The following is a 144,179-nucleotide window of genomic DNA, read 5'->3' as shown; positions in this document are numbered from 1 at the left end:
AGACCAAGAAAGGTAAAATTTACAAACGAAACTGATTTTTGGCCTCAAACAACGTAAGAATGGAATCGAACAAAGAAAAGATACCATATGCTTATAACAAGTCATCTACAGTACACTAGAATTACTAAAATACAGTACACAAGAAAGACTAAGGATGAATACCATTGGGAATATAATAGATGAGTGTTGTATCTTTAAGTTTCTTTGTATCTCTTTAAAGAGTAAACTTAGAATACCATAAACTGGCTGTTATTACTTTCACAGTATTTTATGATATTATTGTTCATAATTGGAAACAATATCTGTTGGTAATCATTTATATCTGCACTAGTGTCCCTGTTGCTCGAATTCGAGCAATTCGTTATTTTAAAACAAATTTCAACCAAGTCAGCAAATATCTTTAGCAAACTTGTTGTGTCAGGGTACTTACAATAAAATGCTTACATTTCTCAAATTTGTATATAAAGTTAAATTTTAACTACTACTTTCGTGACAACTCATATAATCTGAATTCATATGAAATATGATACTATGCTTATATTTGCTTTTAAAACGACTAAAGATATAATGTCTAGAGATCTGTCTTCTTTTCTAAGATAAATGGGTTTCTGTTTAAACCCATTTATCTTATGTTTGTGATAAAGGATTAAGACGTTCTAAAGTTAGGATGGATTGAAAACATTTTTGTTTCACTATTACAAATGTACATTGTTACTCTACAACTAGTTACAACTCGTTATTCGAATTAATGGAAGCTAAATTTAATTTAATAATTATTAGTTGGACAAAAATAGCAATATGAGTATCAACATAATAGCATACGCTGTCAACCATTTGGTAAACATAGACGATCTGTACAAACGGCTAGTTATGTTAAGTTGTGTTCCTTTTACAAACCGTTAAGGATAGAAAAAAAAGAATTAATTACATCCAAACAAAAGAAACATAATACTAACACGAGAAACATAATACTAATTCTGCTAAGAATTAAAGCAGTCTTAAAATTGTACTAATTATGTTATTAGATTAATTTGTATTCCATACAACTTAGGTCTGAAATACATTATAGTATATCACATGACACGTTTGTGTTGGTTTCCTCGCGAGTTTTTATTTATCAGGTAGCCTTGTTCACTGTTTATTTTTGTTTGTAATATTCATAACGAATTTAAGGGAAGTTGTTGTATACAGTTAGTACTTAAATTATTTTTACATTATTCTTCAATATTGTTGTACATTTATATTTTGCTATCGTATGGTTGAGCTTTCACAGGCCTTAAAAGACGTTCTTCTAAATAAAATTCGGGTTAAATTATGCTTAAGGGAAATATGCTTCGTAGTGTTAAGAGGGATGATGTATGCTGAAAAAGACAATTGAAACATATTTATTCCAACCAAGCTTTTACTTTACGGTTCTGACTAATGAAAAGTTAATTATTAATTATTAAGTGAAAGATTTATAAACTAACTTGACTTAAAGTAGGCTAAAAAGTAAAATCATATTTTAATCTGAATACAAACAAATGAGTGTGAGATTGATGAAATAATCGATAAACAGCTTTTACTGATAAGGTTAAAGGCCAAGATTATCTACCAGTCTTATTATAAATGGCAAATAGGTATGTTTTGAGTCTTTATATAAATCTTTATAAAAACAGATCTAAGAATTGAAACTAATCTTGAGCTTATTTGGGTGGATAATCACTATGCTCTGAATAGGGAGAATATGGCAAAATGAAGCCACTTTGGGCACTTTTTCCCATAAGAATGACACGGTGGGATTTTTAGCCACCTTTTGTTTCAAGTCCTACCCACTGCCTATACAATATACATTCCTATACAAATGTAGTATACTACTGTCAAACCCCAGACATATTTCCAATCCCCATCCATTCCCATATTATATATTTTCAAAATCAGACTAAAACCCCAACTCTTTTATTCACTGCCTTGGATATTGTGATGCGCTGCTGTATATGAAAATAAAATTTCCAAATCGGTATTATCAAATAGAAAAAAATACTTGCCTACTTAGTAAGAGTTTAGACTTTCGCACAAAAAAAACTCCCTTATTTAAATCTGGGAAACTATTTTCAAATTAATTTGGAAATTTTAGAACTTAAAAACTTGAAAACTTAAAACTGCTCATATCCCGAAAATGGTCAGATATATCGCAAATCAATAGCATTAAAGACTCAGAACACATTGAGTAAAATATTTCATATACAAATAGATGAATACAACACATTTGACGATTCAGGGATCTAAAAAATAAATTGTAGGTAACGATTGTAATAGCTTTTACATAGAACAAACTGTTAACTTTGTTAAACGTTAGTAGAGTCAATAGGGCAATATGACATCACTTTAGGCACGTTTTCCCCATAAGAATAACATGGTGAGCTTTTTTGACCACTTTTTTAAAAATCCAGCTCTCGGCCTATACAAGCCTATATAAATGTTCAATACCATTGTACAACTCCATTACTATTTCAAATCCACATGCATTCACATGTATATTCTCAAAATCATCAACTTGACAGTGCGAGGTTTGTACGCGAACTCGTGCGCGCTCCCGACTCATGGCGCGCTCCCTTGGACATCCTTAGTGGAAATCCATGAATTCTGGCTACTTGGGAACCCAAGCCATTTGACATATAATAAATCACCTTTTCTCCTAATAACCTTTTCTATCAAATACATGTCTTTATACTTGGTCTTTAACAACTCCTCTGTATAGAAGCCTCCCCGGATTATATTACCATTTTCATCTTTCAAGATATAAGTCACAGGCTTTGTATTCTTTACTTCTGCTATTGTAAATAGTTCCCCTGTCCAATTCGGAGTATAACCTTTACTAAAAACATGTTTATACTTGGAAATCCTCACACTATCACCTACCTTATATCTTGGCTTTTTAACTTGCACTACTTTAGAAGTCAACCTCTCATGCACATATTTACTGTTCTTAATACTCACTTGGTTAGGCTTCATTCCTATAGATCTATGCACTTTATTATTATATTTTCGAATTAACTTTGGAAGTATATCTAACCATTTATAACTCCCCTGAGCACTAAATTCCCTATATAACCAATTCTTTAAAGTTCTTTGAAACCTCTCCACAATTGCAGCCTTAGTTGTAGAAAACGTGTGATAGTGATTAATATTTAATTTTTTCATTAGTTTGCTAAAATATTGATTAAAAAATTCTTTTCCATTGTCAGATTGAATGTTTTTAACCCCCTTTGGTAGAATGGTTTTAATGGCTTCTGTAACCACCAAACCTGTCTTATTCTTTAGTGGAGCAGCATAAGCTTTTTTAGAAAATGTATCTATTAAAGTTAAAATATACTTATTGCCAGAATTCTCTCTAGCATAGTTTTGCTTATCAATTAAATCTATTTGTACAGTTTCGTTTATACCTAGTACTTTAAAAGACCTTCTTATGAAATTCTTTCTTGCAGGCTTATGAAGTTCGTATGCAATTTCATTCATTTTTTATAACATCACTCTTTCCTTGTACTGTAAATATATTACCATTAGCCCCAATCAATAGATTATCTTCCATTCTTTTAAATACATAGTTTTCTGGTATATATGGTCTATTATCTATATACTTAAATCCGCTCAAAGATGTAGGGTCGGCAACTAATAAATCAGGATTGTATTCCATCAAATTAAATTTTCTTCCTGCATATACAAATTTTGATCCATCATAATACATAGCTTGTGACATTAAACAAATATCATCTAAATATTCCCCCATTGGTAGATTTCTTATATATTGTTTTTTGGCATCCCAACATTTTTCTTTTTTATCAAAAGTTATAGTCTGTTCTTTTGTAACACAGTCAGTGTCATCAATGGCAGGTTTAACACATACTAACCTTGTATTATTAAAATCCCAATAGCCTGCTTCCATTTTTGGAACTTGTGAAACATTCACAGCATCTTTACTATCTGTACCTTCCATCAAATCGCTAAGTTTCTGTTTCTTAGCATTCCAAACACCATTCTCAGATTCTAAAAATTCATAATTATTATCGTCTTGTACAAATTTACCATCTTCTTTTCGTACTAAAGTCTGTTGTAAAGTGGGCACATCATTTAAACTTTCACCCTTTTCCACATTAGTAATTTTCCGTTTCTTAGCATTCCAAACACCATTCTCTGATTCTAAAAATTCATAATTATTATTGTCTTGTACAAATATACCACCGTCTTTACGTATTAAAGTCTGTTGTAAAGTGGGCACATCATCTAAACTTTCACCCTTTTCCACATTAGTAATTTTTTGTTTTTTAGCATTCCAATTTTTATTCTTAGATTCTAAAAACTCATATTTAGTTTTACCTTGTAAAAAAACATCACCTTTTCTAGTTAATGTCTGTCCCAAAGTCGATACATCATATACAAACTCCCCATCTTTAACATTACCAATTTTACGGTTTAAACAATTCCAACTATCGTCTTTTAAATTTAAAGTAGGTTCACTACTAGCCCTGGGTTCTGTAGGCTTATTATACGGATTATATAAACGATAAAATTTATCTATAAATATATTTTTATTTAATAAATAATACCACTTTCTCTCAATTCCTCAATAATGGAATCTATTTAATTATCCACTCCTGAGTTACCGGCTTGGCGACTTAGCCAAAGAAGTCTTAACCTATCTACAAGCTCATTAGGATCATCCCAATAAATATAGTCTATTTTATTACCAGTCACTTGTCTCAAACCTTCACCAACAGATTTAAATAGAGGTTTAATTATATTAAGATATTTAGTATGTCTATTACTTGAAATTGGTGCACCATCTTTGTAACTCTTTAAATGTCCATTTGTAGCTTCCAAAATGTCTTTATAATTTTGCAAATCAGCCGGAGTATAATCCTCAGGTTCTTTTAAAGTTAACAACTGCCACAAGCCTTTTGTCCCCTTGTAGGTTTTATTTGCAACTGTAACATCATCATTGGCAATATCAACTTCCTTATTTCCAATAAAAAATTTATTTGCTTCTCGTCTAATACCATATGTAGTGTCTGTCATACTACTTTTACTGAGGTAATTTCCTAAATAGTCTGATGCTAAAAGACCAAAATCTAATTTCTGTGGAGTGGATTGCTGTAATGGTTGTAATGGTTGTAATCTTGGTCTCATTGATATTCTAGATGGAGTCATTGGGAGTATCTCCATTTGAGGCCTCTCTGTTTTACCAATAGATGTGATTTTCTTTAATTCTTGTAATGGCTCTATTAAAGGTTGAAATGTTTGGAACCTCTCTTCAGCCTCTAGAAACTTGCCACGTTTTAAAGCTCTATATTTCTCTCGTATTTGATTTGCAGAGTCAACCAATTCTTGTTGAATGTTTTTCATCTTTTATTTACATTTTATTTATCTCATTTGACAGAGGATTGTACTCAAACACTTTATCGTGTATTATCAAACAATATGCAGATGTATTTGCTGGCACATTTTCTGCAGTTTCAATCTCTAATTTAATATCAACAATTCCTTCCTTCACTGTTTCATTCTGTCTAGGACAGTCTATTACAATTAGTGGATATTTCTTCATAAACTCAGCCCTACTAATCATAGGATCTGGGATAGTATTATAGTAAGTCTCTCTAAACCTCATAAACATCTCATAAGCTTTAGAGACATCTCCATTTTCAAAGTCGAGATTTAAATCACTATAAGGATAATATTCAGAGTTTAGAAATACTTTGAGAGTTTTTAATTTACAGTGATCAAATTCGTCAGTTCTTTTTCGTGCACTATTATCCCTAGCTGTTTGGAAACCAAATATAATATACCTAGGCTTCTCCAAACTTGAAGATGTCTTTACTGACCATGTATGTCTTGTGGTATTGGGATATGATGGAAGTTCATGCAGCTCTAAACTTCTAAATGCAATTTGCAAATTTTTATTTTGCAATAACATCTTTTGTAATTGTAACTTCTCCCCATCTGATGGTATCACATGTGGCATCACCCATTGAATTGAGTTAAGTGTAATTTTGGGAATCACATCAACAGTGCCACTGGCTGGAGCACTAGTGGTTGTTAATATACAATTCAAATCATTTTTGGATCTTTTCAACACCAATTCTTGTTTGACATTTACTAATACCTTATTAAAATCTTCAAATACACCCATTAACAGCTCTAATGGCAAACATGTACTAAACTTGCCACCTTTATGGAACTCTTTTAAATTCGTGTCAGAATCAAATGCTACATTTGACAATTTAGTTGTTTTATTGTACGAGCTCAATATTTTCATAAGACTAGAAATTCCTGGGTTTCTTACAATGTCTATTTCTTTACCTGCAACTTCGTATCTAATTTCATCAAATAAGAAAGCAAATGCATTATTTATAAAATGACCTTTATCATGATTTTCAATTTCTCCCTTAATATACAGATAACTCCTACATGGGAGAGTTAGCAAATCTTGATTATTAATACATATTCGAATTTCATCAGAATTATTTATTGCCAAAGTGTTGTGAGGAACATAGGAGTGATTTGTAATTTTAACCACACTATCGTCGAATTGGGATTTCCCTGTAACGTCTAGAAAATCTTCCATTTTTATTAATAGAAAATTTTAACTTTAGTCCTATTGATTTTAGGAACCTAGCATTTTGTACACTTATGGATAAATTCTTATAAATTCTCATATCTTTTTTATATGACAAGTAATTGTAGTTTCTTCTCCGTTAAAGTCAATTGCCTTGTCGTGCTGATCGGCAAATGTAATACTGACAACATCTAAACTTCTCTTATTTACAGGAAAATATATAATATTTCTTGGAACTTCAATAATTTTGTAGCTAGGAGGAGCTTCTGGATAAAAGCTATGTATGGTGTGTGATTTGTTGCCATTTAAATAGGACCCATTTGCAATATTACATTTTACACTAATAACATTTACATTATTAATGTTTATTTTATTTGTAGATTCAAACTGAACACCAGGAGTAGAAACACCTTTAAATCCCAATAAAACAGACCCTAAACATGGTTTTGTAAAATCAAACACATGGCTAGAAAGTAATGTCGCTTTCATAGTTTTATTATTAGCTGTAAGAAAAAAGGCTGGGATTTGCTTTTGAATTTCCTTTGCAAGCTCAACCACCTCATATGTTCCTTCAGAAATTTCTATTGTAACTGGAGCATTGTGATCATAATAGAAAAAATCATCACCTTCTCCAATGGTTAATTTGTTGCCTTTAAGTTGATTTAATTTTGGAATAAGCCCTTTGAATAAAAGTTTGGATTTAGTATTAATTAATGCGTCTCCATTTTTATCTATTATAACTTTAAGTTTACCATTTAATAACTGGTTTAAATCATCAACTGAGATATCTCCTTTTGGTAATGTTTTTTTCTCTACTTTGTAATATGTTAAAGTTTTTAGAGGTTTTTTAACATTAAATATAGAATTATAACTTTGAAAATCTACTAATCCAATTACATAATCATCATGTAATTCTATGGGAGGAAAGAACACTGACTTAAGCTCTGGCTCTGTACCCGAAAATGTTATAGTAAATGAATCCATTTTTATAAACAAAAATTTTTTATGAATGATAAACATAAAATTCTACAAATAGAACTATTTAAATCTTGTATTTGATCAGTTGTATAGAATATTTTATATCCCTCAAAATATTTAATTACTTGTTTTGGAGGTTGGATTCCAAATGGGTCAAAATAAATTACTATATCTTTATTTTTACGATATGCTGTCCAATGTGTGCCAGATGAGCTATCTAAATTAACTATTCCGCTCTCTTTTACTCTTGGTTTTAGATTTTTTAGCTCGTTTTTTAGGTACACCCCCCTGAAGTGAGGCACGTCTTTTGCGGCCTCTAACAGCTGGTAGTTGTCCATCTTTTTTATTAAATTTTAATCCCATTCCCATTTTTGCTTTTGCCTTCATCAAATTTGTCACAGCATAAGCAGCAGCTCTTTCAGCAAGATTTGCGTCATTGGCTGTAACTCTAGTCCAAGCTAAGTCTGCTAATCTCATGTCTGCTTTGTTCCGAGCAGCAGTATCAGGATTATTCATGTAGAATATGTCATGCTCTTTACAATAAGAGTCTAGTTTATTTTTTGGAGGTACATTTTTAGCTAGATTCTCACGTATATTCGTTCCAGGTCCACAGTACCGATATGAGGGTATGTGAAGTGAGAATGGAAGGTTATTTATAAGAGTATTCAATAACCCTCGACCCCTGTAAGGCTTTAGGAATAAACCTTTGCCCTTTTTACATGTTTTCTTATAGACATTTTTTACCATTTTTATTATATAAAAAATGTCTTTTATTCAACAAAAACATAAATTTAAAATAGTACATACTAAGGAAAATATACCAAAAAAGTTGGGTCTATTTCCTACCAATATTCGATGTGTTATTTGTGGTCCAAGTGGAAGTGGGAAGACGATTGTAATTTACAATTTAATTGTAAGAAAGGAAGGATTAAAATTTACAAACTTATATTTAATATCTAAATCTTTAGAACAAGAAAAATATAAAAAAATAATTGAAATATTTAGTTTGTGTGATGAAGTGAAATTACACACGTTTACTGACTGTGAAATCACACCAAATGATGTAAAATCACAGTCAGTTGTTGTATTTGATGACATAAATAGTCCAAATATTACACAATTTTTCTCAATGGGTCGACATAAAAATATTAACTGTTTTTACTTGTGTCAATCTTACAGCAAAGTACACAAACATTTACGTGATAATGTAAATTTCCTAATATTATTCAAACAAGATGATTTAAATTTAAAACATGTATATCACAATCATGTTGGTAATGACTTTTCATTTGACCAATTTAAAAATCTCTGTCACCAATGTTGGGATAAAACTAAATATGGCTTTATCATTATAGACAAAGAGAGGTCAAAGAATAATGGCAAATATAGATTTATGTTTGACCAATTCTATCAAGAGGATGGTAAGGGTAAATAAATGAAAGACTGAAGTTTTTTAACATTTGCATTTTATTTTGCAACATTAAATATATCTACACATACAATTCATGTTTGATCAATTTTATAATGACCAAGCGCAAGAGTATTGATGCCATCTTCAAGAATAAACCTCTTGTCATCGTCAAAGGATAGTACTTTCTTGTTCATGGTCAAGGTTTGAAGATGATCATTTGTAGATTTAATTCTTGTCACATTCTCATAGTAATCTTGCCCAGTTGCAAGACAGTTCAAATAATGTTGATGTCTAAGGAGATGTTTAACTGTAGCACCATCAGCTCCTTTAGCTTTCTTCACCTCTAAAGCTTGCTTGTCTTCTTCATATAACCATTTTAGAGGAATATAAGAATATAACTTTGGTCTTAAACCACAATATTCATACATAATATGACCATCTAATTCGTCTTTAAACTTGCCTGTGACTTTTTTATTTTTATCAGAGTATAAGAAATGTTCTTTACTATATCCAGAGGTATCAAAATAGTGCAAGTCACATTCTATTTCCTTGTAAAAGTCCTCTGTAACTATAGAATACATTAAAGAATCCGTATCTGTCATAAGAAATCTTTTGTTCTTAAATTTTGACATATAATTATAGTGGAAATCATACATTATTACTTTACTGATATCCAAAATTGTCATTCCTAAATATATAGGTTTATTAAACTTTACAACTAATTTATTTAAATGTATAGCATGTAAATTGTTATCAAACTTTTTGCTACAATCAAACCTTGGATTAGTGACATATTTTGTTAATAGTGACTCATCCTTGAGATATATGTCACGAAACTTTCGTTGATTCATAATTGTTCGACCAAAGAGACTATTATTTAACAATTTGTAAAAGTCTTTTTCGAAATCAGTTTTAGCACATTTGCGTTTTTCAATATTAAAATTAATATAGGGCGCAAGCCATTTAGACTGTCTAAATTTTAAAATTCTATGGTATTTTGTAACAATCAAACCCAATTCCTCATATTTTTGTAATGCTTTATAATGTAAAATATATTTAGTTTTGTCCTTTAAATTTGGTATTAATTTGCCATTCATTTTCTCAGGTGCTAATGGATAGTCATTATGTAAATCATGTAAGCTTTTATCATATTTTAAATCAACTTCTAAAATGTATCCAAACTCATCATTTTGATTGTATTTGTAGTCTATCTCATTAGTCCAACGGAATCCATCCACAGGCAGTGGCTCGCACATTGTTGTAGAGTATAGTGAGTTACAGTCTAAATATATTAAATAGACACTCTCTTGATTGGGATCATAGTGTTCACCCATATATCTATTATTTGCTTTAGCATAACGTGTAGAAATCATACTGACTCCTCCTCTAATCGCACTTTCTATGAACAAATGCATGTCAATATCTTGAAATAATTGTAATTTTATACCAGTCATTCTAAGACAGGCCTCCCATGTAAGTCCAGGAAGTGAATACATATGTACGGGGTCAAGTTTGTAATCTTTTAAGCACAGGTCTCTAAAAGTCTCAAAGACATCAACCAGTAGCAATACATCTGTTTTAAGATATAAATCATGATATTCTTGTAAATTATTTATATTAAAATGGGACCATACATTTTTAGCATGTTCATATTCATTGGGAGAGATCTGTTCTTTAGTTAGAGTACTATAAAATGTCTCAATTGGGGGTAGAGACTCTGCAAACTTATCTGGTCCCGTCATATATTCATAGGGAAATACACCTTTACGTTGTAGTAGTGGATTTTGTATGAATCTAAATGTGTTTAAATTGGAAGCCAATTTATATAATGGAAGGGACAGAAAGTTGTATGAATCTAAAAATACTAAATCATCTACAGAGAACGATATATATTTTTCCATATCTTTAGCTATGCAATTTAATTTAGATTAAACTTTCCCAAGTGTTGCATTATTAAATGCCCATCGTAATTTTTCAAGTTATGGAAGAATACTGGTATTTTCTTTGTTACTTTATAGTTTAAATTACAATCATTGTGGGCAGCTCCACGGTATTGCCCAGAGGAATGGCAATGATCTCTCACCCTATCAAAATATAGGGGCTTTTCACAAATATGACAATGTGTTGAGTTTTGGAAAGACGCCTCTTGCTCTGGAGTCATTACCAGGGGAATATATATCGCCATTTGACTTTTAATATAATCATAAGTCTCAAATAATCTTTTGAAAAACACATCCATAACATTTTCACCACTGTACAACTCTTCAGAAATAATCTTAGACTCTTTCACTACAACAAATGCAAATCCAGATGGAGTATGGTTATTTGAGTTTATAAAGCACTCAAAATCTGCATAAATCACAAATGGGGCTTTAAGTTGATATTTATAATTTTTAAATTGTAATGTATCTTGTTTAGACATTTCCACTCGTTGGGCATCAAAGTTTTTACAATATGCTATATGACGCTCCAATTTATCATTAGTGTAAAAATGTTGTAAACACAGCTTACAAAAATGCTTCTTATGGTCGTGTTTTGTAGACCGCAGCATTAACCTATTAAAATCACGAATTAAACAATAATGTGATTTACGACCTTCTTGTAATAATAATAAATCTACGTGAGTATTACTATTCAGTTTGGTTGTTCTTAATGGATATATACATTTCTGGTCTTCAACTCCAAATACATTAACACTAATATTATTTTGTCTTTCAAATTTATCTATATCAGATATTTTTACGGGATATTTTATATTTGTCATATTTAACTGACATTCATAGGGTACATAATTGGATACTCTATTGGCATTTTCATTAGAGTTCCTTGGATGTAATGCTGCTAAAATTGACCAAAGGAAACATTTATTATCAGCATTTTTTATATTTAAAACTGCTTTTGTCAATTTAATACTTTCTGGTGTAGGGATATATGACTTTGGAGTTAGGGGCTTATACTTGTAAACATGCAGCTGCCAATATTTAGTATGGTCATAAATCCATCCACTGCCTTGGGCTTGATATTTGTGCATGGATGCATCAATCTTTAAAATTGCATTTTCAATTTGAGGCTTTAAATCTCTTTTCTCAATAGTTAAGGTGGTAAGGCTTCTAAAATCTGCAATACATTCTTTTTCATTAACTAATTTTCCACTTTGATCCATTGAATATTTTATAAATTTAATTCTCCTTACTAAAGTCCATTTTATCGGCAGAGGACAAGACTGAAGAGTATTTTTAAGTTCAGTTCTAATCGATTCACCAACAAATTCAATCATTGTATATGGACAATTATTGCAAGAATTGGCATGTCTTTTAAAATGACCAACCACATTTTTCTTACAAAAATTACAATTCTTATGACTTTGTAATATATGCGATTTTAGAGCCACATTATCATCACAGATTAAATCACATACCTTGCACAGTTTCACCTTCATTTGATGTACTAACTTGTAGTGGCGGACCAAATTGCTCTTCTTGGACAGCGAGGCAGCGCAGTGTTGACAGGTCGGCATCACGCACGAGAATGAAATATCACCCGGATGCCACTTCTATATATAGGCTCGTCCCCGGTGACGTCACCACCTGGGGATTCCCCAGTCGCATGACCGCTTCACTTGGCCCTTGTGACAGTGCCTGTAAAACTGTCTAAAAACGCTTATATCTCGAAAACGGCTTGAGATACGGCAAAACGGTTGAAATTCTGGCACACATAGTGGGTGTCAACTTTTGATTATAAACAATATTACAACATAAAAAAATCAAAAAGTAATAAAAAAATTTAACATTATTTTATATGGGTACAAATAAAATTTACCATGAAAAATCGTCTAAGTCCGTAAAACTGTCTAAAAACGCTTATATCTCGAAAACGGCTTGAGATACGGCAAAACGGTTGAAATTCTGGCACACATAGTGGGTGTCAACTTTTGATTATAAACAATATTACAACATAAAAAATCAAAAAGTAATAAAAAAATTTAACATTATTTTATATGGGTAGCGCGTATTGGGGAGAGCGCCATGAGCCGGGAGCGCGCCCAAGTTCACATACAAACCTCGCACTGTCAAGTTGATGATTTTTAAAAAAGTGGTCAAAAAAAGCTCACCATGTTATTCTTATGGGGAAAACGTGCCTAAAGTGATGTCATATTGCCCTATTGCCTCTACTAACGTTTCAAATACCATGTCTCTGCATGGAGAAACAACAAACAGGAAAGATCAAATGCCACACAACACTTGTTTCAAAATGGCAACTCATTTGGGAAAATGGAAGACAATGTATGTTGGCCTATTTTAAAGAATTGTAAGAAAGGAAATGTGATGAATACTTGGGAAGAATTGCAATATGCACATGTACATGTATTGTTGCATATGTACAGAGAAAATTAAAAGACATGAAGAATGTTTATTAGCAAACAAATTAATTTTGACTCGAGTCGGAGTTATAGATACTTATTCGCCGGTACTTCAGGAAGCCAATAGTAAACAAGGGACGCCATTTGATTGCCCCCAGTACACTCTCGCCGAGACAAGGCGAGCGTTGGCGAGTTCGAGAGTGTACTCGGTGCGCTCGTCTTGTCTTGCCTTGACTCGGGTCGCCTCGCCTCGCCTCGCCTCGTGCTCGCCGACGCTCCATCTGGAGTCGGTTTTTTGACACGAGTCAAAGGACCCGAGACTGAGCGAGTGGCGAGCGCGAGGCACCCCAGTTCACTCTCGCCTTGTCTCGTGGTTAGTTCACTGCCCTCGTAAGCTAAAAGGCAGTAACTACAAAAATATCACATTTTGAGTTAAGTGCAAATCTTTATGTTTTGAAGGTCGAGGAATCCAAAAATGTAGGCGAAAACACCGTATCTCAAGCCGTTTTTGAGATATCAAACTAGTTATTTACCGTATCTACCAACAAATGTGCAAATACTAAGTCAAAACACCGTAACTTTGGTTTACTTGGCCAGAAAACAGTAAGCAAAAAACAGTTACGGCTTTCTGGAATAGTATTTCTGCCTTACTGTTTTTTGGCTAAGTATAGTCTCGCCCAAATCCACTTACGGTTCAAAATTTTACCATTAAAATGCATAGGAAAGCAAAACATTAAATTTTGAAGACCTTCCTATAATTTCTGGTTTACATACTCTATGCATCACATGAATATCTTGTTGTTAGGTGGTAAATGAATTTTACAAAAAAACAACTTGGAGGGAAAGTATCACAATAGGCTGTTTTCAGTGGGACTCCCTATTTTGTTGACCCGGGTAAACAAATTAAATATATTTAGAAAAAAACCACTTTGAATGTAGAAATTTACATGAAACTTGGAACGAAAGGTATATCCACATGTATTCTACTCGTATGTAAAATTTGGTAACGATAAAAAAATATTTATCTATTTTATTAACTAAAAACCAGCCAAAATAGCTCATTTTATTTTGTTGACCCGGGTCAATCGCCTAAAAAAAGTACTTAGAATTAAACTATATACATGAAACTTGGAACGAAGGTATATCCACATGTATTCTACACGTATGTTAAATTTGGTAACAATTAAAATATATTTACCTATTTTATTAACAAAAAACTGCCATAAAAAGCTAATTTCATTTTGTTGACCCGGGTCAATCAGCAATAAAAGGTACTTAGAATTAAACTATATACATGAAACTTGGAAAGAAGGGATATCTACATGTATTCTACACGTATGCAACATTTGGTAACGATTAAAAAATAGTTACCTATTTAATTAACAGAAAACTGCCGTAAAAAGCTTATTTCATTTTGTTGACCCAGGTCAATCACCAATAAAAGGTACTTAGAATTAAACTATATACATGAAACTTGGAACGAAGGTATATCCACATGTATTCTACACGTATGTTAAATTTGGTAACGATTAAAAAATATGTATCTATTTTATTAACTAAAAACCAGCCAAAATAGCTCATTTTATTTTGTTGACCCGGGTGTCAATCGCCTAAAAAAGGTACTTAGAATTAAACTATTTACATGAAACTTGGAACGAAGGTATAACTGATAATTATTTTTTAATCGTTACCAAATTTAACATACGTGTAAAATACATGTGGACATACCTTCTTTCCAAGTTTCATATATATAGTTTAATTCTAAGTACCTTTTTTTGGTGATTGACCCGGGTCAACAAAATGAAATTAGCTTTTTACGGCAGTTTTTTGTTGATAAAATAGGTAAATATTTTTTAATCGTTACCAAATTTAACATACGTGTAGAATACATGTGGACATACCTTCTTTCCAAGTTTCATATATATAGTTTAATTCAAGTACCTTTTATCGGTGATTGACCCGGGTCAACAAAATGAAATAAGCTTTTTACGGCAGTTTTCTGTTTATAAAGTAGGTAAATATTTTTTAATCGTTACCAAATATTACATACGTGTAGAATAAATGTAGATATACCTTCTTTCCAAGTTTAATATATATAGTTTAATTCTAAGTACCTTTTATTGGTGATTGTCTCATTTTTACTGTTAATGTTTACTAGGCTAAAAAGGCGTATCACAACCTACCTCCTTTTGGCATGGGAAAATTTTGTTTCTTAAAAGACATTTTCCTAAGCCAAAAAAAGGTAAGTTGAGATACGGCTTTTTGGCCTGAAAAACGTTAACAGTAAAAAGGGTAACTGGATTAAAAAATATGAATGTATCATTATACATTAATAAAAATATATTCATAGTCTCCTACATTGAAAAAGAAGTAGTTTGAAAAAAAATTTTATTGAATTCGGTCAACCGGTTAAATTAGAAATCGAAAAAACATGACTCTGACTGGCTTTGACAAAACATCCATTTTCTCAGATTCGTCATTTATGTTGATACGGCCTTTTTGCTTACCACGGCAGTTCAGCTGTGCGTTGTTAGTTTGTGGGTGCATCTTGTGTTAAAGTAAACATGGATTGGTCAAATAACACAGTTCTTGACTTTTTAGAAGCCTACCATGGTGAGTCGTTATTGTGGGACCCACCACACCTACACCACAAGGACAAACGTAAACTAACAGATGCTTGGTGCCGTTAGAGCGTAAAACTCAACCGTCCAGTAACCGAATTGAAGAAAAAGTACGCCTAAACATAATTAAAATAAGCATATGCACAAAACAAGGTTAATGTTGCTACTTCCACATAGAAGTTTGCCTCCATTTCGACTGCGAGACAAAGCGAGAGTGTGCACGGTTACCTCGCATAAGCTCTCGCCCGAATTACTCGGCGAGTGCCTCGGCGAGGCGCCTCGGCGAGAGTGTACTGGGGGCGAGATTCTTGTCATTCGCCTATTGGGTCTGATAATGAATGGAGTGTCAAATCGAATTGTGAGTAAACAGTATGAGTGTAAATAAATTAGTGTTATTTGACTATTTTTTAAATGTTATTTAGTGTACTTTTAGTGGTGATCCAATGTTCACTTCGTTGTGGTAATTTGATGCACATTCCTTTGTGGTGATCTAGTGTACCTTCCGTTATAGTGGTTTTGTGTAACTGCCGATGTAGTTACTTGGGGTACCTTCCATTGTGGTAATTTAGTGTAAATTTCGTTGTGGTGATTTGTATACCTTCTCTTTGTGTAGGCCTACCTTTTCTTGTGGTGATCTAGTGTACCTTCTATTAAAGTGATTTGGTGTACCTTCCTTTGTTTTGAGATCTAGTGTAACCTTTGTTGTAGTGATTTTGTGTACCTTTCTTTGTAGTGATCTACTGTACCTTCTTTAGTGGGGATTCGTGTACTTTCCCTTAGTGATGAGCTAGTATATAAGCCGTTGTGGTGATTTTGTTTACCTTAGTAATGTAAAAATCGAATGTACCTTCCGTCGTCGTTATTTGTTGTTCCTAAGTTTGTAGTGATATAGTGTATCTTCCGTTTTGGCGATGTAAAATGCTCCTTGTAGTAGCAAACCTAGATACTTGTTAAACTAAAGTTTCCCATTTAAATAGGGAATAATACGACATTGTTAAGAAAATATTTTAGTGAAAACCAAATAATGCAAAAGGAAATACCCTTTGCTGCAGGTTTGCTGTGGCAGCGGGGGTATTTTATTTTCTATTTATTTTCTTACGATGTACTCAAAAAGTAAATGTTTACATTGATCAATCTTATATTAACCTTTAATAACTAGTTTGAGAGTTTACATCTAATAACAATTAAAGTCTCCTGAAGATTTATTTGTCCATTTTTAGAATCCCAAAAACTTAAAAATTTATTTTGAAATATACGTTTGACCTACAAGCTGTATAATTTCCACACAGTTGAAATCTGGAATCTTCCGATACACATGCTAGGTAAAATTGCTTTATATAACTTGATACTTACTTGATACTTGTCTTCTTTATCTTTGACCGTGGTTACGGATTGATAGCGTCAAATTTTTAATACTATATAATTAATTACTCTATTATTAACGTATATCCATTATTTAAATTAATGATAATATTTTACAGGGATATTTCTTTAATCGTTTATAGTAATAAATACAAACAAGGGCAATATACTTTTAAAATGATCCACTATAGAGGTCATGGATGGGAACTAAAATACATGATTCACCATGTCTACAAATGTTTACTGATTTTTCTTGGTTAACTGGTGAGTGCTTAGTTATATGTCAGTGACGTATTAAAATATCCCTCTTAAACGACTTTACGTCTTTAATCGTATAGCTTGTGTACAATGTATATAAACTGACTTTATATATCAGTCCAGTATAATTAATTAGGTAGATTTTGAAGAACAATTTGGTAGATTTCCTTTGAATGGCTAGACCTTTAGTGATAGTCGGAGGTATTATCATCTACCAAGTACTAAGCCCTGTTGAAGGACTGCTATTGTGGAATGTAAAGCTCTATTGTATGCCTAGACCTCCAGTAGTACTTGATGGTGATGGAAGCTCAAGAGGCTTAGCTTTTGATATTTATCTTTGAGGTAACACCATTCACCGAAAGCACTTCTTTATTAGTAAGTAAAGCCCAGCATGACAGTCTGAGTAGTTTTTTTTTAAGTCAAAATTTAGGTCAGTTTTCACATCACGTTTTGTAACAAAAAGATATTGCGAGGTTTTGTGTAATTATGTCTGCGGTTTTAGGGTTTTTATAGGGACAGGAGTCCTTAAGTTCATGTGTTAAAAGATCGTCAATAGATAAATAGGATTCTGAATGATAATTATAGATCATTAATGGTCAATATTTATTATAACACTACTTAATTTTTTGTATTATTCGTCCATCTAGTAAAACTTTTTAAGAGGGTTTCACCCGCCGGCTGTTCCCACGTCAACGTCCTACAAAAAAGAACCTTGTGGCATTTTTTCAGTGTTTATAGAGTTTAAATGAACTGTTAAACATCAAAAAAGATCCAAACTATGCCCTGGAGCTGAAACTTCGTAATTGTGTCTTTAAGTATTTACAAAATAATTTTTAAAAGTCTGTAAATTAGTCTTTGTTCAGGTTATTTTAGCTTCTAATTAATAGTTAAACATTAATTTGTCTCCATACATTGCAATCTGTGGTATATTAAGAGCACAAAAAGCACACAATAATTGGAAACAAATTAGTTTTAGGGTGTTGAGAGCTTGTACCGTAGAGGCATGTTTAGAAACATTAACATGTTTAACCACCATCTTGAAGTGACCGGGTCCCTCTTAACATCTTTATATTCTATCAAATGGAAAATTCAACAGGCTACTCTTAGTCCTAAAGCATACTTTTTACCTCAAGGTTTTGAAAGAAAGTAACTGCATCAGATAAGTTTTTCTGTGAATATAACACTGTTAATAAACAACTCGATTTTGATAAGCTGTCACTGGAGAGAAAATATTAGTCGTTGTTGTTGGAGTTTGTTGCGCAAGACTTCGTGGTAAGAAGGTATGCTAAGAATGTAATATTGATAAACATACCCTAGAGTTGGCTGTAATCGTAACAGTCAGTGCATTTTCAAACAAACAATGAATATTTTTGGAACTAAAACTAATCCCAAGGTATGTAAAACATATTGATGAAATCGTAATCTGTTTATATTTAAAGAACTATAAATATATACCATAAGTATGTAAGTTTTAATCCATTAAATATGTGCAATTTTGTTACTTGTATGGTAATAATTATAATACAAGCACAGAGAATTCAGAATAGTATTTAAAGCGTTTTGAAAAACATGTTGTATAAATAAAAGAATAAAAATATGCAATGCTTCGTATTTGCCCCAGCAAAGTCTTTTATCGTCCTTAAAAGTAGTTATAACTTAAAACTTTTAGTTGTTCTTTGCACTCAAGAACTTTTCCACCTTTCTATTGAAAATGTTTTTACGCTTAGATGGATAACTTAAGACGTTTTATTCTACATAAACGATGTTTTCTGACTGTATATGCTCCTTCTGGAAACTATAATTAAATATCTACATACCTGCGTGTTTTTTAACATTACATCCTCCTTAATTCAAACATACACATTTAAACCAACCCTCATACGTAATAGTTAAGTAAATTAAATACTAAACACTTTTGATAGGTATCGCCATTACACAACTAATGTGGTATTAGGTTTATGGCATAACTTATATTTTCAATTTCGTGATTTTAGCGATTTGCACTTAAGTCACGATTGATCATGGTTTTTATGTAAAATTATACCTATTCTCTCTTAAATTGTATTTTAAATTACATACATCTAAGTAATTAAATACCTAAGTAAACTGTTAAAGTCTCAGCAAACCACAAACAAAATGTGGTAAGGGTAACAATAACTACCATTTGTTTCAAATATAACCGATGAACAAAAATAAATAAAAGTCAGTCACACAATGGGTTGGTTTAGTGTTTTTGGTTCACAGGTTAAGTGTAAGAAAGGGCCTCATGACCCTAACTTTGCGACTGTTAATACTGTTAATTATATTATTTGCTTTCGAAGAAATAAAACTATCCTACAATGACCTGATTTGGCTTGAGTTACCTTTAGTTCTACAGAGGCTACATGTACTGTTGCCCGTACACGAAATTGTTTAATAATGTTTTGTTTTGGTTAAAAAGACTGTAATTACACACATTTTCATTAAAAATTAAAAAACCTCAAACACTTTGTTAATAGTAACCTGGAGGGCTGTACACAAGCTAAGAATACCAGATTTTTGTATATCGTATGGTTGATTGGTTACCGTAGAATTGTTTGAATGACTTAAATTAATAATTAAGGCATTAATTTATACCATTAACATTTTGTAGCTAATGTTTCAAAACGTCATTGGCATGATGCACTTAACTAAGAAATCCTTACAATTTTGAATTTGAGTAGTCATTTTTCTTGTGCATTATTAAACATATCTATCCTCATTGAATATTAAGAATTATAAAGTGACATTAGGTTTTGATAGCGACATAAGAATGCATAATAAACTTACCGCAAAAACCTTATCAAGCAATAAATCAAAATCAACTGATCGGAATATCAAAGATTTCTGCATCACTGGCCTTGGGCTATATCGGCGAAAAGTTTGCAAACTTTACTTACTCAACTGTTGAATGCTTATTTAATCGACTGTAACAGTTGCAAACTTTCCTCATATATAAATAAAGTGTTTCTAAAATTTTGCTATAACTAAAATATAGCATAGCGTGTCAAGTAATATAACTATTTGGTTTTAGTCAATTCTTGTTTTACTGTCACATTATGATAAATTACAGTTACAATAGGAAAAATATTATAGTTATTTTGATTGTCAGTACCTCTAAGTAAAATTGTATATTTCACATACAATACTGCAATAGACAAGAATGTATTTGCTACCTTTCAATGATCCCTATAGTGTCCCTAAATAAGGGATCTTATTATTTCTTTAGTACACTATATTGAGTAGTAGCAATTTAAAAATGTACAATTATTTTCTATTATTATAGAAAGTAATTTTGTTGAATATGTATTGACAAAACCCACAACTAAACAAAGTAGTTGAGGTCAGCTTCAAGAGGGGAAGTAGTTGTTACGTTATGTAGGTTTTTGTTTCATTTATTTCGTACCTACGTGATTCAATCTAAAGTTTGTTAGAGCTAACCCAAGGCCTTGTACATCTAACTTGCTTTGCGATTTATTTTATACAAAACACGAATATCTCTTCTTTTTCTGACCTAAGCTAGAGCTATTCTGACTTAACAAAAAGTTAAATAACGTGTAAAAAATAGTCTATTGAAATCAATGTATTTGTAAAAAATGTCTGTAGCATAACATATTCATGGACTGTCCCTGCCTGTTGTGATCTAAGAGAGAACTGTTTCTACACAATAATTCAATGTGATTGGACAAGAATATAAAACATTTTTTCTTTGATAAAAAATGTAATGGAAAGTTTGTAAACTTTAACCATTCAAACTGCCAAATACTACATAAACCCCATTTATGGGAATGGGCACACGGAAGGGACTAAGGCTAAAGGTGTAGTGACGTCATATATCTAGTGGCTAATGTCTTCTCTTGAGGCGACACGATTACCGTAACGAAACGATGTGATTTCAGCGGCGTTCGTGGCATAGTTGGTAGCGATTCGGATTGGTGTACAGGAAGTCCCGGGTTCGAATCCCGCTGGCAGCTTTAACTTCTTGTCAACAAATTTTTCATATCAGCAAGTTTGGTTGGTTAGGTTAGGTTATGACAGTTTAATTTTATAATACTAAATTTTTAAATTAATTTTATAATTAATTAAAAATTATAAGTAATTATTAATTAGATTTTTATCTTATATAGTTTTTATATTATCAGCAAGTCTGGTTGGTTAGGTTATGTTATGACAGTTTAATTTTAAAAATTAAAAATTTATTTTATAATTTGAAACAATATTTTATAATTAAAAAGTTAATTTTATAACTAAAAATTAAAAAAAATTTAAATTATTTCAACTTAGCAGTTCTAGCGGCGAACGCTGACACTACAAGATATGTTAGCCTTAGTCCCTCCCGTGTGCCCCACCGCCATTTATGGACCTAAAACACCTTACCCATATGCAAATTAGCTATCTGATTGAAAAGTTTCAGTTTCTACAAATATTTAAAGCTTATAATAACACGAAAAATAAAGATTGTCAACTATTATACACAAGTTTTTTCACGGTCAAAATTTGACTTTATAAATTAGCTTTAACTGTTTTACTTGTAACATGTTACAAACACTTGAATGTTTAAGCACAGACAAGGAAAAAAAATCTCCTTAGTCAATGGTTTAAGAATCGAGTACATCGTTTTGTCAATTAAAGGTTTCACACTCGACGCGCCTTTTTTAGCCACACCGCACTAAATATTAACTATACAAACTAAATACTTCGGATACCACCTGTACAGATAATAACTGTTATTAGTTACCAGCAAACTTGACTCTGGAGGCAAGATGAACCGATAAACACGAGTCCATTGTAATTTCAAGGGTGCTTGGTGGTCTGAGGGCCCTCAGGCCTCGGATAGGTTAACTTTATAAGAGGCACTACGCCACTGTATACTGTGTTCAACGTGAAACTATTATAAGTGTACAACCAGGTTAGCAACATTTAAATGAAAAACATAGATACGTAATAATATTTCGGGTTAGAAATGTATTGAACCTTTTTTATTTTCTACAACTCTGTATATTTTTTTTGCAATCGATTTTACTAAATTTAAATACAGATAGGATTGAAAATTGTACTTAAATCCCCTTTTATTTACATCATTTAGACTAGTAGGTAAAAATGTTGACCTACTGGTCTAAATGTTGTGCATGTCATAATCTAATGTTACTTATAACTTATCCTGGACCAGTCAATGCAATGACTAAATAATATTCAAAACTAAACGTTTAATTGTATTCACAATCATTTTCTATGAATTGTTAACTCTCGCATTAAATATATATATTTTTATACAACGCAACAAATATAGAGAGTCAGAAGTCTTAGATAAGTCACACCGCGTGGTTCTCCTAGTTTTTAGTTTTATTTCAGTACTTAAAAGTGGTGACGCTTTTGACTCCGCCAGGGGGAACGATATGCTGCAGGCGATTGAGCATCAAACCGTGTTGGCTATATTTACTTTTAACTCCACTGAATGTTAACGTCGGATCTCTATAACTTCTTTCTTAAGGGTCGGTCCTTGAAACGTTAGGAACGTGTATTACGACAGTCTGCTAATACTCGAAAAGCCCGACAAGACCCGCTTCGTCGCTGCTCTTGTTGAAGGTGGAAACGTCGAAGAGGCAGAGCTCGGAGTAATTATTCTCCGACCCAACACGTAGATGCAGGACCACGGCTAGTCGCTGGCGGTCGAAAAGACCGAGATCGTAGTCCTAGCCAAGAAGAGAATTTCCACCATCCTTCCTGTGCAGGAGGGCTGTATCCAACTGAAGACCAAGCCTAATACCAAATACCTTGGTGCTGTGATTGACAGCAACATGTCTTTCGGTGAGCAGATCAAGCGAACCGTTGACAAAGCCCCTAAGAGAATCAATACTCTTATCAGGCTTGACCAGTTTTCTACTATCTAGCGCACCGTCTCCAAGCCTGCAGTAATGATGATTGCCGGTGTCATCCCCATCTTCCATCTCACGACGAAGTGACAGCCAATCTTCCGCAGGAGATCTTAAGTTTGCAGAGAGACTGATGAAAGAGAAGATCGCAACCGCTGTTGTAACCTCTGGTAGCGTGAATGGGCCCACCAGGTTCTTAACCCAGTCTGAAATACTTTGAACACATGTGAGCAAGGTAGCTGGGAATTTCAGTGATAACTCAATAACTCATTTATTTAGCAAGATTAACATTACAAATGCATTAGCCAAGTCAAATTTACTAAAAATAACTATTAACTAACTTTTAAAATAATTAAAATTAAAATTCATTAGGACTGTCCGTCAGCGAGAAAGGCGCGGACACTGTAGTAGCCTTTACCCACGAGAAATGACCTCAAGTGCCTTTTGAAGCATCCCGGATCTGATGTGGACTTGATTTGAAGTGGGAGAGCATTGAACAGTTTGATGGCATTATAGTTTAGATGTCTTTCAAAGAATGTGGTTGAATGGGCTGGAATTCTCAGATTGAAAGTATTGCGAAGCAGATACGAGTGGGTGGATGTGGTGTGGAAATGAGAATAATTTGACTTCAGAAAAGTGAGGACTTCTAGAATGTAAATACAGGGAAAAGTTAGAATTGCGGATGATTTAAATACAGCTCTACAAGTTTGTTTGTAGGGAAGGCCGTGAATTATTCTGATAGCTCTCCTTTGAAGGCGAAAAAGGAAATGGGTTCTTGTGCTTTCACCTCCCCATAGTGCAACTGCATATATCATGTGTGGATAAAGTACACCGTAGTAAGCAGTAAGAAGTACATCTTTGTTTGAAAATTTTGCTAGTTGGCGCAGAAGAAAAATTCCTGAACTGATCTTTCTACAGACAGAATCAATGTGGGGTTTGAAACACAAGTTCTCGTCCAACAACAAACCCAGGAATTTTACTTGAGCAGTGGTTTCAGTTTCAGTGTCGTCCAAAATAAAATTTTGTTTGTTTTTGGTTTTCCTAATTTAGAATTCAACGAGCTGAGTTTTTGTTGAATTGATTTTGAGGAGATTTTCGTCGAACCACTGCAACAAGCAACTGGCTTGTATAAAGGCACACATGTCTAGTTCGAGTCGGTTTGGGCTGGAGACAGCGAGAGAGGTGTCGTCAGCAAAAAGACATATTTCACCCTTTTGAACAACTGATGGGAGGTCGTTAATAAAGAGGAGGAACAGTACCGGACCAAGAACCGACCCCTGAGGCACTCCACTGACGATCGTGCCAGTAGAGGATCTGTGAGGGCGCAGACACCCAGTGCTATCCACTGCTTTCACCTCCACATATTGACTTCGGTTGGCAAGGTAAGACGAGATCCATTGTAGTGACAGCCCTCTAATTCCATAAGAGTGTAACTTCTGCTTGAGAAGGTCATGATCCACTGTGTCGAATGCTTTGGTCAGGTCGAAGAAAAATCCCAAAGCTTTCTCACCTCTATCCAGTGCACTGACCACAGTCGATACAAGGTGATAAATTGCGTCTGTTGTCGACCTGTTTTTTACGAACCCAAACTGTTTACTGGTGAGTATGTTATTTTTATGTAGAAATTCCAGCAATCTTTTTAGGAATAATCTTTCAAAAAGTTTGGAAAACGTTGACACAATTGATATTGGCCTGTAGTTATCGCACAGACGATCATCCCCCTTTTTATATATAGGCTTAACAACAGAGAGCTTTAGAGTATCAGGAAACTGACCAGAAATAAAAGACGAATTAATTAAATGAGTTAGAGGTGTCAAGATTACATCACCTATTTCTTTTAATAGCCTTGGGGATATTTCATCTGTGCCGGCTGAACTCTTATTTTTCATCAACCTTATCTCAGTTGCAACTTCTTTTTCAGTTGTTGGGCAAAGGAAGAGGGAATTTGACACATGCCTTGTACAGCTGTTAGTACCCTTTTTATTTGACTGGCTGCCAATCTCAACAAAGAAATTATTAAATCGATCAGCTACTAATTGTGGATCTGTGATTAAATAACCTTTCTCATCGAGGAGGTGGGTTTCCTTAAATTGTTTGTTTGTTCCATTTTTATTTTCATTAATTGTATCCCATATAGCCTTGCTTTTATTTTCTGCCTGGTTTATTTTACATAAATACAGTTCAGATTTCTTTTGCCTCACAAGTTTTCTAAAATTGGATTTTATTCTTAAATAATATTGTCTCATGTAATGTTCGGAGGGAAGATCTTTTGTTCTGTTGTATAGGTCAATCATTTCTGTCCTTTTTTGGCACATTTCTTTGTCTAAAACTACACGACCTGTGTTTTTCCTTTCTTTTACTTTCTTTCTTTTCAATGGAAATGCTATTTCAAATATGTGGCGTAACTGGCTTTCAAAATTGGAAAATTTGTCATTCATTGTTGTTGCGTTGTACACTGATATCCAGTTCTGTTGCTTAAGTAATAGCTTAAAGTATTGCTTTGTATTATTATTAAATTCTCTGGAAAATTTATATTTTATTAGATTATCTCTGTCATTCAGTGAACAGTTTATGGAAGCTAACTGGGCTTGGTGGTCTGAGAGGGCTGTCACAAGAACTTCACTTTTAATTCTTTTATTATCTATGTCAGTAAATATATGATCTATCAAGGATCTAGAACATTTGAACTCCCTTGTATATGAACTTATCGTGTTTCTGAGTCCAAAAGATCTCATAATGGTTGTCAGCTTATCTGCTACGAAGGAAGTTTTAGACAGATCAATATTTAAATCACCAACAACAAAGATTTTTTGGTTGAAATTTACAAGCTTATCAAGGCATCCAGTCATGTTCTCAAAAAATAAATCGTGTTTATTAGTCGGGGGTCTATATACAGCAATGACGAGTATGATTTCATTTTCTAAATACAGTTTTGAAGCAGCTAATTCGCACTCACCTTCCACACAAAACTCAGACACATCTACTTTTGTGCTCCTTAAAAAATTACTTACAAAAATACCGACACCACCTCTCTGCATTGATGATCGGCAGAAAGCAGCCACATTTGTATAACCATTGAGCATAATCGTCTCAAACTCCGTGTCTCTCAGATTGTGTTCAGACAGACATATCACGTCAGGCAATTCATCTTGCAGGAACACATCAAACAGTTCTATTTTGTCTGAGAGATGTAGTTTATATTAATTGAACAAAACCAAAGAAAATTTTTAAAATGTTTAGACTAAAATTTCTTGATAAAATTCCCAACTAAGCATTTTCAATTTCTTTGAAAGATTAAAGGATACATTTCAGAAGAGGGTCCCATAAGTAGGCTATACGACATGTACGACAAGTTAAATATTGTTTAGCGTTGATTAAACCTTTAACTCAGCGAATCTCAATTTAAAATTATAATAATTCAATAATAATAATAGCAATACAACATGTAAATATTTCTAGGTATTGTGCACCAAATAACTAACTATTGATACATTTTGAAAATGTTTCGCTATGTGGCTAAAATGTATTGCCCTTTTGGTAGAAGAAAAAATGTGTACCTATAGTTCTTAGAAGATAAATCTATTTTGCCTTTAATGTTATTATATAAAATACTAGCTGACCCGGCGAACTTCGTATCGCCTAAGTTATAGGTTTCCCCTAAGACAGACCGATGGAAAGAAAGTACCGTTACGTTTAATTTTCAAGATGATCTCGTTCGCATCGCTCAATCACGTCCTGGTTGAAGTTCGTTCGCTACGCTCACTCACCTTTGGGTTGGAGCTCGTTCGCTACGCTCACTCACCTTTAGGTTGGAGCTCGTTCGCTGCGCTCACTTGCTTTCAGGTTAGCTCGTTCGCTACGCTCACTCGCCTCCAGGTTGAAGTTCGTTCGCTACGCTCACTCACCTTTTGGTTGCAAATTAGCTGTTGTCATAAATGTAAAAGAAATAATAGTGCTGCACCCTGTTGGTTATCCTTGTAACTTTAATGCTATTGAACATCATAGAACAGAACCAACTTGTTTAATTGAAACAGCTGTTAAGATTCATTAATTTCATTTCTCATAAGGTTAACATGGGAAACTCCAGAGCCACTGGGGCGGAGCCCTTTTAAGAATTTCGAAACGGGAAATAGTTTACGTCCGATTCGCATACCTACAGAATTTACACACCAAATTTCATAACGATCGGTGAAGTCGTTCCGGAGGAGTTTGCAGACAAACACTGTGACACGAGAATTTTATATATTAGATTTAATTTTGCACCATGTCTCATTAAGGTTTTAATACCGTTGAATTATGATTTAGACATCATTTTAATAAGTCTTTACCACTGTAAATATAGAAAACAAAGATAGCTTTACAATACAAGACAATTATACTTTATCAACTATGGTGGTTTATGTTACGTTGTTACTGCCGATCCAAAACGATCCTTTATAGCTTGCTATGACTACAGCTGTTTCAAGCTTCGGATGGAGCAAATCATTAGGTTCGAAGAATGTCAAGTCATCAATAAAAATTTCTCTTGGTTATGTGTTTTAAGACGTTTCTTTTATTTATTTAATATAAATCCTAATATTAAGCTTGTATCCAAAATTTTCATATTAATACGTTAGTGGTACAATAAGGCTGTAACAGCTGTAGATTCAGCAACATTCAGCGGCTAAGCCGCGGATTTGCTCAATTTCACGAAACATCTTTTCATATAAACATTACTTTTCCAAACTTTTTCTACATGGAGCCTAAAAAAAAACTTAAAATCCATACCGGAAATAGTTTTTCCAACATGTGTGACTAGCTGTCACAATATGGCGTACTTTCAATGCATATCTGTGATTACTAATGATCCCTTTAGCAATATTGCATATTTATTATGTATGACTTGGCTGTGACAAGTTTAAATACGTTAGCTTCAGAGCTTATTAAGAATGAGCTTATAAGTAATGTATGCTAATGCATAAAGAATGTCCAGCAGAAGAAGGATTTTACTCGTAATGTTTTCACAGTAGCTTAATATATACGATTCAGTGGTGGGCCAGGGGGGGAGGGATATATCCCCCCCCCGAAATATTTTATTTTTTATTAGCTAACATAAATAATATTAGCTTGAGCATATTTTAGAGCTCAATTACGTATCAAAATACGTTTTTAGGCTTAAAATTCCACTTTTTTCTCCGGACCCTCCTTTTTTCTGGAGGATATTCCGGACTTTCCGGTGGTCAATCCCCCTAAAAGTAATCCTGGGATCGCAACTGATACGATGAGAATAAATTTTCAAACAATAATAAAATTGATACATGGAAAAAACAAATAAGCTTTCTAGACGATTTATAAACTAGTAAAGAAAGATATAAACACTATGTATAAACACTACCACTACGAAACAGCATTAACTTTGATCCTTCTCAGTTAATATATGCAAAGACTTGCTACATTACATCTGGAACGATTATATGACTACCTGTTGTTTTGGTAGAGAAGAGTATTGGAGATTTTCACTGTTGTGAGAAAACAAACTGGAGATGCAATCAAAGTATGACAAATACTTTTGTTCCCGCGATCTTATGAGAGTGTAATGGGTCTGCGAACTGGGTCTGTGTAGGGTGTTTTATACTTTAACATTTAAAATATAAGGGGCACTCGTTACAGGTGGTGACATAATGGGTGAAGTGAATAAAAGGTAGTATTTGGTAGTACGTACTTCTTTTTGAAGTATTTACTCGGTTTTCGGTGAATAAAATGCTAGTACGTACTACCCTTAGTACATACTTCGTCATTTAGGGAACGTAGCATCCACTAGGATTTTTCGGTGAATAAAAACCGGCCCGCATAGTAGTTACTTCATTTTTATGTAGTACGCTCATGGGCATGCTTCAGTTTGGTCGTTTACGAAGATGGCGATGTTTATACAAGTCAATACCAGTAAAACGTACCTTTAAATAAGAAATTTTGTAACTGTAAGAAATTACTGTGATTTGAGAATAATATTGTTGATTTGTTTACCAACTAGTTTTTTTCTTATCATTTACTCCTATCAGATCTCTATTCCTTCTCTAAGCTTAGTCGGTTTATTTTCTATAACATTCCTCTCCGTTTTATTCTTCATAGAGTTTTCATGTTATATGTTAAAATCCTTACCAAGAGTTTTGTTGTATCATCTAAAATTTTCAACCTCACACTCTTTTCCCCTTTACCACGCCCGGAATTTTAGGTTTCTCAAAGTAATAGAAATGTTTTTTTTCGCAGCTCACTAATCACTATTAAAGCCCTATCACTCCCTAGCAGTACCTGGTCAACGCCATCAAAATCGTCGCCAAGCGCAGTTAACCAAATACTACTATTTGATCAACACGACTGAGAAAACCGCAGGTGCAGACAGAAATGGCAAACAGATTATCGCCACGCGCCAGTTGTGTCTTGATTATGAGTACGTACTAGGGAGTAGTACGTACTAAGAGGGTAGTACATACTACATCATTTAGGGAACTCCTAGTAATTACTACCTAGTTCTAGCTAATTCTTATTCACATCGATTTGAGCAAATGCTAGAACTACGTAGTACGAACTACGTAGTATGTACTACTTTTTATTCACCTCACTCAAATTATCTTGTCTCATGCGGGCTGTCACCGTTGCCAGCTGTAAATGTTGCAATATCAACGAAAATACAAGCTTGGCAGAAGTGATATAAAATGCGGGTATCGTTATGTATTCACAGTATACTGATAATCTGAAAAGAGTTAAAATGGATATTTATTAAAAGAGTTCAAAACTAAAAACTCATAAATTCTTAAGCAATAAATATGGCACTGTTTGGTAAATTTAAAATCAAACATTGCGAAACCATGGTGAAGGTAATAATACAATATCAACCCTCTTTTGCATGTTATGTTTTTAATACCATTTTGTTTTGCTCCATTATTTTCAATCTGTGTTGTAGACTGAGGGACACTACAGTGACATTACACTTTCCATTACCACAATTTACATTAGTCATTTAAGGTTTTTAGTGCTTGTCGGTAACGCGTTCAAATTTAATAATATGTAAGGATGGCTTGAAGTATACATAAAAACCAACTCAATTCACATTGAAATAGGTTTTTACTCATAGTCTCAGATTTGTGGTAACACAATTGATTATAATTACTATTTACAGTAGCTTTTTTATCTCAGATGAAAATAATCTATCTATTGTTATACATTTTTTGGAAAGTTGAACAATACAATTATCACAAAACAAGTTTATTTTTGCTAGTTAAGATATTATTATGTTATTATTATTATTATTATGTTATTTTTGTAAAGTTAAGTTAAGTTTGCTAGTTAAGCACAAGGTAATGTTTATTTTTAGAGTATTTTCGTTCATGATCAATACGTTAGTTTTACGCCACACAAGAAATACATCGTCATAATCAATTTACAACAAAACAAGTATCAACATTTTAATTTGCCACCACAACTTTCTTCGATTTGAGAAAGATAAGAGATCTACTGAACAAAGGGTCATTATTCAATATTTGGCGTGCTTTTAACGAGTGTTTTACAATTCATTATTACAAAGTAATAATTTGGTATGAGTGTGGGAAAACGTCTTTCCTTTTCCGACTCCAGAAGAGGGCAGTTAGGGCAGCTTTGGTTTGAAAAGAAGAACATCTTGCAGGCAATACTTTATTTCATCACAAATTTTAACATTTCCCTCAATATACATTTTGGAAACTTTGATTCTCATTAAAAAAAACTTACACCAATACCAATCTTCACTTACACATTCCTATTCACTACGTAACAATTCCCATCTTAAATTACCATCTCATTCAACTACATTTTTCAAGAGACACTTTCATTACAATGGCATTAAACTTTTTAATCTCCTCCCTCCCTCCCTTCAGCTGGAGTCGGACATGAACAGCTTTAAAAAGCAAATCAAAAAAATACTCTTGGCCAAGGGTTACTACAGTGTTCGAGATTGTGTCGCTGATGGGTTTAGTTAGTTAGTTTTTTTGTTGTTGTAAGAAGTATTGATATTGTTTTATTGAAGCAACATTGTCTATTGTTTATTTTAATTTTAGTTCTATTATTTGACATGACCAATGCAAATTTTGTATCTGTTATTTTGGTTCAATAAATGAGTTATGAGTTATGAGTTACAAGCGTAATAACATTTAAACATGGTATATGCTAAATCTTTATTAGTTTCTCCCTTGGTTATGAAATGTGGTGAAACTTCCAAGGCCAAATATCTGGTGCGAACACCTGTATCACAGTTGCTACACCGTTCACTGCTGTTGATCAGTGTCCTATATTTATTACTGTTTCGAGTTAAATCGTTGTACATGAGAATATTTTTTAAGTTTAGTGCGAGAACTGTAGGCACAGTTTGATAGTTACTGAGATTGTTCCGTAAGTATCTGCTTACTTTTGTAGAATCGCTAGTTTTGCATTTGTAAGTTAACACAAACGCACAATAATTTACAATTTCCAAAATCCTTCCAAATAAATAACAGCAGAATTATATTTTAAGCTTCTGCTTAAAATATTCCTTTTAAGCAGAAGCATTTATAACGCAGGCAAATTAGACATATGCTCCCCAAAAAATCGTCTAAAGCTGGAAAGTGTTTTAATACCTTTTGGGGGTCCCAAATAAGAGTCCTGTGAGTTTGCGACGAAATCTGACGTCTGCTTAAGTTTTGGGAGTCGAAAAACTATGAAGATTTTGCACTTTTTTCAGTTTTTCGCTTATAACTCATAAAACCAAATCCTACGGAACATGTTGTTCAAAGGTATCTTTTAGTACATTAAATTCTGCGTCGACTGGTGTTAAATACGTCAAAATCGGCGGAGCCGTTTAGCCGCTGTAGCTTTTTAAAGTTGGATCATTTTAATCAACATGGCCAAAAAGTTGATTATTTGACCAGTTTTCGGCTTACAACTCCTGATCTACACTTGCTATACAAAAATGCACCTGTAGTATGTTTGGAAAACACAAAATTCTGCGTAATATGTTTTTTTACCAATCAATAATGGTAATTGATTGCTACCTACTTTGTATGGTCGCCATTTCATTGAAAAAACATATTAAAGTTAAAGTTGGAAAATATTTAATATTAATTTTTTTTTTTCAATGAAATGGTGACCATACAAAGTAGGTAGCAATCAATTGCCATTATTGATTAGTAAAAAAAAAACATATTACTTAGAATGTTGTCTTTTCCAAACTAACAAAAGGTGCATTTTTGTATAGCAAGCGTCGATTAGGAGTTGTAAGCCGAAAACTGGTCAAATAATCAACTTTTTGGCCATGTTGATGAAAATGACCTAACTTTAAAAAGCTACAGAGGCTAAACGGCTCGGCCGATTTTTACGTATTTAACATCAAACGACGCAAAATGTAATGCACTAAAAGAGACCTTTGGACAACATTTTCTGTAGGATTCGTTATTTAGGAGTTATAAGCGAAGAACTGAAAAAAGTGCAAAATCTTTATGGTTTTTCGACTCCCAAAACTTAAACAGACGTCAGAATCCGTCGCAAACTCACAGGACTCTTATTTGGGACCCCCAAAAGGTATTAAAACACTTTCTAGCTTTAGGCGATTTTTTGGGGAGCACTCCCTATATTTGATCTAATTTGATCAAAAAAATGTTTATCTAATTGTTGTTTGGTCTGCATTAGTATATATCGAACTTAATACATATTGAATTTGAGTCCTAGTCCATTTTATGTCTACTAAAAGCTTGGTTCAATATTTGCCAATCAATTTCATTTAGCGATTTATCATAAAGAATTGAGCACTGTTTTGTAGTGAATTTGGAGGCCACAATAATTGTTATTATTTATTAAACGTGATTTTTCAGTCGCGGTATCGTAAAAAATACTAATATAAACATTAGTAATTCGTTGGTTTGGGATAGTCATGGAGTAACCATAAAAGAGTTATGTTACAATATTGATGACAATCAACAGTAAAGTAACAATTACTCTGTTTTATGAGTGTATTCAAAACAGTATATAATATAACACAAGTAGATATATTCATGTCACTTCTGGGCCAAAAAAGGAGCCACTCAAAAATTAAATGAATTTTCCTATTTTTTTATACAATATGCTATATTTTTTACCCTTTTAGGTCAATTTCTAACATATTCATATTTTTCTAGAAAAAGTATATAATTTTGATGAAATTTTCATGAATATGTCTATATTTTACATAAAATTGACTACAAACTGAAATGTTTTTAAAAACAAGTAAAATTTTAAAATTTAATGAGTAGTTTTTATACAAATTTAACTAAAACAGTTTCTTTATCTTTGAATGTTTTAATTTCAGTAATAATTAAGTTTAAATCTTTTTTATTTAATTCTTTAATTGTTTTTTCATCAAATATATTAATAAATCTATGAGGTAAATGAACTTTACATTTTTCTAATTCAACAATAATTGTTGGTCCATATTTATCTTTAACTTTTTCAAATTTTTCTATTTTATATTTTGTATTCAATTCTAAACTTTTTATTGGTTTATATTCTTTGAATTTACATTCTCCAATATTATTAATCTCTTCTAATAGATCCATTTATTACAAAAAATAATTATAGAAATTTTAAACAGTTAATAATTGAAATATATGAAAAGAATTTTAAATATCACACAACAGTTTGTTAGAACTGTTGTGTGATATTTAAAATTCTATTTTTTTAAATAATATCTGATGTATCACTTATGTTATCAGAAAAACCATTATGTTAATTTATTATGCATGGATCATTTAAAGTTGATAGATGTTTTAAGAATTTTAAAAAAATATCATCAAATTCTGGTTTTATATAAAAATTCAATTCTAAAAGTTTAAAAATCATTGGTAATAGTTTTTTAAATGATATATTTCTTTTTGTAAAACTGAAATATGCATTAAAAATTACTGTAATATTTCTTTTATCTTCAAAATTTAATTCAAAATCAATATTGAATATTTTGTTTAAGAATTGATAGTAAAATATCCAGTTTGTATAATTTCTTTGTTTTAAGAATAATTTTATATTTTTAGGTGTTATTTCAAAACTATTGTCTAAAATACATAATGTATAGATTTCATTGATTAATTGTTGTGTGCGATATGGTTGAAAATGATTAAATTCTCTTAAAATATTTATAAGATGTTTGTTCTTATTCTTTCGTTTATTAATCTTTTTTTTCAGAAATAGTTTTTTTACATATATTACATCCTATATAATTTTTAATAATTGTAAAGTTATTAAAATTACGACATCTATAACATATATCCATTTATATATAAAATGTTTATATCTAAATGGAAGAACTTATTCAGTGTCATAAATGTAAGAAGAAAACTAAAATTATTAATCCAGAAATTGTTGAAATGAAGAATGGTTTGTTTAGAATTGCTACTAAATGTTCAATTTGTAAAACAAATAAAAGTAAAATAATTAAAAAGGAAATTAAACCAATAATAAAAAAAGAATTAAATAAAAAAGATCAAATAATTGAAGCTAAAGAAATTCATGCTCTAATAAGAAAAAAATTTCGAAAAAGAAAAATAGTTACATTAGGTATTGATGATTTATGGGCAGCTGATTTAATCATTATGAAAAATTATGAAAAAGAAAATGATGGTTATAAATACATGTTGAATGTTATTGATACATTTTCTAAATATGTTTGGTCAAAACCATTGAAGAAAAAAGATGGAAAACATGTATCTATAGCATTTGAACAAATAATTAAAGATTCAATAAAAATTGGCCATAAACCACCAAACTTATTACATACAGACAAAGGATTAGAATTTGTAAATAAAGAATTTAATGGAATTTTAAAGAAATATAATATTAAAATGTATCATACAGAAAATGAAGAAAAATCAAGTATTATTGAAAGATATAATAGGACTCAAAATGAAAAAATGAAAGTTTTATTTGAAATTAATAAAAATTTTAGATGGATTGATATTCTTAAAGAAATAGTTAAAGAATATAATAATTCATATCATTCAACAATTAAAATGAAACCAATTGAGGTAAATAAAGAAAATGAAAATGATTTATTAAATACAGTTTTTAAATATATCCCACCAAAAATAATTACAAAATCTAAATTTAAAATAAATGATAGAGTTAGAATAGGAAACAAAATATCAACTTTTTCAAATAAATATAAAAACAATTGGTCAAGGGAAATATTTGTTGTTTCCAGAATTAATAATACAAATCCTGTTACATATAGTATTAAAGACTTGAATGATGAAGATATACTTGGTAGTTTTTATGATTACGAATTGAAGAAAACTAATTTGTAAAATTTTATACTATATAAATGGAGAAGGAATGTTCAAAGTGTAAACAATTAAAAAATATTAATAATTTTTATAAAAATAAAAAATATAAAGATGGATTACTTTCATATTGTAAAGAATGTGATTTAATTTATAGAAAAAAGTTATATGATAATATTATAGTAGAAGAAAAAAGTGAAAAAGTATGTTTGAATTGTAAGGAAACAAAAGATATGGAAAATTTTCATAAACATTATTATAGTAAAGATAAAAAATTTGCAATTTGTATTGAATGTGTTAGAAAAATGATGAGAGTCACAACCCATTGTGAAGTGGTAGAGATTTAAAATGGCTTAGTTATCTTCAAAAACATTTACAAACTAAAATTCATAATAAAAACATAAATAAATTAGAAAATTCATAAAAATAATATTAATTTTTGAAAGTATTATTTAAAAAAATTACTGGTTTTAAAAAAGTTTAAGTTTTATTTAAAATACTTTTATAATTTTTAAATTAACACATAAATATTTATCTTAATATTTATATTTTACAACAATAATTTTTTCAAATAAAATTATTCTTAATAAATCGTGCACATTTTTCTTCTAATAAATGGAGCGTACAAATAAAAATATATTATGCCCTTATTGTAATAAGAATATATTATCTAAAAATTATAATAGACATTATAATTCAAAGAAACATTTTGAAAATAAAACTAAATATGAAACTGAAGTTAATAACTTAAAACTTTGGTGTAAACAAAATAAAATAGTTGATTATCAAAACGAAAAATTAGATCAATTAAAAGAATTAAAGAAGTCATATGATCCAACAAATTATTCACTATTTAACAGTGAAAAATTAAAAGAAATTGCTAACAAATTATCTGTTAGAAATGTTGACAATTTAAATAGAGATGAACTAATTAAAAAATTAAATAATATCAAACAAAATCCTAATAATCTAAAATATAGATCATTACAATTTATTCAAAATCTATCAATTATAAATGGTATTAAAATAAAAGATAAAACTAGAAAAGAATTGATTGGATTATTAACTGATCATTTAAAAAATAAACCAATTCTAAAGGAAAATGTAATAAATATTCAGGAAGTGTAATCATTAAAAGGTTATTTTCAAGAGTATTATTTAACAAATTCAAATGATGATTTAGATATATCTGAATATTTAGAATCACAAAGAAATGAAATTAAAAAATTGATTGAAAAACAAGAATTTAAAAATAAAAGAGGTCAGTTATCATTATCTTGTGAATATGAAAGACAATTAGTAAATGGTGATAGTCAAAAAACCCAAATGTATTATCCTTTAAGAAGTTCAGATATATTAAACACTGATGAATTTATTGATGATCAATTTAAAAAATTAATATTAAGAGAAAATTTTAATCAACCATCAAAAGGATCTGGTTGGTCATTAAAAAGATGTTTAGATTTAAATTTAAAAATAAGTAAACATAATTCATTAAATGGTGGTTCATATGTTGAATTACCAATTGAAATAAAAAATAAAAAGTGTTGTATAAATTTCAAAAATAAAGATGAATATTGTTTTATTTATGCAATTAGATGTGCTATTGATAAATATGAAGATAAAAAGTTTGATCATCCACATAGAGTAAAACAATATAAAAATTACTTGATTGATGAAATTTTTAAAGAATTTGATTATCCAATGAGTTTAAAAGATATAAAATTATTTGAAAAAAGATCATTTGATTCTAAATATAATTATCCATCCATGTCAATTAATGTATACAGATTTGATGAAGATAAAAAGATTGTTCCATTACAAATATCTGAAAATTACAATGCGAGATTAGATATTGATCTATTGTATATAAAAAATGATAATAATTCACATTATGTTTTGATAACAGATTTAAGTAAATTTGTTTCTACTCAATTAACAAAAAGTAACAGACATAAGAAATTCATTTGTAGAAGATGTTTAACACATTTTTACAAAAACAAAGATTTAAGTGAACATTTAATAATTTGTAAATCTCTTGAACGCTGTCGACCAATTTTGCCATTTCCTGGTGAAACTGTTAAATTTGAAAATTATTGTAAAAAACTTGAACATCCTTTTGTAATTTATATGGATTTTGAAAGCATTCTGAAAAAGATTAATACTTGTGAAAATAATCCAAACAACTCATATACAAATAAAATTCAGAAACATATACCTTATGGATTCACAATTTATTTAGTTTCTAGAGTGACTAATAAAATATATAAACCAATTTGTTATAGAGCAAAAACAGATGAAGAAATGAAAAATGTACCAAATAAATTATTTGAATACTTAGATGAGATTTCAAAGTATATAGCTAAAAAATATAATTCGAAAAACAAAAAGCCTATGAGTTTAACTAAAAATGAAGAAATTGAATATCATAAAGCAAGTGTTTGTCATATTTGTGAAACTAGTGGTTTTGATAATGATACAAGACGAAAGGTAAGAGATCACTGTCATTTAACAGGAAAATTTAGAGGTGCAGCACATTCAAGTTGTAATTTAAATCTAAAATTTCCACAAAATATACCTGTGTTTTGTCATAATAGTTCAAACTATGATACACATTTGTTTATCAAAGAATTAGCTAAAAAATATGGTAAAATTGATTTAATAGCAAATACTGATGAAAAATATATAAATTATTCAGTAAATTCAGGATATGGTTATGAATTTGAAGATGATAAACCTAGAAAATTTGTAAAATTCTCATTTGTAGATACGTTTAGATTTATGGCCTCATCAATTGATAAGTTAGCTAAAAATCTGAAAGAATTTAAACACTTGACTAAATTTATAAAAAACATTGATATAATTGAAAAAGATGATGAAACATTTGAAATATTATCTTCTAAAGGTATATTTCCTTATGAGTTTATAGATGATATTGAAAAATTAAATTATGATAAAATATTAGATAAAGCACAGTTTTATAGTTCTTTAACTGATGAAAATATAAGTGATGAAGACTATAAACATTATCTAAAAGTTTGGAACAAATTAAAAGTTAAAACATTAGGAAATTATTCTGATTTATACAATATTCAAGATGTGATGTTATTAGCTGATATATTTGAAAATTTTAGATCAGTTTGTTTAAAGAACTATCAATTAGATCCTGCACATTATTTAACATCACCATCATTAGCATGGGACTCTATGTTAAAATTAACAAAAATAGAATTAGAATTGATAAGCGATTATGATATGTATTTGATGATTGAAAAAGGTATAAGAGGTGGAATTTTTAATGTGTTACAAGGTATTGTAAAGCAAATAACAAATATACCAAAAATTATGATCCTAATAAACCTGAAAATTACATGTTATATGTAGATTCAAACAATTTATATGGATGGGCCTTAAGTCAAAAACTACCATATAAAGATATTAAATGGATGAATCCAAATGTATATACAACTGATGAATGGAAAGAAACTATATTAGAATTAGATGAAAATGCTGATTATGGTTATATTTTAGATGTTGATTTAGAATATCCAAAGGAATTACATGATAATCACAAGGATTTACCATTAGCTCCTGAACATTATAATAATAAGCTTTGTACTACATTATTTAATAAAAAAGACTATGTGGTTCATTCAAGAAACTTAAAATATTACTTAAAAAAAGGATTAAAATTAAAAAGAGTCAATAGAGTGATTGCATTTGATCAAGACAATTATATGAAAAAATATATTCAATTGAATACAAAATTAAGAGCTCAATCAAAGTCAGATTTTGAAAAAGACTTCTTCAAATTAATGAATAATTCCGTATTTGGTAAGACAATGGAAAATGTTAGAAATAGATGTGATATAAAATTAGGTAATGAAGAATATTCATTAAAACTAGCTAAAAAACCAAACTTTAAAACATTTAAGATATTTGATACCGATTGTATTGCTTCTCACATGATTAAAGAAAAAGTAAAATTTGATAAACCAATTTATATAGGATTTTCAGTTTTAGAATTATCAAAGCTATTGATGTATGAATTTTATTATGAAAAATTGATGAAATTTGATCCAAATATAAAACTATTATATATGGACACTGATAGTTACATTGTGGAATTAAAGAAAGATCCTTATAAAATTATTAAAGAAAATATAAATGATTTCGATACAAGTGATTATAAGAAAGATCATGAATGTTTTAATGAAAAGAATAAAAAAGTAATTGGAAAATTTAAAGATGAATTAAATGGTGAAATTTTAGAAGAATATTGTGGATTAAGATCAAAGCTATACAGTTATGAGTTTGATAAGAAAAATCCAGTTAAATGTAAAGGAATCAAGAAAAGTGTTGTAAATAAGTCAATTAATATGAATGATTTTAAGAAATGTTTGTTTGATGATGTGGAACAATATAGAGAGATGACATGTATTAGAAGTTTTAAACATGAATTATACACAGTGAGAATTAACAAATTAGCTTTAAGTAATAAAGATAATAAAAGATTTGTATGTGAAAATAGAGTAGATACATTACCTTGGGGACATAAAAATATTACTAAATGAGCGATCAACCACATGCATTAATTATACCAAAAGAAGTTTTAAATATAAATGATAACCAAATAATATATTTATATCCAAATATGACTTATGGTAAAATATTTTTATTTAGATATAAAAATTATAATATATATCAGAATAAAGAAGATAAAAATTTAAAACCATATATAACTAAAATTAAAGAATTTATTAAAAAATATTTTTAATAAATGGAAATAATAATTATACCAAAAGAATTAATAAATAGTAAAAATGATCAAAAATTATATTTATATAAAACTAAAATATCAAATAAACATTTAGTTTATCTTTTTAAGTACAACCAATATTATGTTTATCACTTAACATTTAATTTTTGTATTATGCCATTTTTACATATAGTTTTAAAATATGTTAAAGATAGTTTTAAAGAAAATGATCAAAATATAATTAATATGTAATATTTATAGTTGAATTATTACAATTTATAGGTATATTACTTTTTTCCAATTTATTAAATTCTTTCTCTTTTATTAAGTTGTTTTATATCATTTTTAATAGAACTATATAATTTACATTTATCATTTTTATAATTTATTTCTTCAAACTCTATATTATTTAGTTTTAAAACTTTTATAAACTTATATTTTTAATTATTTAAACAAGTCACAATATTAGTGACTTGATTATTTCTTAATAAATTCTATAAAATCTATTAGTTTATTTAATAATTAAACCTTAAATAAACCTTTACAAACTTGTTTTTTTAATCAATTAATCTACTCTAAGATTTTTATGGTATAAAAAAACTTTAATAATTCTAATAAATTTCATGTTTTTTAATAGTTTATTTAATAATTAAACCTTTATAAACTCATTTTTAATCATTTATTAACGCGTCGCGATTTTTGCGACGCGTTAAATATTTAATAAATTCCATAAATTTAATAATTTATTTAATAATTAAACCTTAAATAAACCTTTACAAACTTGTTTTTTTAATCAATTAATCTACTCTAAGATTTTTATGGTATAAAAAAACTTTAATAATTCTAATAAATTTCATGTTTTTTAATAGTTTATTTAATAATTAAACCTTTATAAACTCATTTTTTATCATTTATTCACGCGTCGCGATTTTTGCGACGCGTCAAATATTTAATAAATTCCATAAATTTAATAATTTATTTGATAATTGAACCTTAAATAAACCTTTACAAACTTGTTTTTTTAATCAATTAATCTACTCTAAGATTTTTATGGTATAAAAAAACTTTAATAATTCTAATAAATTTCATGTTTTTTAATAGTTTATTTAATAATTAAACCTTTATAAACTCATTTTTTATCATTTATTCACGCGTCGCGATTTTTGCGACGCGTCAAATATTTAATAAATTCCATAAATTTAATAATTTATTTAATAATTAAACCTTAAATAAACCTTTACAAACTTGTTTTTTTTAATCAATTAAACTGGTTGCAATTTTAGTGACTTACATCTTAATAAATTCCATAAATTCAATAGTTTATTTGATAATTAAACCTTTATAGACTTATATTTTTAATCATTTAAATCTAATTTTATATAGAAGATTCTTTTTTAAATTTTAAATACACAATCGATCTTACATTTTCATTATTCAATAAATTTCCTTCATTATCTTGAATAGTAATTTTAATATTTTGAATTTTATTTATATTTTTTAAAGGAACATAATTAATTTCATTTGGCTTTTCACTAATCTTTAAACCATATTCAATATTTGGAAAGAAAGAATATAAAATTTCAGATTCTCTATGTAAATGTAAATGATCTTTATGATTTTCAATGCTAGGTTCAACTAAATTACAATGGATTTCAATAACATCAAAAGGTCTTAATTTTGGTAATTGTATTCCTTTTATTAATACATTTGGTTCAATCATTTCATCTTTTAACCCTAATAGATCAATTATGAAAGCTGTGACTATAATTTTAACAGGTGATTTTATTACAATAAAAGGACCATTGTTTTCTAATAAAAATTCATTTTCATTAAATTTATCATATTTATTTTTAAATTCTGTTAAACTTTTTGTAAATAATTTTTTTATGTCTTCTAAGGTGTAATATCCTTTCTTTATATTAAAATATTGATCAATTGTTTTGTTTTGATCAATAATACTAAAACCATATATATTTTTATAATCATTTGGTACATTTAATATACAATTATCTGAATAAAATCCACAAAGACCAATACTATAATTTCCATCTAAATGAATTGGATGTTCTAATCTTAGTTCAATCTTTGAAGAATTGCCTATAATTTTAAATAATTTCATCTTATTTAAATGGAAAAATTTTTAAAGGAAAAAAATAAGATAAAATTTGATACATATGATGAAAAAATCAAGAATAATCAACCAATTAGATTGTTAATAATAGGATCAAGTGGTTCTGGTAAAACAACATTACTATTAAATTTCATCTATAAAAGATTGATACCATACACAAATTTATATATTTTTAGTAAATCATTAGAGCAGCCTGCATATATAAAACTACAACATAGATTTAAAAATATTGAAATGAACATTAACAAAAAAGTTGCAAATTTCTTTGGTTCATGTAAAGATATAATTTCATTAAATGATTGTAAACCAAATTCATTAATTGTTTTTGATGATTGTATTTTAGAAAATCAAGATAAAATAAAAGAGTATTTTGTAATGGGTAGACATAAAAACATATCATGTATTTATCTTTCACAATGTTATTCAAAAGTTGACATTAATAAGGAATAATTTAAATATGTTATGTATTTTTAAGCAAAATAATCATTATGTAAAACAAATTTTTGATCATTTTGTAGGTTCTGATATGTCATTTAATGAATTTAAGGATATTTGTAATGATTGTTGGAAAGAAAATTATGGATTTTTAACTATGAATTTGATATTAAAAACAAATGAAGGAAAATATATGAATAAGTTTTCTAATATAAAATTTGCTTCTAAATAAATGTGGTGTATGCTTGATTTAATTGTTGATAAAGTATTTGTTATAATAATATTTGCCTTATCTTTAGTGTTTATTTTTCTTATTAAATTTACAGAAAATAAAAAATGATGTGTTTGTGTTTAATTTTAGATTTACTTATTATTTTTGTTTTATTTATATTAATCATTAGTGTAGTGTTGATTGTGCTTAATCGACATAGTTTATGTTTATGTTAACATGGTTTATGTTTATGTTAACATCATTTATGTTTATGTTAACATATTTTTTCTTTTAATAAATGGATAACATAACTGTCGACAAGGCTAAGAAGTTAGATGAAATTGAAAAAAAAAATAATAAAAGAATTTAAAAATCAAATTAAAATTGATGAAAATTATGAACAAATTAAACAAAAAGCATATGAACCAATAAAATCTGCAATTGGTAAAGTAGAAAATAAAATTGGTGATGTTTTAAATGAAAATAAAAATTTAATGGATTTAGTACCTATTGTTAATCAATTTGCTAATATGTCAATACCACAATCTGAAGAAGAATTTATGTTACCTTCAAGTACTCCATTTAGACCAATAAGAGAACAAATTATTGAAGAAGAATCAACATTTATAGATCCAAATATTGTTTCAACTCAAACATTAAATAAAATCATTGGTCCAATAGCACAGAAATATTTACCTAGAGCAAAAGATGATAAATTTGGTTTGTATTGGGATAAGCATAAAAAATCATTTATGATTGGTGATAAAATAACAGTAATTGATAATGATGATTTACTTGTTGATGGTAAAATATATACCGGCACTCATGGTTTATGGAGATTATTGACATATAAAGACAAACCAGATGATAATTTATATAGTCAAGATGATTTAAATAATTACTCAAAAATTTTATGGGAAACAGATTCAATTTATAAAAATAATGATCCAAGTACTAGAAAACCAAAATCAAGTAAAGGTAATAAATATATGAATTTGATTAAATTTATTTGGGATTCTAAAGGAAATATTGAAGGATCTGGTATAAGAAAATATTCAGAAAATAAAATAGAATACAGATATATTGATGATTTAAACAAATTAGAAAGTATAATCAATTATATATATGCTCAAGAAAAAGCTGGAAATAATAACTTTATCAATGAAAAAAGGGCTATTAAAGATTTTATTTCAAACAAATTAGATGAATTAATTGAAAAACCTGATGGTATAAAATATTTAAAAAGAATATTACCAACTATAACATCACCAATTATAGGTTCAGGATTATTAAATGATTTTATAAATAATTTACCATTTGAATTGCATGTACCTGGTTTTCAATATCTAGGACCTGGAACTAAGCTACAAAAAAGATTAAAAAGAGGTGATCCTGGAATAAATTATTTAGATAAAGCTGCTAAAGAACATGATATATTTTATAGAGATCATAAAGATACAGAATCTAGAAATGATATTGCTGATAAAATATTACAAGATAAAGCATGGGATATAGCAACATCTAGTGATCATGATATAGGTGAAAGATTAGTTGCTTTACCAACATCAGGTGCTATGTGGTTAAAAAGAAAATTTGGAATGGGATTAGAAATAGGATTAAAATTTTAACCTATATAAATGGAGAAAGTTAAGGTAAATTTAACTGATTATCAAAAATCTAAAATTAAATCTGCTTTTAAGAAAAATAAAAATTTGACTATACAATTTGAAATAGATCAATTTAAAAATGGTAATGATGTATTATTATTAACTAAAAGACAATTGAATAAATTAGAAAAACATAAAAAATTAAATACTGGATTAAGACTTGAATTTTCTTATAATCAACTTAAACAAATAAAAGATGGTGGTTTATTAAATGAAATATTAAATGTTGCTGATTATATTCCTGGCATAAATAGTTTAACACCAAAAGTTAGAAGAGGAGCTAAAGTAGTAAAAGACAATGTTATTCCAAAATTTAGAGAATTTATAAATTGGTTAGATCAAGAATTAGCCAATGTAAAAGGATCTGGATTAGATGAAAAAACATTAAAATATGTTAAGAAAAAAATTTCAACCCATTGACTTTAGCTGATTTAGAAAAATTATGTCAAAATATTAAGAATTTTAGAGGTGTTTTTATGAGAGATATGCTTCCAAAAACTGTTAATAAATTTGAATGTGGTGTAGTCAATTTAGATTCTTTTTCTGGTAATGGAACTCATTGGATATGTTATTATAAAAAAGATAAAATTAAATATTACTTTGATTCTTATGGAAAAATTGTTAATAAACCTTTTAAGGAAATTGTTAAATATTTAGGAAAAGACAATATATTTTTTAATGATTCACAAATTCAAAATTATAATGATCCACCTATATGTGGTCATTTGTGTGTTTTTGTATTAAATGAGTTGAATAAAAATATAAGATTTGATAACATAATCAATAAATTAATTCTTAATAAATATGGATTCATTAAATATATTTGATCTATTTGGTAGACAGAAAAAAGATTTAATTGAAGTAAAAAATGATTATATTAATTCAAAATTAAATTCCATTTTTAATGATATTAATAAGGATTTAAAAAACCATATTAAGAAAACTAATAATTTGGTTAATGCTATTAGTCTATCCAAAAATTATTTAAGTATTAATTCTAGAAGGATTGTTAATGTAAAACCAAGCATTAACGACTATGATGTTGTCATAAAATCTGAGTTAAATGAAGTTTTAAATTCTATTATTAAGGTTGGTAATGATCATTCAAAAACTAAACAGGATTTAAATGAATTGGTTAATTCATTATTTAATCTAAAAATGTATGTTGAAGATTTAGAAAAACAACTTGAAAATAAACTTGCTGAAAAAATAAGATTAGTAACTGCTGGATTAGCACAAATATTAGAAGATAAACTTAATACAGAAAACCAAGAAGATCAATAATTTTTACTATATAAATGGAGTTTATTTACTGTCTTAAATGTAAACAAAAAACCAATTCTAAAGACATTCAAACAATAAAATTAAAAAATAAAAATATGGTTAAAGCAAAATGTTGTATATGTAATTCAAAGAAAAGTAGTTTTACAAAAATTTCCTCCTAATAAATGGCTCTATATAATTCATTTGATTATTTCATTATCAGAAACCAATTTCTATTAACCAATGAAGATTGGGATATTATTTCAGAAAAATATGAATTGAATGATGAGATGATTAGATTGTTTCAAAATAAATTGAATTGGGAAAAAATTGCTAAATATCAAATTTTGAATGAAAAGATTATTACTGAATACATAAATTATCAGTTAAAAGATCATATTGATTTGATTTGTAAATACCAAATATTATCTCAAAACTTTATTGAAGAATACAAATATATGTTGGATTGGGAATTACTTATTGAAAACCAAAACTTATCTGCTAAATTTATTGTTGATAATGTTAAAGAAATTCAATATTTTAAAGATAAAAATGATTATGATACTGTTGATTAAACATTTTTCAGTTGATTAAATAGATTTCAGTTGATTAAAATTAAAAATTAATAAAATTTTACTTGTTTTAAAAAACCTTTTTCTTTCCATATTTTTTCATAAATTTTTCCTTAATAAATGGCTAATACTTATGAAATTGAAAGAGCTGAATATAAAAATGTTTATCCTTTATCTAAACTACATTTGAATGAACCAAACAAAAAAACTGAATTTAATATTGATTTTGGTGATGGATTTTGTTCATCTAAGTTTCAATTTTATATTTCAGGATCATTAAAAAAATCTGATGATAAAGACTATAGTGCTACAGATAATGTAAAGTTGATTAATAATTTTATACCATTCTTATTTTCAAAAATTGAAATTAGAAAACATAATAAATTAATTGAGGAAATTGAATATCCTGGACAATTGAGTACAATAAAAGGTACTGTTACTTATTCAAAAACAGAAGCAGTATCCAACATTTGTAATGGATTTCAATCAGATTTCAAAAAAACATTTGAAGCTGTGGGTAATCTATCACATTTTGGATTAGGTTTCTTTGAAAATGTTAATGTTCCAATATACAAAGGAGGATTCAATATATGTTTTGTTAGATCTGAAGATAATGATGCTATTTTTAGATGGAAAACTAAAAAAGTTGATGGAACTTTTGATGATACTACATTACCAGGTGTTGGAAAAGTAATTATTGATGACTTTTTCATTAGAGTTCCAATAATTGAGTATAAAACTACAAGTAAAATTCAATATATTAATGAAATAACTAAAAAAGAAAAAATACTATTTCACTTTAATCATTGGCAATGTATTGAACAAAAGACAATAACTGGAAAAACAGTTAGTTTTCATATAACAAATATTTATCGAAACATCTATAATCCAAAATTTATAATAATTGGTTTTCAAAAAGGTAGAACTAATGATCAATTATATGACACTTCAAAATTTGATAGTATGTATATTAAAAATATTAGAGTAAAATTAAATGGTCACTATTATCCTGATGAATTAATAAATCTAGATATAAATAATGGAAAATTTAGAATTGTATATCAAATGTATCAAGATTATAAAAAGGTTTATTATAACAATAGTGAAATGTATTATGATCCAACAGAATTCATTGAAAATAGACCATTGTATGTGATTGATACTACAAAAACTACTGTAAATATTTCAGGATCAAAAAATGATATAATAATAAATATGGATTTTGATTATGATATAACTGTTGCTAGTAAAACTAATTGCTATGTAGTTGTTGTGTCTGAAAGATTATTAGAGTATAATGTAATTAAAAATGATATAACTGAAATCAAATAAAATTATTATAAAACCACCATTTATTTACTACTTTTTGACATATTTTTCAAAATATTATTATATTTTATGAATAATGAGACTACTATTGTTAATTTAAAATTTGTTTCATAAAAAAATATTAATAAATAAAAATTTTTGATTTTCAAGGTCACAAGAAATGAATATTTTAAATTTTATTATTTAATAAATTTGTACTTACCTTATAGATATATCATACCAAATTTCATGTAAATATCTTAAAAAACAAAAAAGTTATTAAGGTTTTTAGTTTAAGGGTAGTTCACCCTAAATTGGAAAATTTTAATAAAAACATTAATTTTTAACATAATTATTCATAATTTTTAAGTTTCAGATTTTTTTGATAATTTTTTCAATTTTTTAAAAATAAAATAAAAAATAAGGGATGAAACTACCCTTAACATAAGTCAAAAAATTATTTAATACTCAATATATCTGTATACCAAAATTAATCAAAATTGGTTAAAACACACATGAAATATAACACTTATAAGTTACCATATTTTTACCATAATTTAAGCAACATTTTAATTCAGAGGAATAGTAGAGAAATCTAATTTTATGGTGTTGGCTAACTTGCTTGCGTTTGACACTAGCGAACCTAGCGGGATGACCTTGCGTAATGCGACGATCATAGTACCATTTATCTGATCTTTTAAATCATCTAGTGGACTTGACACTTTGTAGCTCAATCCATTTGTTTGTTTCATTCTATTTCTATTTAGACTTAGCATTGATTATATATTTTAAGCATATATTATAAAACATTTTTCAATTAGTTAAAATAAATCAAAACAATCATGTAAATCCACACTGCATTTTACTAACATTCTATTAGTTATTATTTTATTCAATCACTTATTTTCATCAAAAGATCAACCAAACAAATTAGGCCATAGACTAATATTCCTTCAATAACATTATATTTACAACGCAATTTGTTTTTGTTGATTTTTACATTATCTTTAATCGTACAGAAATGTATAATATATGAAATAGCATTAATTTTTGACAAGCTTTTCATTGGTGATATTTATTTTCAATTTAAATCAATACTTATCTTTTTATCTTAAGATTATCATTTTTAATAACATTTCATGTTTAAGTTTAAAATTATTTAAAATGAAATATGGGCTTGTAATACATCAAATATCATTAGAATTTTCTGAGAAATTCAATACTTTTAATAGATTTTGAATAACTCAAATAGGAAAAATATTATTTACAAAAAACAATAATTTAAATGAAATATTTAGAAAATTTGAATAAAAAATTTTAAAATTTTACTTGTTTTTAAAAACATTTTGTTTAGTAGTCAATTTTATGGAAAATATAGACATATTCATGAAAATTTCATCAAAATTATATACTTTTTCTAGAAAAATATGAAAATGTTAGAAATTGACCTAAAAGGGTAAAAAATATAGCATATTGTATAAAAAAATAGGAAAATTCATTTAATTTTGGAGTGGCTCCTTTTTTGGCCCAGAAGTGACATGAATATATCTACTAACACAGTTATATTATATACTGTAAAACATGTTTGGCCATACTCATATTTTACACAAAATTTATTAATTCATGATATGTTTCAGGTATTAACGTATCCCGACCAATATCCAAATACTTTACACTATTCGTCCACTCCTAAAGTCTACTGCAATATGAATTTTCGTTCCCGTACTTGTATAGTAGTTACCACGTTAACAGTAGGTATTGTTATAATGATTGGGATATCTTGTGTCCTGTACAAGGTAATATATACTTTAAATACCTTTACTAAAATTTATTTTTCTAATGGTTAAGGGTATGGATTGAAGCGTAGCAAGATTAACTATTTTGAAGTTTGGATTTAAGTTTGCATAAACCTGATTTGAAAATACTCCTTTCTTAATGTTAAATTATTGGATCATAGTAACCACATGTTATTCCAAGGCTAACAATGTACACTAACAACCTACGTGACTGTAAAGTATTTGGTCTAAATTTCCACCCATGTAATAAAGGGTTTCATTGTTTGGTAGCATGAAGCGGATAAGAAACAAACAGAAAATATTGAAACAACTAAAACCGAACAAAATGTGACTAAAATCATTGAAGAAGATCAAACAAACATCGACGAGAATGTTGAAGAGGACAACTCAGATACAGGGGAATCTTCCGCAACCCTTGAGAGTAAGTAAAAATATCAGCAACCCATTTGTATAATGGTTTAGTTTTCAATACAAATATTTCACATTTAAAAGATCTATATAGATAATTCCATCTTGTATGAATATTTTAAAACATTAGTTAAAAATTATCAAGATTGGTATTTTTTAATTTTAATACTTAAAGCTGTGTCACACTAAATAAAAAGAAAATTCTAAATTTGTATTTACAATTAAAGAGTTATCGATGCGTTCCGAGTAATGTAATACATTTTGTGAAGTTGAGGGCTGGATTTTAAACTTAAGCTAATACAACAGTCCTTTTAAAATATATTAAAAACAAGGAGTATTCATAAGACAGAGTCTCCAAACATAAAATTTTATTTTATGGCTTGTCCTAGATCTCAAAATAGTTACCAATGATTCCTTGTTGCAATGGAGGGTACCTTAAGCAACAACCAGGAGCAAAATAATGTTGATGTTACTCTATTGTTTGTGGGCCTTCCTTATAATTTTTATTAATTTTAATGGCACTTAGTTTATATAGATTTTTCACTCTTTTTTTGTGTTTGAAAACCGTAACATAGTTCCAAACCACATAATCTTTTATTCATTAGAAATTAACAAGCGAAAACTATTCGTTTGTTCAAGTAGTTTGGCATTTGATGGTAACTAAAATTTACAGACTACAAACCTCTACCAGATGACTTCAAGAGAATTACTAACTGGAGCCAGTTCTCCAGCCCTGATGGAGTATTATCTGCAGCTGGGGCTGACTTCCACAACGATAGGGGCTGTCGTCGTGTTGTGGTGTTCATAGCTAGAGGAGTCCTCCTAGGACATATCCTGACTGACTGTGACTCCCTAGAACCCTCCATGGGTCTGGTGATGGTGGACGACACTCTGCTCTACTACGGGAGTGCGATGATGAAACAAGGCCCACTAAAGGATATGTTTACGATTTTTGAAAAGTTACTTGCATTGCCCAAGTGTGTTATTACTGAATACACTCTAACTGAGGAAGAAAGGTACTTTAGAGAAAATTTACAACTAAAAAATATAGTTCGTTTAATTATACTACATTGACAATCTTTACAAAGTATGTGAGACCATATTACCCTTTTATAATGATCAAATATATGTCCATATTTAAATTTTAACCCTGAAAGTATCATTGTACATCAAAGATAGACATTGTTAATACTTTATTCCAATTATTGCAAGGTGGCCTTGACCTTAAATTAACATTGACTTGTTTTTTAACTTATTTTTACCTGGTAAATGAATACTTTACGCTATGTATACATACTAGGCTTATACTCGTGAAAGTTTGCGTCAGCGAATTGAATAATTTAAAATCATCGTTTTCAGGCCCTCGCTTAAAGATAAATCTGAAAACAAAACTGTTAATGAAAACGACGACTATGAGTGTAAAAGCTTAATAAACTTCAAAATGCCAACAATGCTTCGTAAGTCTTTATTAATTTACTACCAGAAATAAAGAATAAAGGTAGAAATTTAAATAAAACTAGTTTATTCCCTATATGAGAAATTTGCTGAAACACGTGTGGCACGTAAATATAATTATTCAATCAGAGTAGTAAAAGGCTACATTTAAGAAACATTCTAAATCTGTAGTTAAAGTAGTCTTAATTACTTTTTAGAAAGGGAACATGGAAAATGGTATATTTTATAACAATGGTGGAATGTGAGCTATTACATATTTGAGACCATATTTAAAGACCATATGTCTTATGCATTAAAACTATGCATATGTTAAAAGTGCAATATTTATCGAGCACTTTAAAATATATGGTCGAGAACCCATATTTAACTTATTTTTACCATAATTACCCATTTTTACTTTGTTTTGACCGTTAATTTGCATGAACATTTCAAAACTAATAGAGTTTAGTTGGGTTTCTATTTAGTTCAAACTTACATTAATTTTGTTCAAAGGTTTATTGCGGACATTTTCCATCACGAAAGTAAAAAACAATACACAACGTTTCGGGATCTGGAATCTGATCCCGTCTTCAGGTGAAAAAAACTTAACTAACACATTACAACTAACAATACACAAACGCCCAACCTAAGTTGGAATACACTACCGAGGGTAGTAGTCAAAAAATATGCACTGTATAGCAGTCAAGTCATGATACAACATGCAATTAATAACAAATCACAAAACACTATAATCTATAAAAGGTTTACGTACAAAAAACTCACACAATGGAACACTAACAACACCGTACGCTATGACTCCACCAATGAAACTGAACCAACATGGCTGATCAATCGGAAACACGGAGACAACAGAAATGGCTTCCGGTCCCTGGAAAAGTAAAACCAACAGAATGGCGGAGCGATGTACGATGCCGCAAGATGGGTGTTAATTATGTTTATTCCTATCACGAGTTTTACTACGAGTTAACATAACGTGCGAATTTTGAGGAGAACTCGTTATTTCCTTATTTATTGAACAATTAAGTTCCCTATCCTTTAGTTCCTTTTTCAAAATGGGTAGCCAAAGTGGCCTTATTTCAACCGATGACTGACTGATTGGTTGGTCTGCTAATTTAATGTATGAGGCTTCAATGAGTTTACGTTTGAAAAAATGAGGTTCCTTATGGACAATTTTTGCCTCTTCAAAATTCATACGATGATTTTCGGACCAGCAATGATGAGCGATCTTAGATTTTTCCACTAAACCTTTTTTTGGTGTTTTCTCTGTGTTCTTTGATTCTAATGTTCAATGGTCTTTTTGTCTCGCCATAGTAAATCCTGGAACAATCATTGCAATTTATTCTGTAAACACAGTTTTTAGTATCCTGAGTGTCATTTTTGGGTTTTGTTTTGACGAGACTCTGCCTAAGTGTGTTTTGTGTCCTAAATGCTGTTTGCACATTAAATTTCCTAGAATCAAAGAACACAGAGAAAACACCAAAAAAGGTTTAGTGGAAAAATCTAAGATCGCTCATCATTGCTGGTCCGAAAATCATCGTATGAATTTTGAAGAGGCAAAAATTGTCCATAAGGAACCTCATTTTTTCAAACGTAAACTCATTGAAGCCTCATACATTAAATTAGCAGACCAACCAATCAGTCAGTCATCGGTTGAAATAAGGCCACTTTGGCTACCCATTTTGAACAAGGAACTAAAGGATAGGGAACTTAATTGTTCAATAAATAAGGAAATAACGAGTTCTCCTCAAAATTCGCACGTTATGTTAACTCGTAGTAAAACTCGTGATAGGAATAAACATAATTAACACCCATCTTGCGGCATCGTACATCGCTCCGCCATTCTGTTGGTTTTACTTTTCCAGGGACCGGAAGCCATTTCTGTTGTCTCCGTGTTTCCGATTGATCAGCTATGTTGGTTCAGTTTCATTGGTGGAGTCATAGCGTACGGTGTTGTTAGTGTTCCATTGTGTGAGTTTTTTGTACGTAAACCTTTTATAGATTATAGTGTTTTGTGATTTGTTATTAATTGCATGTTGTATCATGACTTGACTGCTATACAGTGCATATTTTTTGACTACTACCCTCGGTAGTGTATTCCAACTTAGGTTGGGCGTTTGTGTATTGTTAGTTGTAATGTGTTAGTTAGGTTTTTTCACCTGAAGACGGGATCAGATTCCAGATCCCGAAACGTTGTGTATTGTTTTTTACTTTCGTGATGGAAAATGTCCGCAATAAACCTTTGAACAACATTAACTCACCATCACCAACAATGAACTTCAAACAAAGAATTACATTAATTGATCAAACAATAACAAACGTTTGTTTGTTTGTCTCAGAAAATCCAAGAAAGATAGAAAAGAACAGTTTGCGTAGTAAACATCCTTTCGTATGTAGTAAATAATTAAATAATTAATTCTTGCAGGTAATAATCATACAGCGAAACAGGTGATTTCACAGTACTGTAGCGAAAATGATATGTTACAACTTATTACATACCATATTTTTATTCTTAAAAAGTATCAAAAAATTTCACACTAATCAACTTATTCAGGTAAAGAATATTACATTAGTGTCTTTATTTTTAACCGTCCGAATTTTTACCTTTGAATTATCTTGTTACCAAAGCCAAACAACGCAATATTTCAAATTTAGCCTATAAAATGTTTAAATAAATACAACTCACATTAAAAACAAACTATAAACTTTTGTAGTGCAGTTATGAATTGCTTCCATGTGGATACAATTTCTAATTATACTTACCGAACTTAATTTCACACAAAATGTCTAACATAATTAATTGTTTTGAAAAGATTTTTAACGAAACGCTCCCAATCAATAATAATCAGCATTGTCACTTTTTCCAGTTTTGTCCGGGAACGGAGCGACGGGGACGTTCGCTCCTGGTAGATTCTGGGCGACCATCAACCCCTGGGAGCCTTTAGGGGTGGTGACAAGGATCTTTACTTATGGATCGAGGTGTTTCCGTCTTCTAGTCATAACCAGCTATGGTCGAAGTTTAACTGCTGTGAAGGTACTTTTAGTCAGAAAGTATTAGAAGTTTAGTTGATCATATGATATCAAAGATTTAAATAGTTTTAAAACTCTCTTCTGGTTTTAGGTATCTTGCGGACCTTTAGAGAACATGGTTGTGACACAAGATGCTTTATACTTCGGAGATGCTTTTGTGATCAGACGAATCCAGTCGGACACCTTTTCCGTCGTTTTAAACCCTAAGTGGAGAAGAAATTGCTTAAAGAAGACCATTTATTTCACAACTCAGAACGGCCGGTAACTTATAATTTTCTGTTTTTGCTCATGTGTGGGATATGAAATAAATCTGTATTTGGTCAAAACAACAACTCTAAAACTCGTTTGTAAGTACACAAAGAGTATATTGTGTAAGGATACAGTTGAACCAAAAATTCCGCTCTTTAAAGTCAGCCGTTGAATAAAAATGCCACTCATTACATCCCAGTGTCAAATGGTTTGAAGGTCCGACATCAACCAACAGCCTTTAGATTTTAGGCCATCCAAATACTATCTTGGTTATATGTTCCTTAATTCAGGCATTAAGGCATATATATTTTAGAAAGGTACAAATAAGAAAATCAATTAATATTAGTAGGAATGTTGCAATGAGACATAAACCGCAATATCCAAAGTGAAAGCTGACTTTTCACTTTAAACCGTTTCACTTGTAAAATTTAAAATTTACTGATTTGTGTTAAATGTTTCTGTATCTATGAATTTTGTATTTGTTTTATTGTATAAACTGATTTTGATAAAATATTTGTATTATATTTTTATGTACAGGTTAAGGGTAAGAATGGTCCATGTGGCCTTAACTTTGCCTGTGGAAATAAATTATATTTCATTTCATATAGTACGCGTGTAGTATTTATATAGTACGTTCATATAGTAACCATGTGCAAAGCACGTTGCTGTGAAATTCTGTAAATTACATAAAAGGTGTGTTTACTGTAAACAGCAGAATAATCACAATAGAAGCACAATAGTATGTATCAAAATGTTTCAAACAGACCAAATTTCTAGAAACACTTCAAAATAGACACCCGATCAATTAATTATGCCAAAAAAGATATTACCTAGTAAAATGTTCAAAGAAGAATTGATTCCACTATGTTCCATCCATTCTCTTCCTTATCTTCCTTAAGCGAGTCATTGCATATTTACAACAGCTTAAAAATTTGCATTTTCGAACATTATCAACATTTTAAAAATCCCGAGCAGCCACATAATTCAAAAAAATAAATATAGAGCTAAAAACTTGGAAAAAATTCACTAGACATAAAAAATTGTTTTAAACATTAATCCACGATACGTGATGGGATGAGGACGTCCTGCTAGCAATCAGAAGACATTATTTAAGGCACGCATCAGGTAGTATGCATATCAACGTTAAGGTCTTTTTGAGTAAAATACAATGCCGCAAACATGAACTCAAAAGGATAACCGAGTCAAAACTGGCTGTCGTTGAAAGATTTCTGGAATTAGCAATTTTGGTGAACCCGCAAAAGTCATAAAAAAATCATAATTGTAAACATGGCTTATGCATGACAAATTATGTGAGTCAAAATGGGAATCGTTCAAAGATTAAAAATACAATATGGGGACTGTATTGAACAATTTGGAGTCAACAGTTAGCTTTCATTTTGGATGATGGGTTTTGTTTTTTCTGCTAACTGAAGCGTATTTCCTTGCAGTCCGACCGTGATGCTCAAATCAATGGAAAACTTACGTCATGATAGCCAAGAATGCACCAGTGTCGTGAACGGAGAAATATCTGGAGCAACTATAGGAAATGATGCTGTGGAAGGACTTGTTGAGAGGCTCAACTTTAACAACTTGGGTGGTAAGTATATTTGTCTGACGTGAAAACTGGGCACCAAAAAGCCTCACCTCTATCACCTTGCTACTAAAAGCAGATGCTGCTACCATGCAGCGTGCATGCATCTCACAGTGTTACTGCCATCAAAAATCTTAGTCACACCACGTGACACAGTTTCTTATGACTGTTTCTATCATGATGATACACCAACCAGTAGAATTTTGGCACAATATAACGCCACTGTCTTGTCTTAGCCTGCATGATAAGATTCCAAGTTTTATGACGAGACGGAATTGATTTAGTAGCAACTATGAATGGCACTTTTTATTGTCATCAATCAAATCTACCTTTTTATTTAAGTTAACTTCACTACAGTACGGACCACGAGAGTCTGCAGTTGAGGGAGGAGCCTATTTACCATGTGAAGTGGCTAATGAGGACCGTGCGTTGTTGCCAAATCTAATAATAATACCAGCTGATATGAATATTGTTTGGTATTTTAATGAGGGTTATCAACTGGCGATATGGCAACTTCGCACTAGACTTTGTCTTATGATTTTCTGCAACCAACTGTAGGCTCTCGTGGTCCCGACTATAGTTATACTTATATCAAAAACTTAATAAATTAGCTAGCATTACATGTTCTGTTTAAGAATTAACACCAGCTTTTCTACTCTCACAGTCGAACCACTTGGACATTTGATGAATAACTTCACACCATGGAGTCGCCTAAGTTATATAAACCTCTCCGTGGACCTTGGAGTAGCTGTGAGGTTTTACAAGAGCAATGTGGGGGTCGATGTCTACAAGCTGGTCTTGGCGATCGCTAAGGGAGTTCCACTGACAGCTCAACTATTGCCCTTTAGTCCCGTCCATCGTCTAGTGATTAGAGAGGATGTCTTGTACTATAACACAACTTTGATGATGAGGAGGGCCAAAGAGGACAACACGTTCACAACATACGTCATAGTTAACGACGTAGGGTGTCTAAAAAGGTCGTTCTTGTTGAAGAACGAAAATGGACGGCAAGTAGTTTCGTAATTTCAACTAGCGTTGATCGTCATGAAATATATGTTTACTGGTTTAGCTAGGAGCTTAGTGTCAATATGTTTATACAAGAGCCGTATCATGCAAACAAAAACTCTTTTCTGGCGATTGGTCAAATTAAAAAGAAATTGAATAAATGTCCACGGTTGCTTTTTGTGAAAGATTATCCTATATGCAGGCAGTTATTGTTATGGCAATTGTGAACTCTGAACATACAAAAATAAGAACCTGTCTTTACCCCTTCTCTCATTTTAGGTTATTTTTATTTCCTGTAAATTACAGTTGGTATTCAGTTCAAGTTCTTATGGTATACAGTTAGTGTTGTACTTAATGTACCGTAAATAATGTACAGGATGGCCAAAAGAGTCCCTATACACAATATAGCAGTACGTATTACACTGTTATAAACTCTACTGATCAGCAAATATTCGTGAGCTGGGGAGAGAATGAAGCCTCACTTTGCCTTCCCCAACCACCGCCAAAGCCCTAGGACGCGGTGGCACCCAGTAAGGGCGGCTTTTGCACGAGTCACCTCAGATATGATGAAACGAATGAGCCAAGCTTAGCCTAAACAATAGAGCTATACATTCCGATCTTTGGGACTAAAAATGGTGTTTACCTGGTATAGTCTACAATAAATTTATGATAAAAATAGATTTCTATGGTTTTATTCAACCCCGATTTAATTTGCCTTTAGTGTATAGCATTACTGCTTTCATTATTTCGTAATTTTGAGATAAAATCTTCGGGTGAACCAAATAACGTATATCAGGCGTTTCATTGAGCCGTATTCATTTGAAATCTTGAAAACCACCGTAATGCAGAGTCATCATTGGATTTTAGACGTAGATCGGTAGACAAGAGGAAAATATAAATATGTGCAAAAATCTCTATGAGTAATCTGGTATTTGTTGCAGGTTTGTGAAAGAAACACTGCAATCCGGAGTAGTTACTAAAAATTCGGACGATGACTGCATGGACATGATCGAAGGAAGAAAGCTAAAAAGTAAAGATTACTTTAAATGGAACTATGAAACAGATGAAGCTGGTATTCCTAAATATCTTCCAAAAGAAGTAACACTTGATACTTGATGCAAATTTCGGAGTGTTAATTAAATTTGATTGAATGTATAGTTTTATTATTGGACAAAATTCTTAAGAGTAGGACTGATCCAGAAATAGTTTTTTAGCTTGCATTTTTTTATGTAATCATGAAAGTTCTATAACTAATATAATTAGCTTTTTAACAACAATATCCTAGTGTTTGCTTTACATTTCATATTAACGTGATAAAACGATCCGTGGAAATAATCACCTGATTAATAAAAACTCCCACTACTGCAAACCGGCAGGCTACGCGAATCGTCATTTTTCCATAATAAATTTTCATTTAAATATATTTCAAATGTCATATTATTTTTTCATATTTTAATAACCTTAGTTTTGGCGCTTAGCATTAGCATTGCTGCTACAGGAAAGGTAGTAAAGAGTTTGTTTTTATATTAACAAAACAATTATTTAGTAAGAAATAAATAAGATTTAAATGTTATCAAAATATGTTCGCAAGTAAGCCAATTACAAAAGTTTACTTATTTTTCATAAGAAAAACAATGACATTTTTCTTTTATAGTTCTTTATTATTTTTTCCTCAATAATTAGGTGAATGACAAAGCTTCAAAATAATAATGTTTTTAAGCTCTACAAATTGGTTCGGAAAGGAGTTTAGAATTTCACTATTCATTCGAACTTTTATATAATTATGTATGTATACACGTCCGTGAACTTGAGTAATTTTTGTGCGATTTTGATGAAATTTGGTTTGAACGTGTAAGGCGGGGTAAACTTGAATGAGTTCGCGAACGAGCATTATTGGACCACTGGAACAGGGGTTTATATGGTTAAAAAATTGTTTTTCTCATTTTTGATCCTCAAAACAAACAAAAATTCCCAATCTCTCTCTAGACCATATGAGGGAGTTTAAAAAGCAAATAATTTAGTATGCCAAATTGTTTTTGTACGGTTATTGGTTACGGAGAAATTCAATAATTGCAAATTTAAAATTCCCATGTTATTCTTATGGAGAATTTGTAAAATGCTGCGGTCTTCTTATTAATTAAAATATTCTGATCAAACTTCGCAAATTATTTTTTCTCATACTAAGCTACTAATATTTTACCTTAAATCATACTTAATAGCCTCCCCATACTTAGTAGCAGCAAAACTAGGTCGTTATACCTAATGTTATTTAAAAAGATATAATTTAATATAAATTCAGGAAAATGGAGATTCGCTTAGTCTGTAGGTTTTAGCGGGGGTATTTGTTTTGTATATAGCTTTAAAAAAAATTCGTTTCTAGAAGCTAATCAAATGTCGAAAGAGGCGAACCGAAGTAACTTCCTCATACAAACCGTTATTTGTCCGATGTCAGCAACTGTGTAAGCAAAGATTTAACAATCTGAAATTTCAGCTCACGTTCTCTTGAGTTTGGGGCTGAGTCAAACCGATAGATCACATTTGTGTCAGCTTTGAATAACTTACTAGGATGACATGCTTTGCTACGTTCAGGGAATTTATGGAAGTACTTAGTGTATTTACTTAGTGTACTACATAAATACACTTAGTAGCACTCTTGATAGTGCATGATTAGTTTGTTCATCGTCAATAATACGTCGTACAGGTCATAAAGAATTTCTTATTTCAATTAAATTATTTAAATAATAAAATGTTTATCATAAAACTATTTTCAAGAATATTTCACATGGTTTTTAAAAACAGAGTATACAATGATTTTAGCAAATCGGGTTTTCTCTCATTGCGTATTTTGTCGCTTTAATTTTGATCGCGTAACATTTTATCGTATAACATAATTGACTATTATTGTTTATTATTGCCATTATTTATCACTATTTAACATTATTCTTTATTGATCGTAATAACATTTTCAATATAAATTAGATGTAAATTATGTATGACTTAAAACACCCACGGTCTTATTTATGACAGAAAATCTTTGATCGCCAAAAACCAAAGTATAAACTGCATAGTGAATACATCAAATAGTTGTACGATATTAGTTAGACTGACCGAAGTAAGTTTGACTCTGGAGGCAAGATGATCCGATAAACACGAGTCCATTGTAGTTATAAGGGTGCTTGGTGTTCTGAGAGCCCTCGGATCTTGGATAGGTTAAGCTTATAAGATGATCTACTACAAGTCCCATTACTTGAGTATCAAACTTCGTTTTTATCCAGTTATTAATCAATATTACCGGTATTATTTTTTGGAGTAAAAATTAACTATGAAGAGTATTTCAACACAGTTTTTTTTAAAGGTTTAGACATGTATGAAAAGATTTGCGATGCATACTTCGGACAAGAACTCTGTAGTCTATTGTCTGCACTTTTGTTTGAAAAGTTCCTTTTGTCCCGCAAAATCACGTATTGTTCTTGAGATCTTTACAAACGTACATCCACATTTCTTATTCCACCATATGAAATACTAATAGAAACTCCTTATCGGACGGTTAAACAAAATTTGACACTTTTATACCTAATAACATAGTTTTGATCATTGAAGTTAAAATATTAAGCATTAAAAATAGTAAGATGGACAATAACAGAACAATAGTTTGTCTTATAAAAGGAATTGATGCTATTTTCAAAATAATTAGTTTTTTATCAGGAAGTAACTTTACAAAACGCGACCAAAACTCCCAAAGTTCAAAGTTATTACGACTTTCAAGAACGATGAAAATAAACTTTGAAAATGACTAAGAAAAATATGTTTGGCGTTTTCCTTGTCACGAAATATTATTTCACTTAATGGCTTCATATTTCCCGAAATGATTAAGAATATTTATATTCTCGCGCTATTAGAAAAATCTGTTTTTGAAATTATTTATTTTATTACACCAATAATACTAAAAAAAATTTCATTTGCTCGTTTAGTTGCTTAGTCTTTAATGTAAAATCAATTATAAGTTTAGTTGTGTCTCTCGTTGATAAGTTTCTTAAAGAACGTTATAAAACCTTTTTTTTATATAAACAATATAACAAAACACGCCGTACTTATCCGACAGTCTACCAGTTCTAGACACGAGACTGACATATTTCCCTTGGGCAACATCTGATCTTAGGCGTGATGTTTATTAACACTGTAATCTCTAAGGAACTGTATCGCTACAATACAAGCATGCCTAAGGTTCATTGTGGGGTATAATGGTTACAAATCATCAGTACATTATGTGTTTTAATGACTAAAGTTGAGTTTCTTCATTATCTACAAGGACATTAATCACTTACACACTTACTTAATTAAGTACATTAAGTACATTACACTTATTTGATAAAGTGACATTAATCACTTTATTATCACTTACACATGTCTTGCCATATAACCCTCTCGTTGGAATAGAAAAATGTGTCATTACTTTTATCATTTGAACATCATATAGCCCCATATTTACTAAACATATGGAGGCTGACCACAAAGCTTTTAAATGTATGTGTTATAAGAAAAATGTTTTAGAGTCTTAATCAATCAACCTGCATTTTACTTAATACAATTTAAAACATTAAACCAAAGCAACCCGTTAGCTGTTAAAACAACTTAAGTTGTAGCTTTAGCTTTCAACAATTATAGATTATTAGTTTCCTTTGCCATTGGGAAAATCAGTAAAAAATAGCAAAAAAAAAAAACTCTAGCCTGACAGTATGTTTACTTGTCGTCCCGCCACAAGATTAACAAGTGTTATTGAAGGAGCTTCCATATTCTCATAAGTAGATAAATTGGGCTTGATCAACCCCAGAACTAGTGAATGAAAAATGCCTTAAGTATTTTGACAAAATTGTTCTTTATGCTATTTCAAAATTGTTCCTTTATGTTTTTTTGTTTCTTCATGCTAGAGGATTTTAATACTTTTAATAAAGTCAACCGGTTTTCAGGCTTGGACGTGGACCATTATTAAAATAAAATTGTATATGATCATTTCGACATTTTGGGGGGTTGGATATAAAATAAATATTTTGTCAATGAGCTTCATTATAAACTATTGAATACCAAAATCAACTGTTACGGAAAAGTAACATTTTCGTTCGAAGTTTTGTCGGCTCGCCCTGAATATTTGTAGTATAATAGATGACGTATGGAGGCTAGATCAACAGAAACTCAACCTCTTGAGCCCTCGTCATCCATCAAAGAACACTCGAGGTCCACAGAGACAATGGGGTGTGTTTCCGTCTTTCACAGAATCTTAGTTAGACGTACTATGAATAATCATTTATTAAAAACCTCAATATATATTTCACTGTAAGTTTGCCAAAACAATGTTTATTTTTTCATATAAATAAAATGTCATATACGTTAAAATTTTTTTGTTAAAAAGATAATAATTTGGAGTGTTGTTATGTTATGAAAGAAATGAAGTTAAGATTGATTTTGTTAAGATTTTATTTTGTTATTTAAATAACTTTAGTCCGTGATATCATAAATATTGAATAGCGTATATTCACGACTAAAAGTTTTGGAGAATCGTTATTATATTAAAGTGAATCCTATGAATCTTTTACAAGTGGCTCACTATAGGGTTTCGTGCATGTGTAAAACTTAATATAATATCATCGACAAAAGTTATAAGGTTTAAAAGCATCTTTCGTATCAAATTATGTTTAATAGCTAAGCTACCGATAATATGGTTAGTTTATGATAGGGATTGTTACCTTTGATGGTTGCAGTTGATTGAATGGTGTTATGTTATTGGAAATCAATTTATTTACAGTAATAAAAAAGCAAGAGCATCGTTCCTAATATAAATTCAATACGAGCTAGATTCTGTTTTTGTGCTAATTATTCAGCACAATGCTCTCATAATGTAAACGAAGTGAGTGATATATCCCATAGAATAACTAAAACCCAAACAAGTTGAAGACAAACGTTATACATTTAAATATACTTTCGTTAGAAAAGGGGGAAAGTAAACAATTCTCTTTTTCCTGCTTAGCGTTTTAGAACTTTAACTTAGATTCAATATTTTTATCCGATTTCTACTAGAGTAAAAATGTTTGCTTTTTCACACATGAAACGTCTGATAATATGTATAATAAGTTCGTCCTAGCATAATTTTAAATCAATGACAAATGTTTCAAATTCTTTTTAATACCTCAGCAACACTACCCTAACAATATTGGGCTATTCTAAAACAAAATTTCACGGACAGAATTATTTATGCTTGCCACGTGCGTGCTTAACTAATGGTTGGTATTTAACGTTATCAAAATACGAATTGGACCTTTTTCTATATTAAAAGTTGATTACGACTACATATGTTTGCCGAGGGCTAACATAACTTATTAACCGTTAAGGTACACACATATTCTTTATTTTAATTACAAACCTAAAAGAATATAAGACACTTGTATGCATAAAATAGTTGTAATACATGGAATAGTCTTTTCAACAGGTAAATTAGTTTCACCTAACATCAACAGTACAAGAGTATATTACACAGTAGTACCTTCAAATATTAAGTCAATGGTAGTCTGTGTCATGTGGTCAATGGTAGTACGTATTGCATGACAACTGCGCAATCAAATTGCAATGCACTACCACAAAACCCAAATTAAATCCTACTTATGAAGATAAAGAAAATGTTGAATGATGCTTTGCTTACAAGTTTCATAGCAACAAAATAACAATGGCCTTTGTACATGAAGTACTCTGTAGTTATAACAGAGCTTATTGCGATTTTGACAAAGCACTTTGGCGGTAACAATAGATTCGTGCTCGGTGATATCACTTTAATTGACTCCATCTCGTTAGTTTTACAGTTACTGCATACTCGACAGTGATTTCTCATTTATGTGAATATTTTACATTTTGTGTGTGAATAAGGAACTTCGGTGTTTGCTAATCTTAGCTTGCTGTGTTGTTTTTAAGTTGGATTTTGGATTGAAAGTGGATAAATCAGTATTCGAAAGGGACTTTGATGATTTGCGATGTTTTGCGTATTATTTTTTCGGTAAATTTCTTTATATGTCCAAAACCAATTTGTAAAACTGAAAGGTATTACAAAAAGTAAACATTGATAATGTACATTGTTGTGTATTTTTGGTGTTAAGTCTCATTTGAGCTGTGATACACAGAAGACAAATGATGTGGTCATAGAGAGCCAAACATTGAGATAACGTTTTGTATTTCGTTATTTGGTTCAATTAGCTATCACGTTAATTCCATGTTTGGGATGTTTCAATTCAGATTACTTAAAAAATACCTTCAGGCATGTTTTTAGGTTGCTCTTTAAAATTGGGTTTTATTAAAACAATTGAAAATTGTTTTCCAATTATATTAGTTTTGATAAACCTATTAATTCATAATATGCATCCAGGATTGATTAATTAACATAAATAAGGCTACTGATCTGGCGCCAATCAGTGCTATTGATTCTATTGGATTACTAGTTTCGGGGTTTTAATCCCATTTCAAAAACTTTTGAATTTCCTATCGTAAAACATGAATTACTCAGCAATTGCAGTTGTCAAATAAAAAACACACTTTACAAATAACAAAGAAACACACACGAAGAGACATTTACTTTTACAATTTGTACAATACGCGGGTCCGGACAAAATCAGACAGCGGTTAAAACCTCTAAACTAGTAATCCACTAGAATAAACAGGATTGATTAGCGACAGGTCAATCACCTTATTTATGTTACACTTATTTATCTCCTTGTGTGTGTACCAAACTTAAAAGTTGAATTGAATTTTGAAAAGCAAATTTAAAGTTGTTTTTTTTGTAAAGTATTCTTTTAATACTCATATCATCGTTTTATGCAACCATTTCAGAACAATCTCCGATAGTCCAAACAACACAAAATGACTACATATTTGGTCATATTTGGTTGTCAACATATTTTAATATGTAAACCATGATAAATTTATCGGACAAACAACTCTGAAATGCCACAAACTGTATAAAATATTTAATAACTGCAAAGCTCGAGGCAAGTGATGTTATTATTGTGAAAAACTTAATTTACCAGTGCATTAACTAGTTTGGCCATAACGGCACTCTCTCGTTTGATTAAAGTAGACTCCATTTATGGTTTTGTAAGGCAAAGCTTGTAGTGATTTAATTTCACTAATCTAATAAAGTTTAAAATGAAATTAATTTGACTGTGATATTACTGCAACCCTGAAAGATTAGTGACTGAAGCACTTATGCGTATTTTTCTTCTTAAAAAACGTGTTATAGGAATATAAAAAACTACGTTATAATAACCATTAGAATCTGCCCATTAGCAATGACATCATTTTAAATATTAATAAATTGTGTTATTAGGTCTACTGTTTGCATTAGGTGAAAATAGTATAACTCAAGTTTGAGTGTTACTACAGCTCACATAGTGAGCCCTTATCCAATGAACTAATCTGATAATGTAAAAAGGCGTTTTTCCCCTGTTTTTTGCGAATTGATGAATTGAAACTTCAAGATATTGTGCATTTAAGTTTCATACAGATACCAAATATAAACTTAAGTTTGCAAAAGAGTAGTATCCATACACATTTTACTAATCATATTTTACCAAGTAAAAACTTAACGTATAGTAAATTTTACTTGGTACTAAGGTAATCTGAGGTAAATAAATTACAACACAAAACCATAAGTATAATTAAAGCATGTTTAAACGTAGCAGATGCTATAACCACGTTTACGATATGACTGTAAACCACTTGAGCTCTGTTGAATATTACATGTCTTGAGGATGCATCCTGGCTGGTTATTGGATCTGTTATGTGCGATGCCTATGTCGTAATATAGCTCTGGAATTGAATTTGAATAGCAATAAATATAATATATACAATTCTTTATTAGATTGATAGAATAATAAATACCACACTGCCATATCCTAGTTTTATGGGTTTAGTCACCTTCGATATCGGCCTAAAGCCATACAACAAGTCTTTCAAAGCTTTAAGGGGAAACTTTGATAATAAATTATTCCTGAAAGCTATAAAACTCAAAAACATGTTTTAAAAACTAATACAACAATGATATTATTTTTATGTGTAATCGTTGTCAGCTACAAGACTTTTGAAAGGAGTACGAATTAGTTATAAGGTATTTTATAAGGTAAACTCGTATATATATTTTTAGTGACAAAAGTCTCTGTCTAATATACTTTATTTAGTTTAAAATTACAGTTTGTAGCCAATGTTTTTTGGAATAAACTATGTTTATTTAAGTACTGTAATTCTTTTTCCAGGCACGTGTATATAGTTTATTACAAATCTCAGAAGAAGACAGTTGATACTAGAGTCCATTTGCAACACGAGTAAGGTGTGTGCAATGCAGACGCAGTAAAACCTTCCATAATAAACTACTGCCCGACCCAGGATTATTGTGTTTCAAGCTTTACTGATCTTACTGGCTGAAAATGGCCTAAGTGGCCAGATTTAGGTATTGTTAATTGTGTGGGCTACCTGAAGCATTATGGAATTTTTATCCAACAGCTACAAATTACGAATTTTTTTATATTGACAAATTGATAACTGTAAGCTGTGCACGCTTTTCAGATGGCTTCAATGCATTCAAATTCAGTTATTTGTCATGTATACTCAATTGTTTACTCAATTCATAAAAAACAATACTTGTTTATTTCTTTCATATCTTATTTTGTAGTCATAATTATATTAAAATCTATGTATACAGGACAATTGTTTTAGTCGTTTTATATAGTAGAAAAAAACTTTTTTTATATAAAAATGGAATAAAAAATCATTTTAAAAAGGCTACTATTGGCATTTGTCAACACTTAACGAAAAATTTCCGTTTAAAGCACCCTTTTTAAAATGCTACACAATAATTTCTTTTACTTGATGCGGACTCGGTGAAAGAGTAATTTCATGCACAATTTAGCAACTGCATTGAGCGGGATGAGTAACTAACATGGGTGGGAGAACATATTTAGGTAGTGAAGTTAATAAGTGTGAAAAAATATAAAATATAAAAGTTATATGCCTATACTTACTTACTTACTTGTAATACTTGAAGTTTCCGTCCGTAGTCCAGGGCAGGAATTGGACAGGTCAAGGTTAGGTCTAATAATAATAAGGAATAACTTACTGTAACTACTGTATAGTTACTGTATAGTTTGTAATAGCTGAAACAATAATAATAATAGAAACCGAAAAAATAATAACTCATTATAGCAAACGTGGAATGAGTATAGGTTATTATTATATTATACACAAAACCAAGGGACCAATAATTTTATTGATAGGCAGTTCAAAAATATTAACTTAAAAGAAGAAAAAAGGGCATATAAGATGAGCTTAATACACACTTGTCGGTAGGGAAAAGATTTAATTGATAAACTAATACGAGAGATAAACATAAATTTAACGAGAAATAATTGTCTAAGAATATAGACGATGGCGAACTTACGTTGAAACGATTTACTGATATTTCATGAAAATTCAGTGTTATCTTATACAGCTTTATTAAGCTACTACAAACAGTAATTTATAGTTCACACCCAATCGATATGTTAAGATGAACCAAACAATAAGGAATACTTTATAAACCTCCGTAAAACAGACGGAAATTACGACTGAAATTATTTCTTCATAATATTACCTACTGCGGTCACTCGAATGAAGTTGTGAAAGGATTTCGATGGAATAAAAACACCGCTGCCCTGAAGGGTTGTGAAATAGGCTTAATCAAATTTCCCAACCTATAATTTGATAAAAAATGTTGTCTCGTATTAATATGCATTGCCCCTGCGTTAGTCTCCTGAGAACTTTTTGGTTATCACAATTTTTAAATGATATATCAATGTTTATCTTTTAGAGAGTTAAACAAACATTAATTTAGTTCAAAGTTTATAGTTTATCAATACAAGCTCGTTTTGTATTGTGCGGTCTAACCGACTATATCTCAGGATGCACACATTGGACAATATATTATGGTACACGTTTTGACTTGAACATACCCCATTATATATGACGGTCATATAGCACTGGTAACAATGAAATACGTTGGACAGTTTATGCAAGGTTACTTCTGACCCATATTGCAATGCATATGAAAGATTAAATGTTAAAAGACGAAATAGTCATCTGTATAAGTTTCTATTGCTATGTGCATTTTAATATATTTGAAAACTCAGCGTTAAATAATACATCTTTCTTTAATGATATTTATTATGTCTTCAGGTTTACGTCTTACCGTGTAAAACCATCTTAAATTTACCAGGTTTTGTGTTTTTTAACTCTCGTCGGAGAGTACCTATAAGTAGTGCGAAATATTTTTTTATCTGCATCTGTCTTATTTTAAAGTGAATCCAATAAATCAAATATAAATGTTGGCTTGGAAAAAAATAACAATCCAACCAGTTAACAGAAAATTGTAAAAAGTTGGTAAAAAAATATATCAGTGTCGAGTGCAGGTACTTGTATAACAATGGGCCTGATTTCTCTTGAAAAGGTTCATCGGGAGAAATTTTTATCAAATAGTTTTTTTTATAAATGTATAATAGCTTAAAACATAAGCAAAATGGAATTTTTTAAATTTATTTTACTACAAACTATTATAAACATTTTAAATTAATATTCTAGAGTAAAAATATGAAAATTTCTCATAAAACTATACAACCTACTATACTAGAACTATACTATATATTTTTTTCAAAATTCTCATAAAACTATACATTTCCCTTTGCGTAAGTTTCATTAGAATGTTTTGGTTGTCACAATTGTTTTTTCGTATGTAAACTTTTATGATTTGGGGGACCAAACAATCACTCCATGTATAGTTAACAACTTATCAATTATCAAGTTAGTTTTGTATTGTGCGGTCTAACCAACTATATCTCAGGATGCATATATTATGGTACATGTTTTGACTTGTACATACCCCATTATATGAGACGGTCATATAGCACTAAACAATGAAATACAACAGTTTATGCATAGTTATTTCTGACCTATATTGTAATGCAAACGAAATTCTAAATGTTGCATTAATATTTTTAGGTTATTCGAGACATAAATGTGAATGAAGTAGCATTTACTCGGCTTACATTATTGTTTTTATTTTTTAGATATAATTAAAGGAAATTATTTTTAAAACGCAGTATGAATTGTCCGAATTATTGGTTTCTCTGCGTCTGTAATATTTGAAAGTGAATCCAATCAAATAAATATATACATTGGCTTAGAAAAAAATTAAAATCCAAAAACACTTTAGACTTTTTAAAGAGTGAGTTAACAGAAAATGGAAATAAGGTAGCAAAAGAATATATCAGTGTCGAGTGCAGGTGCTCGTAGAACAATGGGGCTGATTTCTCTTGAAAAGGTTTCTCGAGAGACATTATTGCTAAATATTTTTTTTTTTAATCTACGTATGTTTTAAAATATATGAAAAATAGTATTAATAATACTTAAAACAATTATATCGCTTTTTGATTAATATCCTAGCGTAACAAGATGACAATTAAGAACAGTTAAAATAATAAACATTATAAATTTATTATAAAACCAAATTTGTTTAAATAAAGATACATTAACTTAATGATTGTTCCGTGTTTTACATATTTTAAAATGACAATAAGTAATGTTCATTATACGTTGCTAAGCCTTGGTGTAACCATACTTGTAGTATGTTAAACTATTTCTTATATCTTTAAACAAATTATTTATACAGTAGAACCCCTTTATAGACTAGATAATCAAGAATCACAACAACATCAAAACTGAAGATCAAGCATGCAAATCGTTAAAGAATACACCATATCAACAATATACACGTGTATAAAATATTTTCGTATATTATATATATATATTTTTGTGGCAGCTTCAGGACTGGAACTCACGACATCTCTGCCTTGGACATACTGTGACGTCATACTGACGTGGGCAACAATCCTACACCATAAATTTACACCCTTCGGCTGTAAACATATACACGTATTTACTTTAACGAATTATTCATTATGACTTCAATATTCATCTTTGTTTTATGTACGGGTGAACCATTGTTCCGTATCATTAAAACTGATAGTAACTTATTAATGAACAAACTGTAACAACGTTTTAAATCAAAGGAGAATTGATAATTAGTTGTCAAAATAACAACCAAAAGCTGATCGAACATTCTTCACTTACATAGTTCTCATTCGACATTTCATTAAGTAAACAAACAAAATACCCCCATCGCAGCAAACATGCCAACTAAGCGAATTTAAATTTGTCAAAATTGATTTCAATAAAAAATATAATAATAACATTATGTTTAACGAGTACCTAGGTTTGTTGCTACAAGGAAACTAATAAAGTGTGTTTTTAGTAAAGTATTAATAGTTTAGTATAAAATAAATAAATTTGCCAAGTTTGATCAAAATATATCCATAAACAAGCAAACTACAATATTTTACAATTTTCTCCATAAGAATAACATGGGAATTTTAAATTTACAATTGTTTTAATTTTTCTGTTACGAATAACGGTACAAAAATACTTTTATATACTAAATTATTTTTTTAGCTCTTTAGAAAGGTCAAAAGAGAAATTGGAAAATTTTGTGTTTTGAGGGTCAAAAGTGAGAAAAACCAATTTTTAACCCATAAAACCCCCCGTAAAGCCCCGTTCCCATGGTCCGATCATGCTGGTTCGTGAGCTCATTCAGGTTTATCCCGCTTTAGACCTTTAAACCAAAATTCATCAAAATCGGACAAAAATTACTATGTATATATACATTTGAACGAATGGTGTTTTCGGTCTCTGCAGACATCAAGATGAAAAAGTAAATGGGTCACGGGCCTAGGTCTTAACATGCCACCTACGGTATTAGCTACTTCCCTATAGGGAAATTCACTAAAAATACAATTTTTCGTATCCAAGGAAACAAAATATCGCATCAAAATTTTCAAGTACAAGTTATATATACACGTAATGAAAATTCTAATAAAAAATAATGTCATGGATTTTAATGGTAGCACGATGTATAATATTACCATAAGAGACATTAACCTTCACGGAGACCTGAACATACATCCATGTAATATACCACAACAACAAAATCTACAAGATAACCAGGATTGTCCAAATTATTAAGGAGGAAGAAGAGAAAGACGAGAGGAAAAAGGAGGAAGCTTAAGATCTTGGAAGTAAACAGTAATTTTACAAGTTCAACCGTTAACAATATAATTAAAGGCTTAATTAAATTGGTCTCAAGACTAACAGGAAATCAGGTAATTAAATTGTATTGCCTTTTTTACATACAAATAAACATTTATTCTAAGTTTAACTCAAGCCGGCAAATCCTCATTTTCGGCACTAGCATTGAGTATGCACTAGGTACGAAATATAATATTGTATCTTTTAATTAGTTAGGATTTCATAATTTGAAGAAATACCTTTAAGAGAGGTTATGGTTTCGTTTATACAAATCCAAAAAATATAATACCAAAAATATAAGCCAAAAAAGCCGTTAGCAGTGGTTGTGTCAAATAATCGAATTCTTTATGGTGTTTCCTGCCGTATTTTCTTAAATTTGTAAATTTATTGTGTTTTAATTGAGAATGTGGTGGTATTGAGATTATAGTCCAGTCAATGAATGATCCAAAAGTAGGTGTAGAGTGCGTGAGCAGGTAACTAAGCGATTCCTTCAGAAACTTGTTCAGGGGGCTTAGGGTGTTAACATACCAAAAGTCCTGACTCCTAGGTGGTGAGCCAGGGGGTGGAGGGGGGAAAAAGGGGGGGGAAAAGGTACGCATTTTGGGTTTTTTGATTATATCTCGAAAACTATCAACTTTTTGTATACTATAGTAAATTATAAAATTGAAGAAGATTAAATTTTCTACAAGAAAAGTATATAATGTGTTTATTTTGGTTCAACAGATTACGAGTTATAGCTTATTTAATTGATATCTTATTAAAATACTCCTTCCATAAGAAATAAATGTAAATTAGTATGCAAAATGGGGCGAATCCTATCCGCCCAAAGGAAATATAAATGATATTCTGGAAATCTTGACAAAATTTCCAGTAATTTGACACTTTAATCATTAAAATTGATCCAAAGTTAAGGCGAGGGCGAGGTAACAAAATTTCGAGTTTTGGTTTTTTTTTTATTGGAAATATAAAAAGAACTTAAATCATCCCATTTTTAAACGCTCACCCTCGCTTTAATTTTTGACAAAATTTCATGATTAAAGTGTCAAGTTACTGGAAATTTTGTCAATATTTCCAGAATATCAGTTATATTTCCTTTGGGCGGATAGGATTTGTCCCATTTCGCATACTAATTTACATGTATTTCTTATGGAAGGAGTATTTTAATAAGATATCAATTAAATAAGTTATAACTCGTAATCTGTTGAACCAAAATTAACACATTATATACTTTTCTTGTAGAAAATTTAATCTTCTTCAATTTTATAATTTACTATAGTATACAAAAAGTTGATAGTTTTCGAGATATAATCAAAAAACCCAAAATGCGTACCTTTTCCCCCCCCTTTTTCCCCCCTCCACCCCCTGGCTCACCACCTAGGAGTCAGGACTTTTGGTATGTTAACACCCTAAGCCCCCTGAACAAGTTTCTGAAGGAATCGCTTAGTTACCTGCTCACGCACTCTACACCTCATTCCTTGACTGGACTATTAGTATTTATACAATTATCTAGTTTATTTGTAAGTGTAGAAGACATTTTTGGAAAAACCTAGGAAAATGGAGAAAAGAAAATTATCCACTTCGGGAGATTCCCTTTACCTTACCCTTGGTTTACCAAAGACCGCCACTGCTGATGATATCAAGAAGACCTATAGGAAACTAGTTCTCAAATACCATCCAGACAAGAACCCGACAAACCAGAAGCTGCCGAGAAGTTCAAAGATGTGAACAGAGCGCATTCTATTCTGAGCGACCTCACTAAGAGGAACATCTACGATAACTACGGATCACTCGGTATCTACATCGCAGAACAGTTCGGTGAAGAGAACGTCGACGCTTACTTCCTTGTCACGTCCGGCTGGTGCAAGCTTGTGACTGGTTTTAAGAATATTTTTGGATTGCCGTTTTACTGTGTCAAGTGGTTATGGCGATTGAAGTCTCTCTTCAAAGAAACTCACGAACACAGCTTACTAACATTAGCCGTACCTCAGTTTGTAGTTGACAGATCTATACAGGATGGAAATTCTTTTGAATCTTCTCAAACAAAACTTTTAACTGTCCAAACATATAATAGTTTACCATTAACTTTGCAATAAATAAGAGTTGAAAACAGTAAAAAAAGGAGCAAATGTTTAAAGAATTTAGATCGATCGATAAACTTAGTTTGAAAGATAGATAAATATAGATAAATGAGAAAAAAAACTAATTTACTGTTTCTAACAGCTGTTCTCATATTAACTATTTTATATCTTGTTTACTTTTGTTCAGTTGAAGAAATACAGTCCACTAAGAAACATTATCTAGTTTTTTTCTCTATTTATCTATCTTCATCTACAGTTTAATCTAAGTTCATCCATCTATCTAAATTCTTTAATCAGTTAGGATTTCAAAATTTGAAGAGGTTTTGGTTTCGTTTATACAAAACCAAAAAATATCATACCAAAATTATAAGCCAAAAAAGGGGAGTAATTTAATTTTCATTCAGGATTACTAAATTAACTACTTAAACCAATTTGCATAGGTAATGCGTTTTAAATAGTTTCTCAAGGAGTTGATTACCATATACAGTTCAAGTTTAAGTTCGAGATTACCTTTTGACGTGAATATCTACATTAACTATTTGTAATTAATTTTTAAATATTTACAGATTGCTTTACAGTACTTGGTAAAGATGTACGCGGGCAAAACATTACACTCGAGTGGGAAGAACAAAATGAAAAAAATTGACAAAATAAACATAGTACATATTTAACTAATTTTCAATTTTGATCGACCCAATGTTGAAGTTTCTTTACTTGAAACAGTTATTTTTCACATATAATTAAGTAGATTAATTGATTACTAATTGTAGTTATTGAATTGTTATTTTAATAATCAGATATAAACATGCAACACATTCAAAGGGCATGTTTTTAAATTTATTTTAATAATAAGTACACGTAAAGTAAATTTTAAATAATATAAAAATTAATAACATGGCTACAAATACAAACACGATTCATATTACAATGACAGATACTCAAGTAAATGGAAACCTACATATGCACCCAACCATCCAACATATACAAAACCATGAAGGAGGGAGAAGACAACGATCAAGTGTAGAGGTTATCGGCGAGTTAACAACTACAGCCATAAATACCATTATTTTTCCTGCTGCCATAAAGGAAAAGGAAATCACGTAATACGTTGATATATTTATTTAATTTGTATTTATGTTTATACATCCTTAGTAAATTTGTGTGAATTACAGATGCAGAAAGAAAAAGGTAGATACAAGAATGAATCCCGGGAGGCTTCATCCCTCGGGGTATATATTTATATAATTATGTTACCCTTGTGGTCATTATATCCCAATGTCATTTGAGGTAAGACATTTTTATTCTCTTTAAACAAAACAGGTTGATGGTAGTAAGAATAAAAGATTAATGTTGGGCCATTCCACAAAAATTAATCTACCACCATACCGAGAAAGCTATTATATCCAGAGCCTACTTAGTGGAGAATATCATTTGAGCAGAAACTACAAAGAGAACATTAGATCGTACAACTCTGCGCTCGCAATGGTCAGCACTCGAGCTAAAATTGAAGAACATAACGGTGGAGGGTCTTATATGTATAAGGTACACGAAACAATTTATCACTCAATTGGCACCTTACAACCGTCAGAAGGAGAGCATCCCACATATGCCCCAATCTACGACGTCGAAACCTCCGTTCAAGAAAGAATGTTAAACAAAGCTAATGGCTCTTGCAGCACTGAACTCATGCACATTTTGACTCAGCATTTTAAGGGTCCGCTCTACCTTCGCGGCAAAATCGCATTACAGTTCGGCCGACTGCCGCTTGGCGCGCTCCTCGGCCAGGCGCGTGAGGGGAAGGGACACCGCCTCCGTGGAGGGGATCAGTTAGTGGTTGCCGGTTGGACTGGTACTGGTTCGAGGCTCGAGGAAGCCACGGAGCCACGGTACACAACAACAAATGCTCGCTTAGGCTGCGGCTCCACTTGCCGTAAATTGTCGCGCTGCAAATTGTAGCGCGCTTCACGCTACAGTTGGTGGCTCCACTAGCAGCAGAGTACGAACTACAATCTGCAGCGTCCTCAGATGCACCGTGGCTCCACTAGCAGTTAAGTGTAGCGCGGAGGTAAACGTGGCCCTGTATCATGCCGCAAATTAACATTCGTAGTGTTGTTATCGTTATCAGTGTACTTTATCAAGACGACGCCGATCACAGCAGGAAAATGGTGGACCCATCCAATATTAAGCAACGTAATGTCCGAAGGGAAGGGATGTTCCACACATTGCATATTGAAAGTATTCAGACAAGTTTTTTGAATATTATCGAATGTCCCAAAACTCGTTTGATTACTTAATAGAATCAGTATCAACACGTTTTCAGAAGGATACCAAACTAAGAGAAGCAATTGGAGTATAGGAAAGGCTTTCAGTGACATTAAGTTAATTTTAGTGTACTGAATTTTAAGTAATTAATTTTATACAGTGAACCCTCGCTTCAACAATCCTGGGTGTGTCGAATTACTCTACTATAATGGTCATTTTATCTCTATTTCTATTTTTTTTTTTTAATTTTATTACACTCTTTCACCCTCAGAAGTAATATTTCTAAGTAACCAATGTAAGGTGAATATCAATATGAGTTTCGTGAGTTTTTGTTGTACCTATTAAAAATAATCTAAAACAGCCATTAGGAGCTTTTTATTATAGGGCTAATTATAACAATTGTACGACTGCTGCACTTAAAAACAAATTGAATGTTTTCACGTATTTGTTTCTCCAATCACTACTGTTTTACTTTATAATATTAAGTAGGAAACCCCTACACAACCTCTATAAAACAAGATTCCCACACTCCCGATGTAATAATTAAATAATTAATAATATAATAATTTCACAGTCCAGTTCAGGCTCCATTGATTACAAATCAATCAAAAAAAAAAACTAAGGACACTAAAAAGTCTAAACTGATTGTAGCTTGTGTGTCTTGTCCACGTATGCCTGTCGGCTGTACGTACACTGACTTGGCGCGGCACTACAATCTACAGCTAGTGGAGCCACCTGTTGGCTGCAAAATGTAGCGCGAAAATGGTCCGAGTTCCATTCCCGCGCGACGCCACATTCTACGGCGCGCCGTAAAATGTAGCGCGCTGCAGACTGTCGCTAGTGGAGCCACCTTCGTTTGATCGCTGCATTCCCATTTCCTCAACTGACCAGCTACAATTTGCAGCGCGGCAATCTACGGCAAGTGGAGCCGCGGCCTTATCGCTGCGCTCAACTCTGCCGCTGCAACCGCTGGCTACTCACACTGACCACTGACTATTAATTGTGCTTACAGCACCTATGAAATCTCACATATTATAGCTTGATATCTTCCATTTAAGTTTCAAGCTTGCTGATTTTACCACAAATTTTATTTACCCTCCCTTGAAAGTTAATGGATAAATAAATGTCGATGTACAATTAAGATTTAATGTACAGATATTTTTGATGTAAAAAATTGCAAAACCTTTGTTAACAATTATTACCACAAACAAAATATGTATATCTATTTCTGTTTTACAAATACAGATTTGTTTCAATACTTATTTACACACTGTGTAATAAATCGATACCGTAGTTATACATATACAGGGTTAGTAAAAAGTGTGGAGACCCCCTGTTATTTTTTTAACGGCCCATACTAGAAAAACTAAACTCGGCACACCTTTATGGCATATTATAAAGTACTTTTTGGGCATAATTGCCACTTGGTGTACATCCCCAAAATGTGGGATTTTGTAGGAAGCTCAAAAATTTTATATGGAAAGACCCATCGAGTGACCCCTCATTTTAAAGGTCCAGGTAAAAAAATCAACAATGCAAACTAGAGGTCTCTATCTCAATCCAGTAAAAAATTGCAGCCAATTGAAATTCTCAGTAGTTAAATTTATCTTACAGCTTTCCAAGTCTGGAGACCCCCAGAATAAATTTTGTAACAGCTCACACTTGGAAAACAAAACTCTACACACCTTTTAGCCTGTTATGAAGTACTTTTTAAGCCTAATAGCTACTTGGTTCTCAAACCCAAAATGGGGGATTTTGGGGGAAACTCAAACATTTTAAAGATAAGCCCCGTCGAGTGACCCCTCATTTTGAAGGTCATAATAAAAGAAAACTTACTACGCAAACTAGAGGTCTCTATCTTAACACGGTAGAATATGGCAGCCAATTTAATATAAAATTGCAAGTTCTTTTTGATTTCTAAAGATTTCAATCAGCTTCCATTTTTTACTGGATTGAGATGGAAACCTCTATGTTGCGTTGTTAGAAACCACATTTAATGTAAACATATCCGGTGACAGCTAGAAAAAAAATCACACATTACATTACCTTCACTAGTGGCTTGTAGGGTCAATAGCCCCTATATGTACAATAACCCCTAAATTCTAAATGCACGTGTATTTTCTAGATAATAGAACCTACAATACAAACGAGTGAAACATCAATCTAGGATATTATAACAGAATGAGACTGAGACTGATCACGACAGCACGTGTGTCGGTGATGGATGTTAGATGTTAGTATAGCAGAAAGCCCTATCGTGCGGCCTTCGCGGCCGCGTCCAACGGTGCGAGGGGTGTTTCACCCCAGTCTCGCAACAGCTGATCATTCAGCTCCACCGCTCCATAGTGGACTACCGTCGCTGTCGCTCGCCATCGTCCTGGAGCTGATGGATGGTAGTGTATATAGGTAGCAAGCTCTCGGCCTAGTTAGTCATACTTTGAAATTTTGATTTGATTTGAATTTGGTTTCAGTTTTGAGCGAATCGTTACCGAATTAGAACCATTATACGTGTAGTGGTACGTTCATAGTTGATCTTTTTCTACTTTTTTGACTCGATTATTATCTTACAAATATTATAAATGTGAAAGTTTGTGTGTTTATTGTTTGTTTCCGTAATTCTTCTTCCGTTTTGAAGAGAGGTAGAGTCCTTTCTTTTTGCATGTTGGTGGAATCGTAACAACTTACAAAATAAAATCTATTCTATATATAATTCAGTTTTAAAAATCTTTGTACAACTATATTTAGGGTTCTGCTGGACCGATTTTATTAATTAATGAGTCGTCGGAAAGCGTAATGCGTGTAGATTTGCAAATCATTATGCAAGTTTGTTTTTGTTATGATTTATGGTGAACAATTTTAAAAAAACTAGTTTCACATAAGAAATACAATGAAAACGGCGTTTTTCACACTTTTTATTTGAGTGAGACTTTTGGCTGCCTTTCTTGAGTGTTTCCAAGAAGTATATAGTATCAATTTGAAGGAAATTTTATTCTCTTTCAGAATATCAACTTCCACTCTAGTTGATTTCCTCACCATTTCAAAGTTATTTGAAAAAAATGTTAAGCAACCTCCAAATTTATAATGGTGAGAAAATACTGACCTAAAGATTTTGTTGTTCAACTTTGTACAAATAAATATACAGTTCTACTAAACCAATTTTATTAATTAATAGGTCATTGGAAAGCCTAATTCGTGTAGATTTGCAAATGATTATGAAAGTTAGATTTTATAAAGATTTAGGGTACTAGGTAAAACCCGTCTAATGACAGTTGCTGTTGAGGTTGCAAGCAAGATAAATCGATGATAAATAACTCCATTTTTAAAACAATTTGGGTTGTTCGTGATTTAGCAGTGTGCTTTAGGTACATCCGATCTTAATAATCGATAATGCAAATGGAAGCTGGTATTTCACTGAAGGTTCTTAGGTCAAAACAAATAGAATAACGTAATTAGAATTAAGTAAATATATCTAAAACTAAATTCCATATCCAAGATATAATTAAATTTATGTTTTCTGATTGAGCGATACAGTATATCTTTAACTTAACTGATTAAAACTATCAATATCTCAAGTGAAAGCCTTTAAAGTATTTTATGTCCGAGACACATAAAAAAACTTAAATAACTTAAATAACATTTGAGTTAAGTATCATTGATTGCAGATAAGTACTAAAACGATTATAAATATTGTTGATTCGTGATTGTGCTTTAGGTAGGACTAAATCTGTGGTGCGTTCATGCCTTTAGTTTAAAGCCAAAATCATGAAAATCGGTCGGGTTAGAAGACCTTTAACCCGACTCGGAAAAAACATGTGTTAATAATTTAACAGCTTATTGATTTATTATTATTCAATTGATTGTTCTTTAATTAAATGTTGTTAACAATTAGCATTTGTGTTTAAAGTGAGTTCCTTTTGTTAAGTATGCGATTCTTATGTTATGTGCTTAATCTGTACCATTAATATTCGTGAGTAAAGTGGTGTATGGATTTCACAACCATTATTTTACTAAAAACCGTTGTATTTAACCACAACGGGCTCTGTTGCTAGTTATAACATAAACATGTTTTCCAACAATTCACCAACACAGCTGTATCGAAATGTCAAAGCTTAAATTCAACCACGTGTGTCCTCACCAGTGGAGGGGAAACGGAAAGGCAGGGGTGGGGCGCGCCGCAAGAGTTACGCTGTCTGGCCGCTACGAGCGCCACCAAACGGCAGCAAAATTTTGGGTTACAGACGGTTCGTTTTACACTCGTAATGCTTTTATTTATTGAGTTATTAAAATTAACTACACTTATTATTGCAGGGCACACTTGAATCTACCTTTCTCTAGTTTTAAAAATTAAACAAAAATTTTTTTTGCACCTCTAATTCTACTTTGAAAATTACCAATTTCCATGCAATTTGATACGTCTTTTATACTTCCCTTAGTAATTTTAAGAAATTATAAAAACAGGGAAAGGTAGATAAACTGTTAAGCTTTCAAACGAGACCTTAAGTTTGTTCTTAACTTATATACTGCGTATGCAATCAGTGTAAAACCAAAGCTCTGCATTTCCACGGAGTGGCAGGGGTGTACCACAGCACGCGCAAGTTTTCAGCATGATGAGCTCCGTCCTCATCATCATCGGGGTGAAAAAAGATAAATTTGCACGATACGTATACTTTAAGTCGAGTTTTCGACTACAGGGCGAGCTCTAGTTTATTTCTAATTTAAAAGTAATATCATGACTCGATTTAAACCCATTAACTATGTCTGTATATATAATTTCTTGTTTCAGAACAAACACTCTACTTCAGGCAGACTTAACAGGCTTCTGTATCATAATCATAATAATTTCAAATTTACAGCAAGCACTATAAATAATTCAAAACTATGCATTTTTTCATTGGTGTATTTGCCGGAATGGCACTATATGAACTGTTTAAAACACGTGAATTAAATTTTTTAATGTTAATAGGCCTACGTGAAAACCAATTAAACATAAATTTTAATATGATATTCATGATACATAACCATTATGACTAAATCGATATTTACTCTTGAAACTCTCGCCTCAGAACTTTGAAAGCACGCGGGGCAGAGTCCTGGCCCCTGGTTTATTAAAAAAATATGCAGAACACTTGCCAGGCGAGGGCGCCGTTCAAGAAAGCATGTTAAACAAAGCTAATGGCTCTTGCAGCACTGAACTCATTCACATTTTGACTCAGCATTTGGTTGATATTAATCCATACGCGCAAGTTTTCAACATGATGAGCTCCGTCCTCATCATCAGGGTGAAAAAGTTCTAGTTCCACCAGGTGCAGGTTTGTGTACGATGTACTCAAAGATCCAGCAGCAACGCAAGAGAAATCCATGCTAACATGAATATGTAGCTAATCTGGCAAAAATATAAGTCCAATAAATAGGATTTAGGTGGCACTGAAACTTCGTCATGAGTAGTCAAATCCATAAGCAAAAATTAGAGCGAGAACCAAATCAATATCCTGCTTTACCGACTTATGCGTACTGCTTTACCAAAAATCCGCAATTTAAAATTTTTTGAGGGGTTATAAAAGTCTTAAAATGTAGTCTTATCCAATTGTAACATTTTTATAGCTGAATTAAAACACTGAATTATTTAGACATTCTCTTAAATTCATTTTTCCTACACACTGAGGTGATACATTGGCTATTTTTAGCATATGATGGGTTAACCGAAAAATTGGCTATTCGAAACGACTCTCTCCCCTTTTTTCGGTTAACCGGGGTTCTACTGTATAGTTTTAGGATGTAAAAGAATCACTAATGTACCATATTATTGAAATGATTTGACGTTTTACTCCACAACTAGTTTTTCCTTTCTTCATCTCGAAATGACGTTCCTAGTGACTTTTGACGTGTGGCGTAGTTACGAAGAAGACCTATAAGTTCTACGAGAATCCCCGAATCGATTAGTAGATTAATGATTGAAGGCAGAAGTGATCAGGTAGTGAAAGCACTTAAGCCTACAAGTACAGTTTCTATGGGGCCAAGGGAGCAATGCATCAGCCCTCTCTTCACCAACACCACCCTACACCAAATAGTAGCAACTAAGTAAGATTTACGCCCCTCGGTAATCAGTCTACTCCAATAGTAATGAACATTCATCAGTTACTTTGATACATCATTGAAGACTCTTTGGAAAGTTTTGTCTTTACAGATAATTTCAATGCATTACTTTCAGACGAGTTTTGCTTAATAGCGAATAAAATCAGGATTTTATTAGTACATTTTATGCTTAAGATTACTTACTCCTTTCAAGGTAGTATTTTAGGAATATTGAAATATATTAGTAAACTTTGTTTAAGAGTACCTTAAATGATCAGTAAATGTATCTTATTTTAAGTAAACCGATATCTATCCATTTCAACATTTCATGTAAATCATTAAAATTTTAATGACTTATTTTTCACTGTAACCTTGGTAAAAAATGGTAGACTTTAAGGTTGAAAAAATAAATTATTACGTTAACATGTAACTTACCATTGAAAACTATGACGAATAAAGAACGATGAAGAAAATAGTTCTTTTCAAGATAAGGAAATTAAATTTAAAATGATAAAACCTAACCTTAAATTTAAAGCCCAAGTATAAACTAAAGATGTGTTACTAACACTTAAACTACTACATTATTCAGTTAAGTGTGAAATGAAGCACAGCATCTGCAACTTGCTGAGTTAAACAATCTCTGATAAGCCTTGTTATAGTAGTTATGTGGTTTACACGCTCCAATGACTGCGTTATGCGTGGTTCATCGGGTCTTAATTCATATCCAAGTGTTTAAAACTGATTTTTGTCTTAAAGTTAATACTTGAAAACAGTTAATTAAATTTATTGCATAGTTAAATTCAATGAACACATAATTATAGATATAGGGGAAACAAGTTACTAAACTATAAATTAAACTTCATATTACTTTAAATGTGGAAAAAACTATATTTTTTTTGTGTTGAGATACTATTTCACTCCTGAACGAGGTACCTACTTTGAGGGAAAGCTCGCTATCATTTTAACCATTTATTCGACCGTAAAGTTATCTTGTCTCTCCGATCAGTGGGGTGATTTGTGGCGAGTCATTCCCAGTAATTGCCTTTCCTGTAGGTTCATCAATCGTGTCAAAACCAATAAACCTTTGGGGAAATGTTGCAAATATAATTTTTTGCCAAATGTAAAATTGTTGGGATAGAAATAAATTTAATATTTCACAATATTTCACATTATTAATGTTTATATATTAAAAAAAAATTTAGGAAAATGTTGTAATTTTACAGTTGTTTTAGTTATCCTGAGTAAAGTAAAATCTTAGTAGTATGGAGGTAAAATTAAGTATCTTAATATTACAAAACATTTAAGTCTGAGAATGTTGGTTACTGATCATTCTAATATTTTTGTTTATATAGGCAGTTGTGAATGGATATTTTAAATTTTACGTCCTACAATTTGCATTTTCAGTAAAGATAAACTAGTAGGCGAATCTATGGAGTAATATTTTATTATAAATCATATTCTCTTGTTTTTATTTTCGTATAAATATTGCGAAACTTTATAACTAACCGTAATTTGAATTAGCTAAACATTTCCCGGAGGAATAAATTATAACGAAAATCTAGGTACACATGAACCGGCCTAGAACAATAAGGGATGTTCATGTTATTTAAATCCTGTAATGTCTACAATTTGATACTCATCTCTGTTATTTTCAAAAAAATCTTATATGAGACAATTTTTCTGATAAATTATAGGGATTTTAAAAATTAAAATCATCCCTTCCAAACATTGTATATCTTTTTAGAACCTTAATAACATATTACATCTCTAGTTTTGAATAGGACCCAAAGTGTATTAGTTATTATTCATTTGCCCAAATACCTATCTACATAGATAACTTGTCTGTAAGGATTAATTAAACTAATTCAAATAAAAACAATAGACTATAAAAAATGTTCACTTATTTTCCCTTAGCATCAAACACCCACAATCATTCCAATTCAACCCTTTCAATATCACTTTCACACGAACGCTGTTACAATTTAGAAACGTAAACAACAAAATAAACCGGTTTATCGGGAAAACAAAGTTGGCTCGGAAATACATAAAATGCCACCATTATGCAGAACGTGCCGCTTAAAGATGGTATCTAAAGTATAGTACTTAATAAAACCTGTAAGGGTTGGAGGGCGAGATAACTGATAAGGTGAGGGCGAGTGCACATGCGCGGTGGCGGGAGGGAGAAGGTTCATTGTGTCGCGAGCCGCTGGGGGGGAAACACCCTGTGTCGGAGTGTTGTGAGTGTTGCCTCGGGTGTTTAGTGTTGTGTCAGCACACTTGAATTGTAAGTCTAAATTATTATTGTGAATTGAGATTTTAATAACAAAATATTGACCACGTTTCTCGTGAAATATTGTTTCACATAAGTTAAAGGGTTTTCAATATAGGTAATAGTTTTAATTACTTGACGTAACCGATTCACAAATGTTAATATTACAGAAAAAACTAATATTTCACTTTATTAGGTGACACAATTGGTCAATATATACTTTTAGGTATATCGCACTTTTAGGTATTACTTTTAATCGTTTTAGGTTCTTATCACAATACAGTATAACTGTGTATGCTTTTTTCGATAAAATGCACTGTGGGTATTTAATAATTATTTAGTCCTTACCATCTTAGAAAAAGGGGTGATACTGCACCAGGACCGTTTCGGAAACTACACCATCTTCTGGTGCAAATACGGTAAGGACTAAAAATATTTACAATTATTACACGCAATCTGTCACGCTCAAGCATCAACGTGGTAGCCAAGTAGACGTAGTGCTCACCTCTACTAGTAATCAAAGGTTTGCCGGTTGAACCTGCTTAAAGTTGATTTTTGATGATTTGAAACTGAATTCATAACTATATTTTATGTTTAGGATATTACTGGTCGGGGCCAAGTAAAATTTGAGTAACATAAATATCAACTAATTTATTTAATATTTCTTAAGTTTAGATGTCGGATGAATCTAATCCCAACTTTCAACTATTGTTTTAAATGAAATGTAATCGTTTGTGTTCCTAAATCGACTTTAAAACCTAATGAAACATTAAATGGGTCTGAAATTTTACATAATTCAATGGAATGCTATCATATATCCTGCAAAAACGTTTTGTTTTTCATTTTATCACTTTGCTTCAATCCGTTTCATAAAGTTATCGTTTTTCTGCTTTACTTACAAAATTGAAGGATTGAAACTGGAAAAAATAATACATGTACGTGCCAAGGTAAATAGAATCTAGGTAGCAAGCTGGTCTATTGGTTAGAGCGCGGGTCCCTGAGGTCCCAGGTTCAAATCCCACCTAATAAATGGATTCTATCTAAGTGATAATGCCGAAAACCCTAGGTCTAGCCTGAAGTAATGTGTAAAAACAATCCCGGGCTTGTGCCTAGCGTCCTAGGACAAAAAAGGTGAATAACAAGTCATGCACTATTAAGAATAACAGTCCATTTATATATAGCACGCCATGCTCATTCTTATCCACTATGATTAACTTTTATTGACTATTATTTTCATAGATTACATAGACTTTTTTAGATGTTATTGCAGAAGTAGCTTGGGCGAAAATGCCATAGATTGATAAAATGCATTTTGTAACATTCATAATAATAAAGTTGAATTATGAATACTGATAATTAGTCAATACTCTATTACAACTGTACTATGGTAACTTATTCATAGAAAATTTACTACAGTATTCAATTCCCTAATTTTGGAAGGTTTTTTTTCTTTAGCGTGCTTTACCGTACATTACTTGGCGAGATTATTCTTTCTTAATCTATTTTTGAGAACCACCCAAATACCTACCAACATCAGTCGTACAGATTTTGAAGTTTTTTTTTTTAATAGGAATATCAATCAAACAAGGAAAACAATTTTCTTGCAGAATTAAATACTCTGGCTTTGGAAGATAAGGCAAATATGATATATTGTATGCTTCTAAACTAGGCAATCGAGGAAGTGTCAAGATCTCATCGAAATATGTGGACTAAGTGACAAATTTGGTTCTAAAGTTTGTGGAAATACTCGAAGAGGTTCTCATTCAAGGGCAAGATCTATCGATCCGTAGCCTTTGGATATCAAGGCAGCATTTCACCATAACCTAGGTTTTTTTTTATGATGGAAAACAGTATATAAACTCATTTTACATCCCCTTATTTATTCGTAGAGTCAAAAAAAAGTTATTGAGGGAAATAACAGCCAGAGGTCAACTCATTTTTCAGATTTCTACTTTATTTTCACATTGCGACATTCTTTTAGCTAATAAAATACAATTCTATATCATTTTAGCAGACACATAAAATCTCAAAAATATATCGCATTCGTGAACTTTATATCTATAGTTTAAGGTACATGAATTTATGCAATATTGTTACTTTACTTGTACTTTTATACTTAGTGAGAACACAGATGAAATTACTATGAATCTTTAAAGCCACTGCAGAAATCAGTAACCCTGCACTACTGCTGTTCTTAAGAAACCCAATTTACAGTTTAATTTCATATGTGTTCATTTCAGCAGTGTGACAGTAAAAGTAAATACTGTAATAGAATATGAACAAAAATATTTAAACATTGCGTTCCTTGTAATCTTCATCTGGTAATCAATAGGTAGTTGTTATCGTCACTAGGCATGCTTCCCATGAGTATTAATTGGTTTAAAATGCCCACCTTCGTATGGTCGCCATTTCAATTAAAAGTATTAAAGTATTTTCAAACCCTTGGAAGTTTTGTTGTAAGCAACCATTTTAAATTACCCAAAGATCGGCAGTGTTATAAATTTTGTTTTTATACGTAATATAAAACTAGAACCTCAGATTGTAAATTTTTTTGAATATATTTTTGTGCAAGTCAACCAAACAATATTATTTTTTACCACCCACCAACAACGATATAAAAGCTACTTAAAGGTCGGAGCTACTTAAAGTGGGGCAAAGCCATGATACATCAACCGTGTATCTTTAATACTCCTCCTCAAGTAGGACTCTACTCACTTAAAAACACCAAACTTAGTTTAATTTGTAATTTATTCTGGTAACCAAAATCTAATTACATTAATTGTTTTACTATACTTGAAACTTTTAATTTTAATCTGATTACTTACTGTTTCGTTAATCAAGCGGGTATTAAGTATCAATGGGATTAAACGATAAATCTCGTTAACTGGAATTAGCCATTTATATAATTACGAAGCAGCAGTTATCGATTGATTGGTTGTGAGAGTTGAAATGCGCGTTTAAATTTAAACATTTAACTATAACATGGCTAAACCATAAATCCAATATCCAATTCCCTCATATTTGGTCCAAAATCTGAAATAGACATTAGTTTTGAATACTAAAAATACCCCGGTAAGTTTTAAATTATTTTTTTGGTGGAAACTGGTAGGCCTAGTTTGTTTGTAACACTAATAGTGTAAGGAATACGCTGAATAATTTTGCTGACCTTTTGTTCAGAAGACTCCATCAAAATACATCCCAGGAACACTGGTAAAATCATTGTAAATGTTTATTTTTTTAGTTAGAAGGACACTAGTTTGACTTACATTAATATATACTCGTGGAAAAATTATTTTCATTATTCATCATATCAGCAATAGTCATAAGATTAAAAAAAAATACAAACAACTATACAAATCATATTATATAATGTATGGAATTAATATTGTATCTATCAATTTTTTTAACTCGAGTAATTAAATTAACTAAACTGGTAAACTACGTAGCTTAATACTCAATGCATAGTCTCTTCACAAGAATCTGAAAATAGTTTAAAAAAATGTTGGGTCATTCCGTTTACCTCAAAAGTATTCTGTGAGGTAAAGTGGTTTTCTAATTACGTTGAACGAAATGAAAAACATTTAAGAAATTAGGAGAGACCTTGGAGTAATGAGTCCTATAAGTATTTAATTGGAATATTGTATTACGCTTCTGTATCCTATATTCTATATTCAACGCATCTATATTCTTTTCAGTATTTTACATCCTTTTAAATTTTTTTTCCACAACGGTGTAGGTGTAATTTTTCCCCATTACTCGGGTGTTGAATAATGACGCTTTACTAACAGGATTTGTATATAGAAATTTAAATTAAAAAAGGCTTGGACTGTCCTCTTTAAAAAAGAAAAATCAATCAAGTTAAGCCTGGGTTGGAACGTATACTAGAAACCAAAACAAGCTGTACAGTTGCCTGTATGGAGTCTTGAGTGGAGCAAGCTGTTTAATCAATGCCTTTGAAAAAATTCAACCACAAATCTGTTATTTATTATTTAATTCATTAAATGGATAACTTTTACGCGTAATTTGTCACTAAATTATTGAATTTTACTGCTGTAACTCGTTTATTCTAATATGCGTAATGGTATTATATCGATTTATTCATTTATTTATTGATTCATTAGAGACTATTTATTGTTATTTTCTTTTGTACTGTTTTCCCATGTGCAAGTATGATATGTTGAATAGATGGCTAAACATTTTACTATTTTGTTTTCGTTTTCATTGTTAGGTTTTCGCAAAACCAACATAGCGACCAATCAATCCATAAACTTATGTTAAGTTTCCAAAATAAATTTAAATAGGAATACTCCTGTAAAACCTTTTTTGAAGGGTTGGATTGGATTTTTAGACATTGGCAACAATCATCATCGTAATAAAAAAAAAATAAAAAAACATAAATTTATTCATTCAATTAACAGGACAGTGAACTTTCAGTAGGCGTATTGCCTATAATAAGTTTAGTACATTGGAAAAAAATTTTAATCATTGTAAAACTATTTATAAAAAACATTTCAACAGGATTTTCATTATTAAAAAAATTCCTATTCATTATTTTATTTTTAAAACAGAGTAAAATAACGATACTTAGTATAACGATGACAGTTAGTTATGAAAAAAATGTTCAGGCCTATTTACATACCGAAGAAGCTTCAAGTAAGAATTTTAGCTCATCAAACAAATAAACTGTTTCCTGCACCGTTTCTTATAAGCTTTGTTACTATTTTGTGTATGAAGCTTTTAGGGTTTAGTGAAAACCTAAATTTTAAAAAGATACGTTGAAAACTCATTAACTATTCAATTCCAAAACGCTTGTTGTGCAACTCCAGTATGGAAAAAGCCTATACTGGTCTGGAATAAGCTACAATACAACTACGATTCGTTTCCTACTACCTATTTAATATAAAATACTGTATACTTTCCAATTATTCTATATACGAAAAGAAGTATAGACACACTAAAACTGATTGCTGTCTACTAAAAAATCGCAGTTTATAATCACCATTACCATAGTCACTTTGCCACTTTTACACTCTACAAACATGAAAGGCTGATGTTAACTATGTACATGGAGGGATGAGACAAACACACTTGAAAGAGAGAGAAATTGAGGGGGGGAGAGGGAGGAATTGAAGGGGGGAGGGAGAGACGAAACACAAAGTTGTGACGCAGTGACAGAAGCTTGTATTAAACCTTGTTTAGTGTTTCAACAAAATTGCATTACCTTAATTTTAAAATGCAGTGTAAACTTCTCAGTGTATGGTCCATGCATGTTGCTTATGTTATTATGTTAATGTAAACAATATTTCAATCAAACTTGACAACACCCGGACAAACGCTAATCAAAGAAAACACCTCACGTTTGTTGAACTACTATAGTATAGCCAGAAACGTGGTATGAACAAATTTATTTTCGTTTTTAAAAATCATGAAACGAGTTAACAAGTACTCGGGTTAATAAAGTTACAGTTACATTTTGAAACATTCGATTTTGAGGTATAGTAAATTTAAAAGGCCTCTGTAATAATAAAAGATAGATTAATATTTTATTCTGAAAACAAAGATTTTTAAAAAAAATATCCATTCCCTGTGAAATATCAAGTCCTTGTGAAAACACTATACACAACATTTTTTAAACAGACTCGTACAAGACTGACTCTAGGCTAAGATAAAATTCTTGCGGAAAATGCAATAAATTGCAACATAAGTAGGCCTATCATTGAAATGAAAATGTAATATATAAAATTATGAAACATCTTATTATAATGAGAAATGAGCTACTGGACTACAGTATATTCTAGTAAATCTAGTAAGTGTACATAGATTAAAATAGTATCTTGTATGTTCTTAGCCACAAAATATATAATAAAACAAATAGAGTAGAAAGGTTGTACGCAATACAACTTTTCAAATAAGAAATCATATAGCTTTTGAGGTATTAATAAAGTTGTATGGTTGTATATTTTCTGTTATGACTTCTAAAAGTAGAACAAAAGTATAAATCGCAAAACAAATAGCGTTTGGTTGCGGTCTAGTGGTGGAGGAATCGCTAAGGTCACCCTCACCACAACTGTTACAGTACCTGCAGTTACGTCATCTGTTGTTACAGTTGTTAACCATCGGCTGACTTTGCTATTACAACAATGCAAGCTATATGTTCAAAGACGCATTATTTCACCTATATAGTATGTTTATGAATTTAGTCATTTGCTGTGTTTTATGGAATCATCTTGTACAGCTTGTTCATACTTTGCAATACAACTTAAAATTTGTATTGATTAAATCAAATAAAATATTCTTCTGCAGGATTCATTAAATAAAAAATTCTTCACACAAATAGAATATACTTCGGTTTATTACCTCCTCATTTCCAAATACGTCATCAAGCAATGTCAAAAAATAATTCTTACCGTCGTATGTAGGATGATCAATCGGACCACAAAGATCACTATGTATTATTTGTTATGGTCTTTCAGCTTTTTGTCTCGCAGTTTTGAAAGACAATCTTACCTGTTTAGCATTAGCACACATTGAACAGTCCAAAATAGTTTTACTCTCCTGTTTTCCAAAATGTATACCTTCAAACATTTTAGGAAGTTCTTGCCATTGCTTATGATTCAGATGACCCAATTTTTTTATGCCAAGTAAGTTTCTTAATTATTATAATCTTGTTCTAACATCATAACAGACTCATTTTGTACTAGATTTACTATATACATTCCGTTCTTAGCTTTATCACCCTCAATCACAACACAGTTTTCTGGAAACTAATTTTCTTTCATTTTAAATGTATACCTTTTTATCGTCAAAATATACTGAACCATTGTTTTCTGTGATTTTGTTTACAGACATAAGATTCTTAGACAGATCAGGAACACAATACACATCTTTTAAAAAAACATTCATCATATTCAATTGAACCAACCCCTGTCACAGACGTACTTTGACCTTTTTTTGCCGTATTTATTTTCTCCAAACATTGTCCAATTTCTTTAAAATATTCACTTTGACTTACCATATGACAACTTGCTCCACTGTCTACAATGAATTGGCATAACTCGTTATTATTAACTAGACATTTTTCACTTTTTCTCAAAAAAGCTATTTTAGCGTTTTTGTGACTTTTATTAGTCTGAATTATTTTTTTAGGCTTACCTTTATTCCTAAAAAAATTCTCATCTCTATGGTTTGCTTTTTTACAAACTCAACAGACTTTAAATCTACAGTTGTCTTCATCATGATTGTTTTTCTTACATATTGAGCACCATCTCTTTGGACAGTTTGCTTTAAGATGTCCTGTTATACCACACGAAAAACATGTTACTTTCTTCTTACCTCCATAATTTGCTTTCACTTAAAAAGAGACGTTTTCACCTTCTTTACTTGCCATTTTTACTTTATCCTCTTCTAGAGTCAATCTTGCAATGAGATTGTCGAGGGGTTTGTTTGTTTCCTGAGTAGAATCCCAGTCCCAGAAAAAACTTGTAACAATAACTAAATATATTTACTTGTATGTGAAAAGAAAACAGTAATACAGATAAATTGGCATCAGTTAGTGATGAAATAGTGTGCATACAACAACTGAAATACTCTAGCACATTTCCTATGTGGCTTTTTTAAGGTAAGAATATTATTCACTGCGAAGAAATTAATGGACATAGTGGATGGAACAGAACTTTTGGCTGAATATGGACGTGATACAGACACAATTGAGAAATGGAAGACAAAAGTAATATTGAGAACAGTTGATAACAAAGTCAAAGTCCATCTCATGCCATGTGAAACAGCAAAAGAAATGTATGAAACAATATTGAGAATACACAGAAAAGTGACTGGTCAACAAAAACCCTGAAAACGAACAATTAATTTATTATTCTACATTTATATAAATAAATAGCATATTTTTCAAGCCAAATTTATGTACCATACAGAATTAAACAGAATTGAACTTTTATTTTTGGGACAAGTTCTAAGGTTATATTATTTTTTATTACAAAAGGTTTTCATAATTTTTTATGATTGCATTTGTTGGAAAGGCAAGATTAATTGGTTATTAGATTAATAAGTCTAAATATGGTAAAAATAATTTTACTCACTAAGGTAAAAAACGCCACTGCAAGATTTAAACTAATTACAGTTGAAACAGCAACGAACTAAGACCGAAACACGTGGTCACCGGGCTTATATAAGCGGAAGATCAGCTTCTACAACATTCTGACGAATGCTGAATTCTGGTTGGCTGAAGCCGACCTTGCCTTGCCATTAGATGTCTCACTGGATTTGAGATGTTAAAATATTGTACAATATGGTACAATCTAAAAAAGACATTGGCTGGTGTGTGTCTGGCTATAAAGTTTAATCCTCGATATTTTCCTTAAAAAGTATGAATACAGTTTCTATTTTCTAAGTCCAAAAACCTTAAAAGGAATTGTATTTAGACATTATACTAACATGTGGATTCAATTTGAAGACATTTGTTGAAACGTTCTGCCGAAGTAGTGTCTATATATTGGCGAAAGTATGCTAGGCCCTAGCTTGGGATGATTTGTTCACATTACTTCTGGCTGGACCTAGAGTTGCAGCTTAATCACTTACATAAACAATGCATTGGTCATTTGGTGAGATTTAAACTCGGGACCCCAGGGACTGAAGTACGCCACCCTACCACGAGACAAGCTCGCTTCCCGAAGTAGTTTACATTCGTGAACGTTACTATTAACATTAACATTTTATAAAAAAAGTTTATGTTTCCCTTAGCAGCAAAACCTTATTACTCGTTGAATCTAATGACAAATAGGAAATAAACATGACTTATTTATGGAAATACTTTTGTATATAATTAGACACATGTAAATTCCCTTCATCTGCAGGTTTGCTATGGGAGATTTTGACCTTTGTGTGCTACGGGTGCTACTGATTCTAAACTATACGCGTTGGCAAAGTCGAAGCGAAAGAAGCCGTACAAACAGACCGTTTATCCTCTTTGTCCAATCCACTTAAAGTGCCAACTTTTGTGGCTCTCCAGTGTGTCTTACTGGCTTACTTGATTTTCTTTAGAGCAAAAATACTGCATCCAGCGAACAAGTTAAGAAAGTATTTTTTGTACACTTGCTTTATATTACTACACGATAAGAACGCCAACATTCAGCCAAGGTCAATACAGTTTTATGAAATGATCCATAAGTTTGAATAAAGTGAAAATAGGTTTTTTTTCAATCCGAAACAGTTTAAGTATTTCATTTAAGAATTTTAACATCAAAGATTTTTATTTTACGGTAAACTACGTTAGGGAATGATTGCATCACGGATAAGTTAGATAGGTATACAAAATACTGTAGGAAACACACGCGACTTTTTTACTACCTTAAGCGATGAGCTTTTTAGCTTATGAGCCTTAAGGATCATTTACTAAGAATAATATCCATCAAATATGCATATCGCAAATAACGTAAGAACTAAGAATGGTTTATCTGATCTCGCAAACAAAATTTTTGGAATTTCGTAGCTTAATAGTTAACATATTCTGAAAAATAGCATCACAGACTTCGATGGGAAATAAACTGTTTCTATTTCTGCATATCCATAAAAAAGTAAGGTTCACTCTTTCCTCAAATCAGTTAGTGTTTAGTCACAAAATACTACTGCCCTCCAAAGCAAAAATCGATCATGTGTCCAAAAAGCTAAATAACTAAGCATAAAATAAGGAAAATGTATGATGAACTTGTTTAAGGATCTACAGTAGTAGGTAAATTTCAGCCTACGTGGTTTGCTAAAAGCCGGCTTTCACCACATTGGGCCAATGCTGTTTCCCGAGTGTAGCCACAGACTGTGCCAATCTGTCAACGGTGGTTACAGTGGGTCGCGGGTCCCTTAACACTCTACACATACCGTATGAGTGTTTAGTTTACATTAAATTATACAGTAAACACGGAAAAGTGTGTATCTTTTAAGAAAATTTATGGTTTTACAACTATTTCTAGTTATCATGGCCTTATTTCGTTGGGAAGTATACAGTATTTTTATTGGTCTTAAGAAGTTTGTTTACAGTTTTGAATTCTTGGACATGGTTTCACTAGATGTTCTTGCTAGTTGTTTGTTTCTACTTAAAATATGTTTTTTGATATTGAATAGCATCTATTTTAGTTATAGTAAAGTAAGTGTGAAGTTACAGAAATAATGTTAGATCTGAAACATCTTTTAGTTGAAAGCCCACAATGAGTTCAAGTTTTTTGACCCAGGTTCTTTTTTAATTTGTCAAACCCCCTAGTTTTTTTTGTAGGGACTTCACAAAGAGTACAGTTATTTTTTTATTTTAGTAGGTTTAACGCAAGTGACACTTTTGTGAGGGAAAAAAGTCTTGTGTTGCTACTTTTAAACGTCGGCCTCATTTTAGGAAGCATCATTGATAGCAAAACAACAAATTACATCCTTGTCTTTAGTCGATTCTGCTCGGGAACATTTTGGAAAAACACGAGCAACAAAAAGCTTGCAATTCCAAAACATGAGTGTACATTTACATATCAGCACATTTAAAATATTTCTGGGACTAATGTAAATGTATCACTATAATGGCCAATTGATCTAAGCCTAACTTAATCTCTGATTACTACTTAACTGACTGAACTCCTTTCGATACCGATTGTAGGTTTTTATTTGAATGATTTATATAAAACCGTACCACAGTTTGACATTAATAACTACTTACTGTTGATATTCAATAGAACTAGCTCAGTTTTAGCCTACTTCTAAATACTCTGTGACCTTTAATTTTTCTCTGGGTAACACTGGTTTTAAGTTAAAAATACGTTAACTATGGAACACTATAACTAGCATAATCTAAAATGTTATTCAACCTTTTTTGGACTTTCTACATAACTGTTTCCAATTTCAAAAAGAATAGAGAGTCTGGCGTTTTACTGAGAGAGAAAAACACCTTCGATTAAAACCCAAGTTACGCCAAGCCATTAGCTGGAAAACTGTCTGCCGTACAATTCAAGACAATGGAGAGAGCGTGTTATTGATTACTCACTGCATGACCTATCTTTTATCCTTCTACTTTTTACCTACGTCGAGCGATTGACTCTTAGAAGGACCATGGAGTTTAGGATATATATAGGTTTCATATTTGGAGGACTATTGACAATCATCCCTCATTTTTTTAATTAGCTGATTTGCGTAAAAGTGTGCATACTCCGCGGTCGGTTTGCCAGGCCCAGTGGTTAAAAAATATTGATAAGAAATATAATACAGTAGAGTCTCGCAAACTCGGCACTCGATAACCCGGCAGTCTGGATAACTCGGCCATCACCTGGCTCAGAAAATTAGTGATTTTTGAGTACGAGTTAAACATAGGCTCAAGTTAAATCATTCCCAACTTGTACCAAGGATTTATTGTACTATATCTGATGACTTAATACTGACTTGTAATATGAATATAAATAAATAAGGCAGCTAAAAGGATTACAAATTGTAGTGTTCTTATTTATAACCTTAGTTCCCAAAACAAAACAAATAATGTCGTAATAACCCGACATTTCACAAACTCGACACTCTTCCAGTCCACATTACGCCGAGTTTTCGGGACTCTACTGTATTATTGAACACCTTGTATTCCCTTAACTAATTTTTAAATTGGCGAATGAAGTATCTTGCTATACTCACAATAAACAATTTTGACACGCCCAATTTCAACTACACTCAAACAGGTACTTACTATACAGTTCCGAACAAATCTAGATAATATTGCGATAATCAAATATATGTTAGTGTTTTTTGTCGTTTACAGTCGGTTTCATCCACAATTTTTAGTAATATAGACTGCAAGTTGACCTTTTGCAAAACTTACAAGTAGTTAGTTTTTACTGCCGTTACCGTGAGTAACTAAAATTTCAATTCATGCCATGACCTACTCTTCAATATTTTATTATATTCGTTAATAAGGTGTTTGTAAATAATATTTCACTGATTACTTTGTATTCGGGGACCTGCAAAGAAGGCGTTCATGAATAAAAAGAGTAATTACAGTTCTTTTGGAGCTATTACAATAAACGTTACACGTACCTCAAATACCTCAGTGAACGTTAATTAGATTTTAGAACGCTCACTACTTTACCTTTACAACACTCTGCAGAGCTGCCAGCCCGTAAAACAAATCACATATGTCTACAGAAGCAATATAACGGCTACTGTATTGATTGTTTACTATTTGTCTTCGCAAAGGTGGTCACATTGGCCTCTTTCTGACTTTCCCCTTTACAGCTGGAATCGCATCACGTTCGTGTGATTTATATCGCAGCCATTTCGTTCTGGTTTCTATTATTTCTCCGGTAGAATTGTTCTTTTCCTTTGTGCAATATATTTGATTTCAGTTAAACAAAACAATGAAACAGTAAAATGGGTGTAGTTTATTGATTGAAAAACGGTAGATATAAATTTTTAGGAGTTTTGTTTAAATATATAATTGATTCTTCTCTGTTACTATAGGGACATTACACATTAAGTCGTACGGCGTTATATTCAAATTCAGTTTCCTCGTTGATCACAAAACACGTACAGAGCAACATTATATTGTTATGCAACAAGCAATGAAATACAATTAAAAAACAAGACATGCAAATGCAGATTACTGTAACAAGTATAATATAAACTTAGCCTATGCAAAGGTAGATATTATAAATAAAAATATCCACTTCCCTATAGGGCAATTCACTAAAAGTAATAAAAAATCAACAGATACTATGATGCCAGGTATGCATCATAGTAAAAACAACAGACTATATGCAAAAGAACAACATGCGATATAGGAACTATAATTTCTTTATTAATTAATAATTATAGATCAGTAAAAGCTATCACAGGTACAAATCATGTTATTAAAACCTAAAACGCAGACTAATTTCTACATGCAGATAGTTTAGATTAGATGAGATTAGATATTGACAAAAAATAAGTACGTTTTTAATAAATAAAAAATTAACAAACATGATAAAAACTGTGTAAGAAATCTAAGAACTGCTTGGAAGCCTGGGTTGATACAGCAACGGTTGTAGAATCTTTTTTCCTACCACATAGTGCTGTGTAAAATATTATATTTAATTTGTTTGGGTCATCAGTCTGAAATTGTTAAATAACCATTTAGCAGTTTTGGTTGTTTGCATTTAAATGCCAAAGGAAAGGTAAACCTTGTGAGTTTTTCATGCTTCCATAGAATCAAATTATTGACTTTAGAAAACCTCACCTCAAAACTTTGGACATCCAAGGGGCGTGGCCCGAGAGAAACTCTAAGGCATTCCTAGAAATGTAAACCGTCTTTTAATTTTGGCTGCATCGGCATTTTAGTCGTTACAGCTGCCCAGACAGACAGATACAACCTCAATTTTATAATAGTATAGATGAATAAGAATACTAGATCAGAAATATTTATTTAGTTTTTTTTTAAAGTCTCTCCTACTTTATGTTAGATTTTGGAACATATAAATAAATGACCGATATCTTCCACATTTTGTAACATACGTCAATCTGTATACAACTGTGTATAATCAAAAATACGCTTTTGGATAAAAGTTTTACTACATTTTATATATTCTATCTCTGAATAATAAAAATTGAGAGATGACATAAAATTCCATCCGGGGAATTGGGCCCTAGTTTCCGAGATGCATTAGCGAACCATTTTGATAATGGAGTGATGCATTAAACAAAACGCGGAGCTTATCTTAATCTGGCGACTAAAATATGCTGGTCCACGGTGTGTGTTGGTCTGCAGCCAATACATTAAACACTCTCAGTACTGTAGGTAGTGTTTATGCTTCTGTGCTGAAAATAAACATGCAGAAATATTCAATAAGCCATGTTGTAGTGTATTTAGTAGAAGGAATAAAGCCAGGTAATTTATACGAAAAAGTATAACCTACATTGTAATTGTCCTACTTTTTACATGAAAATATATCAATTGTATTATTTTCATAGCACATTCACTTTAATAAATTGAAAAGAGAGCCTGGGTTGATACATCAATGGTTATAAAATCTTTTAAATGAAGGAATATTTATTGATTCCAAATAAGTAGCATACGTTAGGTGGGCTAATATTTATTGGCCTTGGCCTAGGTGTTTTAAAATGATGAAACCGTTTGAATTAATATATTTATGTTATATATTAAAATGATTTGTATATAAATATCATCTATCCAATATAATTCATTACTGTAACTAGCTGTTACCCACGGGCTTCACCCCACTTGACTTCATAAATAATAATAAAACCATAAAATATTTGTAACATGTATGGAAAGTTCCCTTTAGAAAGGAATTACGACCTTAAAGGGCAATTTATGAAATAATGGATAGTTTTTTTCATTTTAAATATTTGGTTTATAGGAGTGTGACTTGTAGTTTTCTCAAAAGTACATGGGTACTTAAGGATTTATATATGGATACTTTACAAACGTGTACAAACTTAAAAAGTAGTGCGCATAGGGCGTTGAAGGATGAGTAGAACTGGTTTGTTCATTCGCAAGTAGTGTTTCCGTCTCAGTAACCCCGCGAATAAGAACATTTTTAGGGGAATTATTTTACCACCCTCTACACGGAAATAAAAATATATTTTGGAAACTTACATTTTTGCTTGTTACTTTATAGATTAATACCAAGAGGAACCCCATTACATTCCTTTATAATACAAATGTTATTAAGTTGTATCTGAGTATTTAGGATCGTGATGTTTCCATTAGGTATAAAAATTGGTGTTAGTACAAATACCATTCTTTTAGCTACTCCTCTATAAAGAAGATCACTAAAATGCAATTTACACCATTTTATTTATGTGTGAGAAGTTTTTTGGTTTCCTCAAAGGAAATAATTTGACTAAATGATTTTAGTGAGTCTTTTTTGGTTATATAAATTTCAACATACATTACATAAGAATTTTTTACTCAAATTTAGTGCAAAAAGAATAATGTATTTCTAAAATAAAATTTAATTTAAAACTTTGTGTATGATTTAAGGAATTAAGGAATTTAAAAGTGAAAATAACTTTTTATAGGATGAAAAACTAACAAAAATATTACCTTTTTAAACTCCTTTTTATGCGAAATATCTAGTAAAACGTTTCAGAGCCTGAATTCGCCGAGTCAACCAAACCGTAAAACTGGATATTTTCAAAAGGTTACACAATAACGAGTTTAGTGGATCATGAACAAAGTAGAGATAGAACGCCTCACAGTTTACATCACGTGTTGGATACAAGCTTAATGTTGGTTACAAACGTTGAGAGCACGCAGACACCCATTTTTCACCAACACTTAACCCCCCCCTTCTACAACAGCAACGCTCCATTGAAAACCTCCTCCCCGCGTCACTATTACTCCATTTTGTGCGAGTGAATACACAGGTATGATATATTGAACTGAGAATGTGTAGTGGTATTTTTAGTCGAGAACTTTACCGTCGTCAACATTGATATCATCAATGTATTATAAATTAATATTTTTGCTTATCTTGAAATGGTAACATATTTTGTCCGTTTTAGAATTTTTCTTTAGTTTTTTTATTATTTTTTATTATCGTTTCGTATTCCATGTTATACCACAGTAACATAGACATTTACTCTAATAAATTTTAACAACAAGTTAAAATTTACGAATATAAGTTTATTATTGTGTGTGATTCTTGATGTCTTTAAACTACGGTTTTACATTTTTATTTTTATTTCAGTTTAGTGTCAATCATGAGCTTATGACAAGTCACTTAGGCTTAGTTTTGTTGTCTTACCTTCACAACCTTTAAAGTAGGTTATATATAGTCAATGGTTATAGCCCTGGAACTGTTTTTAGGCTATTCCTGAAGGATTTCGGCACTATAACTTTTCGATTGGTGGATTTGAGCCCGAGACATCGGAGACCGAAGTCCCGCGCTCTATAACTAGACTAGCTCACTCCCTGACTTTAGGCCATGGTGATAAATATACTATTTGTGGGTTTTTTTTACACAATTACGTGTTTTTAATTTGTCACAAATTAGGCATTTTAGGCTGTGTTTTTAAATATAGTAACAGAACCCATAAAGGTTTTATTTTGTTTTACATTTCACGATAAAACAATTTAATGGTGCAATAGTTATAAGGTTCTGGCAAACTAGATTGGCAATATATTATTAACCATAATATATTGCCAATCAAGTTCACTAAGCATCTGCATATTACCAATATAACACGTGTTGTCAATAAAGACGGGTTATAAATCGACATTATTATTCACACACATTCTCTCATAAAGCGTCTAACTAACATCGTGCCAAACGTAAAGTACCACTTTACAGCTTTTATATTACGAAATATAATTATTCCTAATACAATTGTTTATTACTTCTGTACGTTTTCAAACTATTCCAAACCCGTAATTATAAAATAATTATTAGAATAACTAACTAGTATGAATTTTGTTAACTGTTTTTCATCCATCATTCTAGCTTTCTGTAGAAACAAGGAGACCAATATTTCGTTTATATATCTTATATATCTTTTTTAGGATATTTTATTTGTATTACGTTATTTTGAATAAAGAAAAACACATTTACCCAAACCAATGTTGTTATAATTAGGAGTATTTTTTTTATTTACCAGAGTAAACATATTTTTCTGTAAAAACCAATAAAAACGTAAAAAATGTTTTAAATATATACCCCTGAAAAATACCTTCGTGGATTTTAATAGTATTAAAATTATTGTTAAAAACCTCTAAAATGTATACACACACCGTTGTTTTGCCCTTCTTATATTTACATTATTTCTTATATTTAAATTAAAAGCTATACGGGTTTTAGTTATACATAGCATAATTTGAACTAATGGGCCTAAATAATATACGTATGTTTATTTTTCTAACCTAAAGTATAAAATAGGGTTATGAACGTTAAAACCCAAAAGAGACGGGGTTAGTATTTGATGGCCAGGGGAGCGATACCAGCTTAATGTAGCCCGCAACTGACTGACTGCACGCAAACACACATTTTTTCACCACATTTAGCCTTTAACCCTCAAAACAACCCAGAGAGCCCACCCCTCCAAACAAACAGCGTCCCTTCCGCACTGCTCTATCTAGTTAATAATGTTTACCTTTAAAGTGGTGAATCAGGTTTATAAACCAGGAAAAGAGGTAAAAGATAAGATTGTTTTCCAAGCCTTATAATTTGGACTGTTTTTTTTTTAAATTTGCTAAATTTGATTCAGCGATAAATTATATGTTATTTCGCTATGGGTTTATTTGTGCATATGGTTTTTTTTTGTATCCGACTTCTCGAGGTTCTCATTTTTACGAGAAAAAATTTGTTTCTGATTATGTTTTTGTAACCTCTGTTGATTTTTGTATTTTCAAACTTGTTCATTAGTCCCATAGTAAGTTTCATTGAAGCTATATACTCAACGGATGATAAAATAGCTAGCAAAAAAACCATATACCATAGTTCCCTTTTTAGCATAGTTTTCTTATGATGTTATTTTCTAAGTGGTTTAATAACCAATAAAATATTACACCTGGGCTAATTCGAGTAAATTTAGATGTTTTTTCCTTATCTTGGTCAAATTTTGGAAGTGACTTCTTGTAAATTCTTAACTAACTTGACATATTCAAGAATGATGACAGATCGTATGGTTAGAGAATAGATATTGTTATTAAGAGCCATTATAAAGAGTTTGGCGACCACATTTAGTTCATCCCAAGCACTCGAGTTTAAATCCTGCCAAACCCCTTAAAAAAATATTTCCGTCTTTATCAGCTGGGGAGACATTTACTTCTCTACATTAGAAAACTCTATCCATTGAAAACTAAACAAACATTACTACAATTAGGTAAAATAAGAAATATTTATCTGAGTAGTTCATTGAAAAAAAACCCAACGCAAACTTTATAATGTTATTTACAGCAGGATATTTGTTTGTAAAATCAAATCGACCAATACAAAAGGACTTTTGTAAAAAGGGGAAATATCTGACCAAACGAATAGACGTGTATTTCTATACGGCTGACGCAATATATCTTTCAGCCGTATTGACATTGCACAATGGACTATACTTGGCAACGTAAGCGGAACTTCGTTTAAAAGATTGTAGTATTCATTTAACGGTCTTCTGTTATACGAACATACTTATTTTACGAACCGTTCCATTGTTGGAGTTCAATGGATTAGTTACTGTATATTTATTTATTTTACGAGGAATTAAATTCAAACAAATTTATAAGCGTATATTGACAATTAATTTTGATAATCAACTGTTACCTGTCGAAGAGGTTTCTCTTAAATATTTCTCGCTAATAAAACGTGTGAAAAAACGTGTGTCTAGATCATATTGTGAAGATTTAGTCATGACCTAAAACATGTGTTCTAAGCAAAGCTCTAGATAAGTATTTAGATTACTGTTGTGAAAATCAAATAAATGTTTTCGTAGGCAGTATAAAACACAGAAAAGCATGATTTCATCAAATAAGACGAGGATTGAACAAAGAAATTTGATATTTAACAAATTTGACGATGTACTTAAAAATTGAATATCCTCTGAATAACGGAATCGTTAGACCTCCTCTTCAAACATGATTAGGAAACAAATATATTCTATCCTTTTTCGATCAACACCGAAAAAAAGTACTAGCCAAAGTATACTAAGTGATGATGATAACTTTATAATTTAATTACTGAAATGAATACTAACTTGACAGTTTGGTTTGAAAATTTACTTTTAAATGTAATAGTCCAGATATAAAATTAAAGAGTATAAAATTAAAATATTACACTTCTGTTTAAAGAGCGGAAGTAACAGCTGTGGGCAGTTTAGGAGTTTCTCTCGACTCCATATTTTCAGTTTAGTTGACAGATGGGTTTTAAACATCCAACTTTATCTGTAAATACTGTAAATCAACGGTTTGTTAAACATTATCAGTTGAAACATATCGTGTCCATACAAGGTCAGTTTTGTACAGTACTTGTATTAGAACCGTTCATTCTCCGACCAATACTGCACAGGATAAAAATACATCGTAACTTCCATATCTTTCAATTCAATCTATTCAGAAAAAGAAACATTACATATGATTTTTTACATAAAACACTCTGAAATTAGGTCCCTGCGAAGCAAAGCTTGAGTGCAGTTACAGTGTCGCATACATTAAGTGAAAATACTACACAATACCTTCCTTAATGTTTATGTTCCTTATTCATTTTGGTATTGAGTCTATGCTCTGCAGAATATGTTTGCAAAAATCATTTTGTATCAACATTTTTTAAAGGTTAGGTTTACTTTATAGATGAATCAAAACTGGTTACACAACTGAATTTATCATCTCAAAGGGTTAATTTGGAAAAAAAATTTGTATGATTTGTTTATGACAACGCTTGAGTTAATTTGCGTTTTCTCTTTGCTGATTGACTATTTTTCTCACTTGGGAACTTAAAATAAATAGATAGAATGACAATAACTGATTATTTCTGTTGATATTCAAGAATCAAATAAAAAAGTCAAGTACTTAGTGTAAAATTTGCCCTAAATATTAAGTGAGAAGCATTTGGTTGACTCTAAAATACTGAAGCGTGTTTGAAAATATAAAATACAACAAAAAATAATTTAAAATGAAATTAATACTTCTTTCACGATGAAAAGTTAAACAAAGTACTAAATACAATTACTCTAAAACGTTGTTGATACCCTATTTTCCTTTTCCTGAAAATTGTCGTAAGCTCTTGAGAAGCAGTTTTCTGTTTAACTTTTTTACATTTATCTTTGGGCTACAGTTGTTTTTAATATTACTAATCTCTAATTAATAATACTTATTTTCACTTAGATGCATAAATTAAGTGACTTACATTTTAAATCAAAATTTAATATCAATGGTTGTCGGCAGTTATTTATTTATTTATTAACCTTATACTAATCTAGGAAACCACTAACCTTTTATACATTATAACTTGATAAGTTATCAATTTTTAATATTTGTTTCTTAGTTAAATGTGGTAATTATCAGGGAATGTCATCAGAAACAAATAGAACTTTGACGACACCTGAAGGAACATTGATGGATTAAAAATGTAATTTATTTAAAGGGTGTAAACCTACACAATTTTATATCCTATCTGAGCACAAATTGGTTCCTATATTCTAATACTAAAAGAATTATACTCCAAATCCAGACCTGTTATTTGTTTTTTGTTTACGTCATTTGATTCTTGTATTTGCTACCATGCAAAGTTTGCCATGCGAGTGAGTAAAATAAAGAATTAAAACTGGTCAATGTATTATAATTTCTCTCGTTCAAACTATCCAGATTCATGATAAATGACGTAAACATTTCTTATGAGTAAATATTTCTTATGAGAAAGATCTTTATTAAAAAGCTCAACAATAAAAGCCATTAATATATGAGTATGATCCTTTCCTAAGATACCAAAACCGTGTCAGCATCTCGGCAGCAGCTCCGGTAATCAACACAATTAAAGCCGTCAGCAGTACGCTGAGACGGATCAGCGGCTGATTCAAACCCGTTCTCTTGGAAAATATTTCTCAGTAAAAACCGTCGTTATGTTGGTCCTCGTCTCAGGTTGCGTTCACATTTATGCGTAAAAAATCATTAAACTCAATTTTTTTAGATTACAAACTAACTTTGAACTTAATCCTTTAAAATGCATCCACCTAGAATAAAAAATGATCTTTTCCACGATGTTAAATTATTAAAATTTTCATACATAAAAAAACTATGGCTAGTTTTTCCCAGTTTCCAACGCAAAGACTCTTCAAATTTAGCTAATAGGAAAGTGTCAAAGCAGATTATAATTCGCGAAAAACAAATAGATAAAGCAATCTTGGAAAGTGTCTTCGAAATGATGAGTTTATGTATTTTCCCAGTGGCAAGAACTAGAATATTTAATTTTTGAACTAGTTACCTTAAGCCTTTGTTCTTGCAATATATAATGAAATATATTGGAGAATTTTAACTTCATTCTGCAAGAACAAAGGATTAAGGTACCTAGTTCAAAAATTAAATGTCTTCGAAAACAATGATTATTGTCCTGGCCAAAGTGCATTATTATAAATAGCTGGTATTGATGTTGAATGATTAGTGCCTGCTGAAAATTTGAACCAAAAAGCTCAAAGAGTGTTGGCGAATGTTTTTATCAGGTGTACGAATGTTTGGTTAATCAAGAGAATTTTTAAAATCCTTCAAGGTTATTTTGACAGACCTAAATAAAACCAAAACTCGTTATTTATATGATTCTTTAAGTGTCCAAATTACTTGACCTACACAGTGCAAAGCTCGCCCCTCTTATCCAGGCCTATGACACAATATGGTAATTCACGAGAACATGTGAACCCTCGATCTATTGGTGTATTGTATGCATACTCGTCCTAGATAATACAACAACGCGTTCGAAGTGTGCTACTAGCATGTACAACGTAGCACAAGCATCTATTATTGTATATTTTTTTATTAGAAAAGTTAGTATTGCAATAAGTTTTAATATTCACTTCTAGTATTGGTTGTGCAGTATTCTATTTGTTGATGCTTTTGTTTTCAGCCACAAAAGTTTAACGAACATGTACCGTAAATACACGATTGGTATCTTATGTTTGGTACTTGTTAACGACAAATGTAGTGGCATATGATGCAGTTTTCGACGTAATATAAAACAGTCATGATTGTCATGCGGAGAAGGTTAAACATGTAACCCAGAACAAAATAAGTTACTCTTGGACACTAGAACTCTTAACACTAGAATTTAAATTTGATCGGAGCAAATTGATTAATAGACCTAGAAAAAATTGGTGAGTTTGCTAGGATACATGGAATTGAAAAAAAATTTAGGTTACAATGCATCGTTTAGTATTGTCTCTGACCAAACTAATTTCATTGAACGAATTGTCAGTAATTTAGACATTCCTTTATCATTTTAATTTTTCATTATGTTAGAATATGTAAATGTTATATCAAACATACTTTGTATTTTAGGTTGCTTTTCTTAATAAAACCTGTTGTGTCCATAGATGTTTAAAAACTACTAGTTTGTACCTTTAAAAACACACACACACATTACAGTTCATGACGTACGGGAATGTATATTATCTCGTTAATTGTGACAATAAGGAGGATTATCTGTGGGGTACCTTGGGAAATTTCCAAATACATTTCCTCTCGAGATGGTGGACCAATCAATGAACATGGTTTTGGTGATGTTTGTCTAAGAAGTACCAGATGAGTTTTCTACACATGCTGGCCCATCTCTGCTTCGCGTGCTCCGTTGAGTTGGAGTTTTAGAGCGCCCCCCTTCTTGTTTGGATACATCGTGGACGCTCTTCTGCTTGAGTAGATGTTACGTACAGTCCCTGATGTTGTTGGGGTACATCGTGGATGCTCTTCTGCTTGAGTGGTTGTTACATACAGCCTCTGATGTTGATGGGGTACATCGTGGATGCTCTTCTGCTTGAGTGGTTGTTACATCCTGCCTCTGATGTTGATGGGGTACATCGTGGATGCTCTTCTGCTTGAGTGGTTGTTACATACAGCCTCTGATGTTGATGGGGTACATCGTGGATGCTCTTCTGCTTGAGTGGTTGTTACATCCTGCCTCTGATGTTGATGGGGTACATCGTGGATGCTCTTCTGCTTGAGTGGTTGTTACATACAGCCTCTGATGTTGATGGGGTACATCGTGGATGCTCTTCTGCTTGAGTGGTTGTTACATACAGCCTCTGATGTTGATGGGGTACATCGTGGATGCTCTTCTGCTTGAGTGGTTGTTACATACAGTCCCTGATGTTGATGGGGTACATCGTGGATGCTCTTCTGCTTGAGTGGTTGTTACATACAGTCCCTGATGTTGTTGGGGTACATCGTGGATGCTCTTCTGCTTGAGTAGATGCTACGTACAGTCCCTGATGTTGTTGGGGTACATCGTGGATGCTCTTCTGCTTGAGTGGTTGTTACATACAGCCTCTGATGTTGATGGGGTACATCGTGGATGCTCTTCTGCTTGAGTGGTTGTTACATCCTGCCTCTGATGTTGATGGGGTACATCGTGGATGCTCTTCTGCTTGAGTGGTTGTTACATACAGCCTCTGATGTTGATGGGGTACATCGTGGATGCTCTTCTGCTTGAGTGGTTGTTACATACAGCCTCTGATGTTGATGGGGTACATCGTGGATGCTCTTCTGCTTGAGTGGTTGTTACATACAGCCTCTGATGTTGATGGGGTACATCGTGGATGCTCTTCTGCTTGAGTAGATGTTACGTACAGTCCCTGATGTTGTTGGGGTACATCGTGGATGCTCTTCTGCTTGAGTGGTTGTTACATACAGCCTCTGATGTTGATGGGGTACATCGTGAATGCTCTTCTGCTTGAGTGGTTATTACATACAGCCTCTGATGTTGATGGGGTACATCGTGGATGCTCTTCTGCTTGAGTGGTTGTTACATACAGCCCCTGATGTTGTTGGGGTACATCGTGGATGCTCTTCTGCTTGAGTGGTTGTTACATACAGCCTCTGATGTTGATGGGGTACATCGTGGATGCTCTTCTGCTTGAGTGGTTGTTACATCCTGCCCCTGATGTTGATGGGGTACATCGTGGATGCTCTTCTGCTTGAGTGGTTGTTACATACAGCCTCTGATGTTGATGGGGTACATCGTGGATGCTCTTCTGCTTGAGTGGTTGTTACATACAGCCTCTGATGTTGATGGGTTACATCGTGGATGCTCTTCTGCTTGAGTGGTTGTTACATCCTGCCCCTGATGTTGATGGGGTACATCGTGGATGCTCTTCTGCTTGAGTAGATGTTACGTACAGTCCCTGATGTTGTTGGGGTACATCGTGGATGCTCTTCTGCTTGAGTGGTTGTTACATACAGCCTCTGATGTTGATGGGGTACATCGTGAATGCTCTTCTGCTTGAGTGGTTATTACATACAGCCTCTGATGTTGATGGGGTACATCGTGGATGCTCTTCTGCTTGAGTGGTTGTTACATACAGCCCCTGATGTTGTTGGGGTACATCGTGGATGCTCTTCTGCTTGAGTGGTTGTTACATACAGCCTCTGATGTTGATGGGGTACATCGTGGATGCTCTTCTGCTTGAGTGGTTGTTACATCCTGCCCCTGATGTTGTTGGGGTACATCGTGGATGCTCTTCTGCTTGAGTGGTTGTTACATCCTGCCCCTGATGTTGTTGGGGTACATCGTGGATGCTCTTCTGCTTGAGTGGTTGTTACATCCTGCCCCTGATGTTGTTGGGGTACATCGTGGATGCTCTTCTGCTTGAGTGGTTGTTACATCCTGCCCCTGATGTTGTTGGGGTACATCGTGGATGCTCTTCTGCTTGAGTGGTTGTTACATCCTGCCCCTGATGTTGATGGGGTACATCGTGGATAATCTTCTGCTTGAGTGGTTGTTACATCCTGCCCCTGATGTTGTTGGGGTACATCGTGGATGCTCTTCTGCTTGAGTGGTTGTTACATCCTGCCCCTGATGTTGTTGGGGTACATCGTGGATGCTCTTCTGCTTGAGTGGTTGTTACATCCTGCCCCTGATGTTGATGGGATACATCGTGTGACGGGCTCCCACTGAGTGATGTTAAAGCTGGGGGAGAGGGGGGACTCCAGGGGAGGTTGCCCGTCACACGATGGTCTATAGTTGCAACCCTATAAGCCCCTAATTTAGAAAAAAACCGAAATCACGCGACACACACACACACAGTCATACGTACGCAACACATACACACCCCCACACATACACCACACATACTCACACACATACCTCGTTCGCCCAATTAATCTGCCAATTCAACCCCATTTTTCATTCTAACTATAACGATTTTGTTATTTACAATTTTGCCCATCATGTACGGATAACCCTCCCTTTGTTTTTCCCTAAATTCTTCCTGATCTAGATAAGGCTTACCTATCTTATACATAAACTCCACGGTCTTGAGAAATCTGTTAAAATACCGCATGTTGAAAAAAATATTCCACCGGGAATGAAGGTGATTCCATGGAAACGTTAACATAATTATTTTAAGGCTTTACTTGACTACTTTTGTACGAACAGTTGTTTGACATAATACAACATACAACGATATTCCTCCAAAAACATGTTGACCGAAGTCCCAACTCCATTGATTAAAAGGATAAAGTTCTTTGAAGCGCAAAATTAAAAGTGGGATTTCGGCCCAATATTGCTAAGTGGTGGAGGACCAAACAATAACAAGGCAAGAGCTGGCTGGACGCAAAATATAAATATAATAATAATAACTTAATAACTAACAAGAAGAAATTCTCCCTTTGATTTAAAATGCAATGCCCTAGCCAAAATAATGAACTTAATTTTTAAAAGGTTTCAAAAATATGATAAAAAATTAATTTAAAATATAAACAATTTCATTTAAAATATAAAGTAATCATTCTTAATTAGACCTAAGTTACTATTAACTTAAAATTAAAGACGTGAAAGACTAGTGGGCCAGCTTGAAATAAATTCTTTAAAATAACGGAGATAAAGCCTATACATATACAAAATAAATAACTGACATTGACAAACACGGAAATTACAGATATCACAGATATAAGACAAATATGTGGCCGCCCTGCATTGACACCAAGCAGTTTATCACAACCAATAGTAAATTTATTCATCCTCACTGAAGTGGTGTTAAAAAATATGGAATGAAATTTAATTGAAAACAAAATAGTAAAATAAAAAAGGCAAAACCAGATATTTAAGCAAATTTGAAGGGAACCAAAAAATTAAACTACAGGTAAAAAGATTACCGTGTTTTTTTGTTTTCTTTTAAGCGTTGATGTCAACTAAAAATTTCTTCATATCTGATGTTGAACAGTGAAATCCTCCGAATGGACTGGACTGACCTGACCGTGATAACCTTGCTGAAGTCCAGGTAGCTGGAAGTAGGTGTTCGGCCGAGTGAATGATGGCCGCCACCCAGAAGCCGCAGCTCGGTGTAAGCCAGAATATACGATAGGACCAGCTGCGTTGGCATTGCCATCAAAACTTAATCAGGACAAAATATTACGGCTTTAGAAGAGGTCACTCAAACACTCTCAAACGAGTCATCAACAGCATCTCCGGAGCTCTGAAAAGCAAGAACCACGCCACGTCTGCCCTGATTGACGTCAGCAAGGCTTTCGACCTAGTGTGGCACGAGGGACTACTTTACAAACTGGCATCCCCCCCATTACCTGGATGCATCTTAAAATTGATGAAAAGTTACCTCTACCAACGTAGCTTCAGCGTCCGCGTCAATCAGAAGTACTCCACCCCCGACCCATCTCTGCAGGTGTGCAACAGGCACCAATGACATGCCGCTCGCCCCCACATTCCAGCTGTCACTCTATGCAGAGGATGTGTTGTTCATATCCACCTCCGCCAACCTGACGATGTCGGGTATTTACGTCCAACGACAGCTGGATCTCCTACAACCCTGGCTGAACAAGTCGAGGATCAAGGTCAACGTTAACAAGTGCGACGCCATCAGTTTTACACGAACCAGACAACAGGCAGATGGGTACCATCTATTGACAGCCGCCCAGTCTCCTGGAAGAAGACAGTTAAGTACCTGGGGGTGCTGCTTGACAAGAAAATGGCCATGATGCCCCACGTGGAGAGAGAGAGTCCGCCATCTTGCCTAGAACGGCATCGGAAGTCTCGGCAGTTCAACGCCAGGTGACTGCCCATCCGGAAGAAGATCTCACTATACACGGCCCTACTGACCTACGGTCGGAGCTGACCTACGCAGCACCTGCTTGGTATCATCTCACCTGCAGGAATTTGTGCAGGAAACCGCTGACGACCCAGAGTAGGAGCCTTTGGCGTGCCACCAAATCCGTGAGGTACGTTTGGAACGTAGTCACCCAGAGCTCAGCGCAGATCCCGACTATCATGCAGTTCGCAGACGTCCAGACAGCGAGGCTTCAGCATACGGCGGATGTGACGCCGTGGGATCGCGTCAGGGACCTCCTCCAGCAGCCAACTCCACGCCTCCGACCCCAGATGGTGGACTAAAACAATCGCAGCCAACAGACACTGACATAATAGTCAAGTGATTTTATAATGACTACATCCAAGAAACCTTTCATTAAAGGATTGGCTTTATTCACTTTATTATTCACATTTTTAAGGGAAACAAAAACCATCTGAACAACATAAGGCCTGTCAATTCTGCATTTTTCTGGTAAATATAGCTTAGCCTACGTTATAACAGTAACTAACCAAATTAAAGCCAATTGAAGCAAATAAAATTGTGACAGAGAGGTTATGCAGAAAATCAGGCAGTTCTTAAGTAACGTAAACAAAACGTAATCGCTATAAAAATGAATGAAAACTGTAAACGTACTGGTGACAATGGGTACCATGCAGACTTCATTATCATTGATGACGAAGATCAACATGGACAACCTAATGCGGCTATATGTGGGAAACATTTTGTAGAATATACTAAAAAACCAGAACCGCTCTTGGAAAATGATAAAATATTTACAAGAAATGTTAATGAAACTGTTAGGTACGTAATCTATGAGTTGAGCCTTTTAATTTCATCGGAAATTATGACTTTTATTAGTTTTTAAATAATTTATTTGTTTTTAAATAACTACTTTACCTCTTTGCAATTGCTCGATTTCGAACGATATGTTCACTAGTTTATTATAATTGTACAAGCAACAAGGCCCGTTGTGGTTAAATGCAACTATCCCTAGTAAAATAATGGTCATGAAATCAATACACCACTTTACTCGCTAACATTAATCTTACAGATTAAGCACATTACTTTGGAACAACACACAAAACATAACTTGTTAATGATCACTTTTTATTGTTAATTATCAATTAGTTGTCAAAGAAATAGCTTATTTAATATTAAAGCTTATATTTTTCAATTGACATGTTATCGTTAAAGTTCGATGACAAACTTTATTCTACCGGACAAACAAGAATTAGTCATTTTGATTATACAGAGCTGCAAATGACTTTGTTTGCATTTAGTTTACAACCGATCTATATGTAAATCCAAGCAATTTGGCTTTTTTAAGCAAATTTTTGAGAATTTAAAAAACAGAGTAGGCTACTCAGCAAAATAATAATTTTAATTGAATATACTAACTCAATAAGCTTTTACCAAGAATAAACTATATCAGTGTATTTGTTTTAGCGATTATAAACTTTTGGTTACCCTTTAATACTAGTATACATATCAACATCCTTTCATAGTATTTGAGCCTTGGTAGACATAACCTACAGTAAAATTTACTTGTCAACCAAGTTCGTCCAAGTAGACTTTTTTTGTTATCCAACTTTTTCTCAACGCTTTTCAAATTGTTCTCATTATTGTTTCAGTAAATAATAACTTTAAGACCGTCACTTTTTATTGTTTATACGGACAAATTATTTTTATCAATTAATTCTTATCTTCGTCTTTTGAAGTATATAACACATAGGCTTTACTGAAGTAGACCTAATATATTATTTGAATGAATTTGGCAGTATGCAGCTATTATTTTCAATAACAATTATTGTCATGTGATTATTAAATAAGACAATCAAGGTGACTTCTTATGAAGGTTTACCATAACATGTGATTAGTGATAATAGGGTATTTTTAATTAAATGAAACTTTTGAAAGAGGTGCTATCAATGGTCTTGTTATTGAGGTTCATCTACATTTAGAACTCGTAAAACACGTATCCAAAATACTCGCCCGAATAATAGCCACAACCAATTAGTTTAAGCAATAAGTGTTTTCATAATTAGCTGAATGTTCTCAGAAATGAAGAGGACATATTTCTTTGTTATCTTGTCTCGTATTGTTACAGATTGGCAACAATGGAGAGGTGATGAAGTTGGCAGTATGGCGGACACGGAGGTGCCGCACCTGCTGGTCGCACTGGCGTGTTGTGTGGCAGGAGTAGTGGCGGGGACTTGTCCTTCACTATGCGAGTGCAAGTGGAAGAGCGGCAAAGAAGCAGTGTTGTGTTTGAACGCCAACTTCTCCACAATACCGCTGTCTCTAGACGCGGGAACCCAAGTTATAGACCTTACAGGAAACAATCTGGCAGAGATAGGTAGAGACGCATTCAGCAAAGCAGATCTACTCAATCTACAGAAAATATTTGTTGCAAAGTGTAGAATAAAATCGTTGGACAGATATGCGTTTAGAAAATTGAAAAATTTAGTAGAGCTAGACTTAAGTTACAATGTTCTTCTTGCTGTTCCTTCTCATATTTTTGACTCAATAGCGGAGCTAAGAGAGTTAAAATTGAGTGGTAATCCAATTCTAAGGGTGATGAACGACGCTTTCAGCCACATCCCGCAACTGGTGCGGTTGGAAATGTCAGACTGTAGATTACAAATTGTGGAACCTCGTGCCTTCAACGGTCTCCATGAAAGCCTGGAGTGGTTGAAACTAGATAAAAATAAAATAGGTAATATAAGGTCTTCGACTCTAACCGCTCTACAGAATCTACACGGGCTAGAACTTTCAGGGAATCCGTGGAATTGTTCGTGTTCAATTAGAGAACTCAGGGAGTGGATGCTACGGCAGAACATTCCCTCTAGTGCCCCACCGGTGTGTAAAGTCCCCCGTAGACTCCACGGAAAATCTTGGGATAGGTTAAATCTTGACGACTTCGCTTGCATACCTTCCATTGCTGCTCACAGTGAAGTATTTTCAGGTACCGAGGGAGGAAATGTATCCCTCTCCTGTCTGATATCTGGGAGCCCAGACCCTGTCGTGAGATGGTACTGGAAAAGCCGTATTCTTCCTAACGTTTCTTCGGGAGTGACTAGTGCGAAGAGGCCTTACGTTATAACTGTGGGGGAGAAAGTGACATACTTGACTATAGTAAATCTTGATTTGCAAGATGCCGGAGTTTATCTGTGTACTGCAGAAAACAAAGCTGGTAGAGTGGAAGGGAACGTAACGCTGGAAGTGATCAAGAGAGTCAGAGAAGCAGGGTTCTCTTGGAACGTTCTGCTCGCTAGTATCATCGTCGCTGTACTTTTCGTCGCCGCCTCCTGTCTGGTGGTGGTGTGTATGTGTTCAGTCAAGCAGAAGCACGGGATGCCTAGAGCGAGGAAAGAGAGCTACGAAAAGATGGAACTGAACCACAAGAGCTGCGGGCCTCTGGTAGGTAATATTTGCAAATAAGTTTTTATTATATGCCCATTCGTTTAGAAATTTATGATTCTGAAGAAGAGTCTGAGTATTTTAAACCAAAAAATACATGAGAAAATTTGGAATTACCTAATGGTGTTCTGAAAACAGAACGTAAATATAGTGTTGACAGAATAATCATATACTCCCATAATTATTATATAATTATATAGTACAATTATAATTATATGATTATTCTGTCAACAGCATATTTACGTTCTGTTTTCAGAACACCATTAGGTAATTCCAAATTTACTTATGTATTCTTTTGTTTAAAATGTTTTTAAGTTGGATTGTTGTTCAATGTACTGAGCTGTCATTGTTCTCGACCTTGCCAGCAAATAACATTAGTTTTCCTTTGTGTTGAAATAAAATACTGTTACTAATTGGACTATCAAACAATCCAACTAGCAATGGTTATCATTTATTAAACCCTTTGGGAGTAAAAAAGTGTAACGTCTACTCTGGAAATTGTCCACGTGGTTTGATTAAGTTTCATATTTAGAATTAGTTTCTATCTATAATACATATCTTACTTTATGGTAGAGGTAATGTTTAGGTTTTACCACTTTCACAAGGTACCACTTTCACTCTTGTACCTTTTATATGACGAAATAGAATTCTAGACCAGATGGTGCAACATATTCAACCTCAGTAAGTTATTGAGAAAAATATTATTATGAATCCCCAAAAAAAACCCCAATGTTACATGTTGAGTTCTGAAACCCAAACGTGGGAAATCTATCCATGTAGTGATTGTTTGAGGAATTATAAATGTGTTAGGATATGTTTATCACCTTTTAACAAACATGGATGTATGTTAAAACCCAATACCTCAATTTAAGAGATAATTTTTGTTTTATAATGCTCGAGTTAGTTGTTTATTCAGATCTTTCGACTATATAAGGTGTCCCAAGAAGAGTTCAATATTTTCTTATTAATATACCAGATGTTCAATCAAGCTACGTACTTCAAAACTCTGCAGCTGAAAGACAAACATTAAAAATATAAAAAAAAACCTTGAGTCCAAGTTGATGCCGTCTGATCAGAACAAATGTGCGGAACACTAAAATAATGTGTGTTTTCATTAAGGTAACAGTAATTGCAAACCTATTTTAAACAAATTCCTTATTTTTGATATGTTACTTAAGGAGAAAAAACTAAATCAATTAAGTATATTTAATAGTATCAAACCATAAATACAATTAACTTTATTCATAACGCTTGATTCAAACTTATGTCTAAAAATCAAATTGCACTTTTTATTACGCTAGTATATACGGTAATTTTGGTCTTATTGTCTTGCTTCACCATTATGTTCTGATTAATTAGAATCAAACGAGGATGGAATGTATTTCTTACAAAATTGTTTATCTTTACTGAAGAGCTCCAAGTTTGTAGCAAATAACTTGCGACTGATATATTGATTAGAAATATCAACCTCTTCGTGGGACACGCTGTATATTAGAGGAAATTTTCACTTCTCGCATAGAACATATTAGGTAATTAGGCTACCACTAAAACCAAAGATGGCTCACTGTATAGGCTCCTACTGCCAACCACTACACGGAGGTGGCCGTAGTAGCGCCCACCAAGCAGCATCCTCGCCACAGCGAATACCGAGGAGTTCCTGGGGACGATGCTGAGGGGGAAGATGAGGACGACACTCCTTCGACAGTCGTGTCTGATGCCAAGGAGAACATCGTGGAGTTCACCCGAGGAGCTTCCAGAGCAAACAGGTACATCGTCTAGTAAGCCTAGGTTGTGAATCGTTAGATTAAGGTTTTAATTGGCTACAATGTTATACTATTGTACACATATTACCATCTACTCCTACTTATAATCCTTACTTATTATCCAGTGTTAAAATCTGTGTACAACTAAATCTAGAGTTCTACTGGACCAAATTTATTAATTTAGTGGGTCGTTTAAAAGCTTAATTTGTGTAGATTAATAAGTAATGATAAAAGTTTTACTTTGTAATGATTTAAGGTAAAAAACTAAAAAAAAAACATATTTTACACAAGAAATACATTGAAAACGGGGGGTTTCACCTTTTTTATTTGGATGCAATTTTTGCCTGCCTTTTTCGAGAATTTTCAAGAAATGCGTAATATAAATTTTAGGGAATGTTATTCTCTTTTACAATATCCCCCTCCACTGGTTCAATTCCTCACCATTTTAAAGTTATTTGCAAAAAAGCTAAGCAGCCTCCGAATTTATAGCAGTAAGAAAATACAGTTTTACAACTATTTTTGTTTACCTTTGTACAACTAAATCTAGACTTCTACTTGACGGATTTTGTTCGTTAACGAGTCATTGGAAAGCTTAATTTGTGAAGATTTGAAAATAATTATAAACGTGTATAAAAGTTATAAACGTTTTTCAAGATTCTATTTGTAGCTAACATTTGGCTGTCTTTATTAAGCATTTTCAAAAAAATAATGGTAGTTATTTGTAAGAAATTTTATTTTCTTTCAGAATATTACATTCACTTTGGTCAATATCCCCACCATTTAAAGGTTATTGGCAAATAAGCTAAGTGACCTCCAGATTTATAGTTGTTAACTACTATAACAGCAGATTTTTTATATCGTTATTTAATCGATTTTTCTTTGTTTACATGTTGTTCACAATTAATTTGCTTTTGTGGTTAAAGTGTGTTCCGTATGTTATGTGTGTTGTTCCAAATTATGTGATTTACTCGTATATGTACGATTAATGTTAGCGAGTAAAGTGGTTTATTGATTTTATGACCATTATTTTACTAGGTATAGTTGTATTTAACCACAACGGGCTCTGTTGCTTGTACAATAATAATAAATACAATCTACTATTAATTTTGAGATAGGTAGTGAAATTTGGCGTATGAGAATAATAATTGAGGGTATAAAAATTAAACTCGGTAACATTAATTTACGAACACTATACGTTATTTTTTTCTAAACTTATCAAAGGAAGCATTTCCTGAAAATATTATGTGGACGTAAACAGAAAAATATGCTCATAAGCTATTTAAAACAGCTTATAGTTCTAGTTCTCTGATTTTCCCTAGATTTATTTGATCGCAAATAATGTTGGCGTCGAGTTTATATCTTAAATAATAACAGCTCCCGTAGCAGATATTTAACAATTCCGCTGGTTAAACAACTTGTAGCGTTATGTTGTTGGCAAAATTACATGCGATTAATGCAATTTAGTTTTTCGTTATAAAACAAATAAGAATAAAATAAAGTAAGTGACCAAGGACCACAAAGGTCTTTCTGTTAGAAATATGCAACAGTATGTTGACGATAGTCGATTAATACTATTTAATGTGTTGAGGAAGGAAATCATCCCCACAGATATACGACCATCACTATTTACCAACGGTGTCATAACTGCCCTTACTGTATCGGTGTACTTGTGACTTACTATGTCACTGCAAACACTTTACTAGTTGCCATTGGCTGTATGTGCTATTAATTAACCGTCCTGTCTAAGGAACTTGTTGGCCTTAGTCATTAACAAGACTACAAGATCTCCACTCATATTACACTCATCTCCATCCATACATTGCTTAAAATACCTACCTTCGTATGGTCACCATTTCAGGCAAAAGTATTTAAAAGTATGTATACTTCCCTTGTTGACGTGTCAAGGACAACTTTACAAGTTGAAAATGGTCCCCACTCTTGTAGTCTATAGACCACGAACATTTCTAATAGTCTCATAACCAACCCTATTAGTTTATCTGAGACACTATGTTTACTTGTTTCAGGCCGTCGTTTGGTGACGTGCCAGTACAACATCACGTGTTGAGAAAGGAAATTCTCCCCTCAGGTAGTCTTTACACCACCGCCACCCCTTCCAGTGATGAACGCAATTATCCAGACCTGCTGGAGACGTCACCTCAACCAGACCACACGCATTTCTTCAGCACGCTTCCCAGGTGTTTATCAAACATTTCACATTTGGGCAGATAAGTAGCCTAAATCACTGAGCTAGGTATTTCAGTTGAGGTAGCACTGACACGACAACTCTGCTAGCGTAATTTTGATGGTTTGATACCAACTAGGTGAATCAGCTCATGGTTTTATTTATGTACAATCCTTCAGTCCCCTGGTTAAAATGTACGAACAATGTACATTATTACCTAGTACAAATCGTGGCCAACGTCTCGCAGGTAATTCAGTGCTACCTCTAATTGTATCGCTAGCTCAGTGAAGTAAACATATATAATGGAGCTGTAGCTAATCTTCTCTTTGGAAATAACATAGTTAAATGTGCCACTCATAGATTAAGCTATAGCGTAGTGTCGTTTTCGCAATTGAAACCGTCAACTTTCATTTGAGATGCTGCAGCTTGTAATAAGTTGTATTTTAAGTTGAGCTTGATTAAAAAAATGTTGTGTTTTATACAAAAATAAGTAATTTACACTGAGACTCACTCAGTTGGTGGCTCAATTAAACCACGCTCAGTTTCTCTATAAGACTAGCTACGACTTTATCATGAAAATGCAATGTTAAGTTATTTTCACTGTCAAAGCTTTTGTCCTATGTGATTGTAAAACTCTAAAAATACTAAAAGACATTTAATAATTGAGTTTATTTGCGAAGAATGTTCATGAAATAACCAGTTATGAACCCTCTTCAAATATCATGTGGTTTTGTGATGCTTACTAAATGTTACAACTGCTTTAATATCGATTTAGAGAATATTAGAACACTGTTCTAAATAAATCGTGTGATATTTACTAATGCAACACGTTATTCAGGTCCAGAGGTGCCAGGACCGTAGCAGTGTCGGAGAGTCAAAGTCCTCTGTTGACCGACAGTAGATACGGCAGCAGCGGTGGCGACAGTGGAGGTTCCAGGCGCCTGACCTCCGAGTCAAGATCTTCCTCGTACTATAAGTAAGAAAATGCATAAAAACCAGTTTAAACTATAATATAAAATCTCATTACACATGCAAACACGTAGTATCAAGTTGTTAAACTGTCAATGGAGTCATTTTGTGTTAGATCATATTTAGAAAAAGCAAAAATTATTGAAATGCAACTTTAGCTGGTACTGTAGCCTTGTCTTTAGAATACAATAAAGCTATTCAAAGGGTAAGCATTTTTACATTTTATAACATCACACAACTTGAATAATAAACGCAATAAAATAACATAAACCACCTGTTCTAGCCGGTCATTAAAAATGTATTAGAATCATACCAAAGTGGTCAACATTATACTTTTTTATTTTAGTGCATTGGTTGACACTGTATTTATATTTTAAGATTTGTATAAAAATATAATTATTCTGACTTGACGGTAAAGGTATACTTGTTCGTAGCTTTGAGTTTTCTTGATACACAAAAACATCAAAAAAAAAAAAAAACTAAAATTAAAAAGGTATTTCTTTACAGACTCTCCTCGGTGGGCGAGCAGCGGTCTAGCAGCACTTTGAATCTCTCCCATGGGTCTTCCACTCTTCCAGGACCCCGCGCCTGGAGACATCCCAGTTTACCTACCTCTCCAGTACCTCGCCCTGTGGGTCCTTCTACCGAGACTCCCATCCTCGACCTCCTGGAGCAGAGACCCTCTCCCAGGTCGGAGTACTCCCCCTCGGTCACCACCTACGACTACCACGCTGCCCAGCTAGAGAGGTAACTTGTGCATGAGATTGTAAAGCTTTACCACACTCAACTATTGAAACATTTCATTGTACAAACGTATATAGTTAAAGAATGTGCGAACAAGTAGTTGAATATGTTACTTTGCAAAGCTGATTTGTTTCTTTGGTGCGATTGTTTTAGATCGAATATAAATATACATTTTCAGTTTAAAAGGTTAAATTTAAACTGTGCTTTTGCACGGGTATAATCAATAATTATTTTTCATTCTCTCTATCTTGATCTCGTATATTAAAAACATTATTTTTACAAGACATACATACTTTATTTGCACGTAACATTCTTTCCGTGTGGTGGTACATACAGAATGGGTGCACTGTGTTAAATAAAATACCTTAATATGAAATAGTAAACAATAGGATAATTTAAATTAACAAACTTGAATGATGAAACTAATATAAATAAACGGTATCAGCATTCTGACACATACTTTCTCCCATAAGTTTGTCAAAAACCTTTTTCATATGTAAGTGGTGAGAGTAAATATACGCAAATGGGATTTGTATAATTTTGTTCACAATTTAAAGGACTATAACATGCTAAATTTTTATCAAAATCGTTTGGGCCATTTTTGTGAAAATCCGATTTTTCTGTTATTTTATGGGGGTTTTATGGGGAAATAACATAATTTACAATAACTTTTGAACCGTAATTTTTACAGAAATGGGATTTGTACCATTTTGTTCAGAATATAAAGGACTATAACATACTAATTTTTTATCAAAATCGTTCGGGCCATTTTTGGGAAAATCATAGTTTTCCGTTATTTTATGGGGTTTTATGGGAATTTCCCCATAAAAAAAATTCTAAAAAATTAAAAAAAAACTATCAAAACTGTAAAGACTATAACATACTATGTTAAATCAAAACCGGATTTTTTTCAAAAATCCTATTTTTCGTTATTTAATGGGGTTTTTATGGGAAAATAACATATTTGACCATAACTTTTGAACCGTAATTTTTACAGATATGGGATTTGTACCATTTTATTCAAAATTTAAAGGGCTACAACATACTAAATTGTTATCAAAATCGTTCGGGCCATTTTCGAGAAAATCCGATTTTTCCGGTTTTTTATGGGTTTTTATGGGAAAATTCCCATTAAAAATCAAAATTTCAAAAAAATGAAAAAAACGCCTGGAGATACCATGGATTAGAACCTACATACCAAATTTCATCGAAATCGGACCACAGGTGTGGTCTCTAGCTCTGTACACATCCAGACACACAGACACACACACACACACACACACACACACACACACACACACACAGACATCACTTCGAAAACCACTTTTTTGGGTCCAGGGGGACCCAAAACGAATATATCCACTCAAAACTCAAACTCGAAAATTTTGACGAAAACAATACTTTCTCCATATACTATGGTATAGGGGGAGAAAGTAAAAAGTGGTGTTATGAAAATGTATAATTGAATAAAGTTCTCTGTCTAATAAGCGATCCCCTATTTTAACTTTAAAATATTTGTCAAATATCTGAATATGAAATAGTAAACAATAGGATAATCTAAATTAACAAACTTGAATGATGAAACTAATATAAAAAAGTGGTGTTATGAAAATGTATAATTGAATAAAGTTCTCTGTCTAATAAGCGATCTACCCTATTTTAACTTTGAAATATTTGTCAAGTTAGCAGCTTATACCTTGCAGGCAGCAGATTGAACAGCCTCAGCCCAGTCAGTATATAGCAAACCGGTAAAGTTTTCTTTTAGTTTTTTTACGTTTTTACTATTCTCCAACTGTTATCATCACATTTGAGGTTTTGTGAGATAACCCTTACTCTTATTTGTTTGATCGTTCTGAAAATATTTTTTGGTATCTATCATTGACTTTCAAAGCCCTTGTCCTCTGTATTTTCCGTTCTACCATCCTGTGGAAGGGGTTAGACAGCACTATCCCCTTATCAGGATATTTTCTGACGGATCTATGTGAATTGTAACATTCATCACAATCAATCTTTTTCAGGTTCCTCGAGGAGTACAGAAGTCTACAAGAACAACTTGCCAGGATGAAACGGGAGCAGGAAGAATCTCCTCCTAAATCTATCCTGAAAAACAAGAACAGTCATTCCTCGCCGGACTCGGGTGACCCTTACTGGGTCCCACGGAACACATTGTATAATGCCGGCAGATCTTCACACAATGACTACTTCCCCAGCTGAGAGTCAATCATTGACTAGTCACCTGACTAGTAGTTGATTTAGACCCAGGAGAAAAGATATTAAGATCTGCACCTGCCAATGAATAGACTGCATAATGTCTTGAGTACTATATACTCCCTAAGCTAGCAGATAGTATTAGGTAATCGGAGGGATCTTATAGTGAATACCATTTGTTCGTAAAACTTTTACCATAAAATCTTTTAGTTGTAATTCGTAAATTCAACAAAATCCTAATAAAACTTACCTATAACTATGAGTGTTGTAATTTAAATCAGTCGTCTGGATCTAAAATATGTACAAGAATCATCGGCATAATTCATTTTGTTTGACAAAAATGCCGTACAGTGAGACTTGAAACGAAACCTTGTCAAACGAAATCATTTGTAATTTCAATTTTGATATTCAAGGACTATCGGCTTCAACACGGAACCATTTTACACCTTAATTCAGGCTATGTCTAGAGAGTTGTGGCATTATCACATAGATATAAAATTCATTGGTGATTGGCGGGTTTCGAACCCGCTATTTTAAGGACCAAAAGTCCGTGCTCTGCCGATAGACCTGCTTACTCCCCTCTTAGACTTGAATCCGGTGAATTTAATAACTAACGGCTCTTTCTGAGCTGAACAAGTGCAGCATTTAATATCCATTCTCCTGGGCGAAATTATAAAGTGGCAGAAAATGATCTGGACTGTGGAAAATGTTAAAATGCCCTACAGACATCTTCAATATAGGTTCCTCCATAAGAATGGTTACTATCCAGTATTTCTACCCATACAGCTATATGACATTTATATTTACACCATACTTCTTTTTATACAGTGCTATATTCACATTTTATTCTGAGGGATGATTTTGTTGTGGTTTTAATTATATAGTTTCAGCAACAAGTGCCAAAATAGTGTAAGTTTAAAGATGCCACTGATTTTAATCATATTTTTCATGATACGGAGTAGTCAATATTGACTAATAACAGACATTCTATTACAGATAGTTGTAATAAATACATTTATAGAAACTATACTTTATCAAAGGCCTAACTTTAATACGTTTACCAATGGAAACAAAATGTACTATATCGGAATATCTTGTTTAGCAGGAAAGAAACATTTTAAATTCTATTTGTCCAAAATTCGCAATAGGATTTTTTTCCTTTTATAAAATGGAAAGATAACTTAGAAAAAAAGTATGCATCATAATACAAATATGTATATATAAAATAAATATTATAATATTTTACAACTGAAATTTATTTTCTAATGACAAGAAACGTATGTTAAACAAAGTTAAAAAAAACTAACCTACATTTAGCAATTACTGCAAACGTTTTTCTTTTTAAAATATACCTTTTGAAGAAATAGTCATAACATGGCTTTACTATGAAAATATGTCTTCTAATGTAAACTATTCCACATTTATTTATACCTCTTGAGAATATATTTTCACTAGAGTAAAACCAAATGTAAGTCACCAAAACAACTTTAATGATAGATTTGCGATGTATTTTACAATAATTGTATGTTGATGAAGGAAACGCGTTCTGTTCACTTTACAACACAGAAATATTTCTTTTATTGTTTATCAGATCTTAAATAGAAATTAAAAAATAGTTTAACACATTTTTTGAAAACGGGAATAGTTTTACAGGATTGATTAGTTTAAATGTTATCAGTAACAGTTAAAAGTTGAATAAACTATCCGTTAGAAGGCTGTGAGGTGAAATGTTTGTAAAAAGTAGATTTGAAATGTTTATAAAAGTGTTAATAACATGTGTTAGGGTGTAAAATCGTGTATAAAGTGTTTTTGTACTTTTCCGTTGAAATATAATACAACTATGTAAAATATTAGTGAGTTTTTATCACCTCTTGGATTTTGCTGAACAAGTATTTAATATTTATGTCAGAAAGTTAAGCTATAGAAATGAGACAATCAATGTGTAGTACAGATATATTGACATTATAATAGTTAAAACAAGCAACACGTAATGTTATATGAAGATACGATTATTATACAATAATAAACTGTACGCAATCTTGTGACAGGCTAACTTGCTATTCAACCATAGTGTCACGATTGAATCTTAGGCGTTACTTCTTGTAACGGTTATTTATTGTAATGGTTTAATTTGTAGGGGAATAACATGTAAACTGCAAAGGGCCATAGGACGCTTCCCTTAAGGGTTTTTGAAACGAAAACAGGCTATTATGTTATTCACCTAAGGAATATCCCTGTAAATTTTCATGCCAATTGGTTCAGTAGTTTTCTAGTTATAAACGCTGTAACTAACACAACTTTCTTGATATTAATATTCTCAAATTAAATATTAAATCAAAAAGGCAAGAGAATGTGGTCTTAATGTAAATATCTACGTATCATTGTTTTAAATATCTGTGTATTAAAATACCTTGTTATAAAGTCTCTATCAGTATTCAAAAACTATATGTGATCCAAAGTCCAAAAGTATCTAGTTAAAAGTAAGAGAAGAGAACGGCCTGACCTTGGTCAGCCGACACTGGGTCCAGGGAGGGCGTGGTGTAATTTTTTTAAAACCATGCCGCCGTTGGTGTTTAGAAATTTAGCTAAAAAGAGAGGGTAAGGCCATGATCAGCACATTTTTATATATTGGACCTACTGAATGCAAGTAGCTACATAAAACTGCTTACACTCAGCTAACTGAGACAATAAAAAGGTAAACCCAACTTAAAGATCATCAAGCAGTTTTTTACCTTTAAACCGTGAATAACATTACAGTTACCAAGCGAATAAAAAGCGTTGGTGAATCAATGTTTAAGTCCATCTGAATCATCTTACCACACACTAAGCACATAATTTTGTAAGGTATGTTGTTATAGGGAGATTGGATCCATAGTTGCACCGCGTCAGTTAAGCTTTAACCCTCCTTTGTCCACTGGTCAAACAAGACTCTGTTTATCTTTGGAAGGAACAATATTAGTAACCGTACCTGTGTGTCCCTTATAACATACATACCTGCAATATAACGAACTATTACAACCCTACCTTTGATCATACTTTTATATCAAACAATTAATCAAATACATTTCAGAATTTAAACATTCATATTGATAGGATTTATAAAAAAGATAATTGAAATAGTCAATAATATAGCAAATATTTCAAATATAAAAATACATTTTTTCCGCGAATAATGTACGAGAACATCAGGATGTCCAAAGTCCTAAATAGCTTTTTAATGCCAATCAATAATAATTATAATTTTATTCTCAAAACTCGTGCATAAAACGTTAGACAAATCTTATGTAAGACTAAAAGATTGGATCTAGAATTGAAGATCTAGATTCCCTTGCCTATGATAGTCTGTGAGCACTTTATATGAGTTAGTTTGAAAACATGCCACGTAGCAGCTTCAAACCTATATCTAAATGCAAATAACCATAAACCTACTTTACATACACTTTATACGTTTACTTAAAATCTATAACGTAAATAAAAATCGAATCATTATTGCGTAAAACTTTATTTTATTGGTAAAAGAAAAATTGAAATTATGGTATTGAATGTCTAGTTTTTTATAACTTCTCCATTACTTGCAAAGTACTAACAAGATCAGTTTGAGGCTTTAAATCAAAATACAATTATGTATTATAAAATAATTTACTAAGTTTTTATTGATGATCAAATGATTTGAAAGAAATGTATTTAAAAGAATTGTTCTCGATAAAGATGCAAACCTTATTTTTAAATTGAGATATTAAAGCCACAAGGACATGCAGCTTCGTTTTATAACTAGGACTCCACAAGGGTTTTAGCCTTTTTCAGTTATTTACTATTATTATTGTTGATAATAACGCAAAATATCAAAGAAGGTAGTAAGAAAAGGTTTAATTAGTTCTAATATTCTTCCAAAACCCTAAGTATATTATGGGTGAGAGAAACAACGGAAGAATTGTAAATTTAAAATGCATAGCATAGTTTCCAGACCCAGATGACATTTGTCATTGGGTTCGGAATCAATGATGCTACCTAACAAAAAGGTCGACGTTAGATGGTAACAAGACCAGGGTTTGGACCGTTCCCTTTCAAAACGTAAAAATGTCCCTGGCGTAAAACACACACAAAATAAAAAAAATATGAGTTTTTAATAGGTAAGTATGTTTCCAGTACACGTACTGTAATATTTATCATCGAAATTAATTCCAACGTAGTACAAAGACAAGTGGGGAGTAGTAGTGGAGATAAGTAGCCACAAAAGGACGTCCCCTTTAGTTTAATGGAACTTTGTGACCACCCATTACCATAACACAGTCTTGGTAAGAGCGAACCATCTATAACCAACGCTCTTTGCACATTTCAAAGCGTTTTATTAATTACATTTAAAATATCAGTAGGATTACACATTTGTCTTTTAATTTTTAGAGCCGTATAACTTGGTTTATGTAAAAACTTAAAATATTTAGTCAGTTATATTTAAGGAATTTTACTACACAAATGGGAATATTTCTTCTTCTTTGAGTATTTCCTTCCCCAAATATTTTCCCGTAATGCTACTAAATGTAGATTTTTTAAACGGTTCACACTTTTGTTGACAATTTTCATATTTATAATAAATAGTATTGATACAAATATTGTACTATTTCAATCTTAATAACTTTATTTGGTGAATTGTGTTTCAAAAATATTAATAATAATTTGTGATCAGTTGTATTACATATCCTTTATTGGTACGATGAGTGCAAACTCGTACAATGATTGTGTCTTTTTGGCGTGTTAGCGTACCACCACCATCTGTTACCACCATATACAAGGCATCTGCATTTACTGTCTGCCGCATATTTCAATGACTTCTTCAATCTTCACAGGTTAGTTGATAGTTTCGTACCAGTAAAGTCCTAATTCCTCATGCCAGTACAAAGGTATTGGATTAGGAGTGAAGACCTTCAGGAGATCGCAGAGAACCTCTTCTACAAGTCCAGAGTAGCAGCCTGTAGATTCTCATCTGTTGTATGTGTGGATTCCCAAATCTACTTTGCTGCTTGTCATCTGCGATGGACCATAGCTATTGTCTCCTTCTTCGAGATGATCTGGTGGGAATTTCAGAGAGTCCCTGGAAGTTGTCCAGTTGATCCGATGGAATTGACTGCCTCTCCTCACTTTGGGCTGGAAAAAACCACACAATGATTAGTAATTTGTACACTTATAAAAAGATACATATTGTAACAATGTTTCAAATAAAACTAAAGCCCTACGAATTCCCTATCGTGCAGTGTAGCCGTAAGCCTGGTAACCAACAAATGCACAACCTCCTAATTTGAAGCTGCGTCCTTTTTGGAAGTCGCTCAAAATGTTGGCTACCAATGTCGAATACTAGATAAAGCAATTGTCTGGATAACCGACAAATGAACAATATTTTTTCTACGATCCACGTTCCTAATATTGCTCATGTTGCCAGTCATCCAAAACAAATGTGTTGACCGCATTAAAATTAAATGTAAAATTATAAAGTTACTGAATTAAAGAAACAAAATACACTCATCTTTTGGCCGTTGCTCCCAGCCAAGAGTAAAGTCCCAGCAGAGTTTGGTATTCCTTGACCAAAGACGGGGTCCAGAGTATAGAGTTTCTCTTCCTTGTATCGGTTAAGTGGAGAATCCTCTAAGTCCGCTTCAAATAAAATCTAAAATACCACATGAATACATGAAAATATCAAAATTCTAGTATAATTGTATATCAGAACTGTTTTATATACTGAAATAATGTTAAATCACAAAACATATTGATAAGCCTTCAGGGTATCAACCTAGAAAAAATATGTAGAAAGATTTTATTCCTCCTTGGTACCACAGGAACAAAGAAAATTTATAAAAAAAATATAAACAAATATAGTTACAATACCCACCAAATATTAATATAACTCACCAAGCCGGGTGCTGAGGCTTTGCTGTAGGGTGTGAGTCCATAGGCATGCTTTGGAATGATCCTTCCGGTCGAATTCTTGATTGTCCCTGTCCTTCTTTTATATTTGACTCGTATTTTTCTATTTTTATCAAGAACAATTTATATGTGTCCGTCTTGGAAAATTTTACTTTTGGTATTTAGTTTCCATACGAAAAAGTTTATTGTTACAATTCAAGGAACATTACAATTTCCATTCCAATTCCTGAGTTCTTATGGTTAGTAGTTTTTTAGATTCAGTGATCAGTGTGTGATTGGTTTTTGACTTTTATAATTATAGATGTAGAGACATGATAGCTTTATACGCTACGTTCAATATGTATACACTTTGTGTAGAAAGATAAATTTACCTATATGAAACAAATAATTGCTTAACTTTTCTGTTAAAACTAATAATATTGATTGCCTTAAAAAAATTAATCATATAGCAATTAAATATAAAACGGGAAATTTGTATTGCGTTGGATTTCAATTCTTAAAAATATGAATAAGTCAGATGATCTCGTTTATTGCTATACTTCTGTAAAGTCCTACTATATTAAATATTGTTGGATTATTTGCTATTTGTCTTATTTTAAAATCTCCAATATATAAATTCAAATTTATAAGGAAATTTCTTGTTACATACAGACAATTCCTACGACCAATTGCATTGCTTAGGGTGTTGTACGTTACTAGAATAGGGGTTTTCAGTAAACAATTGTCTGAACCACGAAACAATATCTTCACTTTAAATCGGGTGGATTTTTATGTAACATGTGTGGAGTATTTTAACTATTCAGTGCTAAATAACATATTACAAATATTCTTTTAATAAAATTTTAAAATTGTAAATTTGCACGGAGTGTGATATTTTTATTCTACAGTTAAAAAGTGCCTCAAGTACTTTAATGCACTTAAATGGCCTCCATTTATCCTTGTTAGCGAATTTCCCTATAAGGAAGTAGCTATTACCGTAGGTGGCACGGTAAGACCTAGGTTTGGGACCGATTTACTTTTTCATTTTGATGTCCCCAGGGGCCAAAAACGCCATATATATTTATTTTATTTGGTTAAAATGTGTAAGGTGGGATTAACTTGAATGGGTTCGCGAACCAGTATGATCGGACCATGGGAACAGGGTTTTACGGGGGGTTTTATGGGGTAAAAAATTGTTTTTCTAGTTTTTAACCTCAAAACACAAAAATTCTCTCTCTAGACCTTTTTAAAGAGCTTAAAAACAAATAATTTAGTATATCAAGGAGTATTTGTACAGTTGTTGGTAACGGAGAAAATTAAAAAAATTGTAAATTTAAAACTCACATGTTATTCTTATGGAGAATATTTTAAAATGTTGTAGTTTGCTTTTTTATGGATATATTTTAATCAAACTTGACAAATTTATTTATTTTATACTAAGCTATTAATATTTTACTAAAAGTCCCACTTTATCAGTTTCCTTGTATCAGCAAACCTAGGTACTCGTTAAACCTAAATAGATTTAATTGAAAATCAATCCAGACACATGCAAATTCGCTTAGTCGGCAGGTTTGCTGCAGCGGGGGTATTAAATGTTGTATATAGGGCCATATGGTTCTCTTTTTAGCGTTAGGGGGGTTGGACGATAATGTAAAGATTTAGGAACAGTTCACCTACTTATCTGAAAATTTCAAACTGGAATAATATTTGCCTTATTCAAACTTACGATATTTGTTTGCAAACCCCAAGCTAAACACATATCGTTAGGCTTAAGAGCTCCTTTGTTACCTTCCAACTTCAACGTACACTGTAACCACAAAGATATACAGTTTCCATATCAACTAATATGAACTAAGTTTATCTATAAAAAACACACACAAATTATTTCAGATGAAACTGTAAAGACAGCTATCATAAATGTTATGTGTATGGCTGCAAAATTGTACACATTATTGTTTTAATAGTTAAATTTTCATCAATATCTTCTAAAGTTTCCTGTTAAAAACATTCAATATTCACACATATTTTGTATCGTATTCTTTTACGATTTTTGGATTTCAAAGCACACATTATTTTCAAGACGAAAAGTTACAACCTTTACGTTTGGTCATAATTCGTAAATTAAAGAATATATGTTGTTTTATCAATCTCTCAAGGATGTAGTTGATTTTGTGTTTAAAAAGAAAAAAAGTTATAAAAAATATAAATCGACATACGCTGGCACTTGATGTTATTGATATACTGGCCTTTCAAACAGCATTTTAATTTATTATATTGTGGACCTTCACATTGGCTTTGTATCCAGTGTGTTTAAACTTTTCGTACATCCTTTTGCACCCAGCAGTCCTTTATGGGTGCATAATTACTGTATGTACAGTACCAGTATTCATTTATTGGCTGATAGAGATCGAACGGCTATATAAAATTTAAATTTATTTGTAAGTAAATATTGTAAGAGTAAATTTGCTAAATAAAAAATTAAATAAACCGTTCGACGTTATTAAAACATAACTGCGATGAAAATAAGTAAACTATTTGAATTTCTGTAAATTCTTATGGTTTGAAAGCCGCTGTCAGATCCAGTTATACATAAAAGTTTTTTTTCTGTAAATACAGTCCACACTACTGGTCATCGTTAAAGCTAAATGTGGACAAATACTCCCTTGTCCACCTACCCTCTAGTATGTTAACCCCGATACCAGCTTCCAAGGCAATCATTGCTGGGACTGCTTTAAATAAATTCAAAAATTTCAAGTTTCTAGGTGTCTTATTCTACACTGAACAAATTTTTTCCAGCAATTTAAATTCAACAACAAGGCTATATCCAGATGTTGATTATTGTAAAAAATACACCTATTTCTAAAAGCCACTAAGCTACGTTGTAATCAGGCATTAGTTTTATTCTGCATATGACTACTGTTATTCTTTATTACGGAAATAACTCCTCAGGAAATATGAGTTATGGCAGATGGCTCAAACTATGCGAAGAAAGTTTAAAATAGCTGTAAATGAGGTTTTGTTGTCAAGAGAAGGTGAGTACTACAATACAATATATCAATTTTTAAATGTGTTTAGGTTTTTATTTGTATTACTTCAATGTTTGTATTAGAAACTTCGTAGCCCATTTATGAATTGAGTTGTTTCTAAATTAACTTCGTTCTTTTTAAAATAAATATATTTAATTTTTTCTTTTACTATTAATTTTATTTAAAATTATATCCAAACTCAAATATTCCCAAGCTGTATTGAATGATTGCCAATGGTAACAAAATGAATGTACATGTAACAAAGTTGTAGTTTGAAACTATACGTTAACATGTGTTAGGCTTAAGACATGATATAGTAGTGGACATTGTAGGTGTAATACACCGAAGGCTGCGTTCCATAAGAAGCTTATCGAAGCCATTTCGGTAGAATGTACTACAGTTAATGCTCTAATAAATCCAGAGTTGTTTTGTTATTTGTCTTCGACACAGTGCCACATTTTTTACGCAATGATACATTATTTAAATATAATGTACTTATGTGGTCTTGTTTATGAATTGAGTTTAAAAGGTTTGAATCTTTGTAGATTTGCTCATTTTAGGTTCATTAAAAATAATCAAAAATCTATGGTTACATAGAGATACCAGATACAAACACTGCCCCAAGAATACAAATATTTACTTGCAGATTATGATTGACAATACTAATTAATAATTCTTAGAGTCTAAAGGGCGCATGAACTGCAAGAGTTCGCGAACCAGCAGGATCAGGTCATGGGCAAGGCATGAGTCAATGGTTATGGGGTTTAAAAATGATCAAATGTAGTTTTTTTTTACTTTACTCAATATTAAAATTGAATTTTAATTATATCCATCGTGTAGACTTACATAAGACAAAAAATTATTTTAGCGGAAGCATTGTTGTTTGATTAAAGGAAAGTGAGCAACAAACTGTTCGTTTTAAATTCTCATGTGATTTATTGAGAAGAACAACAATAATGTAGTTTGCTTCTTATAGATGTATTTTGATCAAACTAGGCATATTTATTTTTTTCACACATTACCGTTAGAACTATTGACGACAAACATGTTTTCCTTGCCCATAACAGAAAATCCAATTAAACATGAAATATTATGTTATTTAATATGGAATGGATCTGACATATTCATGGAAATGTTTTACTAAAATCCTAATTGGACAAATGCAAATTTTCTTAGTCTGCAAGGAATGCTGTGGAGGGCGTGTTTATGTTATTAAATCTTTTTTTCTTTCAGTTGAATATTCTTACATAAAGGGGAAAATATTATTGAACTACAATAGTTCAATAGAAACAAGAACAATTAATCACCAAGCATGATGTTATTGGACCAAATATCGTTAATATTTATTACAACCAATTATACTTGATATGATAGGTTACGTACCTTTTTTATTCCGTCTTCAGTCCTAAAATAGTCAAAGACAATTTTAGTTCCGTCGTGTCCGCCGTGCTACCTGTGTCAGTGTGTCTCTTATAAAATGTAGCCGGCTACTTTCATTAAATATGCTTTGTGTCGTAAATGTGTGAACTTTATGTGTCGACATGTGTTTGTACCTCATAACGAAGACTTCTGTCGGATTTTTGGACCACTCAATTTGATGAAAATGGGTTTGAAAATGGGTCATTTCTGACCCGAAACTAGTCACCCTTTGACTATTTTAGGACTGAAGACGGAATAAAAAAGGTACGTAACCTATCATATCATTCTACATCAGTCCTGGTGGCAATAATGTTTAAATGTTTCAATTATACTTGTATTGCTAATTGTATAACCTGGTTGCCACTCCATGAAGTGTCACATGTCGATAACACTAAGCAATGGTTGTCTTACAATAACCAAATATTTTTGTTATAAATACCGCTGAACAAATTGATTAAGTAGCAGGAGGTTGTTTCTTTGTATTTCTAATATGCTGATAAAACCTTTAACCGTTGTAGTACTCTTACTTTTCCTAAGCGAACCACACTTTCTTGTCGAGTAGATGACTTTGTAATTTATTGGTTGGTTGTAACAAATTTTAAAGTTTGGAATTATTTTATTCATACCAGTCCAATTCAGAACAAATGTTTGTGGGTGCAATGCTCATTCTGACATTTTTATCTCTGGTGCCAAAAACCTTCCCCAGATGAAGCCAAACAAACTCTTGATTTCTCATCCTCTTAACACAATCCATTTAACGCCCTCCGTGATGCTCAACCTGTAAAATGCCGTGACTGTAGTCGTTCCTTAAACTTGCATTATTGAACAAACAGTGTCAAACTATGTTTAAAAACTAATCTGGAAAAACAATAAAAAAATTACAAGATGTGTGATCCAGCGATTCTTCTAAAACAAATTTTAAAAACGAATGAAGTATTATCATTTTATTTGGTTTATATTCCTTAGATATAATACAAATAACACTTCATTTATGACAAAAAATAACCATTATTTATACAAGTTTTACATCAAACAATCAAATATAATCCAACCTATGATATATCACCTATTATAAAGGTTTGGTAGCTTTATTGGTAATTAAACCTTAAATCATAAAACTCAAAATAAAACTACAGTAAAATTGTACTTTTTTACGATAATACACTTCGATAATCACTTGGGTTTTTAAAACTGCAGGAAAGAGACTGAACGTAGAAAAATAACCAAAAGGGACCAAGCCCTTGAGACTAATGTTATAAATCTTCGTCCACTTTAACATGGAGACAGATCTTTGTTGCATTATCTGAAGAATGTCCTTTCTCTTTTAAATCTTCATTGGAATTCAGAACAATCAAACGTTCTTAATCCCGTTTAAATTCCTATTTAAGTTATTTATTCCAGCAGAATACTCCGTGAAAAAATGTAAAACACCCTTGATGCAGCAAACCTGTAAAACAAGAGAATTTACATCCGTTTTAATGAGTTTTTCTTTAAACATTCTTCAATACAAGAGACTTGTAGTTTCTTTGACATCAATCATAAATAATTTTGAATATTATAAGTGATATAAAACAGATATCGGTGTTTGTTAAATTAAATGAAAAGTATTAACTTAATTATTTTAGGCTATAATTCAGGATTCAATTCAAAGTAATTCCAAATTATATTTAATAATTATTTTAGAAACAAATATATACAGTATACTTATTTAATAAGAAACTATGCATTTTAGAGAATCTTCAACAATTTAATTAACGTGGTCCATTCTTTTATTAGCTCGTTATATCATGTCACTCGCTTAACATTTTCAACTAGGAATCAAGCTAATACCATGTATTGGAGAGGATAGAAACAAACTATAAATATTGCTTACTCAATCGTATGATTCATTTTGTACATATTCTCTATTGCCACAACGTTTCAATTAACAAACAACATAACACATCCATTTAAATTAGATAGCCGTTAAGTTTAATTGAATATATTTGATCTATATTTGACCTTATTGACAGGCCCATTGATCATACATCATTATTTATTATTTCTATGTACTTGTCCTTTTTTAACAACACAAATCATTTTATAACTAATAAATACATTTAATTTCTTGTCCAATAAACCTCATTTCTATATTATACATTTTTGAATATGTGTAATATCGTATTTGGAATGAGCTTAGAGTCGTTGAAGTTGTGTGTTAAATTATTGTCCATATTGATTTTAAAATTCAATCTCATTAAATTATTTAAAATAGTTGACTGGGTAGCCGAGAGTTCACATTCTAATCCAAAAGTTCATAGTTTTACTAAAACTAGTTTATTCTTCGCCAAGGTGTCATTTGTTAGTGAGCAAATAATAAAAAAATCTTCCCAACAATAGAGCGGTCAACATGATCAAGTCTTAAATCTATACCTTGCTTACAACATATCCTCAAAACTCACTTATGTTAAATACACCAAAGAAAAACGACATAGATATCGAATTCCAATAAAGTAAAAACTATGACAAAAGTTAAAAAGCAAATTAAAGAATCTTAGTTTTCCCTTGTTGTATTTTTAAATATATTACCTTTTACCCAACCACCCCAAATCAGACAATAGATTGGTACCACGTGGTGCGGCTCACGACAGGGCTTCGATAATCCTGCAATTAGTTCTTCTCCTGCTGAGATCTAACCTCAATTACATTTTAAGTCTCTTATCCTGAAAATCCTATGTAGGAAGTAGGTAAACTCGTATAATTTTTTACTGTCTTATGGTCCTCTAAAATTAGATGTAATTGATGAAATATTTTAAGCTACAATTACACATTATAAATCTTTACGAAATAGCCATTTAATACCCGACAATATTTGTTTCAAAATAACTTAAATGCGTGTTAAATTTGATTAAATCTATATCAGATGGCTATCGATTATCAATCATTGATATAGGGACGCCACCTAGGTGCGTATTTTAACCCAAATATGAGTGAAGGATGAGTGTAGAATGGTGTATGATAACCTGTGTAGCTTTGTTACTGACTAAGCGGTTTCATTAGTCAGGATCATTTATTTAAAGCCCACTGATCAGGAACAGCTGGGTCCATTTTCGAACCATCAAAAAGCTACTGAGCTGGCTGTTTCTCAGGATCGAACCGGCGACCTTTTGATAACTAGGGGAGTACTATAACACCCCCCCCCACCCCACCACCACCACTATACCCACGACTACGACTATAAGACTATAGGACGGTAAATATACAAAAAAAGATGGTAAGTGGTGATCGGTTTCGATTGGACACTCCAATCATCATCAGACCCAATAGGCGAATCAATCGATCACCACTTACCATCTTTTTTTGTATATTTACCGTCTTAAGAGTAACAGTATAAGCGTAAATATATGTTTTAAGTGTTATAAGACGTATCTTTTATTTACTTTCCGTCAATTTAATAACACGTACAATGCTGATCAAGAAGTTATTTTTTCAGTTATAAAACGTTATAATAATAATGAAAATTGGTACATGAGCTTGACTAGACTGTGGGTTTGTAGGGTGTTGTAATAAATGTTGACAAAAAAATAAATATGATCTCAACATATTTAAATCATCGTCAACATTTGATTTAAAATTGTATTTTATTGAACCAATTCCAACCTAATCCATCCACTTAATTCCGTCAAAGGCTGCTGTAGGATTACTGATGTATGATAACAGTCAGTTAAACCTCAATTTTAATCCTACTACGCCAAAACCACTACACGTCAAAACCTTATGTTCTTTCATGTCACGAATATTTATTCTTTGATATTTTAACTAAGATCAAATACAATATTTCAATTACATTATTCTACTTATATTTCAACGTGTTTTTACACATTTTTTACCTTTTCAATTACTGTTTTAGAATGGGATTCATTTACATAGATTAAGTATGAAGCATTTGCCTTAAACATTTATAACGTATTCCAGAAAATTTTCAAGTAGAGAATATTAATTGTACGCGTAACTTATTTGTTATATAGCAAGCAGTCATTTTAATTGTTTTACATTACATAAAATTCCAACGGATACACCTAAAGCGTAAATTTCAGGTAAATAGATAAGCTTAGGTGGAACTAGACGAAATATCCGAATCCCGTAAGCATACAGTATACAGAAGTAAAGTAAGGTAGACAAATTGTCCATACAAATAACCATACAAATAAAAATACCATAGGAGTATTTGGAAAAATTAACAATTAATTGTGGATCTAACACTATATGAAATGCTATACGCAATAAGAACTATAGACAGAATAACTTTTATTCCAAACATTAGAGATACCAGTGGATAGAATTTAAAAGAGTTTTAGCTATTTTAAAAGTTAGTCACAAGGTGTATAAATTATCAAAGAAGTAAGAGATCCCACGTTCCCGCGATAATAATGTTTTCGTTCATTACGTATTGTAAAAGTGTAACTCATATTTAGAAAACAGTCGATGAATATTGTTCCACTGTGAAGTGTTACGCACCATGATCACACACATGTTGTGTTTTAGTCATAACAAAGAAAGGGAGATCGTGCAAAGGTTCAGATCCGGAAACTGGTTTTTTTCGCCCGGAACTAAACTGATGACGTCACAGACAATTTCATGGGTTTTTGACATGTATTTTTAATGCATAAACAAAATTACGCAGTTGAGTTAAACTGTTAATTTTATTCTGTTTTATGATCCACATGTTAATGTTAATGTACACCTTACCGACCCTAAGTGGGAGTGATTACTCAAATAACAATATTATATACTTCAGTAATCTTGGGGTTTTTCTTAAGATTGTACTACCTACGCTACTTAAAAATGTCCAAAATCTATGCCGTGGAAAATATAACAAGAAAAGTAATAACACTCAGAGGTAATGTATTAAACACAAGGCTATTTTTTTATGGCATTGTTATGGCTGTCATATTCTGGTAATGTAATAATATGTTTTCACTCATCCTAAATATGTAATTAGCAAGTCGTTACCCTTTTTCTGAGACAAGATACTTAATGAACAATAAGGGCATAAATGATATTGTGAAAAGAGCCAAAATTCATATAATTGTACTTCCTTAAGATTTGTTATCAATGTGAGTTGACCGAAGACAATTTGGGAAATGGTGAAATATTTTAATTTAGATGTCCTTTTAAAAGTATGCACGCAATAAAAGAATAACTAGTAGTTTATATATTACTGACGATGGATTACCAGCAGAAGATCAAGTAAAGTATATTATTTTTCATTTAATTTCTAAAATTAACCCTGGCTCACACAACGTTGCACGTCTCACTGATGTAAGCCGCAGTTTCCACGATGGAGCCAATATCCAATTACTGTACAACGTCATCTCTGATCTGTACGATCCTCTTACAAAGCCTCTTAACTTTCGAGCGATTTTATAACCTTTGTTGTGTTTTGATGAACTAAATTTGTTATTAACCAAGAGGTTTATTTAAGAATATTTCAATACAAAGGTGCAATAGATGAACAGAGTACAGGTTACAATAACCAGTGTTAGGACTTATATATTTTAATAAAAAAAAATACTTAGTCAATAAAATACACAAAAATTACAATTTATAACAAAATAAAATTAGCCATGAGAACGATTTAATTGTGTGATTTACATTTTTCTTGTTGTAAAACATGCTTTTTTACAAGTTTCCTATTTTTCGGTGAAATAGCTGGTGTTTTGTATACTAAAGTAATTAACTGACCATTAATCTTGACTAAATTAGTTTCAGTATATGAAAAAAGAAGGATTTTTTTCACCTCAAATCCTGGTGATCGTATGTATTACTAAACAATTTCACAGAGTACTGCAGGCTAGGCATACAGAATGTGGATCAACACATACTTGGGTGTTTTGACGCTTTTAGAAGTGTTTTGTGATTGGCGAGAATTGAACACGATACCTTGTGAGCCAAAGTCCCTCGCTTTACCCCAAGAAACACAAGTTCCTTAAAGTGAAAGAGTGATAGTGTCCAAGTGAACAAACAACGATTGCATAGGTCAAAAACATCTTACAACAATTCTCGATGGCTATTTTAAAATGGTATTGGTTTACTTTATTTGTAATGACACTTTTTAAATACAATTGCTTGTGTTTCTAAGTATTTTAATCCACTATTACGTTTTCTCACAAACCATAACCACCATTAAGTACAGTTTTACAAATAAATATCCCAAAACTAAGTTTAAGCTAATGTGTAACTTAAACAAATGCTTCCATTTTAATACTATTTACTAGCTTTTGTGTATGTTCCTCTACCATTGATAATTTAATATTCATATAAAACCCGTAACTTTGAAGACTTTTGAAGAAATTATTAAACATTTAAAATAAAAGAAATCACGTATTCTATGTTAACCTTGTAGCTTGCTACAGTAATTTCATGCGTTGAGGAAGCACCGAGGAAAGTTTAGAAGGCTGAGAAGCATAATCGTAAATCTGCCGAACACACTTTATAGCCAGAGTGATTATTGCAAGGTAATAACTTGCTTATAGAGGATATAGCTTAGTAATATTTTATGCAGTCTTTGGATATTACATCTTTTAACAGGTACTATACAAGTATCATTATCTGCTAGTTACATTGTGCAATAGCTTAAAATAGCAATATGCACTTTAAAGAAGTAGAAATTTTCAGATATTTTGTAAATTCAGAGCTACATAAAAATTTAAACAAAATACAGGGTGTCACTTAAGTAAACACCTGAGCTCTAGGATATTATTCTATACGACATAATAAAGAGAACTCAAGAATTAATTGTTTTCTACAAACATCTTCTATGAACAGAGATCCACCATTTCGTTATTTTTACATCAATTTTATTTTGACCCATGGAACCGTTACGTTAACTTTGACTCTTTATTTACAGGACAACGTGTATATTCGACTCAAAAATAGTGTTGAAATTGTATAGTAATATTATATAACGTATATAAGCAGCATCGTCATTTCGGCACCAGTTCACTAATCCACTGCAAGTAATACATTGCCAAAACATACAATACATTCATGCATATCTGATAAGGATTAGTGTTGTTCGGAAAACGTGATACAAAGGTGTGTTTCGCAAGTTGATTAGAAAGCACAACACACGTTCAATTGTTTTCAATCCTGCGAAATGTGCTGATATTTTACAAATCGTGTTTCCCATGAGTTACATTTGACCGAAATCTCTCATGTATTGTTATTTGAACCTTTATTGTTCGTATAAACTTTGAATGTACAGCTGAAACTCAATACACAACGGTAACTTACCTGAACATACTGGAAATATTTAAGTTAACTTGCGCATAAAATGTTATATGAGTTATATGTAATATATATAATATGAACGTCGAAAAATATTTTTTAAATCAAAGGAAACATTATGGATTAAAAACCATTTCTATGAGTTCAAATAATTAGATGTTCAACATGAGTTCAAATCAAATAATTCATTAACTATAAAGTTTAAGGTTATCATGTAATTATTTGGTTACAGGATTTAAATTACATAATCAAACTAATTACACGTGTAAGTATAATTTATAAACACCCGTGCCAATGCAAGGCCTACAGACAAGGCTGATTTTCATTTACCTTGTAGGATTTTCTCTAAGATCTTACCTTAACATTTTCATATTTTATTCCAATAAAAAAAGTTTTTAATACATAGATTGCTGCAAAATAGAAGGTCATAATGTGTGTTTTTTATTAACAGCTTAATATAGAATAGACAAATTAGATAAAAATACATATCTAACAAGCAAAAGTATCCTTATTCGCCAAAAAAATAATATGAAATTTTATATTTAGGTTTTTTGTAATTTTCCTTGTAACCATTAGGCGTACAACAACGCTTCAGTATACTATACAACATTGTTTGTTAATACCTACAAAGTGGTTAAGGAATAAATTTAAACACGTGATGTTTTAGAGGTGGAAAACTAATTGTAATACTATAAAACCTTCCATAAAGCCTTGTATGTACAGTGTGAATGAAAAGTCATAGAACGGTATTATAAATTTTCAACTATTAAATATAAAACTGTATAAATTGGTATACCAATTATTATATTTATAAAACCAATTTTAGATCATTTTTATCTCATAAGAGAGACTGCCGAAAGGGAGTAAGATACAAAAAATTAAATGTAAACATTGGTCCATGTAGTTCTATTAAGTTAAAGACTTTAATTGTTAAAAAGATATGCTGCAAATTCGACCTCAAAAAGTTTACTTTATCCAAAATGGCAGCGTGTTAAACGTTCTCTTAAACTTAAGGTATTTTAACTTAATATAACTATACCTTTTACTAGTCAATGATAATACCAAGATATACAGCGGTTATGTTAGAGAGAAAATCAACTGTGTACCATATGTACAATAACATGCCAATTTTCTTGTTTAGCTCAGTCATTCATGTAAAAGACAAAGGAAGGCTCAACAACCAATCAGATGTTTAGTTAGTTTCTTGTACAGATTTGTCTATACCCAGGTTATATAAGGCCCTCTGCCACGTGCTGCTGTCTCTTTTACAGTCAGTTATTACTAAAGTCAACTTGTGTAAATTCAGTGTTTAACCCAATTTTGGGTAAGTTTTTCTTTTTTCTAAATTTAGTTAAGTTTTGTAGAAGTCTCCAAATTAAATAAATGCCTTGCTTTCTCTTATTTAAATTCATATATTAAAATTGTACATTTTGTTAAATTCCAATTTCAAATCAAGTTTCTCTATACTATTATATAAAAATCTAATGGTGTCTGTCTGTATGTGTATTACTAATAGGTGCAAAAACTACTGAACCAACTGGGCTTAAATTTTACAAAAATATAGCTACTATACCAAGGACCATTATAGGACATTATAGGGGAACATTTCGATACTGACCGTAGGCTTTGCCCCTTTGGCTTTAAAAGTTCTGAGGTGAACATTTTAAAAGTAAATATTGATTGGTCTCCATGGCTGTAATGAGAACACTAACAATGTTTGTTTACATTTGCTTTGACGTATAAACAAGAAGAACTGCTAAACTGCATATTCCATATACTTATTCCATATACCCCCACCCTAAATCGAGAACTAAGGATGTTGGAGGGATGGGGTTTGCACCATTTAATTTTTCACCCCCAAAATAGGGTTAAAACATATATCACAACCCCTCATACCCCCAACTACACCTATTTTGTACCCACTCCCCAGATCCATATACCCCCACCCTAACTCGAAAACTAACAAAGTTAGAGGGATGGGGTTTGTGCCATTGAGTTTCTCACCACCAAAATAGGGGTTATTCATGATTTTGTACTGCTTTACTGACAAAATCTCCAAAGCTATATACATTTAGCAAAAGGGGGGTATCGCCCCCTTACAGGTCAAGGAGGGCAATATAAGTGTTAAAAAGGGCGTATTTGTATTTACGAAAACATAACAAATCAATCTAATGAGGAACAAATTATTTTGGCTGGGGGGGAATTCCCTCCCCCCCTTGTAAGTGGGAAGGGGGGGGGTTAGGGCGTCGGCGATGGTTCCATTGGATTCCTCACCCCAAAAATAGGGGATATTCATTATTTTTGTACTGCTTTACCTACATATTCTCCAAAGTTATATATATTTAGTCAAAGGGGGGGAGGGTTTTTCCTTTACAGGACAAGGGGGCAGTATAAGTGTCAAAAAGGGTTTATTTGTATGGAGGATAATATAATAAATAAATACAAATGGAAAAAATTATATTTTATTCAAAGAATATCTATCTACCCCTTGTAATTAGAAAGGGGGGCTCGTAGGGGGACGGCGAAGGTCCTATCGAATTCCTCGCCCCAAAAATAGTAGGGCTACATGGTTTATACTGCTGTAGATACAAAACTGGAGAAAATCCCTGAAAGGGATCAAAAGTTTGAAAAAATTTCCCTAAATAGGGATAAATAACGTTTAAAAATCCCACTCCCCAGAGCCATACACCTACCTATTTATTTAACTTAATCACTACAGTTACATCACAAGATCACGGTAAGTGGTTGAATCAACGAAGCCGTCTCGCTCGGAACACCACCCGCCACCGCGGGGTAGCGGATTTTTATCCCCCTGGAATTTTACCCCCTTGGCAAACGTGACGTCACAAACCAGGGGGTAAAATTCCGGCCGCGAACTTTTGAGTTTCGCGACATCAGCTCGATGGATTAAACGCGGAATTAAACATATATTTTCACGGTTGTGAGTTTAATCAGAACACATCAAATTATAAAAACCTAGAATGTACGGCCCGGATTTTTACCCCCGGAATTTTACCCCCCGGATTTTTACCCCCGGAATTTTACCCCCGGAATTTTACCCCCATGATTTTTACCCCCGGAATTTTACCCCCGGAACTTTACCCCCTGGCCAGATATGTAAATTAGTGAGAATGATTAATTATCGTCATTCAGTTTTAATTTTATGGTAAACATTTTATTATTAAGTAGCCTATCTTAATTTAAATGTAAAATTAACTAATTGATTAGGGTTGAAGCAAGATGTGTGAATAATATTCTTGTATAAGAAATAGAGTAGAAACTATATTTAATTATTAAATGGTAATACAAAATACTCTTATTTTATCTTAACATGTAGCTTTCAGTTCACATTTATTTTATTTTATACATTTATTATTTGTGTTTTGCCACTCCACTGATTAAATTAAACCAAGGAAAATATCATAAAACTAAGCAGTACACAGTGTTCTTTTGTTTCTAAAATCAATGAAATATCTGTTACTATGTTTTCTTAATGGTAAGTGTGAAAATGTAAAAGCAATGGACGATGGAACTGATTAAAAGAACTGGTTTGTATATTAAGTTGTTTGTTGATATTTTTGTATAGTAGAATCAGAGATGCAATGAAACATATACTGTATTTGCTATTAAATTGTTTAGTCCTTGATGCTTTGATGATCATATTAGTTTTGTCTGCTGTCTTATATGCTAAATTATTTGTTTGAAATTTTTTAAAGTAGGCCTACCTTTAGATATAGTTTCTTTAATATTTCAAAAGACTGTATTGATAAGACACAGCAATATTTCTAAAGTTTATAACAGCTGACTTAGTTTTGCTAATGATTTATTGTGAGTGAAAAAACTGAAGATGAAAGGATTTGTGATTTAATATAAAGAAGAATTTAATATAAAGATATTTAAATTTAATAATTAGTATTTTTGCAACTTCAAAATTGAAATTTAAAATGTCAATAGTAAATTAAAAGATGTGTGATTAAGGGAGGTGAAGGTAGATCTGGTAAATCACGTATGTCAAAGTT

General features: G+C 31.8%; 3 protein-coding genes across 4 annotated transcripts; all 3 read left to right on the top strand.

The window, feature by feature from the left end:
* The first annotated feature begins 31,791 nt into the window (after positions 1–31,791).
* Positions 31,792–58,909, top strand: LOC128987173 (uncharacterized). 2 transcript variants are annotated; one of them, XM_054407911.1, is made up of 10 exons: positions 31,792–31,873; positions 49,747–49,905; positions 50,176–50,326; positions 50,987–51,329; positions 51,673–51,770; positions 54,633–54,799; positions 54,887–55,056; positions 56,493–56,641; positions 57,300–57,642; positions 58,582–58,909. In XM_054407911.1, the coding sequence occupies exons 2-10, from the start codon at positions 49,816–49,818 to the stop codon at positions 58,754–58,756; spliced, it is 1,686 nt and encodes a 561-aa protein (XP_054263886.1). In that variant the 5' UTR covers positions 31,792–31,873; positions 49,747–49,815; the 3' UTR covers positions 58,757–58,909. The 2 variants fall into 2 exon arrangements, with proteins under 2 accessions (XP_054263886.1, XP_054263885.1); XM_054407910.1 differs by lacking the exon at positions 31,792–31,873 and having other exon boundaries at positions 49,704–49,905.
* A 14,487-nt stretch (positions 58,910–73,396) lies between these two features.
* LOC128985044 (dnaJ homolog subfamily C member 5 homolog) lies at positions 73,397–77,168 on the top strand. The gene is given in 4 exon segments (XM_054404419.1): positions 73,397–73,526; positions 73,529–73,710; positions 75,625–75,806; positions 77,087–77,168. Coding segments are annotated over 4 exon segments (576 nt in total).
* A 7,283-nt stretch (positions 77,169–84,451) lies between these two features.
* On the top strand, positions 84,452–124,384 carry LOC128986204 (uncharacterized). The gene is made up of 7 exons (XM_054406416.1): positions 84,452–84,538; positions 113,373–114,685; positions 116,258–116,451; positions 118,473–118,643; positions 119,469–119,606; positions 120,107–120,346; positions 122,362–124,384. The coding sequence occupies exons 2-7, from the start codon at positions 113,408–113,410 to the stop codon at positions 122,555–122,557; spliced, it is 2,217 nt and encodes a 738-aa protein (XP_054262391.1). The 5' UTR covers positions 84,452–84,538; positions 113,373–113,407; the 3' UTR covers positions 122,558–124,384.
* Positions 124,385–144,179: the final 19,795 nt, after the last annotated feature.

Source organism: Macrosteles quadrilineatus, unplaced genomic scaffold (assembly GCF_028750875.1).
Source record: "Macrosteles quadrilineatus isolate MER2022 unplaced genomic scaffold, UCM_ALF_1.0 Scaffold_2__2_contigs__length_208266976, whole genome shotgun sequence".
In the NCBI taxonomy this organism is placed as follows: domain Eukaryota; kingdom Metazoa; phylum Arthropoda; class Insecta; order Hemiptera; family Cicadellidae; genus Macrosteles; species Macrosteles quadrilineatus.
Note: the sequence above shows the minus strand (reverse complement) of the source record. Positions and strands in the feature narration are given on the sequence as shown.

Bases quoted from the DNA above. Each gene is read 5' to 3' on its own strand.
- LOC128987173 (XM_054407910.1), top strand. From the start codon at position 49,738: ATGTTTCAGGTATTAACGTATCCCGACCAATATCCAAATACTTTACAC. The intron at 50,327-50,986 runs GTAAGTAAAAAT...TAAAATTTACAG, and splicing joins ATCTTCCGCAACCCTTGAGA to ACTACAAACCTCTACCAGAT. The intron at 51,330-51,672 runs GTACTTTAGAGA...CATCGTTTTCAG, and splicing joins ACTCTAACTGAGGAAGAAAG to GCCCTCGCTTAAAGATAAAT.
- LOC128986204 (XM_054406416.1), top strand. From the start codon at position 113,408: ATGGCGGACACGGAGGTGCCGCACCTGCTGGTCGCACTGGCGTGTTGT. The intron at 116,452-118,472 runs GTACATCGTCTA...TACTTGTTTCAG, and splicing joins GGAGCTTCCAGAGCAAACAG to GCCGTCGTTTGGTGACGTGC. The intron at 120,347-122,361 runs GTAACTTGTGCA...AATCTTTTTCAG, and splicing joins CACGCTGCCCAGCTAGAGAG to GTTCCTCGAGGAGTACAGAA.